Source organism: Pollicipes pollicipes, unplaced genomic scaffold (assembly GCF_011947565.3).
Source record: "Pollicipes pollicipes isolate AB1234 unplaced genomic scaffold, Ppol_2.1 Scaffold_4219;HRSCAF=4965_pilon_pilon_pilon, whole genome shotgun sequence".
Lineage (NCBI taxonomy): Eukaryota > Metazoa > Arthropoda > Thecostraca > Pollicipedomorpha > Pollicipedidae > Pollicipes > Pollicipes pollicipes.
Genome location: NW_023596448.1, coordinates 13,726,448 through 13,870,159, shown reverse-complemented (window position 1 = coordinate 13,870,159; position 143,712 = coordinate 13,726,448). Strand labels below are relative to the sequence as shown.

Genomic DNA, 143,712 nt, shown 5'->3' with positions numbered 1-143,712 from the left:
CTTTCCCACGGAACTCTACGCAGTCATTGCGCGGGTCTGTTGGCGCTAGGCTACCATGTGTGGGTAGGCAGCATAGCAAGGGCGCAGTCAAGAGAGGCAGGCCCCTCTCCATGCCAGTATTTTTTTCGTCACAGGTGTCTCTCCGGACAGGAAGTACAAGATCGGCATGATGCCTATTCGCCGGGTTCCGCTCCTCCCTTAAGAGAATTCTAGCTGCACATATGCAGCATCGACATAATCATAGTCATGCGTCATGTGTCGCCATTTCATTTTTAAAGGTGCATGCTCGCAATATGCAAGTCACATTCTCAAATATTCTGTCGCCACAGTATTTCAAGACATATTTCTATGTCTCAAACATGGCTAGATTTCTACGGCTTTCGGTTAGTCGTGGCATCCGTGGGGTCCTTAAAAAAGCGCGGCCCGCAACGGATGACTCGAGGGCGGTCAATATCTCAGCCGACGGACGCGCTGGGCTACACCCGCGTCTTTAACGGACGTAGGATTGTGCGGCGTGACGTGTACTGATCGCATATCCAGCGCCATCTCAACCATCGTCGTCGCGGCTGCCACCATCGCTGATGTTGTCGCCACTTCCGCTGACGAGGTTCTGCGAGGCCGTCACGAGTCGTCGAAGGCAGGAGATACCGCCTGCGATGAGGCAGTCGTCATCACTGCTGTCTCACAAGTTGCTGCCACTCTGCGAAACCGGCACGAGCCGTCGAAGGCAGTAGATACCGCCGGTTGCCCCAGCACATGCACCCGCGGGCAGTCTCATCCCCTGTCTACGACCGTGACGTCTCCCCCGTCAGCCATCGGCGCCAGGCAGACCTGTCTCGGGGTCCTGCACGAGGACGCGCTGTCTGGCCCAGAGGTGCCTGAGCTAGCCAGCGCTTGCGTCGTGCCACTCGGTTCTGACTAGGCCTGAACTCTGCTGCCGTCTTATGGCGTGCAACGTCCGCTGCCATACGTCAGTGACCGCCTGGTGGGCCGCCGCCACGTCGGCGGCAGCCAGCGGCCTTGGGCGGGCGAGCGGCCATCTGCCTGTGAAGTGCTGCGCAGCTGCAAGGCGCCGTGCGCTGCGATCAGATGAGTCGATCCAGCCACCGGCCCAAGTCAGGTACGGCCAACCGGTCGGCCGCACAGGCCGCAGGCCGCCGGCGGCCAGGCACGTCGCGGCCGTGGCCGTATAACAGGTTCCTCTCTGAGTAGCTCGGAGAGTTCGGACTTCACAAAGCAGCCAGGCAGGTCCGGTGATCGAGTGGTAACCAACGATTCTCGGGGGATCTTGGTATCGAGCTCTTCTTCTTCAACAACGACCGATCCATGTGGCAGACATCCAGACCCGGGCAGCAGACAGCGGAAGGCTTTGGTACCTGCCGCACTCTCCTTTCCCAGAGCCGATGTCTGAAGACCGGACTGCTGCACTCTCCGACCCGGGCGCCGCAACCTGGCAGCCTCAGACCCGGGCGTCGCACTCCAGCAGCGACAGACCCGGGCTCCGCACTCCAGCAGCGACAGACCCGGGCGCCGCACTCCAGCAGCGACAGACCTGGGCTCCGCACTCCAGCAGCGACAGACCTGGGCTCCGCACTCCAGCAGCGACAGACCCGGGCGCCACACTCCAGCAGCCTCAGACCCGGGCTCTGCACTCCAGCAGCGACAGACCCGGGCGCCACACTCCAGCAGCGATAGACCCGGGCTCCGCACTCCAGCAGCGACAGACCCGGACGCCGCACTCCAGCAGCGACAGACCCGGGCTCCGCACTCCAGCAGCGACAGACCCGGACGCCGCACTCCAGCAGCGACAGACCCGGGCTCCGCACTCAAGCAGCGACAGACCCTGGCGCCACACTCCAGCAGCGACAGACCCGGGCGCCGCACTCCAGCAGCGATAGACCCGGGCTCCGCACTCCAGCAGCGACAGACCCGGGCGCCGTATTCCAACAGCGACAGACCCGGGCGCTGCACTCAGCAGCGACAGACCAGGACCCCGTACTCCAGCAGCGACAGACCCGGACGCCACACTCCAGCAGCGACAGACCCGGGCGCCGCACTCCAGCAGCGATAGACCCGGGCTCCGCACTCCAGCAGCGACAGACCCGGGCGCCGTATTCCAACAGCGACAGACCCGGGCGCTGCACTCAGCAGCGACAGACCAGGACCCCGTACTCCAGCAGCGACAGACCCGGACGCCACACTCCAGCAGCGACAGACCCGGGCGCCGCACTCCAGCAGCGACAGACCCGGGCGCCGCACTCCAGCAGCGACAGACCCGAACGCCGTACTCCAGCAGCGACAGACCTGAGCCCGCACTCCAGCAGCGACAGACCCGGACGCCGCACTCCAGCAGCGACAGACCTGAGCCCGCACCCCAGCAGCGACAGACCCGGGCGCCGCACTCCAGCAGCGACAGACCCGGACGCCGCACTCCAGCAGCGACAGACCCGGACGCCGCACTCCAGCAGCGACAGACCTGAGCCCGCACCTTCAGAAGCTGCGAACCGGGGCGCCACGCTCTCATAGATGATCGCCACGCTCCCCAGATCTGATCTGCCGCTGGAAAAACAAGGTCTGAATGTCTTTCATCACTGGCGACCATAACTTGTCAGAGTCCGCATGGGAAGGTCCATTTAAAAGCGCGACCATCACGTCCCAGACAGATCTCACCATGCAACCCTTTACTTGACAATTGTTGGAAATTAAAATGGTCACTAGGTTTATTGACGTTTGTGTGACTTCCAGCAAATAGGTTCCAGTAGCGTCCCCGCGGAGTCGCTACTAGCAAAAGGGTTCCCTATGGCCCGAAACACTGGTGGCCTCACCCTCCGCCCCCATCCTCATCCCCACGGTGCAGATATCGCAAACCGGGACACTTCACCGATCCCGGCGCGTGCACAGGAATATGTGCGTGCGTGCGTCCTTGTTCGAGTCTTCCGAGCTGTGAATAATCTCTTACAGAAGCTCTCCAGCCGAGGGAGCCAGGAAACCCTGAATATTCGCCCTTAAACTGCGAGTAAGGAAAAACAATGCAACATAGACAGCGTTACATGCACCTGATGCGGCGAAATGGAGCCGAGGTAGGCCCTCAATTGCAAAAGATTACAATGCGACAAGACAACACTAACAGTATGTAGTAAAAAAGAACTAGAAACAGCATTCGTATGTGCGTGTGCGTGTGCGTGTGCGTGTGCGTGTGCGTGTGCGTGTGCGTGTGCGTGTGCGTGTGCGTGTGCGTGTGCGTGTGCGTGTGCGTGTGCGTGTGCGTGTGCGTGTGCGTGTGCGTGTGCGTGTGCGTGTGGGTGTGGGTGTGGGTGTGGGTGTGGGTGTGGGTGTGGGTGTGGGTGTGCGTGTGCGTGTGCGTGTGCGTGTGCGTGTGCGTGTGCGTGTGCGTGTGCGTGTGCGTGTGCGTGTGCGTGTGCGTGTGCGTGTGCGTGTGTGTGTGTGTGTGTGTGTGTGTGTGTGTGTGTGTGTGTGTGTGTGTGTGTGTGTGTGTGTGTGTGTGTGTGTGTGTGTGTGTGTGTGTGTGTGTGTGTGTGTGTGTGTGTGTGTGTGTGTGTGTGTGTGTGTGTGTGTGTGTGTGTGTGTGTGTGTGTGTGTGTGTGTGTGTGTGTGTGTGTGTGTGTGTGTGTGTGTGTGTGTGTGTGTGTGTGTGTCCGAGCTGTCTGCTGGTCCGTCTACTATGGGCATGTTGAAGTGGATTGACCAGCAGTCCAACAACTCAGGCGGCCTAGACGTAAGAACATGGATTAACGCTGTTTCCACAACAGACCTTTTGTTTCAGAATGCTTAATGGTATGCGACCGACCGCACTCGCCAACAGTATACTGATGTCGATACTTACACCAAGATCATACTTTACCCATGCTTAGATCATGGTACATATCCCATCACAGAGTGTAATCCCATGACACCATATTCTAGAAAGTGTGAGCTATTATGTTTCTGCTTTACATGCGATGAACAATCCCTGTTTTAAGCGGATTCTGAAAGCATCCAATCACCAGCCCTTGAAACATTTGCCTTTAAATTTCGCTCGTGTACCACGAAAGACTCAGCGGAGTGCTCCATAATGCTGTCAAGTAAACGGAATTGCCCTGATTTGTAGCAAGCTTACACATCAAGTCAGAAGATTGAACAACACGGTGACTTTTTCACGACTTTCTCTCGGTGGCGTTTTCACTCCTCATGGTTTCAAAAATTACCTCTTTTTACTATACCTTACCGAGCTATGAGGTTGTACGTTTATCCATGATACAGTTGTGTAAAATTGCCAATAAGTAAGCTTTAGGACACGATTCGTTCGTTTCAAATCTTTAAAATGCTACGAGTTGAAGTTGGGGATTCCAGCTAAAAGCGGGCTTTTGTGACAGACGCGTTACGCTCTTCGACGCAATGTCCCAGCATTTGCCTTGTTTAGGCGTTCAGCTTCCGTGATTTGTTTTAAGCCGACGAATTGAATAAACGCATTGAAAAATATATTTTCGAGAATGCGATAATGATCAGTGGCGTACAAGAGCCCATAAAACGTGGGTACTAAGCACTAATTAATTCACTGTGATGAAAAGGAAGACGTGCGATGCGTCGTTCCGCTTTGCAGCACCGTCGGTTCCCGGCCTTCCAAACCGGTCACCGAAAGCCACTGGTTCTACGAGAGGCCTCAAGGTTTACGAACCGTTAGCCTCCAAGTTTGGAGACCAGCTTTCGACCTGCGGATGACGTAGTGGATGCGGCGCCTCACGAGGGTAGAGGTATACGTCTCTCGCCCTCCCTAGACCGTGGCGTGGTCCCAAAGCAGGCGCAAGGATGAGCATTAGTGACGCGTAGTACTTCCGATCAGTTTCTCTATGTAAGAATTTTAGGCGACCGGGGAGGGACCCAGTTCCAGCTGACACCGGCATACTTTTGTCTGGAATCTTGTTACTCATGCAACTGCGCATGATACAGTTGCAATAGTTCCAGTTGAGAGCAACTCGGAAATGCAACAATAACAGTTTATCGTTCTCAAGGGGCGTGTTCATTATTGATATGAGGATTCGGCCTGTGGTAGCCATTTTGAGCATTACTCAATGTGAGTCGCAGTCACGCTCTTTTAAGACTTCAAAGCCGCTTGCATCTGAGCTTGACGCACGCAAAGTTGTGTAGACTAATTGGTGCAGCCAAGTCGAAAGTCGTCCAGACATGCATGATACCATGGACACGCCACGCGAATACCGCCACCTCAATGGCCATGCATATTTTTCATTGGCATATTCGTGTCTGGTACATATTAGTAAGACTCGCGGTACCAACGGACAACACATTCAACCAGTTTAATGCGTTGAGTGCTAGTTTCAAACACCCGTCATGTTTTGTGCTACGCGTAGAGGACTTTAAGCAGTAGCACTAGTAATGAAGAACATGAGGCTTTGAATCAAATAATTTCAGAATCCAATGCAAGCAACGCAATGCAGCATCTGGCATGCAACGCATCAACTTACTTTGTCCCGACGGTACCAAAGTCAGCCCAAAGACAGAAATATAATAACACGCCAGCGCACTATCGCCGCCTACGGGTCACATTGTACCGGACTTATCAGCAGCAAGTCGCCGGCAGCGCTTTTTCCAGAGAATGCGGCCATCCGTCCAGAGGCCGAGTCGGCGGATGCCGGGGAGGGGTGGCCGGCAGGCGGATGATGCAATCACCTGTTGGAGATTCCCGGATCAGGCGGGGGGGGGGGGGGGGGGGGGCTTCTCCAAGGGCTCTGAGGCACCGGTGGCACGGTATCTCGCGGAAGGTTTGCGTCACACCTTGCCGGCGCTTTGGCTTTGTGTCTCACGTGGCGCCTCGCGCATGCAGCAGAACCAGAACCTTTATAGCTGCAGCTCTCTGACGCGTCGGTGGTCTGGACCTCCCGAGCATCTTTACTCAGTGACCGAATCGCACAGCATTCATTGCTGACCAGAAACCAGGTGTTAGAGATGAACTACGACCTTTGAAGAGGTTCGTTTATTATTATGTATTTATATGTCATATTTATTTATCATTCTATTGATTTCGTATCATGTTTGTTATATTAATATTTATTTAGACAATATGTTTTACTTTAACCTATTTGTGAGTGGCAGACCATACCGGCGGTATTAACAAGCGCCGAGAGGAGGCAAAAGGTGACGGGGCTTGGGCTATTCTCGCAGCGACTCGTCGTCGGGATCGACGAAAATGTGAGAATTCTTGATGCAACCATAGCACTCGTTTGGAAGCTAGAAAAGTGCTAAATAGTCCAGTTTCCCTAAACCCTCAACCCTCTAGCTCGCAGCCAAACAAGACTCATCAGGTGTAGAACAGTTATTTGAGACATAATGCCTATTTATGGTGTGCAGGTGGCCAAGAGCATTTATTTTTTTCCGCCAAAATGGAGTAACTTATGTTGATATCATCAATAAAACACAGCTTCTCGCCGAAATTTACAGCTTAGCGATTTGTGTGAGCCAAGCAGCACGCGATCCAAATGCAACGTAAACCGGCAACCATTTCAATTTGTTGGCTGCTTGTCCCCCGCTTCAAACATCAGTCAACGTTTTCCCTTCAAACATGCAGAGGCTAGGGAGCATTGTAAATATAAAAGACAGTATTACAAACTGTCATTTGCAGACCCAAAAAGTTGAGCAACACATTAATCAAAGTGCATTTGAGCTTTCGTTTCTGTCTTTGCTAGTATTGACGCCCCTCACATGAAATGACTGCTTGCCAGGTCCTATATTGTCCGTAAAGCATATAAGTGCGCGTTCTTATAACAGATGGAGCAATCATCAACGCAATTCAAGACAGGTTTAAAACGTGTACGGCCTTCTCATGCTGAAGTGTGCTGGTCAGCTTGTTGCTGCGATACAGCAGATTAAGTACTCTCCCACTTTGAGTTGGAAAGTCGATTTGCGGACGACATCTGACGGACATGGCCATGGTGAGATCAAACATGACATTCATTTTGCCAAACCACAACATTAAAACCTTGAATATTCTTAAAAATAGCCTTTTGCATGTGTAAAAATCCACAAAACGCATTACCCAAAGACATTTCATTCGGTTATTTTTGATTTTCATAGGTGTTGATAACGTCGCATGGTCATTCCAGGAGCCCTTGCGCTCTTCCGGATATACGATCGCTCACTACTTCTTATAGTTCTAGTATATACAAAATGACGGTGCAGTGTCGTAACAATATTTATCAGTGACTTAGTGATTAAGATGATGCTGGCTGATGAGATGAGAAAATTACCAGTCTTTGCATCTGTTTAGCTTCTTTTGTTTTTCTTGGCATCATACCAGTGTGATACCACTTCATTCTTCCTTCCTTTTCGAGTGCCTTTAGAGGCACCATCTGCTGCTTAAAATATTGACCAGTTTCTCTGCAAGAAGCTCAGACTGCAAGCTTGTACGTATTTCATACCTAACTTGGATAAATTCGCCAGCCGCACGAACATGTTTGATATGCACCCAAGCGTGAACAGTTCACAGGGAATGAAAGAGACAATTTGAAGCACGGAACTCATTTTTACCGCCATTTTTACCCTCTTAAACCTTCGGTTAACCGTTTTCTTGGTTCATGGCGGTGCTCAATAAGGACAAATCCAAGCTTTTCGAGTCTCTGAATTACCATGCTACCTGGCAAGGATTAAAATGGCCTTGCTTAATGCTTCCTCCATATGGCAGCATCAGAATACGCTGCCATATAGAGCCTTGAGACATACCTGACGCAGCTAATACAGAAGTGCTTGATGGCGAATTTTTTCCCTGTAGATATGTTTATCATGTGCACCTCTTACTTGTTTCGCATTTTAATCTCGGAGGTTGATGGGCATGATTCATATATATATATATGCATATGTCTGCCAGCAGACCATGCAATCTTATCTTACTTGCTTTCAACACATGATTGGTAACGAGAGTTAGCCATTTTCTGTTTTACTGCATCGAGTTTTACCACAAAACAAATGATGATGCCTCAAGGCATGAAATTGGCTTACTTCGTTCCATATTCTTGGTTATTTGCCCCAATTTTCTTAAGGTGGTTCCTAATGGCTACTTTAACCAGATGTTTTCCATAGCTGTCATGGTTTGCTGACCGGCAAATGACTGTACTGTATATCTGTACTATGTTTTTAACACAGGGATACTCTAAGCTACATAGCAGTTATAATATCAGTTAAATATTGCTATGTAGCAAATAGTCAGACCACCCCATTTCAAGTGTGAAGCCAACATCTCAAATTATATCATTAAATATGAATAAAATAGCCCAAGTGGATGAATTTGCTGCGGCTGAAAAGGCAAGCAGCAATACTGGCATGGCCATCTAAAAGTTATGTTATTTTTGGAGAACAGAGATTGTTTTGTGGAGCATACCCATTATTGCCCTTGACATAGGCCAACCATGGCGATCAAAATGAGTTTTTCAAAGTAATTTTAAGTGTTTTAATTTGCATGTTGCCAACTTGGTCTCATGTCAACAAGCATGCAAAAATAAACGGAATAAAAATGCAAGTTGAAACCAGCCAAAAACTAGCTTTAAGTACCAGGTTTTAATCACCAGTGCTGCTGTCAACAGATAGGTGAGTTCAGATGATGTTCATCCTACGGGCTACTCTAAGTTAGGTTAAGTTGGCAAGTGCATGGCAAGTGGCAACAGGAATTGTGCAAGAATCAATAACTCACAACTGGTGCTGTGATGCAAGCATGTTATACAGCATGAGATGACGTAAGGCCTCTTTAGGTTAGGCATAGGCTACTTTCATGGAAATAGTCATTGATATTTTGTAAGAAGCAGTGACAAAATGTTTGCTCTCCCTGACTCCACCTTAACAGAAGCCAGAATTATGTCTATTGTGTTTGACTTGGTGCTGGGCTGATGTGTAGGAGTCGAATGTTTTGTTTTGTTTGAGTGTTTTTTTGCTTGTTGAATTTTCTGTTGTTATATTGCTATTTAATTTGCTTTGCCTTGATTTGTTTTGTTTTAAAAGTGCTGTGGAAGGGAACTGAAAAGTGCAGCATCAAATTATTGTTGTTAGTATTTTGTTATGCTCATAAAACTGTCATGAAATTACTGTGCTGTAACACGCGCCCAGTTGGCCGGCTAGATTCCCTTCGCTCGGGTGTGGGGGAGGGGTAATTTGAACCCCCCTCTGAGATCTCGAGAACTAAGAAAGCTAGAGACACCAAATTCACAGGGTGTCTTAACCTATACGTGAACTCATTTAGGTTAGGGTTCCACCTTCATAGGTCATGACCTTCAGGTCAAATAAGGTCAAACATTTTCAAATTCCAGGTTGGTCTCCAGAGCGCTCCAGAGTCTAGGCAACTGTCTCTAAGAAAAAGGTTACAAGCCCATTTGAGGTCATTGACCTCGTTTGAACCTTTGAAGGTCATAGTGACCAAAATGATACAAGACTGCTCTGGGTTTTCATTTGAATAAGCGACAACGATCACGCTAGGCAGTATGCTCCTAAAACAAAACGTCCGACCCGGGTCGTCTTAGGTCATTGGCCTGTCCTGACCTCTAAGAAGTCAACTGAAAATGTATAATGAGGTTCCTGCTGTCAATCAATTCGAAATGAGCACCAGAAACTATCCCATACAGCAAGCCCTAAATTAATAAATCAGGTTGGTTTTGACCTTGGTCTGACCATTGTACCTGACCTTAGGTCAACGAAATTTGTTCATTCAATATTTGCGGTGCCCAAGAATGCACCTCAGATGTGTATGTATTCGTCAAACACTCCGTTGTTGTATCAGATTCAACGTTTCCCTATAAATTGTCTTCGTTGAAACCATGGGCTGACTTTGACCTGTCATAGGTGAACGACGTTACAAGGTGCATCTAAAATTGGTATGTCAAACGATCTGCTATGCAATCTTCTACAGCTTTGCAAAATGTGGTGCGGCTACGCCGCGATGTTCAAAGACCATTCGGGGAAAGCCCTCGGGGGCCAATTTGCCCCCCCCCCCCGCCCGAGCGCGTGTTAATGTATTCTGTTTCACTTTAATGGCCTAAGATGTTAAAAAACGAAATAGTTTTGTCCGGTTTCTGATATTATGTCCATGCCAACTTGAAATAGATGTCTTTGTTTGCTGAAGCATCCGTCACGATCTCAAAGTTCCGTCTTTTGTGAATTGATTTTTTCACTCCCGCACGGTCTTTTGCGATGGAATTTTTCACTCCCACCCTAGTTCAAAAGCGATTCTAGCTCCCTGGCAGCAATTGGCCAAACTTACTTCTAATCGAAACTTCGAAAACTTCGCCGTGGTTGAGCCAGACCAATGGTCTGGGTAGTAGCCAAAGCGTGCTTGGAATTTCAGGCCAGAAAGGGACTTACTTCGGACAGTGTTGAAATCTATTGTACCAAAAGCGGAGACTTAATGCCTTCTGTTTACCTAGCCTCAAAATTCTAGTCATTGTTACAACATAACCATATTACAGCATAACATAACTCGTCCGTCGCAATTCTAGCGACGAACATCTTCCTCTGCCCCGAATTTCTGGACCGTGACTAGATGGTATGTTATTTATGTATGCTCGTTACAAATTGGGGACAGCCAGCAGGGGGGGGGGGGGGGCTGGGAACTTTACTTGATAGTCCGAACGCGTTACGATATCGACAGGATCATCATCTCGTCTCAGAAAGCTAAGAAAAGGGAATTTTCGCCTCATGCTACAGAAAAGTGCCAAAAAAATAAGAGTTTAAAGCGTGAATTTGTAGTGGCCGCGGCTTTAAACATAAAGCAGAAACGATACCCCTGAGATATAACAAAGAGTGTCCGTAAAGAGCACCATAGATAAAGTAGTCCATTAATGCCTGAACGTAAAATACCTATTTTTTTACATTGTTTGATGTTTCACACGGTGAAGCAAATAACTGCGCGATCTGGCTCGATGATGCTCGAGGTTTGATTATTCTTAACATGAGTGCAGGTAGCAACATGGACAAACTATAATTTGATAGAAACGCACGATATCCTAGCAGCACTGACTTTTACGCTTTAGCAACACAAATGCAATATTTGAGCTGAACGTACCAAATTGCGTCAGATTGTGACCTTAGCTTGGCAAGCTGAAAAAAATCAGCAAGAGAAACCTGGTCACCATAGATGTTAAAGAAGCACCCAGAGGCATTAGAGCCAGTTAAGAATCGAGCCCGGGCTCCCAATGCGGAGGCTGGAAACGCACTCGATTGAGATAGTTTACTCACGGGGTCCTAGCAAAACATTTAAAGCAAAAATGATTGACAGGTATACTCGGACTTGTCTTTCCCGGCCATTTTACCCCTCTGCCCCAATGATCACAACGCGAGGCCACAGGATCTTCTCAGTCACCAGGGGAGCAGCCGGGGCCAGGATCAGGAAGCCACGACAGGTCCAGCTCTCAATCCTTTCTAAATTCAAACTGAACCGGAAACCCTCAGCCCCAGACAGCGAAGTGCAGCATCCGGCATGCCACGCGCCAACTTACTTTGCCCCGACGATACCAAAGCCAGGCCAAGGACAAGAAGCAAAGACGAGCACATCCCGCCACCGCCGTCGCCGAGTCACGCGATACTGGACTGGCCACGTCTTATCACCGGGCGATCGCCAGCCTGCGCCAGCGGCCAGCCGTCCAGAGGCGGAGTCAGTGCATGCTGGGGAGGGGTGCTCGGTAGGCGGGCGATGCGAACAGCTGGCGGGGATTGCCGGACCAGGCGAAGGGGGACGCTCCAAAGGCGCTGAGGCACCGGTGACACTGTAATTAGCGGAAGGTTTGGGTCGTACCTTGCTGGCGCTTCGACCCCACGCCTCCCGTGGCGTCTCGTGCATGCAGCAGCACCAGAACTTTTGTAGCTGCACCTGTTTACGTGTCACGTGTCGGTAGTCCGGACTTCCCCAGCACTTTCACCGAGTGGCCGCATCGCACAGCATTCATTGCGGACCAGAAACCAGGTACCAGGGAAGAACTACGATTTTTCTTGGATTGTTTTTAACGACCTTTAAATCATTCGCAAAAGAAAGGTCTTTCAGCAGGCCATACAAAACGCCGAGAGACGGCCAGAGCTTTCACAGATACAAAGCCTTAAGCATCGCAAGGTACATTTTCATCGGTATCTCTGTCCGTACCTCTGAAATGCCCCCCCCCCCCCCCCCCCACCTGGTCTGGGCACCATCATCAACGCCTCGTCCCAAACTCTTACCCGAGCATCCCCCTCTGCGGCCCTGCATCACTTCCTGCGACCCCTGCATCCCCCTCTGCGGCCCTGCATTACTTCCTGCGGTCCCTGCATCCCCCTCTGCGGCCCTGCATCACTTCCTGCGGTCCCTGCATCCCCCTCTGCGGCCCTGCATCACTTCCTGCGACGCCTGCATCCCCCTCTGCGGCCTTGCACCACTTCCTGCGGCGCCTGCATCCCCCCTGCGGCCCCTGCATCGTTTCCTGCGGCCCCTGCATCTCTTCCCGCGGTCCCTTCGGGACCTTAGAAGGAAGTCCCTATGGGCTCGAAGATCCCCTTGGAGACTAACGGGAGTGCGTGCCCCCCCCCCACCCCCACCCCCACCCCCACACCTGTGCCTCTGCCTTCGCCGCTGATTCTGGCTCTGGTGTTTCAGTTACAACCAAGACCGCTGTGAACACGCACTTATTAAGTTCTGCATATTGCGGTGATGTGCTTTAGTGAAGCGGCCAATGTAAACTGGTTTTTATTCGTTTCATGGCATGCCATTAAAACTACTTTGATTCTTCCCGGCGTCACCGTGTCGGAATTCACCGCGAGAACATTCAGGCGCATAATTCTAGCCAGACAAGAACAGATAGACTTATGTCAAGATTAATGATGCATTAATTACAAAAAAATAATCATTACGGCGAGACGCCCTGGTAGAAACGCAGGATGTGGTCCGGGATAATCGCGCTCCACGCTAAGCGATAAATGCATGTCCGGAGCAGGAGGCCGCCGGGGAGCGGGGCATCCGGCGGAACCGCGTCCCACGCCGCTCGCATTTCCGCCGCACTGGGGTGGACATACCACCAGACCAGACCAGCAGACTACAGACCAGCAGACTACCAAGAAAGACCCGCGCAGAGGCGAGCAGCAGACCAGAGCGGAGACAGCTGATACAACCACCCGTCCCGCGGGCAAGTTCGTGGTCCGAATCAGAGCCCGAGCCCGAGCCCCACCCAATCAGCACGCTGCAAAATATCACAACAGCAAATCCTCAAGGCCAGGCATCAACCCGGGACATACGGACGCTTGCCCTCCGAGGTCCTGGGGTTGTCCCCAGCCAAGAAAGAGGGTATGCAAAACGGACCTGAACATGGGCACGTATGGGATCGAGCGTAGCTTATGGCCGAAAGCTGGAGGGAGGGGCAGGTAGAACAAAACCGGTGGGAGCCTCACATTCAGGGGGGGGGGGGGGGGACAAATAGATACAGGAGAGCATGAGAACAGCACGACTCCGAGGCTCAGCGCGACTGAGCCTCAACTGAGTCAATCACGCAGACCCAGACGAAAAATACGGTTGAGTTGCCCCTGGCTCGGACGTCCAGACGCCCGTGCCCTCCTGGTCCCAGGCTGGCCGGCGTTCCATCCTGGCTACGCATGGCCCGCGTGCGGCTCAAGCCATCTAGTGTCCTCGCCCTCCGGCTATGAACAGTCGGCCGCTCCCAGTCCCTCTGGCCGCCACATAAACGGTCCCTCCGCTCTCCCAGCACAAGACCAGCCACAACACGCCCGAGCGAAGGCCATCGGTCTCATCGTCAGTAAGAGTGGTGACAGGACGGCCTCGGTCCGTCTCGTTCAGCCGATTCCCACCATCCGGCGGAGATGCGTCCAAGCATCATTAAATGCTTTTCATCTCAGTGGAATTGTCGCGGTCTGGTTTCAAAATGCTCTAAAATGAAAGGGCTTTTTGCCTTTTTAGCTCCAATCGTCATCGTCGTACAGGAAACACGGCTTCGTCCCGCCGACAAACATAACGGAAACATGGCTTCGTCCCGCCGACAAACAAAACGGAAACATGGCTTCGTCCCGCCGACAAACACAACTTTAAAATGCCAAATTAATCGTCATATCGCTGCGACGCCACAGACGGTAAGCGTCGCCAAGGTGAGGTGGCACTGTACATCAGACAAAAATTAACATACACGCTACTCACTCTTCAGACATCTCCTCAGGTTGTTGCATGTTCAGTTCGGCTGCATGGCTGTACCATCGATGTATGTTCAATATACATTTTACCAAACTATGACAACACGGAGCTCTTACGGCGAATTGACCAACTCGTTACTCAGTTTCTAAACCCTTTCCTCATCCTCGGCGATGTTAACGCTCACAGTCCAGCACAGAGTAACGGCACCCAGGCCATCAGTCGCCAAAAACATTTGGTTGAAGATTCTATTGATACACACAATTTAGTTCTGCTAAACAAAGGTAATAATACTTACCATCACCTACCCACTGGAACGGAACAGCCATTGACTTGTCATTGTGCTCTCACTCAATGGGGACTTCCTTTGGTTGGACCGCTGAGGGCGATGTCCACGACAGCGACCATTTTCTAATTGCATTTTATATCCCTTTTGATGCCGCAGCTGATGCGGTTCATCGCTATATACCCCGTTGGAATGTACGACACGCAGACTGAAACAAATTTCAGGAACTTTGTTTTGCCAACCACTATCGCTATGACTCATCAGAGCAGGGAGGTAATCTCATCACACCTATTCTCTATTCTGCAACAACTGCGATAACTCCACTAAAAAAATCCACCGACAATTCCACTAACAAAACCTCGATCACGACGCCCCCCGTGCAGCGGTGGAAAGATGACGTAAGAAGGCCATTGCCATACGTAAACGTGCTTTTCGGAGTTACCAACGCAATCACAATATTCCACATTTACTCGCCCGCAGCTCTGAACGCACTCAAACCAGAAAGCTGATAACAGCCGCCAAACGTTGATGCTGGCTAAGCTTTCTATGACAATTTACAGCAGCTACTCCGTGAAGCAAAATTTGGGGATTAGTTCGGTCACTTTCTGGTAAACGGACTTTATTTTCATTCCCAGTTTTCAGAGTCACCAACGCCTTAATGACCTCGCCGCAGCAGATCATAAACGCTCTTGCCTAAATTATAGCTCACTGTAGTTCATTAGACAATTATAAGCCAAGATTCATCGATCATGCGTGACCCAGTTTCAATTTGCTTCCGACCTGTTTCCTTTCTAGTTATACAGGGAATTACGATATATCATTTCGCTAGAGCTTTGAAATGCAATTAAATCCACCGGCAATATTTTGGTAGGTCAGGATAACATACACCATCCCCTCTTTCGGCATTTACCTGACAATATGCTTCAGCTCATTTTGAATCTTTTGAATGACCTTTGGTCTTCCTATGCTGTTCCAAACACATGAACGACACCATAATCGTCCCATCTCAAAAACCAGGCAAGGATGCTCACGACCCAGGCAACTATCGTCCCATTGCACTGTCCAGCTGTCTTGGAAAACTCATGGAACGCATGGTTGGAGAGCACCTTGCGTGGTTAATGGATCATGATAAGCTGACACGGGGTCAACAATGTGGATTAAGACGGAACCGTTCCACCTGCGACCATGTAATACACCTAGAAACAGACATTCGTCACGCATTTCGTAGAAAACGCCAAGTCACAGCTGTATCCCCAGTTATTACTCGCACCTACGGTAAGACGTTTAAGCCGGCACTTATTTTCAAACTTTATAAGTAAGGATTTAAGGGAAATTTAGCTTTTAACCTTATTGGATTTCTCACGGGGCCACGACCGTTTCGTGTTAGGTGTCGATCGGCTGTTTCCGATGTTCACCTCGTAGAAAACGGACTTCCGCAAGGCAGCTGTATCTCTCCTTTGCTTTTCAACCTAATGATCGATGATTCCTTTGAGGAGCTCCCTTCTGACATTTCTTCTTGACTTTTTGCTGATCATAGCGTCATCTGGTGTTCAGACACAGCATACGACCACTTACCACTACACCTACAAAACGCATTAGTCAAAGTGGAACAATGGTCAAGACGCTATGGTTTCCAATTTGCCAATATGGTCAGCAAAGGGCGTCGAGGTACACTGGCATATTTTCTTTATCTCGACAGTTACCACATTCCTTTTGTTTCATCATTCAAATTTGTACGTGTCATTCTTGACCTAAGATTATCGATGTGTGAACACGTCGAGCGTGCTCGACCAAAGGTACGACACGCTTGAATTTGCTCAGATGCATGTTAGGTGCAAGATACGAAGCTGACCGGCTTACGCCATTGTTTTTTTATAAATATTTGGTTCTGCCGATTATTGAATATGGCTCCGTAGTGTATGCAGGTGGTGGCGAAAATAATCGAAAATTCCTAGCTGTCATTCAAAATATGCTTTTGCAGCTCGCGCAAGTAGCGCTGCGGACTTCTCCAATTTCAGCACTCGAGGTAGATGCACACATTCTGCCTCTCGCCCTCCGACGCATAGAATGCACCTTGATAGAATAGAGTAGAATATAGAATAGAATAGAATAGAATAGAATAGAATAGAATAGAATAGATATAGAATAGAATATAGAATATAGAATAGAATAGAATAGAATAGAATATAGATGGAATAGAATACAATCACATACCGCGTGTGGAAGGCATGCTGGGCGTATATTCCACATATATGATTTTTAGCTCAGTGATAAGAACGAATTGGCCCTAAAAGCACCGCGAAGTGGTGGAGGAGTCTGTTGGTGGCACTGAAAGAGTAAAGGAACAATCTCTACTTTCGTGTTTCGGTGGCTATTAATCTATCTAGGAGACAGATAAACGCGACGCCCGCAGTCTGGTGGTCAGGTCTGTCGGTCCGCAGTTCACTGCTGGATTGAAAGCCGTCTCAGCGTGCTTTGTCGGCGTTGCGACCTGTTGTGTCGGAGACGTTCATTGCGTGCATACTGGTCACGCGTAGTTTTGGGTGTTTTAGCAAATATATATCGCACTTTTCGATTAGGCTGGGACATTTGCGCTTGTCTCTTTATAGCCTTGGATCTTCTGCGTTGAAGCTTTGCCTGTGTGTTCAGTTGCCAGGCATGGGTAAACATCCATCACGTATGAAAGTGCGCTGTGGGCACGTGAACTGTGGTTTTAATGGGGAAGGAAGAAACTTGAAAAGGCACATGACCAATAAGCACAAAAGGTTAGCCAATTGTCCTTAATATTTCAAGTTTTGGTGTAGGTGGAAAGTGGGGATCCTGCCCCAAGGTAAGAGTTTAAATTGAATCTACATGAGTATGAGTGGCCATTCTGCACAGTAGCAAATGTTTAATAATATTTATCCAAGGTAGATAGGCATGGCCAAACATGCCCACATACCTATCAAATACAGTGAATGAAATAGTCTAGAATCACTGATTTGGTGGCAGAGGACGCAGTAGAACAAATCATGACTTTGTAGTTTTGTATGGGCAGTTTAAAGCATAGTTATCTTCAGCTTGGTGTGATAACCACCATTAATTAAAATTAGACTGCATCATATAAAACAAAGAAGTGTGGAAGACCCAGATTCACCCTCCAAAATAAGAATAAATAATTTTTAATGAAACATGCTCCTTGGCTGAGATGTCACTGTGTGCGTAGTCAGTGTTCTTTCATTGTTTTCAGTGATGTTAGCCTGTCTGCTTACAGGAACTTTGCCAGAACTTCGGTTGTAACTTTGGTTGTATTTTGATTTTGCATTTGGATTTTGGCATTGGTTGGATTTGTGACACCTGAAATGTGTGTATGTCCTAACTGTTGATCTTAAAATGGCCCCTGGATGGATATGGATTTGATGGTGTGATGACTAAAAGTCATTTTTGGGTTGTCAGGCATGAAACAATACTGCACTCTATTGCCAACATATTATTGCCTCATCATGGGTCTTCATGCTCAGAATATTTCACATCCATTTTGGTGTCAGTAAAAGTATGTCTACCACTGTTCATTTAACATTTTTGTTTTATTTACCATGCAGTGCTTAGATGTTGATACTGAATGGGGATGCCAATTTCCATTAACAGTTTGGGTGTTTTCAAGAAATCAGGGCATTTTTGTGGGGTAATTCTGGTGCTCCTGATATTTTGTCACTAACCTGCCTCTTCCACAGTTTTTCACAGTTTCCACAGTTCCACAGTTCCACAGCACTGGGCATGTAATTGTTAAGGTGGTGTTTAGTTTAACCTGTATCCTTGTTCAAGCCTGCAGCTTATTGGGCCGACAAACGCACCCGAAAATGACCATCACCAAGCAGCTAAATTTCTGCACGAAATTGATTCACCAGCGGTGACTTTTGAACCTGGCTCGAAACGAATTATCCCTTTGCGATTCGATCTCCCTCGGACTCAAGTAAACTGCAATCCACTGGTCCGCCCTATCGTGGCGTTTGGTGCGGCCCTGGTCCACAACTTGAAGGCATGGAGAGAGGGAGGTGGTGCGGATGGTGGAAGAAAAGGAACAGCAAACAAGGCACTCCTGGACAACATGCTCTATGTCCGGTCGGTTGGTGACCTAAAGGGTTTCCGGACCCAAAAAATCGGTCGACGTCCAGGTGGGCACAGTCTCCGAAGCCATCGGACATCTGGTGTCCAGCAAGCTGATCCGGCCATCGGCTGCGGCGCCGAGCTGCAGCGTTTGCGAAGCAATCAGCATCCTGCGTAGTGAGGAACGCACTAGCTCCATCCAAGCTCTCTTGAAAGCTTTGTGGAAACGTGGTCACTCGATGGAACCTTTCGTCAGTCTAGTTGTCCGCGTGTGGCTGCTCAGCCCTGTCGAAAGTGTGGTTGAGTCCATGGGCAGCGTCCTCAAGGAGGCTTTCTTCATGCATCGGCAGCTGAGGCATGACAATGCCGCGAACAAGCTCACGATTCGATGGAATGATCCTGAGCTTGATGGTGCCGAACATCTCATAAGAGCTGTTCAGAAGCGTCACCAATTTGACTTCGTGAGGCGGTCTGTCAACGTGAAGCACCTGCTCACGGGAACGGTAATCGTCCACCATAGAGCATACCAATCATATCGCTCATGCCTTTTCAAGTCGTTGAGGAGAAAAGGAGTGTTGACATTGTGAGTCAGCCCTTGGATCAAATTTTGCATGCGCGATTAACGTCCTCGAGCTCACGGCGAGTGCTGAAGTACTGTAGACAAGGTTTCGTTGTGTGCTGAACTGTACGCGACGTATTTGGCATTTTGTTCTGACACCATGTCGGTGTGATTTTGTACATATCCAAGATGAATGCAGTGTAAATACAAAAAATCGTCGCCAACTACGTGGTGTTGAAAGTACTTTAGCAAAGCATGTATGTTGTCAAGGATATGGTAGGTAAAACTGCGATGCTGTCGCGATCCGACCGAAGCTCCCTTGAGAAGTTGACAATACGGTTATGCGCTCACCGGCTTCATCAAAAAGCCAAGGAGACAAAATCTGGCATCGCAGTCCGGTGGGAGACAGTGTCTACGGTTTTTTCACCCCTTTGTTCAGGACAGATGCGATTTTCAGTATCATGCGCCTACAACAGCCATGACATAAAGAAGGTAAATCGGCCTCTGTGATCTCACAATAATATCATCCGCCTGGACATATACCTCATACAATATCACAACACAATAGGTCGAAGATCATGTATAAGCTCTAAAGGTGGTAAGACATGAAGCTACTGTTCATGCCAGTGGTAAGGTCAGGGAGCTTAGTGGTGTGGTATGGGCCAAGTGGTGTCAAAAGGTCGAGTACAATTTGTGTAATCATGCAAACGAGCAAAGCTGGCTCAACAGGGAAACAACAACGAGAACGAAAATCAGAGAGGAGGTGGGCATCGGCACGCCTGATGTGAAATGGTGAGTTTCGTACCAGTGGGGCTTGTGCGCATAAGATTATGGAATGACTTAAAAGAATTAGTATGTAAGGAGGTTTACGTTATATTTCACCGGACACTTAGGTCCCACGTTTCGAAATGATTTTTCTCGGAAGGTCTATCTTACCTACGGAGCCAATGAAATACGAAATGGTGGCATCCATTGACAGATTTGGAGTGTTCTAAGACACGTTGTTCTCGTCCGTGTTTTGCCGAAACAAAACCCATCATGGTGCGTATTACGTCCTGAATATGAGAGTGACAACAATCATCACAGCTTAGGTCAGTCTCGGATGGACTCGGAAAGGATTGGGCCCGGCAGACAAAATACAACACCAGTGGGAGGCTTTCCATGTCCCTGGAAGCGTCTCTTCGGCTTTAATGCTGGACGTTAAATGGCGCCTGTTGACCTAAACACACTCACTCCAAACATGCACATCTGTTGGCGTCCGCGTCAATCCAATCGTTCTTGGCTCGCACACAGACACCTTTGCCCCCCCCCCCCCCCTGTCCCAGTACGTTGACATGATAATATGTCTGTGTGAGTCCTCGTTGAACTAAGTTGAGTCCATTTAACGCATTTCAGACACCCGGTGGAACCACGTGCATACACTCCCTAAAGCATATCAGGCTTATTTATCAGTCTGGCGCCAGCGCGTTTACGCGGCCGGCATCAGGTGTCCGAAGCTGGACGACGACTCGTTCCCCCGCCCAACCTTCAGGGCGAAGGCACGCTATTCGGCCGACGCTCCCTCGCGTTTCGTCCAAGGTGGGGCGGCCCATCACTCCTTCGGCCACGCCCACCTCCCGCAGCTTTCCGCTGCCTTGCCGCGCTATAGGCAGCGCCTCGTAAAGCACGGTGACGTGGCCTCCGACGCTTCTGCACCCTCGCCTCCTGCCTGCTCATGTGAACTTTGCAAGGCTCCACCCCACGGCGCGTTTCTCAGAGGCCTGCAGGTAGACAGCGCTCCCGATGGGAAGGCGAAGCCCCTTGGCAGACAGCGAGCGCTTGACGTGACCTACGTTTGTACCTTGCGGTATCCACTGCCGGGATGATCTGGAGACTAACTGACTGGCCAGTCCTACGACCCTGTGTCTTGTCGCCCTTGCTATGAGCGCGCGTTGGAGAGCTCTCTTTTTCCCAACATCAAACTCTCTATTTGTCCCGCCGTCAAGAGCTTATAAGACCTGGCGCGCAATACGTTGGGAAAGAATAGCTTGTGTACTGTGCTCTCCCGAGGCATTGTACACCAACAGATGGACTCAGTGACAAGCGTGCATAATGGTGCATCCTGGGCAGTCCCAACTGGTCCTTGGTGATACCGTGACCGATGCGTCTTTATGCCGTCATGTCTGAGGTCAAGTGAGAGACAACGAAACGAGTCCGACGTCACGTGGTCCGTAAAAAGGAGCGAAGCCGCGCCTCTGGGTCGAGCTATCCACAAGCATCGCTCCGTGTGAGGGCAGGACCGCGGCTGTTTGACTTTTCAATCCTGCCCGTGTCTGAGCCGGACTGCTCGGGCGCGTTTGCGGAAAACGCCAGTGCTTGCCCTTCGTCGTCGCAAGCCCGAGCAATCGACCCACTGACTGGGTGGTCATTGATAAGTCAGAGCCTACCCTGGATTTGAGCGCGAGTCCCTCATATTAACTGGACCGTTACGTACTTAATCGCACCGCCAGCGGGCCAACAACAGTCACCCGTCAACTGCGCACGCATGCGGTGTACATAGCGCCGCGGTCATGCCCAGGTCTGCCGGCGATACGACGGGCTAGGTGCGGGGAGGGCTGCTGGGCCGACACCGACGACCTATCGGACACTCCCTTGGATGCCAGGCCAAAAAAAATAAGACACAAACCAAACAAAGAGTAAGCAAAACAAAAACAAGAGAAAAAACAGTGCAACAGAGAGCATGATCGCGACGAATGGATTCGTATCAATGTAAATGGCCTCGACCCGCGCGCGTCCGTGGTCTCACGTCCGCACGTGGTTTAAGCGAGTTCGATACCCCCATGTTCGGCGTGTAGCGCCACCTCGCAACTTGCTGGCGGGTCGTGGGGCTGGAATCGCTCGTCCGTCGTAACCGTAAAATGCTATCCTCTGCCGGCGGGTCGCGGGCGCTAGACCCCTCGTCCGTCCGCACCGTAAGGTACTGTCCTCTGCCGGCGGGTCGCAGGTGCCCGCACCGCCATGCGCGCCGTTAGGTGCTGCCCTCTGCCGGGATGACCGATATCCGCCGGTAGATGGCGTCTGTGTCGTCTTCTAAACGTTACCCCGATCGGCACCTTGCGAGTGCCCTCCTCTGGTCTCGCGCTATCACGCACGGTCTCTCGAGACATAGCGGGTTCGGTACACCTCGCCGCGATGTCTCGGCACCCATGGCGGGCAATCTCGCTCCGACCGCTCGCTTCAGGCGGTCGGAGGGAGGTTGGTTGATTCGGAGACATCGACACCGTACTCTCTCGTGCCGGGCCTCCGGCGTCTGTAGCAGATCCCTCCAGGACGGGAGAGGCCCTTGCCAGGCGAGCACGGACACCGTGCACTGACCAGTCAGTCAATCGAGCCAGGCCAAGCAACACAAAGAGAAAAGTAGGGAACTGGAATTACACGCTCTCGTTAAAAAAATCCGTGCGTACGCGCTGAGCGGAGCTAGACAGTACCGAGTCAAACAAGAATATTAACAGACAAAAATTACACACTCACCGATACCATGCAAAATCACCTAGTCAGCTGGGCCGGACGAGCGATAAGCAATGGAGGACAGCGCGCGGATGATGAAATGCGTGCAAGCGCTCCGGACGGGACTCGGCAAGACCGTTTCACCGCCCCCAAAGAAAAAGCAAAGGGAGGGAACAAAAGCAAACGATTAACTTAACGGAAAAGGAGGCTAAGCATGCACGAACGTCATATGACTAACCAGTCAATCGGCCTGGGCAAAGCAACTGATAACGAGTGGTGAGAAGACACCGGATCGTCAGTCCGTCCGTGCATGTGCAAAGTCAGGGCTTAAAAATAAATTAAAGTTAAATTAAAATAGAATAAAAAAACAGACCGTCCAACCAGCCAGCAGACTTCCGCCACAGCCGAAGGACACCGTCATGGATGTACCGGCGTGGTCGGCACGCCGTGCCTGGCCGCGACGTGGGATTGGCGAGGGACATGATGAGCCGCTGCGCCTCCATGTGGCTGCCTCCAACGGCAAAATCGAGACAGCCTCGGCGCCGGCTATCGAGCCAGCCGTCGTGCCGAAGCGCACGTCAACGCCCTCGAACACCGTGCGATGCCACATTGGGCGCCAGTGCCCTTTCACCGCTTGGCCAAATTACCTTCAGCCTCGCGTCCGTGCTAAACCTTTAAAACGCAGAACGTCAGCCGTATTTACCAAATCCCTCGCACTTCTTGACCCACCAGTTGATCTCTTCGCGCGGCCCAGCACCAAACCGCGTGATACTTCAGCCCTCCCCTTTCACTTCTCTTCCCTCTCACTTTTTCTTCATTCTACCTTGTATTACTATCTCACGTGATAAGGCTTATCTTTGTTTTCACCCAGCTCACTCGACGCCAAACAAGGCGTTTCACCAAGACTACTAGGAATAAGCCGGCAAGGAATTTGCCATCGGTTGCCAAGGTTTGCCATCGCATTTTTTGTGAAGACCTATAATGGTTCGCTTGAAAGGCGCTCCTAAACAAGCGTGTCGATCCCATGTAATGGAATATTGAACACAAGGATAAAATAACAAAGATTTAATTCTAGCGGAGCCTTAAGCCGACGATGACGCATTCATACTGAGGCTGGGGCTGGTAGTAAGCGCGGGGAGCCTCATCATCGTCATCATCATCGCCCAGGCGCCTCGTGCCCCTCCTCCTCATCATCAGACATCCTCCGGGGTGGGGTAATCGGTGGGCACGGGGGTGGGCAGGTGGTCACCCTGGGGCTGAAAGCCGTTGGCGTCGGCCACGTAGACGACCTCGTGGACGACATCGTCGGGACCGGTGTAGCTGATCTGGCCGTTGACGTTATGACTCTCCTCATCGCAGTATCCCTCCACCGGCCTGCCAGACTCGGAGACGCAGATGCACTTTCCAGTCCCAAAGCTTCGAAATAAATATGAGTGAAACATTGAATCACCTACAGATCGTGCCGCCTCCGTTGTCTAGGGGAAAGCTGCTTGACTTGTAATCCAGCGGCACTGGGAACAAGGACCAGAGTGGGCGCATTGCCTGAAGTGGAAAGGTCAGCTGACAACTGGCCAACGAAGGCAACCCAGTTCAGGGGTGGCCCTGCCGCAGCAATGTGCGACACGCATAAGCCTCCGCAATCCTGTCTGACAAAAGGGCGGAGGCAAAATCGTTCGTTGAACTGGACGGCACGACTTGGGTGGTGGGTTCAGGGTACACGCAACAAGCTATGCTTGGCAAGTACTCTGAACCAGAAGTCACCGATGCAAACCATACGGAATAGATTTATAAAAAAATAATTTGATGATAAGAACAAACTTCTAACATCACCCTGTGCACTAATCGTTGCTGGCAACAGATCATACAGGAAACGTTTTCCGGGATTTCATTTCTATTACAGATAATGCTCTGGACGTGAGCGTTAGAAAAGGATTGCTTTTTGCGACTCGGAGGGACTGGTCTTCACGGAACACACCGGCCTGCTTCAGGATCTTGCACGCCTTTTGGGCATAGGTGAGGGCACCGTAGCTACGGTCGGCGCGGCGGTAGCCATGGCCACAACGGCGGCGACAAGCATCTGGACCAGCGGTAACTCTCAGTGTCATAATGTCCTGGCATTGATATTCGCTTGTCAGTATTTTTGACATTTTGGAACCTAACGACTGGACACATTCTGGAAGCACGCACGTTTGTGTTTGGGCAAAACAAATGTTTAAATTGTGCACGCCGTAACTGCACTGCAACACAAATATCCGGACCTAGCGGTAGAGCAGATCACTGAAACGATCACTTGATGCTATTGCATACATGCAAGTCACTCTCTGGTCAGAGCACGCTTATTCAACAACTTCATGTCTGTTTGTGTGACGGGTCTGTGTGTTGACTGACGCCACCGATCTTACTCCATGGTAAGAACACTGAGTCGGGACTCGCATACCCTATCCATGGCCATCACAGGTCACCATGGTCGGCCGCACTTGTCAGGGCGCGGCAAGGGACCACGACCTCTGCTTCTGTCATTGTACATATGTCTCTGTGACCCGCAGACCCTTACTTCTTTAAACTTTCAGTTAGTTGGGATTATCTCAAAAATAGTTAATACATACTCTGACAGAACGGTTTCGCAGCCAAGTTTAACTGTGGAAATGTCATCTGCGCATTGGGACGACTTTCGCATGTACGGAGCCGTTAAACCCTAAGCGTCACGGCGCTACACGACACATCTCATTATTTTCTTCTTATCTCACCATGTCTTCTACATTCTCGCACAGCGTCCATGGCATCGGGATGTGTACCTTAGTAGCTCACGAAGTGTCGCGATGGGTACACTATCGGCGCACGCAACACTTGGTTCCGCATGCAGTACGAGCATGTGCCAAACACGTGATATCCCCTGAATCATGCTGAATGCCAGTGGTTATTTAGCCAGCCTCTTGGCTGGAATTTCATAATCTTTGAGATCGCGTTTTTTGAACCACATTCATTTAAGCAAGGTGAGAAACAAAGTGTGATTTTAGAATAGTAAATATGTCCTCCATACGGAGTTCCATCGCATGTGTGGGAAAACATCACCAAAAGCACCACGTGATCTTGACAGCGTTTTTGTCTCCAAAATAAGATGTGCACTCACCTGGGGAATAGGTAATTACAGGGCAGCAAGAAGAACCATCTGGCCTGAAAAAGCGACAGCACTCGATGCGACACGTGATAAGCTTCTAAATCCACTTTGATGACATTAACAGGATGCGAGGAGGTACTGGTATGTTGTCTTTGCCATCCTTTTGAACGTAAGCTGCGTTTTCTCTCATAGACGATGTCAACGATGATCCTTGACGATGTCAAGGATCCAACAGATTCATGGCACGACGATTCGCTGTATACTGTCCTTTAACTGTGTGTATATATATATATATATATATATATATATATATATATATATATATTTACATACTGTATCTATACTATATAGCGTTGCAACGGGATTAGTACGTGCACTGTTTGTGCGCTGTGTGAAAATGGAGCGAAGAGTGTGAAACAAACACGGGGCCTTACTTGTCGTGAGACGAAGCCGGCGTTATCCGGTTTTAAAGCTTGTGAAAGTAAAAAAAAGTACAAACATGATTTGTCAGCTGACCTGAGGGTAGTATCAAACGACCAATGCCCCTTTAAGGCATAAGTTAGCCCCCCCCCCCTCCCTTCCCCGTCGCCTCGTTGCACACGTAACGTAATATATGGGCGGCCCCGTCAGCAAGTGAACAAGATGAAGATAGTAGCATACTGTGCAAAGCACCACGTGATTGCTAACTTGTGCATGATTCCAGTGCCGAACGATGCATTCTGCACTCCGAATTCATGCATCTAAATGCCCGGTCAAAGACATCATCGCACTTCGTCATCTGGGAGCAATTCGGGAAATGGTTGAAAATCTTAGGCATCTTAAAATGAAGCGTGTATTTGTCAGATAAGGCAGCGTAAGGCGATTGCAGATCAAGCCAGATAAAAAAGCAACGCGCCCAAACCCCCGGAGGGAAGCATCGATGCTGCCGACTAGTCCTTCTACAATACCAAGCAAAGCAAAGAAATTCTGTGTTAGGTGACAGCAGCCCACAGCCTCTGGAGCACTCGGTGGCGTTGTCAAAAGACGCCAAGTTACGGCCTCCATCCTGGTCACATCACATTCTACTCAAACCGCACACTTCAACATCGTCCAGCCGACCACCCCGCCGTGTCAGAGTTCCTAGCGTCCGTCGGTCGAACGCTTCAGAAATAAAGGGACGCTTCAGAAACACAGGCACGCTTCAGCAATGCAGGCACACTTCAGAAACACGGGCATGATTCAGTAACACAAAGACACTTAGAAAACACAGGGCGCTCGAGAAACACAAAGACGCCGAATGCACAGGTGCTCTTCGCATCACACAAGGACTCCTAAATATTACACACAGTGACACTTCGGCATCGGATAAGGACTCTTAAGCATTAATAAAAGCACGCTACATCGCCGCACGAGGATGCCTCCGCACTGAACAGGGACGTTCCAGCGCAGCATCACGCTTTATTGCAGCAGTGCTCCTGCCGCCCCCCCCCCCCCCCCCCGCCACCCTATCGTCAGGTGGTCAGTTCTTCGCCACCGTGCAGCCGATCCAGTCGAGAAAGCTCTCCGCATGGGTGACCCGGGAAGTTGACGCTGCCGCAGCCGGAGCCGAAGGAGACGACGCCCGCGGCGTACGAGGTTTCCTGGTTCCTGTGGTTCCGACGCTCCATCAGAGGACCCCCACTGTCGCCCTGCCGACGCCAAAGTGTCAGACATCATACGGACCGAGTTCGCCGACCGGTGACCGGGGTATCATGTCACAGCCGAAGCACGAGAGCACAGCAGAATTAGCGCACGTTTGTTGGCATTTCAGAATACCAGAAGCTGTCAAGTGGTACATGCGAGCCAGCGAAGTATCATAAAATGTTTTAATGGAGTGTTCCACATTTGTGTGGGGCTTTAAACTGAGATGACAATGTTAAAGATGATTTGGTGGGGTTCACAGCCATGCCCTTCTTGAGGCATAAAACCATATGGAGCCTAGCTAGGCCCTCGGTTTGTCATAGTATGTTGGCACGTGCAGCCCTCAAACAAAAGGCATCCTGGCCTGTTTTTGCACCCACCCTGCAGGTGTCGACTCCGCCGAGGTCGTTCTCGCCGTTGGCGCAGATTTGCGTGTTGTCCACGGCCGTGTTCTGGCGGGAGTACGTCTCCTGGCACTGAGCGTGGCGCGTGACGTTGATCCGGGCCCACTGCATCAAGGCCTCGGTGGGCCCAGCTGCAATGCACGCGACGTGGCTGCGTAAGTTTTTACCCATTGGTAACATTCGTGTGCATTGTGAAGACGGCTTCGGGCAAAAGCCCCTTATGTGCAGTCGTAAGCCGTTCCAAGAAGTTTTTTACTCGCAAAAGCCATTCAAAAGAAAAATGTGCGGTGAGCAGAAGATTTAGCATCAATACTTGTGCACCATCTTCGGAAAAGCTCATGCCCCAAGCATTGCGGAAGGAAAAAGGCTGAAAAATGACCCGCGAGCAAAACTGCAAAGATCTGGTACACGGACGGCGGCAGGTTGCCGAGCCTGCGCTGACAACGTCTGCTGGGCCACCGCATTCAGCATGGTGAATACATTATTAAACCTGTGGCAGCGATAAGAAGTCGTTTTTTGCCAAGGTTTTACCGCCAAGCTCTTCGAGTCCCAAAATCTGCAAAGCTTTTACGCATGCTCTACCCAAAGACTTGGCTTTCTACAAGCTAAGCGCCTTTTAATCATCTATCGCCACCTTCAGCAGCATTGGGATGACAATAGTTGCCAGTCGGCTGTCGGAGCCTTTCGTGAGCACGCCCAGCCGGCCCGGCGGCACAGCATGCCGACCCTGCCGTGTCGCGGCGCGACCTCGGCCGCGCGGTGGAATGCGACCTACCGCAGCGGGCGCTGACCGCCGCCCCGCGGCGGACCGTAGGGGACGCGTGATAGGTGCGTGTATGCGAGCTGACTTATGAGTGGAAGTTCACCCGAGCTAAATGTTTTGTCGTGCCTGGCTGGGATAGCAGGGACAGCACGCCACTGGACTTGGTCCAATACGGATCGCCGCGTCGCTACACGTCTCTCTCTGATCAAGCTGAGCCGAACCGCTGGACGAAGACATCACAGAGACGGGCTACATGAAATGTTCGAATCAGAACAGCGGTCTTTCCTCGCCTGGAGATTACACCGTGCACCTGCGCCAGGCGGAAAATCGAACCTCAGATCAGGTGGCGCTCGAGATCCACTCTGTGCACCTTCCTCCGGCTGGTTATCAAACCAGGACCCCGTGCTCTGTTCCTCCCTTAACCACGGCATCTGCCGGCACCTCCATGCTCGGCTGCAGTGGGCCATTGCTCACCGAACTCGGTCGCGCCCCAGCCGGCAACGTAGACCTGCTTGCCGTCCAGGTCGGAGGCGGGGCGGGAGGAATCGGAGATGCACAGCGGCTTCATCACGGCTGTAGGCGGAGAGATCGATTGCAAAAAGCTATCGATGCTCGATGATGCAGACCGCAGCCATCGGTCCTACTATCAGCAGGCGGGATTCAAATCAGGGTCAGCACAGACAGAGACCAGCGACGACTAAGAAAATGTCCAAACGGAGCGTGTATAAATATGGTGGAAATTTGATAATATGTAAATATATATATATATATATATATATATATATATATATATATAAATGTACAAAAATCATGAAATTAAGATACCGAAGCTAGTCAGAACCAGAGAACATGCCTGACACACACGGCGCTGAATGCGACTAGGCCATCCACGTGCATCGAAAATTCCTAAGTAATATTCCTGCGCAACGCAAAATAAATGTTCAAAGATCACAGGTATGCTAGTGTAAAAATAATAACTTGCTGAAAAACAGATGAGTCGACGCCTCTTTGTTTGCTTCAAACCCCCGACGGTACTATACTTGATTTACCAGCATGAAATAAAGGACATCAAAAAAGGAGATCGGGGCGCGGCACCTAGGCTTGAATAAACTTACCATGTGTGACCGCAAGCTGAAAAACACGTTGGTAACTCCAAGAATATCAACGGTGAGAAGTACCAATGCTACCATGGTAAAGGGCGAACTCCCATCACCGATTTTTGGTAAGCTACTGCACACTTCTATCAAACACATGTGTTGACGCCGCTAGTGTCGTGATGCTAGGATGATAGCGCAACAGGCCATCCACAAAATGCAGTGTGGTGGAGAGAAAAATGAGGGGGGGGGGAGAGGGGGCAGGAAGGCCTCAACACCGAGGGCTAACAGATGGCATGAAGGGCAATAATGCTTATGTGGAGTAAAAGGGTGGAAAGGTGAGTAAAAACGTTTACAAATGAATGCCACTGCCGGACCACCGAAAGGTTTGCATAACAAGGAATGCTGCTCAAGAAAAGCTTGTTACTTGTCATACACGAATCTGTCATAAGTTGAAGGTCGTAATAGCAGTATTGACTGCAACTGGCAAAAGTTGTCGAACTGTCTTTTAAATCAGCAGCCCCACTGAAATGTGGAAGTGATGTTCGCAACCAGGGTTAGAGGTTATTTGTTCAGAGAGATAAGTTTCTGTGTGCGCTGGGTCGTCCAATTTGTGGCTGAAATGTGCTAACTAGGATTACTTGAATGAAACAATGGGCCACGCAATGCCAGCGCCCGCACCCACCCTGGAGCAAGCTTTAGGATCCCCTTGGCTGTTTCTTGCGTGCAAATAGTGGGCTATTCAGTGAGGACTTACGGGAAATCGAGATGCGCTCCGTAAGCTTAACGAGGGCAGTGTCATTGAACAATCTTTTGCCGTTTCCTCTGAAAACCCGTTTATATTCCGGATGTTTTAAGGCTTTTTCCACATTGTACACTCTGGGCGGGTACTGGGTGCTTTCTTCTGTGGTCGTGGCAAAGTTCAAGTCGCCCAGTAGCACCTTCACTCTGCAAAATAACAGGATTTGCGTGAGGATGCCACATAACCTTTACGAAATGGTTGATATATGAAAAAGCACACATAGCAAGGGGCCGCACTGGACTACACATCGCTTCACTGATTCGTTAGGGTTGCAGCAGGGACACATAAATGAAAATACCATGCACTGATTTTGCACTGTGGATCACCGGTGATTCATTTTGTTCTCGGTCATTCATTGTCGATGTCGATGACTAGTTTTTCCTGTCGATCATCAAGCGCTGACATTTCAGGTACCTAGCAAGCATTGGTAACACATCGGCAACGGAAGGTTTCCCGTATCCGCTTCAGCACCTTGGTGGAAATAAAACCATGCTGTTTCCCGGTCATTCCTGTCGTCCACACGGTGTACGTCGAGGCTGGCATGCCAGCCCAGGCTCTCCGCCCGGAGTGACGTGCGCGGTGGCTTGGACAAACTGACAGTGAGTTCGAACCCCCCTCAACAGGCTGTCGCTTCTCGAGAAAGGAAGTAATTACGTAACCACGCGACGACGGTGTATGCAAATGTGTGTTAAGCTCAAATAGGATCCTCCGCAATGCCCAGCGCAAGCTTCTCAGTCAGTCAAAGAGAGCCGCCACAAAGTGAGCTCAGATCCTGCACTTTAGTCTCCGGGCCGCCACATCGACGTGGGGCGTTTTGGATGCTAGTGACTAAAGGACTCTAATAACACTGACCTGTTTACTGTCCCTGACTTGTATGCTGGCAGAAAGGTATAAGAAAAGAAAATGTTGGAAGCACAAATTTTGGGCGCTCACCATATCAGGTAGGTAGAAAGGTGAGGGATTGACGAAAAAGAAGGCGAAAGCCCCCGCACCCACCCCAGACATGGCTGTCCCATCACTGTCGCTGCAGGTGCTGGACGAAGGGTTCCAAACTTTATGCCAATTTGACGTTGATACCGCCATCTGGCGTTAACATGGTTGAATGGCGCTCAATAGATGGAACGCGGTGAAAGGGCACCAAGAGGTGTGAGACTGATGGCATTAAACGGTCTGACGGCATTTTTCACACGGAGGGCTTCGAAAAGTTTCTGTCAGCACTCTTCCATCTGCGCAGAATCCTGACGTGTAGATGGTTGGTAAGCGGTTCGTTTGGGTCGCTGACGGACGGATGGCCGTCGAGAGGTGTGCGCACGATTTGGTTCGCGACAGTCTCCAGATACCCGATAAAAAACAAGCACACGCCTTGTTTCGTGCCGCCAATAAAAATGTGTTGGTCAAAGTCGCACAGCATCAGATATAAAGCGTTTTTCGTCGCAAATCGATCTTCCAGTCCGGCGTTGAAGGTGGCGCATGATGTATATCCAGATGAAGAACGAGGTCGCTACAGGGCAGAACGGCGCAAATATTTCTGCACGCATTTCGGCTGGTCCCTGGGGTCTAGGCTTGAAACCCAGATGAGCGTATGGCTTCTTGCACCTGTTTCTTTAAACGGTCACCAATCAATATTAGTGTTGGCATTTGATGATCTGGTCTCACGGGGCGGCTGTTGTTGTTGTTGTTGTTGTTGTTGTCTCACGGGACGGCTGGGAGAGAGAGAGAGAGAGAGAGAGAGAGGAGACAGAGAGAGAGAGAGAGAGAGAGAGAGAGAGAGAGAGATAGAGAGAGAGAGAGAGAGAGATAGAGAGAGAGAGAGAGAGAGAGAGAGAGAGAGAGATAGGAGAGAGAGACGAGAGAGAGAGAGAGAGAGAGAAGAGAGAGAGAGAGAGAGAGAGAGAGAGAGAGAGAGAGAAGAGAGAGAGAGAGAGAGAGAAGAGAGAGAGAGAGAGAGAGAGAGAGAGAGAGAGAGAGAGAGAGAGAGAGAGAGAGAGAGAGAGAGAGAGAGAGAGAGAGAGAGAGAGAGAGAGAGAGAGAGAGAGAGAGAGAGTGAGAGAGAGAGAGAGAGAGAGAGAGAGAGAGAGAGGAGAGAGAGAGAGAGAGAGAGAGAGAGAGAGAGAGAGAGAGAGAGAGAGAGAGAGAGAGGAGAGAGAGAGAGAGAGAGAGAGAGAGAGAGAGACGGTTTATTGGGAAAAGCATGGCTTCGAGTATCAACTCATATGGCACATGTGCGCAATATACATATGAAGTAGGATTTTACTTAGTTGATGATATATCTGTGTTTATAAGAGTGGCCATATGGGAAATACTTTATTGCGTAATCGCGTACCACAGCAAAACGTTTGCAGTGTGCTTGCGCTCCTGGTATTTCTGCCGGAGATCGCCACTCGCAGCTTTGGAAGCAGATCTCTATGCATGGGAGACGCTTGCATTTGTTTTCCTAGCCTTAGGCACAGCTTTCCTCTTCTGTCAGCGAGGGATTCCATGTCCAAGTGTTGCAAGATGTGCGAGTACTTTTTCGAATGGTCGAAGATTATTTTCAAGGCTCTCTTCTGCACTTTCTCAATGTGTTACGCCTGCTTGGCAGTGAGTCCTGCATGGAAAACCGGTGCGCAATATTCTAGCAGTGGCCGGATGTAAGTAACATACACACGAACAAGCTGTTCCTATGGTGGATGGTGCTTCTTCATTATGTAGAGCACATATAGAGCTTTCGATGCTTTGGTTACAATCTCATTCACATGTGCTTGCCATGACATGTCATTTGAGATTGCTACACCTAAAGGCTTAGTTTTGCTGGCAGTTGGCAGGCATTTCTCCTTGAATCATGATGTCCGGTAGTGCTAATGGTTTTTTGCCGTGAAAAAAATGCATGACTTGACATTTGTCATTGTGCAATATCATCTTGTTTGTCGTTGTCCAATCACTTGTCTTGTCAGTGTGCTCTTGCAACTGGCAGTGCCGATCTACTTGGCCAATTAGACACGCCTGGTGTATGGTAGGGTCGTCTACATACTTCAGTCGGTTGTCAATACCAGCAGTGGCACCGTTAACCATAGCCAGGAAAGCAACCGGGCCAACCAAGGTGCCTTGCAGAGTGCCGCATGTTATAGTTCTCCAACGACTTATGGTTCCATCTGGCATCTTGACCCGCTGCTCTCGGTCCTGCAAGAATGAGTGAAGCCACTTTGCATACCCGGAGCGAATTCCCATTGCAATCATGTTCTTGATAACTGTTGTGTGATCAATGAGGTCAAACCCCTTCTTAAAATCGTACATAACCATAGAAAATAATCTGTGTGCTTCGTCTATTTCCGTCAGCAAATCATGCAACAACCTAATCAAATAGTGTAACTTTGAGGCACCTTTCAGGTTTTTATATTGGCGCTTATCCATGCTTGATTTTATATCCACCAGAATTCGCGGAACAACATTTTTTGTTCCAAAGCCTTGCTAAAAGTTGGTGTGAGGCTTATCGGTCTCAGATCTCCTGGCAATTTGGGCGATGATGTCTTTGGCACAGGGGTGATTGTTGTTCTCTGTTACACCAATGGCACGCATCTTTCACGCAATGATCGCTTGAAATTATAAGTAAATGGTACGGCCAGTTCCACAGAAAACTCTTTTACTAGCCGCACTGGAAGTTGTCCAGTGGGAACAGCCATATTTTCTCTCAACTGCGATAGTTGAAAAGCAGCTTGCCACGGCTGTTTCTCAGCAGGAATGCTATTGGCAGGCAGATAGCAGGGAAGCTCTTCTGTGCGCAGCGGTCCATACGTTGTGCATATTTCTGCCAAAAAATTATTTACTAATTCCGATTTTGATTTATCGTCATTGGCTTCCGCAAGATCAAGGCTCCATGATTTTGGTTTTCGGCTGGTTAAGTTGGCTTCTTGTCCGTACCAACAACCTCTTCGGTCAGAAGCAATTATTTGGATTCGTTTCCTGTGCCATGCCGTTTTTGCAGCTGCAATCTCTAAGCTTTTTTTGGCTCTAAGTTTTTATAGTCTCTCCATTTGATGACGACTGTGCGCCCTATTGCGTTTGTTTATCAGTTCTTTGAGGCGCTTTGTCATCCACTGCGGCTCACTTGTCTTGCATTTGTATTTAATTTCAGGGAAGTGCTCCTCGTAAGCATTTTGAAGTAGCAGTTCTAGTCGAGCAGCAGCTTGGTCTATATCACTTATTGCTCTGCTATTGCATCTTGCCAGCCCTGGCAGCAAATTCATCTGCCAAAACTTCTGCTGGATGAGCTCTTCAAAGGCCGTACAAAGTCATAGCCTTGAGATCATTCTACTTGTTTTGCAGCCAACCATACGATAGTTTTGTGGTCTGTCCTACCAATGGGTAATAGGTTTAGTGGTGTGCTTGGAGAATCAAAATCAGTCAGTATTTTGTACAGTACGGCTGAACCTTTTGTGGACTCCGTAACTATTTGCGAGAGAGCCAGCTGACGCGCTAACAATTCTGCATCAAAAGTTTTGTTTGTCTCCCGCCAAGCCAGTTTTTGCTCTTGGCCTTGAGGATGGAAGACGATCAAGTGTTTCCAGAAGGTGTTTAGATAGCATTTTCCGGCGACAGAATGATGCATCAGGAGGAAGGTAAACTCCAGCTACTATGATGCTGTCGGGTGGCAAAGGTCGATTGATGTTCCAGCAAACGTCCAGCTCGTCCGGGACTTTAATTTTGGCCACTGTGTATGCTAAGTCATTTGTTATGTACATGGCGACTACTCCATCCTTACTTTTGTTGACCGTCAATAAGTCTCTGTCACGTCGTAGTACTGCATATCCTGCTTGGAAAATTTGGTTACCATGGACGGTCTTGCCCAAATGGGTTTCTGTGACTATTGCTACACCTATCTTATACTTGTGCAACATCATGCCAAGCTCAACTTGCATAGTGGATGTACAAAGTCCATTCACGTTGGCCGTAAGAAAACTTAGATTTCCGGAAGACTATGAGTCAAGTGATTTGTTCTCATGAAATTGATCCGAAGCAGATATCAACTAATCATCTAGTCTAAAAAACCAGCGCTTGGCTGATGATATGCTGTGATATGTTTCTGGCGCCTTCAAACGTGTATAAGATACCTGTCTTGTTCAGGCCTCCAAAAACGCACATCAGTCTTGGCCGCATATCTATGAATCCTACTCCATGGGTGACACACAGCTGGTTGAGTTCACTGTTGACGGTTTTTGCTGTTTCATAAACCATAGTGCCAGTGTGCCGTCTCTCTTCAAGCGAGCAAATGAAGACTCGTTTGATATTTTTCAAGGATTTTGCATGGTTGACAGTACTGTTTATGCTCTCCAGAACATAATCTGCACTATGATTCAGCACATCGTTGGCCCCGATATGGACCACAACACCTGCTTCGTTTGCTTTATTTCTTGTGACCGCGCTCTTTAAACTCTCATCAAGTTCATCACTCGTCCTTGTAATAAAAGATACGTTTTGGTCGAAAATAAACTCTTCCATGGCCTCTGCTTTAATCCTGCTTGCGTTTCTTCCACCGATCAGAACTGCTCCACATTTTCGTATCGTCGGCTTCTCTTTCTTTCTCTCCACTCTGGTCCATGCATCACCGCTATCTGCGTTTCCTACGGCGTCTGACACCTTTTCTCCTGCATTAACCCTCTTTTCGTTTAGTCGACGCCCTTCGTTGTTTTCTTCTCCATAAGTACCTCGAGTGAGTTGGCTGCTTGGTTCCGCTTCTTCAGCAACTGGGATGCCGCTCCTTTCCTTCTTGCATGTTCTTGTGCCTCCCTCGTTTTTTCCACCTTCGTTTTCCCTTGATTCGAGTTCCACGGCGGAGGTCACTTCTAGTTTTCTGGCGACATGCGGTCCATTGCCGCGCCTTGGTGTACTTGCATTGCCTAAATTCATCCTTGCATATCTTGCCTGCATTTCAGCATCTAGCTTACTCCCAGCAGCTACCGTAGCGGCTCCGCATAAAACTCCCAGTTCATGAGTGGTTTTTGTTTGGACTTCACAATTTCTGTGTTGCCGTTTCAGAAAGTCAAGATTGTCGTCCATTTGTTTTACAGCAAACTGAAGGTCTTTCAGTCCTGCGTCTTGGCCATCAACCATCTTTTTCTTCTTTTCTGCCTGTATGTCCTTAAACACGATGATCATTTCGGCCAATTGCGTTGTCAGACAGTCAAGCATTTCCTCTTGGCTGTTTACTTGGTTTTGCAGCAGTTTAAGTTGACGGCGCAATTCCACCGTTTCCATTTTGGTCATTCTTTGAAGGCTTGCAATTAACTAAATTGGCTTATCTTAAAAAACCAAGTGACAGCCCCACGCCGGCACGTTTTCTAAGTAAATTTTGAGTAGTCTTCTTTGGCTAAAAAAGTGTATGTAGGTATTTCATATATGTTCTTTAGTGGGCTAGGTCAGGCGTTCCTTGACGGCTGGGTGGGGGGGGGGGGGGGGCGGATGTTTACTCTCAAGAGGTGTGGCTAAATCATGTCTGAGTTGAGGAAGATATCGGTCCAGACGCCGCCAGCAGCATGACTGAAAGGTAATGGTGCAACATACCCTGAGCTGGACATATTTCGTAAAATAGCCGACATCGGGTCAGTGTGCCACTGACATGAAGCATTTGGACGCCAGCAAGAAATCGAGATATCACTTACGCGATCCAACTAATTTTGTCCGAATTAAAGCTCTATGGAGAACACTTCTATTAACCTGCCCGAATGCGACCTCTGTGTAGAACACTTCTATTAACCTGTCCGAATGCGATCTCTGTGTAGAACACTCCTGTCAACCTACCAGCCGTTTATATGAGCTTGCTCACAATAAGAGATAACGCATGGCTGATATTAATTAAACCTTACGCTTTTTTAAGGGAGAAAGTACAATGCAATCTGTCTGTTGGGGAAAATAAGCCTACAAAAGATTGGTGAACGCTGGGCTTCTTTACTCCTTCTACGAAGGGATGTGCGGCACACACATCGCCACACACATCGTAGCAAATCTTTTTGTTCGGTGCATGCGACTGAGGAGATGAGATGTGCGTCCAAAGGTCACAAGTACAGCCGAGGTGTGAACGGTTCTCGCGAGCACGGAAGTTTGCGGTGTTTACATCTTCACCATTTGGCACACAAACCAGCTCATACCGTTCGGATCAAAGGCAGACCTACCACCAGTTTGGTTGTTCCAGCCGTGCCACACAGCGCCTTGCGCAGGAGGGGGATGTTCCTGTTTCTGTGTGCTTCTTGCAGTGCTGGACACTCGTTCAAGAAGCCGCACACTCCCGGATTGTTCTCCGGATCATTGCATGTCTTGCCCCTGTCATCACCACGGAAGGCGACTGAAATGGGCGGGTTTAAGGTCAAGAACTCGCGGCTCTAGCCTCACGACAACAGCAGTAGTGAGAAAGCAGTTTAAACAGGTGGCCTGCTGTGTTTGCTGGCATTTAACTCACACCATGCCGGGGCCTCTTGACTACCTCGCCATGCTGTTACCCAGACGGTGGGAAGGGGAAAATTGCACCACATTGTATGAACTTTCTTCAAGTGTCATCAGCTATTTGTGCATTCCGCTGATGAATGACCTCATGGGCGTTTGTGTTGGAGCTTGTCCAGAATGCACCACAGTATGTCACGGCGTTAGTGATACTACTCGTGGCAAAGAACCTGAGGTGTTAGTTTATTGCGAGCGTACTCGGTGCACGTGAAAATGGCCGGCAATTTGAAAGACAGAACGCCAGTGGTAAATGCTTGCCCTGATTTGCCATTTTTTAAAAAACACGGATGGATGGGGGCAGGGGTCGATGCGAACCTGCCGTCGTTTCAAACAAAGAAAGATAGAATCTAGGAGAGAACGCCATTGGTTTGTTCTCAACAGCAAGACATATCGATCAGTGATTTTTTGGTTGGGTCAAGAATTCCTTCCATGATGCCAGGTTAAAGGCCAAATTTTTCTGAGAATCGAACTTTTCTGGTTCACATACTGGTATGTACCAGACCATGTCCCGCAGCGCTGCGAAGCCTTAAAAGCATGTTTCTTTGTGAATTCTGAGTGAAGTGGTGTGTACTGTGGTGTGTTTTGATCCTGTGCGCATGATGCCTGGGCTCGCTAACCGACGCCCAGCCGGGGGCCTGAGACTACCGCGACCGGCCAGGCGTTGACTTCGCCTGTGATCCCGAACTTCCAGACGTTGCACGAGAAGAACAAAGGCATCGTTGTGAAGATCGCGTCAAATCATGGAGAATGTACACCAAATGTTTCACTTTCGGCCAAACGTGAGGTCACCAGAGATTACGAATGCTTAAAACGATCGTTCTGGTAGGTGTAGTTAAGACATATATTCATACCTTAAGACGGACGTCGAGGGGACAGATGCAAGAAACATGCCATCGCGGAAATTTATACAAAACGTACTCATAATCATGATAGGTTTTTCACACACAACTAAAAAGCGATCTGGTGACAAGTTAAGGTGCTGCAAGTGAGTCAGGCGCCCTCGGTAATGGCAATTATGACACGACCAGTCTTGCAACGACTCTGACGTCATAAAGACTATTATAACGCAAGCAAACAATGACGTAACAAGGAGTACTTGGTATATAACATTTCGATATGTTTATCATTTATGACGTATCTGGGAGCATCTGAGGTGAACAGAGAACTTCGTTTCACAGCATAAGCACCCAAAAATAATACTAAGATTAGCATAACAAATGAGAGTAGTCTGTGGGACTAGACCAGGCGGTAGGAAAACCCTCTTGAAGCCTCCTGAGTTCTAGTGTTCAGGTCAGCACCAGGTCAGCGGCTGGCCAGCATGCGTGCATGCTTCGTAACTGCATACAGCTCAACGGAAGGCATGCGTGCTTCGTGGCTGTTGGCGCGGCGCATACGAAAGGCTGGACTCTGAAGGTAAGATGCTGCAATTGCGTCAATACATTTGCTACGTGTAAGCGTTAATCGTTATATAAGCATTTTGGGATTCACCTTTCTAACAAAAGTTTATGGAACTCCATCCTCCATGACGCAATCTGTTAAGACGCCTGAAACTTTGCTCAGTGTATGATCAGCCACGATAGCGCAGGTCATACAAAAGCCTTAGTCTTAGTCTAAAACTCCACACAGAATCGGCTTGACGGTCGGGTGACCGATACTGGTTTCCCCTTTCCCACGGAACTCTACGCAGTCATTGCGCGGGTCTGTTGACGCTAGGCTACCATGTGTGGGTAGGCAGCATAGCAAGGGCGCAGTCAAGAGAGGCAGGCCCCTCTCCATGCCAGTATTTTTTTCGTCACAGGTGTCTCTCCGGACAGGAAGTACAAGATCGGCATGATGCCTACTCGCCGGGTTCCGCTCCTCCCTTAAGAGAATTCTAGCTGCACCTATGCAGCATCGACATAATCATAGCCATGCGTCATGTGTCGCCTTTTCGTTTTTAAAGGTGCATGCTCGCAATATGCAAGTCAAATTCTGAAATATTCTGTCGCCACAGTATTTCACGACATATTTCTATGTCTCAAACATGGCTAGATTTCTACGGCTTTCGGTTCGTCGTGGCTCCCGTGGGGTCCTTAAAAAAGCGCGGCCTGGAACGGATGACTCGTGGGCGGTCAATATCTCAGCCGACGGACGCGCTGGGCTACACCCGCGTCTTTAACGGACGTAGGATTGTGCGGCGTGACATGTACTGATCGCATATCCAGCGCCATCTCAACCATCGTCGTCGCGGCTGCCACCATCGCTGATGTTGTCGCCACTTCCGCTGACGACGTTCTGCGAGGCCGTCACGAGTCGTCGAAGGCAGGAGATACCGCCTGCGATGAGGCAGTCGCCACCACTGCTGTCTCACAAGTTGCTGCCACTCTGCGAAACCGTCACGAGTCGTCGAAGGCAGGAGATACCGCCGGTTGCCCCAGCACATGCACCCGTGGGCAGTCTCATCCCCTGTCTACGACCGTGACGTCTCCCCCGCCAGCCATCGGCGCCAGGCAGACCTGTCTCGGGGTCCTGCACGAGGACGCGCTGTCTGGCCCAGAGGTGCCTGAGCTAGCCAGCGCTTGCGTCGTGCCACTCGGTTCTGACTAGGCCTGAACTCTGCTGCCGTCTTATCGCATGCAACGTCCGCTGCCATACGTCAGTGACCGCCTGGTGGGCCGCCGCCACGTCGGCGGCAGCCAGCGGCCTTGGGCGGGCGAGCGGCCATCTGCCTGTGAAGTGCTGCGCAGCTGTAAGGCGCCGTGCGCTGCGATCAGATGAGTCGATCCAGCCACCGGCCCAAGTCAGGTAAGACAAACCGGTCGGCCGCACAGGCCGCAGGCCGCCGGCGGCCAGGCACGTCGCGGCCGTGGCCGTATAACAGGTTCCTCTCTGAGTAGCTCGGAGAGTTCGGACTTCACTAAGCAGCCAGGCAGGTCCGGTGATCGAGTGGTGACCAACGATTCTCGGGGGATCTTGGTATCAAGCTCTTCTTCTTCAACAACGACCGATCCATGTGGCAGACATCCAGACCCGGGCAGCAGACAGCGGAAGGCTTTTGTACCTGCCGCACTCTCCTTTCCCAGAGCTGATGTCTGAAGACCTGACTGCTGCACTCCCCGACCCGGGCGCCGCAACCTGGTAGCCTCAGACCCGGGCGTCGCACTCCAGCAGCGACAGACCCGGGCTCCGCACTCCAGCAGCGACAGACCCGGACGCCGCACTCCAGCAGCGACAATCCCGGGCTCCGCACTCCAGCAGCGACAGACCCGGACGCCGCACTCCAGCAGCGACAGATCCGGGTTCCGCACTCCAGCAGCGACAGACCCGGGCGCCACACTCCAGCAGCGACAGACCCGGGCGCCGCACTCCAGCAGCGATAGACCCGGGCTCCGCACTCCAGCAGCGATAGACCCGGGCTCCGCACTCCAGCAGCGACAGACCCGGGCGCCGTATTCCAACAGCGACAGACACGGGCGCTGCACTCAGCAGCGACAGACCAGGGCCCCGTACTCCAGCAGCGACAGACCCGGGCGCCACACTCCAGCAGCGACAGACCGGGCTCTGCACTCAGCAGCGACAAACCAGGGCACCGTAATCCAGCAGCGACAGACCTGGGCGCCGTACTCCAGCAGCGACAGACCCGGGCGCCGTACTCCAGCAGCGACAGACCTGAGCCCGCACTCCAGCAGTGACAGACCCGGGCGCCGCACTCCAGCAGCGACAAATCCGGGCGCCGCACTCCGGCAGCGATAGACCCCGGCTCCGCACTCCAGCAGCGACAGACCCGGACGCCGCACTCCAGCAGCGACAGACCCGGGCGCCGCACTCAAGCAGCGACAGACCCGGACGCCGCACTCCAGCAGCGACAGACTAGGGCGCCGCACTCCATCAGCAACAGACCTGAACCCGCACTCCAGCAGCGACAGACCCGGGCGCCGCACTCCAGCAGCGACAGACCCGGACGCCGCACTCCAGCAGCGACAGACCTGAGCCCGCACTTCAGCAGCGACAGACCCGGACGCCGCACTCCAGCAGCGACAGACCTGAGCGCGCACTCCAGCAGCGACAGACCCGGGCGCCGCACTCCAGCAGCGACAGACCCGGACGCCGTACTCCATCAGCGACAGACCCGGATGCCGCACTCCAGCAGCGACAGACCTGAGCCCGCACTCCAGCAGCGACAGACCCGGGCGCCGCACTCCAGCAGCGACAGACCCGGACGCCGTACTCCAGCAGCGACAGACCCGGACGCCGCACTCCAGCAGCGACAGACCTGAGCCCGCACCTTCAGAAGCTGCGAACCGGGGCGCCACGCTCTCCCCTCCAGATCTGATCTGAAATTTAAATGGTCATTGGGTTATTGACGTTTGTGTGACTTCCAGCAAATAGGTTCCAGTAGCGTCCCCGCGGTGTCGCCACTAGCAAAAGGGTTCCCTATGGCCCGCAACACTGGTGGCCCCACCCTCCGCCCCATGCCCATCCCCACGGTGCAGATATCGCAAACCGGGACACTTCACCGATCCCGGCGCGTGCACAGGAATATGTGCGTGCGTGCGTCCTTGTTCGAGTCTTCCGAGCTGTGAATAATCTCTTACGGAAGCTCTCCAGCCGAGGGAGCCAGGAAACCCTGAATATTCGCCCTTAAACTGCGAGTAAGGAAAAACAATGCAACATAGACAGCGTTACATGCACTTGATGCGGCGAAATGGAGCCGAAGTAGGCCCTCAATTGCAAAAGATTACAATGCGACAAAACAACACTAACAGTATGTAGTAAAAAAGAACTAGAAACAGCATTCGTAAGTGTGTGTGTGTGTGTGTGTGTGTGTGTGTGTGTGTGTGTGTGTGCGTGCGTGCGTGCGTGCGTGCGTGCGTGCGTGCGTGCGTGCGTGCGTGCGTGCGTGCGTGCGTGCGTGCGTGTGGGTGTGGGTGTGGGTGTGGGTGTGGGTGTGGGTGTGGGTGTGGGTGTGGGTGTGGGTGTGGGTGTGGGTGTGGGTGTGGGTGTGGGTGTGGGTGTGGGTGTGTGGGTGTGGGTGGGTGGGTGTGTGTGTGGGTGTGTGTCCGAGCTGTCTGCTGGTCCGGCTACTATGGGCATGTTGAAGTGGATTGACCAGCAGTCCAACAACTCGGGCGGCTTAGACGTAAGAAGATGGATTAACGCTGTTCCACAACGGACCTTTTGTTTCAGAATGCTTAATCGTATGCGACCGACCGCACTCGCCAGCAGTATACTGATGTCGATACTTACACCAAGATCATACTTTACCCATGCTTAGATCATGGTACATATCCCATCACAGAGTGTAATCCCATGACACCATATTCTAGAAAGTGTGAGCTGTTATGTTTCTGCTTTACATGCGATGAACAATCCCTGTTTTAAGCGGATTCTGAAAGCATCCAATCACCAGCCCTTGAAACATTTGCCTTTAAATTTCGCTCGTGTACCACGAAAGACTCAGCGGAGTGCTCCACAATGCTGTCAAGTAAACGGAATTGCCCGGATTTGTAGCAAGCTTACACATCAAGTCAGAAGATTGAACAACACGATGACTTTTTCACGACTTTCTCTCAGTGGCGTTTTCACTCCTCATGGTTTCAAAAATTACCTCTTTTTACTATACCTTACCGAGCTATGAGGTTGTACGTTTATCTATGTTACAATGGTGTAAAATTGCCAATAAATAAGCTTTAGGACACGATTCGTTCGTTTCAAATCCTTAAAATGCTACGAGTTGAAGTTGGGGATTCCAGCTGAAAGCGGGCTTTTGTGACAGACGCGTTACGCTCTTTGACGCTATGTCCCAGCATTTGCATTGTTTAGGCGTTCAGCTTCCGTGATTTGTTTTAAGCCGACGAATTGAAAAAGCGCATTGAAAACTGTCTTTTCGAGAATGCGATAATGATCAGTGGCGTACAAGAGCCCATAAAACATGGGTACTAAGCACTAATTAATTCACTGTGATGAAAAGGAAGACGTGCGATGCGTCGTTCCGCTTTGCAGCACCGTCGGTTCCCGGCCTTCCAAACCGGTCACCGAAAACCACTCGTTCTACGAGAGGCCTCAAGGTTTACGAACCGTTAGCCTCCAAGTTTGGAGACCAGCTTTCGACCTGCGGATGACGTAGTGGATGCGGCGCCTCACGAGGGTAGAGGTATACGTCTCTCGCCCTCCCTAGACCGTGGCGTGGTCCCAAAGCAGGCGCAGGGATGAGCATAAGTGACGCGTAGTACTTCCGATCAGTTTCTCTATGTAAGAATTTTAGGCGACCGAGGAGGGACCCAGTTCCAGCTGACACCGGCATACTTTTGTCTGGAATCTTGTTACTCATGCAACTGCGCATGATACAGTTGCAATAGTTCCAGTTGAGAGCAACTCGGAAATGCAACAATAACAGTTAATCGTTCTCAAGGGGCGTGTTCATTATTGATATGAGGCTTCGGCCTGTGGTAGCCATTTTGAGCGTTACTCAATGTGAGTCGCAGTCACGTTCTTTTAAGACTTCAAAGCCGCTTGCATCTGAGCTTGACGCACGCAAAGTTGTGTAGACTAATTCGTGCAGCCAAGTCGAAAGTCGTCCAGCCATGCATGATACCATGGAAACGCCACGCGAATACCGCCACCTCAATGGCCATGCATATTTTTCATTGGCATATTTGTGTCTGGTACATATTAGTAAGACTCGCGGTACCAACGGACAACACATTCAACCAGTTTAATGCGTTGAGTGCTAGTTTCAAACACCCGTCATGTTTTGTGCTACGCGTAGAGGACTTTAAGCAGTAGCACTAGTAATGAAGAACATGAGGCTTTGAATCAAATAATTTCAGAATCCAATGCAAGCAACGCAATGCAGCATCTGGCATGCAACGCATCAACTTACTTTGTCCCGACGGTACCAAAGTCAGCCCAAAGACAGAAATAAAATAACACGCCAGCGCACTATCGCCGCCTACGGGTCACATTGTACTGGACTTATCAGCAGCAAGTCGCCGGCAGCGCTTTTTCCAGAGAATGCGGCCATCCGTCCAGAGGCCGAGTCGGCGGATGCCGGGGAGGGGTGGCCGGCAGGCGGATGATGCAATCAGCTGGTGGGGATTCCCGGATCAGGCGGAGGGGGGGGGGGGGCTTCTCCAAAGGCTCTGAGGCACCGGTGGCACGGTATCTCGCGGAAGGTTTGCGTCACACCTTGCCGGCGCTTTGGCTTTGTGTCTCACGTGGCGCCTCGCGCATGCAGCAGAACCAGAACCCTTATAGCTGCAGCTCTCTGACGCGTCGGTGGTCTGGACCTCCCGAGCATCTTTACCCAGTGACCGAATCGCACAGCATTCATTGCAGACCAGAAACCAGGTGTTAGAGATGAACTACGACCTTTGAAGAGGTTTGTTTATTATTATGTATTTATATGTCATATTTATTTATCATTCTATTGATTTCGTATCACGTTTGTTATATTAATATTTATTTAGGCAAGATGTTTTACTTTAACCTATTTGTGAGTGGCAGACCTTCCCGGCGGTACTAACAAGCGCCGAGAGGAGGCAAAAGGTGACGGGCTTAGGCTATTCTCGCAGCGACTCGTCGTCGGGATCGACGAAAATGTGAGAATTAATGATGCAACCATAGCACTCGTTTGGAAGCTAGAAAAGTGCTAAATAGTCCTGTTTCCCTAAACCCTCAACCCTCTAGCCCGCAGCCAAACAAGACTCATCAGGTGTAGAACAGTTATTTGAGACATAATGCCTTTTTATGGTGTGCAGGTGGCCAAGAGCGTTTATTTTTTCCGCCAAAATGGAGTATCTTATGTTCATATCATCAATAAAACACAGCTTCTCGCAGAAATTTACAGCTTAGCGATTTGTGTGAGCCAAGCAACACGCGATCCAAATGCAAGGTATACCGGCAACCATTTCAGTTTGTTGGCTGCTTGTCCCCCGCTTCAAACATCAGTCAACGTTTTCCTTTCAAACATGCAGAGGCTAGGGAGCATTGTAAATATAAAAGACATTATTACAAACTGTCATTTGCAGACCCAAAAAGTTGAGCAACACATTAATCAAAGTGCATTTGAGCTTTCGTTTCTGTCTTTGCTAGTATTGACGCCCCTCACATGAAATGACTGCTTGCCAGGTCCTATATTCTCCGTATAGCAAATAAATGCACGTTCTTATAACAGATGGAGCAATCATCAACGCAATTCAAGACAGGTTTAAAACGTGGACGGCCTTCTCGTGTTGAAGAGTGCTGGTCAGCTTGTTGCTGCGATACAGCAGATTAAGTACTCTCCCACTTTGAGTTGGAAAGTCGATTTGCGGGCGACATCTGACGGGCATGGCCATGGTGGGATCAAACATGACATTCATTTTGCCAAACCACAACATTAAAACCTTGAAATTTCTCTTAAAATAACCTTTTGCATGTGCAAAAATGCACAAAACGCATTACCCAAAGACATTTCATTCGGTTATTTTAGGATTTTCATAGGTGTTGATAACGTCGCATGTCCATTCCATGAGCCCTTGCGCTCTTCCGGCTATACGATCGCTCACTGCTTCTTATAGTTCTAGTATATACAAAATGACGGTGCAGTGTCGTAACAATATTTGTCAGTGGCTTAGTGATTAAGATGATGCTTGCTGATGAGATGAGAAAATTACCAGTCTTCGTATCTATTTAGCTTCTTTTGTTTTTCTTGGTATCATACCAGTTTGATACCACTTTATTCTTCGTTCCTTTTCGAGTGCTTTTGGAGGTACCATCTGCTGCTTGAAATATTGACCAGTTTCTCTGCAAGAAGCTCAAACTGCAAGCTTGTACGTATTTCATACCCAACTTGGATAAATTCGCCAGCCGCACAAACATGTTCGATATGCACCCAAGCGTGAACAGTTCACAGGGAATGAAACAGACAATTTGAAGCACGGAACTTATTTTTACCGACATTTTTACCCTCTTAAACCTTCGGTTAACCGTTTTCTTGGTTCATGGCGGTGCTCAATAAGGACAAATCCAAGCTTTTCGAGTCTCTGACTTACCATGCTACCTGGCAAGGATTAAAATGGCCTTGCGAAATGCTGCCTCCATTTGGCAGCATCAGAATATGCTGCCATATAGAGTCTTGGGACAGACCTGACGCAGCTAATACAGAAGTGTTTGATGGCGAATTTTATCCCTGTGATGTTTATCATGTGCACCTCTTACTTGTTTCGCATTTTAATCTCGAAGGTTGAGGAGCATGATTTATATATATATATATATATATATATATATATATATATATATATATATATATATATCTGCCAGCAGACCATGCAAAAGGTGCTGAATTTGTGTTTTTGGAGGAGCAGGAAGAAGCCGGTAAGTCTCCTCTGGACCAGGTAATTGCTTACCTTACTTGCTTTCAGCACACGATTGGTAACGAGAGTTAGCCATTTTCTGTTTTAATGCATCGAGTTTTGCCACAAAACAAATGATGATGCCTCAAGGCATGAAATTGGCTTATTTCGTTCCATATTCTTGGTTATTTGCCCCAAATTTCATAAAGTGGCCCCTAATGGCTACTTTAACCAGACGTTCTCCATAGTTGTCATGGTTTGCTGACCGGCAAATGACTGTGCTGTATATATGTACTATGTTTTTAACACAGGGGTACTCTAAGCTACACAGCAATTATAATATGAGTTAAATATTGTTATGTAACAAATAGTCAGACCACCCCATTTCAAATGTGAAGCCAACATCTCAAATGTTGTCATTAAATATGAATAAAAGAGCCCAAGTGGATGAATTTGCTGCGGCTGAAAAGGCAAGCAGCAATACTGGCATGGCCATCCAAAAGTTATGTTATTTTTGGAGAACAGAGATTGTTTTGTGGAGCATACCCATTATTGCCCTTGACATACGCTAACCATGGCAATCAAAATGAGTTTTTTCAAAGTGATTTAAAGTGTTTTAATTTGCATGTTGCCAACTTGGTCTCATGTCAACAAGCATGCAAAAATAAACGGAATAAAAATGCAAGTTGAAACCAGCCAAAAACTAGCTTTAAGTACCATGTTTTAATCACCAGTGCTGCTGTCAACAGATAGGCGAGTTCAGATGATGTTCATCCTACGGGCTACTCCAAGTTAGGTTAAGTTGGCAAGTGCATGGCAAGTGGCAACAGGAATTGTGCAAGAATCAATAACTCACAACTGCTGCTGTCATACAAGCAGGTTATACAGGATGAGATGACGTAGGGCCTCTTCAGGTTCGGCATAGGCTACTTTCATGGAAATAGTCATTGATATTTTGTAAGAGGCAGTGATAAAATGTTTGCTTTCCCTGACCCCACCTTAACAGAAGCCAGAATTATATCTATTGTGTTTGACTTGGTGCTGGGCTGATGTGCAGGAGTCCAATGTTTTGTTTTGTTTGAGTGTTTTTTGCTTGTTGAATTTTCTGTTGTTATATTGCTATTTAATTTGCTTTGCCTTGATTTGTTTTGTTTTAAAAGTGCTGTAGAAGGGAACTGAAAAGTGCAGCATCAAATTATTGGTGTTAGTATTTTGTTATGCTCATGATACTGTCATGAAATTACTGTGCTGTAACACGCGCCCAGTTGGCCGGCTAGATTCCCTTCGCTCGGGTGTGGGGGAGGGGTAATTTGAACCCCCCTCTGAGATCTCGAGAACTAAGAAAGCTAGAGACACCAAATTCACAGGGTGTCTTAACCTATACGTGAACTCACTTAGGTTAGGGTTCCAGCTTCATAGGTCATGACCTTCAGGTCAAATAAGGTCAAACATTTTCAAATTCCAGGTTGGTCTCCAGAGCGCTCCAGAATCTAGGCAACTGTCTCTAAGAAAAAGGTTACAAGCCCATTTGAGGTCATTGACCTCGTTTGACCCTTTGAAGGTCAGAGTGAACAAAATGATACAAGACTGCTCTGGGTTTTCATTTAAATAAGCGACAACGATTACGCTAGGCAGTATGCTCCTAAAACAAAACGTCCGACCCGGGTCGTCTTAGGTCATTGGCCTGTCCTGACCTCTAAGAAGTCAACTGAAAATGCATAATGCGGTTCCTGCTGTCAATCAATTCGAAATGAGCACCAGAAACTATCCCATACAGCAAGCCCTAAATTAATAAATCAGGTTGGTTTTGACCTTGGTCTGACCATTGTACCTGACCTTAGGTCAACGTAATTTGTTCATTCAATATTTGCGGTGCCTAAGAAAGCACCTCAGATGTTTATGTATTTGTCAAACACTCCGTTGTTGTATCAGATTCAACGTTTCCCTATAAATTGTCTTCGTTGAAACCATGGGCTGACTTTGACCTGTCATAGGTGAACGACGCTACAAGATACATCTAAAATTGGTATGTCAAACGATCTGCTACGCAATCTTCTACAGCTTTGCAAAATGTGGTGCGGCTACGCCGCGATGTTCAAAAACCATTCGGGGAAAGCCCTCGGGGGTCAATTTGCCCCCCCCCCACCCGAGCGCGTGTTAATGTATTCTGTTTCACTTTAATGGCCTAAGATGTTAAAAAGCGAAATAGTTTTGTCAGGTTTCTGATGTTACGTCCATGCCAACTTGAAATAGATGTCTTTGCTTGCTGAAGCATCCGTGACGAGCTCAAAGTTCCGTCTTTTGTGAATGGATTTTTTCACTCCCGCACGGTCTTTTGCGATGGAATTTTTCGGTCCCACCCTAGTTCAAAAGCGATTCTAGCTCCCTGGCAGCAATTGGCCAAACTTACTTCTAATCGAAACTTCGAAAACTTCGCCGTGGTTGAGCCAGACCAATGGTCTGGGTAGTAGCCAAAGCGTGCTTGGAATTTCAGGTCAGAAAAGGACTTACTTCGGACAGTGTTGAAATCTATTGTACCAAAAAGCGGAGACTTAATGCCTTCTGTTTACCTAGCCTCAAAAATCTAGTCATTGTTACAACATAACCATATTACAGCATAACATAACTCGTGCGTCGCAATTCTAGCGACGAACATCTACCTCTGCCCCGAATTTCTGGGCCGTGACTAGATGGTATGTTATTTATGTAAGCTCGTTACAAATTGGGGACAGCCAGCAGGGGGGGGGGGGGCTGGGAACTTTACCCGATAGTCCGAGTGCGTTACGACATCGACAGGATCATCATCTCGTCTCAGAAAGCTAATAAAAGGGAATTTTCGCCTCATGTTACAGAAAAAGTGCCGAAAAAATAAGAGTTAAAAGCGTGAATTTGTAGTGGCCGCGGCTTCAAACATAAAACAGAAAACGCTCCCTCTAAGATATAACAAAGAGTGTCCGTAAAGAGCACCATAGATAAAGTAGCCCATTAATGCCTGAACGTAAAATACCTATTTTTTACCTTGTTTGATGTTTCACACGGTGAAGCAAATAACTGCGCGATCTGGCTCGATGATGCTCGAGGTTTGATTATTCTTAACATGAGTACAGGTAACAATATGGACAGACTATAATTTTATAGAAACGCACGATATCCTAGCAGCACTGACTTTTACGCTTTAGCAACACAAATGCAATATTTGAGCTGAACGTACCAAATTGCGTCAGATTGTGACCTTAGCTTGGTAAGTTGAAAAAATCAGAAAGAGAAACCTGGTCACCATAGATGTTAAAGAAGCGCCCAGAGGCATTAGAGCCAGTTAAGAATCGAGCCCGGGCTCCCAATGCGGAGGCTGGAAACGCACCCGATTGAGGTAGTTTCCTCACGGGGTCCTAGCAAAACATTTAAAGCAAAAATGATTGAAAGGCATACTCGAACTTGTCTTTCCCGGGCCATTTCACCCCTCTGTCCCAATGATCACAATGGGAAGCCACAGCATCTCCTCAGTCACCAGGGGAGCAGCCGGGGCCAGGATCAGGAAGCCACAGCATCTTCTCAGTCACCAGGGGAGCAGCCGGGGCCAGGATCAGGAAGCCACGACAGTTCCAGCTCTCAATCCTTTCTAGATTCAAACTGAACCGGAAACCCTCAGCATCAGACAGCGCAGTGCAGCATCCGGCATGCCACGCGCCAACTTACTTTGCCCCGACGATACCAAAGCCAGGCCAAGGACAAGAAGCAAAGACGAGCACATCCCGCCACCGCCGTCGCCGAGTCACGCGATACTGGACTGGCCACGTCTTATCACCAGGCGATCGCCAGCCTGCGCCAGCGGCCAGCCGTCCAGAGGCGGAGTCAGTGCATGCTGGGAAGGGGTGCTCGGAAGGCGGGCGATGCGAACAGCTGGCGGGGATTGCCGGACCAGGCGAAGGGGACGCTCCAAAGGCGCTGAGGCACCGGTGACACTGTAATTAGCGGAAGGTTTGGGTCGTACCTTGCTGGCGCTTCGACACCGCGCCTCCCGTGGCGTCTCGTGCATGCAGCAGCACCAGAACTTTTGTAGCTGCACCTGTTTGCGTGTCACGTGTCGGTAGTCCGGACTTCCCCAGCACTTTCACCGAGTGGCCGCATCGCACAGCATTCATTGCGGACCAGACACCAGGTACCAGGGAAGAACTACAATTTTTCTTGGAGTATTTTTAACGACCTTTAAATCATTCGCAAAAGAAAGGTCTTTCAGCAGGCCATACAAAACGCCGAGAGACGGCCAGAGCTTTCACAGATACAAAGCCTTAAGCATCGCAAGGTACATTTTAATTGGTATCTCTGTCCGTACCTCTGAAATGCCCCCCCCCCCCCCTCACCTGGTCTGGGCACCATCATCAACGCCTCGTCCCAAACTCTTACCCGAGCATCCCCCTCTGCGGCCCTGCATCACCTCCTGCGACGCCTGCATCCCCCTCTGCGGCCCTGCATCACTTCCTGCGGTCCCTGCATCCCCCTCTGCGGCCCCTGCATCACTTCCTGCGACGCCTGCATCCCCTCTGTGGCCCTGCACCACTTCCTGCGGCGCGTGCATCCCCCCTGCGGCCCCTGCATCGTTTCCTGCGGCCCCTGCATCTCTTCCCGCGGCCCCTTCGGGACCTTAGAAGGAAGTCCCGAAGGGCTCGAAGATCCCCTCGGAGACTAACGGGAGTGCGTGCCCCCCACCTCCCCACCCCCACCTCCACCCCCACACCTGTGCCTCTGCCTTCGCCGCTGATTCTGGCTCTGGTGTTTCAGTTACAACCAAGACCGCTGTGAACACGCGCTTATTAAGTTATGCATATTGCGGTGATGTGTTTTAGTGAAGCGGCCAATGTAAACTGGTTTTTATTCGTTTCATGGCATGCTATTAAAACTACTTTGATTCTTCCCGGCGTCACCGTGTCGGAATTCACCGCGAGAACATTCAGGCGCATAATTCTAGCCAGACAAGAACAGATAGACTTATGTTAAGATTAATGATGCATTTATTACAAAAAAATAATCATTACGGCGAGACGCCCTGGCAGAAACGCAGGATGTGGTCCGGGATAATCGCGCTCCACGCCAAGCGATAAATGCATGTCCGAAGCAGGAGGCCGCCGGGGAGCGGGGCATCCGCCGGAACCGCGTCCCACGCCGCTCGCGTTTCCGCCGCACTGGGGTGGAGAGACCACCAGACCAGACCAGCAGATTACAGACCAGCAGACTACCAAGAAAGACCCGCGCAGAGGCGAGCAGCAGACCAGAGCGGAGACAGCTAATACAACCACCCGTCCCGCGGGCAAGTTCGTGGTCCGAATCAGAGCCCGAGCCCGAGCCCCACCCAATCAGCACGCTGCAAAATATCACAACAGCAAAACCTCAAGGCCAGGCATCAACCCGGGACATACGGACGCTTGCCCTCCGAGGTCCTGGGGTTGCCCCCAGCCAAGAAAGACGGTATGCAAAACGGACCTGAACATGGGCACATATGGGATCGAGCTTAGCTTATGGCCGAAAGCTGGAAGGAGGGGCAGGTAGAACAAAACCGGTGGGAGCCTCACATTCAGGGGGGGGGGCGGACAAATAGAAACAGGAAAGCATGAGAACAGCACGACTCCGAGGCTCAGCGCGACCGAGCCTCAACTGAGTCAATCACGCAGACCCAGACGAAAAATACGGTTGAGTTGCCCCTGGCTCGGACGTCCAGACGCCCGTGCCCTCCTGGTCCCAGGCTGGCCGGCGTTCCATCCTTCTGGCTACGCATGGCCCGCGTGCGGCTCAAGCCATCTAGTGTCCTCGCCCTCCGGCTATGAACAGTCGGCCGCTCCCAGTCCCTCTGGCCGCCACATAAACGGTCCCTCCGCTCTCCCAGCACAAGACCAGCCACAGCACGCCCGAGCGAAGGCCATCGGTCTCGTCCGTCAGTAAGAGTGGTGACAGGACGGCCTCGGTCCGTCTCGTTCAGCCGATTCCCACCATCCGGCGGAGATGCGTCCAAGCATCATTAAATGCTTTTCATCTCAGTGGAACTGTCGCGGTCTGGTTTCAAAATGCTCTAAAATGAAAGGGCTTTTTGCCGTATTAGCTCCAATCGTCATCGTCGTACAGGAAACACGGCTTCGTCCCGCCGACAAACATAACGGAAACATGGCTTCGTCCCGCCGACAAACATAACGGAAACATGGCTTCGTCCCGCCCACAAACATAACGGAAACATGGCTTCGTCCCGCCGACAAACATAACGGAAACATGGCTTCGTCCCGCCCACAAACATAACGGAAACATGGCTTCGTCCCGCCGACAAACATAACGGAAACATGGCTTCGTCCCGCCGACAAACATAACGGAAACATGGCTTCGTCCCCCCCACAAACATAACGGAAACATGGCTTCGTCCCGCCGACAAACATAACGGAAACATGGCTTCGTCCCGCCCACAAACATAACGGAAACATGGCTTCGTCCCGCCAACAAACATAACTTTAAAATACCAAATTAATCGTCATATCGCTGCTACGCCACAGACGGTAAGCGTCGCCAAGGTCAGGTGGCACTGTACATCAGACAAAAATTAACATACACGCTACTCACTCTTCAGACATCTCTTCAGGCTGTTGCATGTTCAGTTCGGCTGCATGGCTGTACCATCGATGTATGTTCAATATACATTTTACCAAACTATGACAACACGGAGCTCTTACGGCAAATTGACCAACTCGTTACTCAGTTTCCAAACCCTTTCCTCATCCTCGGCGATGTTAACGCTCACAGTCCAGCACAGAGTAACGGCACCCAGGCCATCAAGCGCCAAAAACATTTGGTTGAAGATTCTATTGATACACACAGTTTAGTTCTGCTAAACATAGGTAATAATACTTATCATCACCTACCCACTGGAACGGAAACAGCCATTGACTTGCCATTGTGCTCTCACTCAATGGGGACTTCCTTTGGTTGGACCGTTGAGGGCGATGTCCACGACAGCTACCATTTTCTAATTGCATTTTATATCCCTTTTGATGCCGCAGCTGATGCGGTTCATCGCTATATACCCCGTTGGAATGTACGAAAGGCAGACTGAAACAAATTTCAGGAACTTTGTTTTGCCAACCATTATCGCTATGACTCATCAGAGCAGGGAGGTAATCTCATCACACATATTCTCTATGCTGCAACAACCGCGATAACTCGACTAAAAAAGTCCACTGACAATTCCACTAACAAAACCTCGATCACGACGCCCCCCGCGCAGCGGTGGACAGATGACGTTAAGAAGGCCATTGCCATACGTTAACGTGCTTTTCGGAGTTACCAACGCAATCACAATATTCCACATTTTCTCGCCCGCAGCTCTGAACGCACTCAAACCAGAAAGCTGATAACAGCCGCCAAACGTTGATGCTGGCTAAGCTTTCTATGACAATTTACGGCAGCTACTCCGTGAAGCAAAATTTGGGGATTAGTTCGGTCACTTTCTGGTAAACGGACTTTATTTTCATTCCCAGTTTTCAGAGTCACCAACGCCTTAATGACCCCGCCGCAGCAGATCATAAACGCTCTTGCCTAAATTATGGCCCACTGTAGTTCATTAGACAATTATAAGCCAAGATTCATCGATCATGCGTGACCCAGTTTCAATTTGCTTCCGACCTGTTTCCTTTCTAGCTATACAGGGACTTACGATATATCATTTTGATAGAGCTTTGAAATGCAATTAAATCCACCGGCAATATTTTGGTAGGTCAGGATAACTTACACCATCCCCTCTTTCGGCATTTACCTGACAATGTGCTTCAGCTCTTGAATCTTTTGAATGACCTTTGGTCTTCCTATGCTGTTCCAAACACATGAAGGACACCATAATCGTCCCATCTCAAAAACCAGGCAAGGATGCTCACGACCCAGGCAACTATCGTCCCATTGCACTGTCCAGCTGTCTTGGAAAACCAATGGAACGCATGGTTGGAGGGCACCTTGCGTGGTTAATGGATCATGATAAGCTGACACGGGATCAACAATGTGGATTAAGACGGAACCGCTCCACCTGCGACCATGTAATACACCTAGAAACAGACATTCGTCACGCATTTCGTAGAAAACGCCAAGTCACAGCTGTATTCCCAGTTATTACTCGCACCTACGGTAAGACGTTTAAGCCGGCACTTATTTTCAAACTTTATAAGCAAGGATTTAAGGGGAATTTAGCTTTTTACCTTATTGGATTTCTCGCGGGGCCACGACCGTTTCGTGTTAGGTGTCGATCGGCTGTTTCCGATGTTCACCTCGTAGAAAACGGACTTCCGCAAGGCAGCTGTATCTCTCCTTTGCTTTTCGACCTAATGATCGATGATTCCTTTGAGGAGCTCCCTTCTGACATTTCTTCTTGACTTTTTGCTGATCATAGCGTCATCTGGTGTTCAGACACAGCATACGACCACTTACCACTACACCTACAAAACGCATTAGTCAAAGTGGAACAATGGTCAAGACGCTATGGTTTCCAATTTGCCAATATTGTTTCAAACTGTCGGCCGTTTTGATTTTCAGTAAAGGGCGTCGGAATACACTGGCATATTTTCTTAATCTCGACGGTTTCCACATTCCTTGTGTTTCATCATTCAAATTTATACGTGTCACTCTTGACCTAAGATTATCGATGTGTGAACTTGTCGAACGTGCCCGACCAAAGGTATGACACGCTTGAATTTGCTCAAATGCATGTTAGGTGCAAGATGCGGAGCTGACCGGCTTACGCTATTGTTATTTTATAAATGTTTGGTTCTGCCGATTATTGAATATGGCTCCGTAGTGTATGCAGGTGGTGGCGAAAATAATCGAAAATTCCTAGCTGTCATTCAAAATATGCTTTTCCAGCTCGCACAAGTAGCGTTGCGGACTTCTCCAATTTCAGCACTCGAGGTAGATGCACACATTGTGCCTCTCGCGCTCCGACGCATAGAATGTACCTTCAGGCACATCACAGAGACTCGACAAATCAAACATTTCCCTCTATAGACACACTGCCACGAATTCATCACGCATGCGTAGGATCGGCAGAACGTCTTTCGGGCCTCACAACCGCGTCTCGTGTCACCGCCTTCTGTCAGAACTTAAATTACGTTCTACTGCGGGTCTCTGTTCTACCAGATTTAATAGTGGCTCCCTGACAATTGACGCCACGGAAAGTTCTGTTTCTGTTTACAAATCTTAAAAGCTCTGTGACAACTGCTCATGTACAACAAAAATTAAACCGCATGGTTGCAAAATATCCAAACTGTCACTTTGTATATACCGATGGTTCTAGGAATGAAGACCTCACCGGATGTGCCATTCCATGCCACACGGATTTTTCACAAAAACACAGATCACCAGACCGCACATCTGCTTACCTCGCGGAATTATTTTCTCTATTTTTGTCAATGGCCATTGCATATGGTCATCTGAACGGGCCGAAACGCCTTGAATCAAGCATAGCGAAAGCGAAAGCGATCATGATGGACACACACCCGTCCCTCTTATCCTCCGTCTTGCTTCATCCTGCGTCCTGGCGACACCCCGCTTGTCTGGAGCAGGCTGCATCCGTCAGCCACGAATGGGCCGAGAGCCCCGTGGGAAGAGCGATTAAGCCGGGTACTCAGCGCGCATGCGCGGGTTGAAGCTCGGCAGTTGCCCCCCCCCCCCCCCCCCCTCCCTTCCCCAGGCACATGCAAGTCTGCCCCGTCGATGACCATTTGACTTCATGTCATAACCCTGAAATGATCATTTCTGGTCGAAAGGCTCTAATAAAAAACGAATGATGATCAATATCCGTCCCTCACATCCTCTTTCTCGCGTCGTCCTGCATCTTCACGACATCTCGTTTGCCCGGGACAGGCTGCATGCGTCAGCCGCCAGCCGGCCGAGAGCCCAGTGGAAAGCGGGACCCCGCTCTGGTACCCAGCGCACGTGCGCAGGTTAACACGCGCTCAGGTGAGAACCAAATGGACTCCCAAATGGTCGTTCCGGTATGGTTTCCGAACGGTGCGGCGCAGCTGCGCCAAATTTTTGCACAACTATAGACAATTGAATAGCGGATCGTTTGCCATCAACAATTTAGATATGCCTTGTCTGGTCGCTGGCCTATGGCAGGTCAAAGTCAGGCCATGGTTTCAGCGAAGGCAAGTTTAAGGGAATCGCTCAATCTGACCCAACAACGGGGTGTTAGACGAAGCCATACATCTCTGAAATCCTTTTTTGGCAACAAAGCAATTAAATAAAACAATTTCGTTGGCCTCGGGTCAGGTATGAAGGTCAGACCAAGGCTAAAACCAACCTGTTTTATGACTCTAGGGTTTGCTGCATGGGGTAGATTCTGATACTCGTCTCGAATTCATAGATAACAGAAACCGCATTTTAGCCCTCCGTTAATTTCTTAAAGGTCGGAATAGGTCACTGACCTCGAATGGCCAGGTCAGTGTTTTGTTTTTAGGAGGCACTACCAAGAGTAATCTTTGTCGCTTCTCCAAATGCAAAACTCAAAGCAGTTTTGCACGATTTTGGTCACCATGACCTTCGAAAGGTTAAACAAGGTCACTGACCTAAAATGAGCATGCAAGCTTTCGCTTGGATCAGTTATCTAGGTCCTAGAAGACCTCTGGAGACTAGCCTGGAGGTTGACCTTGTTTGATCTTATTTGACCCAAAGGCCATGACCTAGGAGCCTCAAACCTCGACCCGAGTGAGATCACGTACAGTTAACAAACGCTCTGTGAATTTGGTGCTACTAACTCTCTTAGTTCCTGAGATCACAGGGGTGTCAAATTGACCCCCACCCGAGCGAAGGGTATCCAGCCGGCCACCCGGCAGCGCGTTAAGGCTCGGCGGTGGCCTCCCCACCCCAGGCGTTTGCAAGTCTGCCCCACCGTTAATCATTCTCCTTCACCCCATAGCCCTGAAATGATCATTTTTGGTTAGAAGAGCTCTAATTCAAACAACTAAACAGCCAATCACAATTAAATCTTGAACAGCTTGCTCAGCATAGATTGACAGTCGGTGGACGTCCACTGTATTTGGAAAATGTGCTCAAGGACGCTAGATCTCAATGGCTTAACAAAACATTGTCTTGGTTGTGAGTGCCGCATGGCCAATTGGGTAGTATAATTTGAATGGCCTAGCCATGGCGTCAAAGATGCCTGAATGGCCTTCAGATAGTCTGCCATAATATTTGCCGCATGTTTTTTTTTTTGTGTGCGGATGCCTCAGAGACCAGAGGGCTTTATGTCTTAGGAAGGGTGGGGCTGTGAACTACATTAAATGATCTCCAAAATGGCTAGTTCAGTACATCACCGTAGAGAAATGTGGTGTACTCCGTTTAATATGGGCTCGGGTAGGTAAGTTGTTCAGTGCATTAGCGAGGAACATTATTCACATAGATTAGGCAGTAGTATTAGCCTTATTCCACGGAAAAACCAGGAGAATGGAGGTATAGTTCGGCTGGTGTTCGGCAACATGCCTGTTGGAGACTTTCATTTAGTAGTAGATTTTCCTTGATGTTAAGCAGTGTTTTAGGTGACCGGCGGCGGTCAGACATCTTGTGCAGTAGTGGGTGGCCGGCGGCGGTCGGTCATTTTGTAGCATCATGCGGGCGGCTCATCCGAACACTCAGATGTCCCTCCCGATGAGGGTAAGGGGCTGGCCAGGGAAATAAAGGATTGGAAGGCGGGCGGCTCACCCGAACACTCAGATGTCCCTCCCGATGAGGGTGAGGGGCTGGCCAGGGAAATACAGGATTGGAAGTGTGTGTGTTCAGTGAGTTTTTCTAACAATGCTCTTATCGAAACAATAGCTTCAGCTATTGTTTCGGTAAGGGCACATTGCCGAAATATCAATCCAACTATATCTCCATTCTCCTGGCTTTTCCGAGCAATAAGGCTACTACCACCGTCTAATCTTTGGGCTCGGGAAGGTGTCAAATTGACCCCTCCCGAACGTTTTTTTCCAGCATAATTTCTGCACACTTCGGCGCAACCGCGCCAAACTATGCAACACTGTAGACCATTGCATAGCGGATCTTCCGATTAAGAAAACTAGATGTACCTTGTAAGGCCGCTGATTTATGCCGGGTCAAAGCCAGCTTATGTCTGTTAGCGATGGTATTCCACGCTGACAGCATGGAATACATATCTGGGATAGTTTCGTAGGCAATAAACCAATTGAATTACAAGCACAGCTAATTTCATTGCCCTAGAGCAGGTACGAAGGTCAGAACAAGGTCAAAGCTAGCCTGCTTTTTCACTAAAGACCATGGTTTTATGGGGTAGTTTTGATAGCTCCTTTCGAATTCACTAATGGCAGGGACTGCAAAAGACATGCTCCATTGGCTTTTGACAGGACAGAGTAGGTCACTGACCTAAAATGACCTAGGTCAACATTTTGCTTTCAGGAACATACTGCCTAGCGTCATCCCTGAAGGTTCTTCGAATGGCAAAATATACGCAATTTTGTAGGGACTTAGCCTCCAAAACAATGCCGACACCTTGTGAAAGTTCTTTGGTAATTCCTGACGGGATGGTAGGCGAACTAATGCATCATTCACATGGATTCTTTGGCAAGTATGTATTTGAATTTAGAATTACCGCACACTTCCTTGAACTTGCGTGAGGTATATATGTCAGATAAATGTCAAAACCAAAGTATTTTTTTCTGCTGGTTGTCTTTTTTATATATAAGTTGTTATATATGGGGTAGCTTCTGATGCTCAGTACATACTTTTTCATCGCAGGAACGTAAACAGACATCATATTTTGACTACATTAAGGTCAGATGAGGTCACTGACCTGACATGATGCCAACTTGTTGAAGGGATATACGCATAGCATAGGCATCAACGCTGATTTCAACTAACACATCAAAACAGTCTCAAAAGTTGTGAGCTTGACCATCTAAATGTCAGACAAAGTCACTGACCAGTGCTAAACACCAGTGACCCCTTGATTAGAACATGTACCTAGGCTGAGGTTGGATGCATGAGGAAATATGGTAGCGCTTCGGACGCTGACCCGTAGTTTGGCCCAGTGTGGCGTTATTTGAGGAGATCGTGACATAGAAACCTCAAAATTTGATATCTGTGACTTCATTTTATGACCTATGTATCTTGAAAGAAAGGCGTTTCCAGCTCTCTCAGTTTTGCAGATCTCCTTGGGTCAAATTGATCCCAACCAAGCGTACCGCATTCAACTGACCATCCGAGCGCATGTTTAGCTAAAAAAAAGCTGGGTACAAAAAGGCATCGAACGTTTAGCTAGTACCAGTGACATATAATGCATACACAACAAAACGTTGCATTTCGTTACTGCTTGAATCCTATCAGTGGCTCATATTTGTATCAAATTATACATATGATTATCAATGTCTTTGACGAGATGTTTCAACCCAGTGTGCAGATATTTTTTCTGTGGTTGGTATGCAACATATTTTTGGAAAGCAGTCATGACATGTTGAGCACATTGCCAGCATTTTGGTGGCAAAAAATGCTCTTGGCGCCGGAAATTTCCAGCTCCACGCCAGGGGATCAAGTGCATTGAGGACAATTATAACACAGTGCAATGTTTGATGCAAGTAGCCATATTTGCCTGCTACTCGCAAAACAAACAAACTACTGCTCCTACCATCTGCAAAACAAAATGGATTGAATAACAATGTAAGCTCATTTAACTTAATTCTGCGACTCATATTTGGTTTTCCATGATGGCAAGAACACGACACACGGTGTTCAATTATTTCACTCCTGCTGCACAATCCTTGCTGTTAATCATGATTTAGCTGAAGCTCTTCAGCTTTCCACTTCCAGAAGTTGACACACAAAACCGGGTAGAATAACTTGGCATCCAAAAAGTTATTGGTACTTATGAGACACAATGCGGACAAGCAAACATGGTTTTTCGTCATTGTTTTCATGCCAACAGTCGCTTATATCGATGTACATTGACAGCTTCTGCTTGTTGACGTGAGCAGATATTTTGACACGAGGTGCAGATGTCGTTCTGCTGCGGTTATCAAGCAATATTGTCGAAAGGCACCAATCGCATGTTGAAGAGGACAGCATTAAAGTCTCGGAAGTTTTCCTTCGTGATTTACAAACTGAGTACGAAATCCGACAAGAACCGGAAACGACCGTGAACTTTGCGCCCATGCCGGGGCCAAGCTCAGGGTGTACTTCAGGAGCTTTTTTCTGGAAAGCAAGCCCGATGACCGGATGAGGGGGGGGGGTAGAGATGGAGGTCGTTATCGCTCTTTTTCAAATGTCATGGCTGCTATGCTAGATATGCACTTGGAGCTGATCTCACTGCGCACAATTTCGCCTATTCGAATCATATATGCTATTGGGCAAATAAGGCTATCCAGCCTCCCAAGACTATTCGCCCATTTCAACATTGTCTTTCCTGTTGAGGCAAAAGTCCACGAGCAGGTAGGCATTTTGGGTCATTGAGGAGACATCTGCTCCTACAAGATAGATGCCAAAATAAGGTCTGGACATAGGCTGGTGAGAATTTTGGACGCAAAGTCACGGTGCGACAGTGCGACAAATATTTATGCGCCTTCATTTCGCTGGCTGCTTTTCAAGAGATAAGACTTGCCGCAGCACTTTAGGCGGAGACAAATTCGGAAGCTTGAAGCTGCCAGAAACAGTTTGCCAAAGACATAAAATTGGAGATTCTCGTTTAAAAACCAAGCCACGGAATGAAGGTCATTATGTCCTATATTCCTGACCTGAGCCCGGCTCCCGTCGCCGTCGCCGGCTACTGCCCTGGCCTGGCTGTTTCTGTCCTACAATCCTGGTCTGAGACCGGCTCCCGTCGCCGACGCCGGCCACTGCCCTGGCCCGACTGTCTGTCATATATTCCTGGTCTGAGACCGGCTCCCGTTGCCGACGCCGGCCACTGCCCTGGCCCGGCTGTCTCTGTCATATATTCCTGGTCTGAGACCGGCTCCTGTCGGCGACGCCGGCCACTGCCCTGGCCCGGCTGTCTCTGTCATATATTCCTGGTCTGAGACCGGCTCCCGTCGGCGACGCCGGCCACTGCCCTGGCCCGGCTGTCTCTGTCATATATTCCTGGCCGGAGCCCGGCTCCTGTCGCCGACGCCGGCCACTGCCCTGGCCCGGCTGTCTCTGTCATATATTCCTGGTCTGAGACCGGCTCCTGTCGCCGACGCCGGCCACTGTCCTGGCCCGGCTGTCTCTGTCATATATTCCTGGCCGGAGCCCGGCTCCTGTCGCCGACGCCGGCCACTGCCCTGGCCCGGCTGTCTCTGTCATATATTCCTGGTCTGAGACCGGCTCCTGTCGCCGACGCCGGCCACTGTCCTGGCCCGGCTGCCACTGCCCTGGCCCCGCTGTCATTGCCCTGGCCCGGCTGCCTCGCGCATGATTGACTGCGAACTGATCGTATGGCTGATTTGATGCATACTTCTGGATCAGCATTACTACTGATTGGTGTAAAATATATATTGAGCACATACGACGGTATTCTTCCCGAATAATCTTCCTTTACACCACACCACTGCAGAAAAAAAGCCTCCGGGAAGCTGCCTGCCTTGGTTTGAATTGGCCCAACGGGCATTTAATTGCTCACTATTCGGCGTAGACGACTTGACCCATTTTGTGTGAAGGCGGGGGCATAGCCAGAGCCTTGCCAATGAAGAACACAGGGATGACAACAGCCCCTCTCATGGCGACCACAAAAAATTCCCGGGTATAACTGATTTGTTAACAATGGGAAGGGTTTTCTTCGTTGTATTGCTATTTGTACCTTGTAAACAAAGCAGAAATCAACAGCTACCGTGAAATCAATTCTGTTTGTATTTTAAAGTCAATAAAAGGCGCTGAACGAGTGCATGGAATGAATCACGGGTTCCCTTAACTTACAATAGCTTAGTGGAATTTTCCCAAACCACTCTTATTCAGAAGCTTTGTCAGAATTCGCATCTGGCTTCTACGGGCATTAAGGACATCGCGAAAGTACATTGTAGATCGATATGCTTGATCCAAATTCGAAGATGAAAATTTGATTACAGATCGAGTGGTCAACAATGTGTATTAGCATGGCCAAGCCATGGTTGTCTGGAAATGTTCAACATTCAGTCAGAATAGATTAGTGATACCATTTATGTAGCGCAGTCTTTTAGCATGCGCACTCGCGAATCGTAGCAACAAAAACCTCGACACCAGGCGTTGCAGTCTCCATAATCCGCGGAGCACTAGCTCATTGGTGAACTTTTACCTCTGGCCCACCGGTGAACGAAAATAATAACGCTTCTGAAATCATTACTTTTAAACACCTCAATCAATTAGTAGTACAAGTTTTGTGACGCAATTTTGAGCATGCGCACTTGTAAATATATGAAACAAAAACCTCGCCGCTAGGCGTTGCAGTCTCCGCAAGCCGCGCTGCTTCGGCCCCGCAGCTAATTCTGAGCCGTGGCTAACAGGTGGACAAAATTGATGATGCTCCTGAAAGAAGTACCTTTGAACGCTTCAGCACACCACATCCCGCATTTAGAACGCATTCTGGGCGTATATTCCACATATGTGATTTTCAGCTCAGTGATAAGAACGAATTGGCCCTAAAAGCACCGCGAAGTGGTGGAGGAATCTGTTGGTGGCACTGAAGGAGTAGAGGAACAATCTCTACTTTCGTGTTTCGGTGGCTATTAATCTATCTAGAAGACAGATAAACGCGGCGCCCGCAGTCTGGTGGTCAGGTCTGTCGGTCCGCAGTTCGCAGTCCGCAGTCAGGTCTGGTGGCACTTGCAGTGGTCGAAGTCGTTCGGTTAAACTCATTTTGACCCATTCTATTCAACAATAATGAGAGCCCTTATTTTCTTCAGGGCAAGGGCCCATTGAGTGGAATACCAGGGGCATATTATCGCTTTTTACCGCTTTCAGTCAAGGGCTGAGGGGCAATTTCTTCCCTTAGTGAAGTGTCTTCTGGCTGTCACTCTGGCGATACAGGGTGGGATCTCCTGGTGGATCCGAGGGCCATTAGAAGGATATATCAAATTGCATTGTTCCCTCCCTGACACGGGAGGCCTTCTGACCAGGGCAGTTGGCCCCGGATCAGCACGGGAAGCGTCACTGACGCAGCAACATCCCTGATCGCAGCAGGTGGTCCAATAATGGTCACCTAGACCCCAACTCCATGTTTTTCTGTGTTCTTCAAAGATGTTAAGGACTCGCTTAACGTAGATTGTAGGTGAAATGGGGTCCCAAATGTGTATGAACGTGACTAATCTATGTTCGTACGAAGACTTTCAAGATGTAGTCAGAAATAATTGCTGATAGAAAACTATGTAATATAGTTTTGAACATGCTCGCTTGCAAGTTATAGTAGCAGCACCATCGACGCCCTGCGTCGCAGTCTCCATAAGCCGTGCGGCGTCGGCCGTGCGGTTGTGTCATTAAGCGACGGCCAATGAGCGAACGAAAAAGATGGCGCAGCTTGAGGAAAGTGGCTGGTGAAATAGGGAAATCTGCATTGAAGTTAAATGTAGTGCAAAAGAAAGCTAACGACAATCTTAATACAAAAGTGGGGACCAGTTAGCATCGCTGGCCCCCCACCTTGAAAAGTGGGGGCCCATGGTCGCCCGCCGCCCTCCCCCCGCCCCCTGTTTCTACACTCATGAACACATGGATCATGGTCAATAAATAAAGCCCAGGAAAAGGGTTTTGTGTTATAATTATCTTTTTCTCATTTTTGTGTGTGTAATTTTCCAGCTAGAAATGTTGGATGGGGGGGGGAGGCGGAATCTGTGTTCAGGGGGCCCAACCCAACATAGGTATTTGGTAGTGCGCCAGAAATTGATTTGAATTGATACTTATGCATTATACATGCCAAACATCACAGAGAGCGTAGGTTTGCATGCTACTCGCATGCAATGGACAATTTTGGCTCGCTGATTAAATTCCTACCAATGTTTGCATGTTGGAAATGAAATGTGCCATTCTGCCGTAGCAGGCGATGTTTTCACGATCTGAAATGCAAATTTTTACACCAGCGTATGCAAACTAAAGAACAAATGATGGCAGGCAACAACTTTAACCCTACCATGATTCGCCGGTTTTCATAACGCGGACTGGGGGGGGGGGGGCAACTCTGATGTTTTGCACAAAAAACGTCACAAAAAACAAACAAACAGTGAACTGTAACGAGATCACGTAATTTGTAAGAAACCTCCGGCTGTTAACTGACCCCACAAGGCCAAGTTCAAGGTCAAATTTTCCTGAAAACCGAACTGCATCAGCTTTGCGTGGTCATAGATACGAAACCATGCAGTGTAGTGACATGGAACATGAAGAAGTGTGACCTTTGTTTAATTATGAGTGAAGTGGTCGGTAGTTTTATCTGCTTCGAGGTTATATTTGCAATGTAGGGTTTTTTTCATATGACAATGCCAACCCTCCGCGCGCCTTCCGCAAAATCGTCGTTTGCCGCCCGCCGCACCCTCCGGCCTTGGGTTGTCTTGCGATGCTCGTAAAAAACATCGCTTCTCTGAATTCAGAATTCCAAGGGAGTTTTTTCAGTGTCAACACGCGTCCAATGGATGCCCCAGAGGCTATCAAAGATTTGAGCGAAACTACGCAATGTGCCTCATTGTATCCTCAGAAAATCGTAGGAGTGTCGCATCGCCCCCCCCCCCCCCCCCCCCCCCCCCCCCTACTCCCTACTCCCTCGCTTGTCAGGGCGAGTATCTTGTTCAGAAAGGACTGGCCGCCGATGTGAAGTTATTGACAAATTTCGACACAGTTTCTTGTTTTGACACGAAAAGATACTCACCAGGCAAAACATCTCATGCCAGGCTTAGAGCATGTCTAAGGTATCTCGTGCCAGGCTTAGAGCATGCCTAAGGTATGCTGGATATTACTGGATCTTCCATGCATTCTGCTGCCCTGGCTATCGAGGTCCTCCGCTGTTTTTTAATGCGGTCAAAGAAAGCAAATCCAGCCGTAGATTGAGTCTAAACGTGAGTCCCCGGCAAGTCTTGAGAGTGGAAGAAAACTCCTGTTGTGCTCGGGTTATCTCATTGGTCTATGGCAGGTGCACCTGCACTCCTATCAGCAGCACTCATCCCATTTGTTGAAGGACAGTGTATGATTGAGCGTTTCGGTCGCATGCATGATATTGCCAATTGCTCTGATGGTCGGTGAGCGGCTGATTCTTTATGACGCCACTGGGAATGAACTTAATGTTTAACATATAACTGAACATTTTGTCAAGTGATATCGCATTACGTTACTGGCGGCAATTTCTCCTCCGGAAAAAGTAGCTTTGGTCGGCTATAAAAAGCATTTAAGAACGCTGGCTATGTTTTGGCGGGCCTAACATGCCTGATCGCGGCAAGAATGTAATGAATTCCATGACGTTAGTGGTGCAGACGGAGTGCATAAGAAGGTATGTATTAAAGAACTTTACAAAATGAATTTTCGAACTTTCACATCAATATGCTTACCATAGCCACAGAAGATAAAGCAGACAATGCAGCTGAATGCGGCACACCGTACGACAACATTTGCTTATCTTCCTGACCAATCGGAGGACAAGATTGTCCTATTTGATTGTCCCGCTGACATTCGCACGTCTGCAGTCAGCGAGCTGCGTTCGCAAGATGCGCGAAACACGAACGGGCGTCGTCTATATCCGGTCCAGAGACACGCGGCAGCTGCAGCGGCTCGGCGCCGTTACTCGAGTGGCACGAGCGGACACATCATAGCGGTGTACTACGTGCTGTCGTAGCATCTCTGGCGCATCGGTGGCTGAGGATATAGCACATGACTATAATGTCGCGCTCACATAACTTCGTCGATTCTGAGCCATCCTCGTTCGCGCAACGTGGGTGTCACTCGGTCTCGGCACATGACATTTCCCTGTAAGGGGCGCGCTGACACTGAATTCTTTGGCGTTGTGTGACAGGTCGGGCCGTCGCCCCTCCCCACCCCCGCCACCACCCTCCTCCACCGGCTGAACTCGCCCACGTTCCCCAGCCTGTCACTGAGGCCTGACCCGGTTCTGCCGCATTCAACGACCCCAGCACGCAAAGTGACTTGGCGTTCTCGTGATCAGCTGTCAACCCATCAAATCAAATGTCAGCCCACCAAATGTCACCAGTCGTGACGTCTCGTCACCAAGCGCACCTCCGCACAAGTTTTTCTTCGAAAGAAACATAGTCACTGTGTTAGCTGAAAGGTTAGTCAAGCCTCTCGATCAGAGGCTCGGGGACAATTACCTTATTTACGCCTTTGGAAGGTGCACACACTTCTAGCACGTTCTGGAGAACGGCTTGTTAACTTCTAACTTGTTTGGTTCACTTGCTTAAATGTAAAGCACTGCATAAGCGTCAAAAGCGTCCTCACCATCCCACCTCGCTGGACATCACGACGTTAAGTTATTGATGCATGTTCCGAACAGGCCACAATTACCATGCTGATATCCGCTGTTCGATGACAAAAATCCAGATTTGAACTCGATATATGCAGTGCGCATCATCTTCGGTCAACTCAAAGTTAGCTACATCCATCACCTTGCAGCAGCATTTCTACATAGTTATGAATGTTCTCGCCAGTGTACAGCATGCAGTCCTGGTCTGCTTTCTGCGAGGCAAAGGCGGTACTAATGTCGCTGACATTTGTAACAGGGCGCACAAAATTTGACAGCCAAATCTGCATGCCACGTGGCAGACCACGTGTCCTTGTGCCCTCCCCCTCCCCCCACAAGGAAGCCAAGCGTTGCAGTCCGTCCATCGCAGTGGTGTAGCCAACGTGGCTTTTTCTGGAGGCAAAAATAAAAATGTTTAATATACAACTAAAAGGCGCTCAGCTCCTGTGCCTCAGTTTGAAGTGCTCTTGTGCCAAAAATAACTGCGATTCAGTATCAGCAGATGTTTGTGAACCGCTGTTATCAAGAATGCATTAGTCTGTACTTTGCGAAAACTTGGCGTTTTCAAGACAGTGCTTATGGTCGAAAGTTTTTGAACTCGCCTCATAATACAGTGCCCAGAAAGTTTCTATTCATAAATAAAGGCATCATTCCTATTCAGAAAGGCCTTGTAGCAGAATAACGCGCGTATCTGAAGGGATGGATGCATCTTTCGGGTCACTTTTGAACTTTTTTGATATTAGCTATCAGTGAGCGTTATTGGCTATCGATGAATTTAAATATGTCCAAAGATAGATGGTTGTGTAAATCTGTTTGTCTTGCTGATCCCCTTCAGATTTGTGCATGCTCCTTGCAGTCACAGAGCGCGGCAACAAAAGTTTATTTGGCTTTAAAATTGTGTACATCATTAGCATTAGCATTAAGCTTTCTCTGGGCTACACTCATCAATGCTGTATCGATTTCACTCTGGACCACAAAGAATCAGTCAAAAATGTCATTTCGACACTACGCGCATTGTTTTACGGTCGGTCACTCACGATTACCGATGGGGTCAGAACGCTGTGACAGGTTTAACACTGCAGCTGCATATGGCCACTGAGGCAACTACCGAAATATGTCAATTCCGATGCTGTTTGCAACTTTAATCTGGCCACAACCAGCACTTCAGTAACACTTCTTTACTGCAATGCCACGTGGCATCATCCACTTTGCATGTTTGACACGCCGTGCTGCAAGAATGACGGAACTGGTGTCGCTGCCCTCGTCACCCGGCAAGTCCGCGCCCACGCGCGTGGCGCTGACACGAGCGCAACGGTGCCTCCTGAAGGCGTATAAAGGCGGGTCCCAGCCATCAGCAGCTCGTAGCACGGTCTGGGGCCGAGCAATACCGACAGCAGCAGAGCAGCCATGTTCCGCACCGTTCTGGTGGTCGCCCTGGCGGCGGTGGCAGCCGCTCATAACCACGGCCACGGCCACGGCCACGGCCACGGGCCAAATCATCGTTCGGCCCAACCCGTATGGCTCCGTTTTGGGAGGTCTGCTGAACCCCAGAGACTACAGCGCGGCCTTGCAGCTGGTGCAGAGTCGTTACAGCAGTCTGCCCGGCCTGCCGTCTGCCTACATCATCCGCTACATCCTCAGCCAACAGCAGTTGCCCATTTACAGCCAGATCAAGTACCACAGCGTGAGTATACCACCGTTACCTTATGGCAGCTTTGGCGGCGGCCACCTGAGTCACTTCTCAGCTCACCAGGAATATTCTGTTCCCTGGTCTGCTCGCATCGCACATCTATTTTTTACCGGAGCATGCACAGGCTGAAATGTGGCGAGACATATCAGTCTCCCCTTAGGGTGGCTTGAACTCTGCGGCGATCAGAACTTTCTGCGGCCATTTGTCTGCTTGTAAACGTAGGACAGTGATCACTTTGCATACCGCACATGTTGTTCTGAAACTTTCAGGCAAAATCTTCTCTTGCCACGTTGTCTTACCTGCACGTTGTGCTTCTGTCTTTTATCTGTTTTACACAAGCAATTTTCTTGTTGACCAATGTCTCCCAGCTCTATTGCTCTAGTAATTTACTTGCAAGACCTGTTGAGCAATGTCTGCTTGCTCTATTGTTGGCCTCTCCAAAGTATTGTGCTATGTGACATGCGTTCAGTGCCATCCGTCTTTGACTCAATGGCTCTGAGATAAGACATGCGTTTGCGCAGATCCCGGCCCTGTCTGGCCGCCTGGTGTTCTTGAGGGCTGTGTTCGGGGCTCTGCCGTCTCCGTTCTACCAAGGTTCTTACCTCAGCGGACTGAGATCGTACCTGGGCAGATACAAGTACCAGTACTGGGGCGGTGTCATCGTGAGTACAGCCTGGGGTTTTACACATAGCAAAGATGACATTGTAGCGCTGCAATTGTCGGAGATCGCATAATGGCCAGAGTATTGCGTAGCTCGTCATGATTAGGTTGTTCGCAACTGGCACGCCGCGATGCTCTGTGAAACACCAAAAAGGAGCTGACAATAATGGGATGAATTTTTCCCACGATAATAATATTCAAGACAGTTGTCGAAGTCACTGAAATTTGTGCGTAAAACACAAGACAAGTGGTGACTTTTCCAATTCCGTGTTATTACTTGTTGCTACCTGAACAACACTTCTAGGAATGCCTATTCTATTGTTTCCGAAAGACAGGACATGCTTGCTGCACTGCTGTACCCCACCCGGGAGTCATTGTGTCTGTATTCTGTTGCAGGTGCCTCTGGCTCTCCTTGACATCCGCCTGGCCACACAGCAGTACCGGCCCGCGTCCGTGTCCAGCTTCAACACCTTCTTCAGCACACGTGTGCTGGGCTTCAATGGTCACCACTGTGAGTCGTTGCATCCGAAAATATGGACACCAGATCGGAATGTGATGTATGGATACATGTCTGTGATGCGCATGAGCAAAAACCCGGGTCACCTGACCTGCCGAATGGGCTGACTTTTTGTATGCTAGTGAACGTTCGCGCAAAATGAGGCTGCGAAGTTTTGAGTTGTGCTTATGAAATGTATTACAAGACTTCCAAGTGTCTGCAAAATTAATCTAAGACATTAGTATTGCGGAGCTACCAGGCGACGGCAAAAACATGACTGCCAAAACACTTTTGATACCAGAAGACTACAAAGCAAGCGCCACATGAAGGAAAATAGCATATTCTGGGCATCGTAACACTGTCAGAGTAGAACTAGCTTGGCAAACGTCCGACGATGCCTGTCTGTTTCAGTTGGAGCCATTCCAGCCGCCGGCTCTCTGCACTCGATCATCAACCGGCTGTCGCTACCCGCCTACCCCGCCGTCTTCCAACCCATCAGGGCGTCCGTCGTTGCTGTAAGTCCGATGATGGTGCGATCATCTCCTTATGGCTGTAAAGCTTCAAGCCTATCCAAGCCATTCACTGCTGAGCATTCGAACCGATCATCTCGTTAGGCCCTGCATCTGAAAAGACAGGGATTGGAGACCCGTGTGTAATGAACGCTACGAGGTGCGTTCGCTCCTACTGTATATTAAGCAACTTACAGCAAGTGAGCTGCCTGCACAAAGGAAAAACGTTGAGAATATTCGTACACTTCCATATTTTCATGTTTGATATGACGCCAGGTTGCTGTTGATACCTGCATCGTTCCATATATTCGCAAGTCTCGGCCTCGCCCTGGCTGGTATCAGCATCACAGTGCTGCCATTTGTCCGTATCCTCAGTGTGAAGGGTGTTGTAAGCACCAGCACCGTGTGGTTATTTCGCCAGCCCACATACACGGGTGCCAGTCTGCTGCCCGTGCTCTCCGGTATCGGCTTGCCGCGCTTCTATCAGCCTCAAGCCTCGCTCGGAGGTCTAAGTGCCTATCTGCGCCGCGCCAGGATCGTGCAGCGTAGGTTCATCAGGCAGATCAGAAGGATCACCCGCAACACCATCAGAAAGTTGATTCACCCCTTCGTGGTAAGTGCAGAACCGACAAATCTTCCCATGAACGATGAACGTCTGTACCAATGCCGTGGCGGGTAATCCAAATTTTTGACTATCCAGGCCACATGGAACCAGGTGCAAGTGGCACAGTCTGGTGTGACGCGACCTATCAATGCGTAAACATCGGTCGGTCTATTTTCGTTCAATGATCTTCGGGAAGGGCGAACGGGGGGATGATCTCGTATTGGCGGTTTTACAGAAGCAGTATTCGGGGGCGATCCGCTCGGACCTGCTGTCCCTGGCTGCTGTCCGGTACCTCACCTTGCCGCAAGCCATCCGGTCTAGGGTGTCGTTCCAGTCGGTCTTCCCCAGCTACTACAGGTCTCATGTCAAGGCAAGTATTTTAGCACTACGGATGAATTGTCATTGCAAACTGGTAAGTTCTGAAGCAAACTTTCATGGAGACGTTTTTAAGCTTTCGAACTGAAGTGCCAGAAAATCCAAACGCGTCGCTCATCAGTGCGTGAGACAGATTAGAAACAGGTAGCTGTTGGCTATATAAATAACTCTGTAGCTAGCAGGTGTCCTCGGCTATGAAGATCTTGCCCGCGAAGACCTCTGGCCTCAACGTTACTGGCCAGCGCTCTCCGCGGTACCAGCCTCGTGTCGGGGGCTGAAAGGTGTGCCACGTGTAGAGTGTATTATGCCATGTATCCGATCCGGAGTGTGCAACGTCCAGAATGTGCTATTTCATTTATCAGATCCAGAGTCTCCCTCGTCCGGAGTGTACCATGTCATTTATCAGATCCAGAGTGTGCACGTTATTTATCAAATCATATCATAAATCATATCATAGTGCATGTCACAGGACGCGGCACGCTGGGACCGTCAGCAAGGTTTGGTGTATCAAGCGGCATGGACTCTCGTTATCTGCCAGACTTACTGTCTTTTCAGGCTTCCCCGAGAAGGCTCAGCTCCAGTTACGTCTCCAGCTACCTGAGCGGCTTCAGTCGGCACTGCTTCAGTCACTACCCGAAGTACTCCGGCAAGCGCTGGTGGTAGACACCGGCAAGACTTGACAGGTCAACGACCATGTCGGCCAACAGATGAATACTTGTTTCGGTTTCTGTGCGGACTACCATTCGGTCAAATTTGCAATGAAAATTTGCGTCTTGTCTATCACTCTGCATGGCTGTAAGAAAATACATGTTTACCTCTTATGCTTTGCTATATCTTAAAGGCAGTCGGAAATAGTAGTAGTACATTTTCTGCCGCCAACCAAAATACCCGCAAGGAACTTCTCGCCAGGAGCGCAGCGCCGCACATTATGATATAAAATGACAACGAAATCCATGACTCGAAGAGTGCCCCGAATTCGGTACGCCATTGATAATCAGTGAAAGTCTATCCATGATCGACATTTTCAACACTACGTGCACAGAAGCGAAGCGCACACCAATAAATTGCAATTCAATCAATGCCAGAAAGAACTGCTGCGCTAAGAATCAACATACCCCAGGCCAAGATTGAGTGTCAGTTCCGTCAGCACAGCAGGCATCTTCAACGTGATGAAGTATTTGATAGCAGAGGCACCTGAGCAAATGGCAGAACTCGAACCACTGGCAGGTGGCCTTGGGAAATGAGGTTCAATACTTGCGTCTCTACGAGGCTGTGTTCGCTTAATATGTTCTAGCATGCGGCACGACCCCACCTACCACCATCCTCTCCAGCATCCTCTGAGGCATGCTCCATGCCTATTGTGACATGTTTGGTATGATGGGTACCTCTCAATGGGGCCAAGCGGTAGGTAGAACTGAGCTGGGTCACGCGATGTGTCGAAAGCACAAAGGGAATATTACGCTCAGGATAGGACCTATCAAGCTGTGAAGGCATACGAACAAACTCTGTTGGAAAGTATGACGAGAGCTCATTGCAAGTATGATGCATCGGGCTGACAGAAAGATTGAAGCATGTCACTCTACAAAGCCCTGTACCATTTGACAGAAAGATTGAAGCATGTCACTCTACAAAGCCCTGTACCATTTGACAGAAAGATTGAAGCACGTCACTCTACAAAGCCCTGTACCATTTGACAGAAAGATTGAAGCACGTCACTCTACAAAGCCCTGTACCATTTGACAGAAAGATTGAAGCATGTCACTCTACAAAGCCCTGTACCATTTGACAGAAAGATTGAAGCATGTCACTCTACAAAGCCCTGTACCATTTGACAGAAAGATTGAAGCACGTCACTCTACAAAGCCCTGTACCATTTGACAGAAAGATTGAAGCACGTCACTCTACAAAGCCCTGTACCATTTGACAGAAAGATTGAAGCATGTCACTCTACAAAGCCCTGTACCATTTGACAGAAAGATTGAAGCATGTCACTCTACAAAGCCCTGTACCATTTGACAGAAAGATTGAAGCACGTCACTCTACAAAGCCCTGTACCATTTCCGTCATATTCTCATCTAACGCTCAGAAAAAGGCACCAATCATAAGTGGTTATTTCCTAATTTATGCCTGTAAGGCAGGGTAAGGTGCAAATACATTACAAAAATTCCGCGACCAATCCTTCACAACTGGTCAAAGTCGAGGTGCTTTTCAAACGACACCAGCATACAGTTGCATGCAGGGAACGGAGAGGCAGTCCCTGACTTTGACACTCTAGTGACGGAAGAAAGAAAGAACAGCCGCATGACACCAAAAACAAAGTTTTTATCAAGCCAAATAACCGGCATAATTCTGTTCTACGAACATGCCCATCCAGCTTCAACTAAACAGCAACCAAGTCCAACACTGTTTCATAGGGCTCTAAACAGTTCATCAGTGAGTGAGAAAGAAATACAGACTATTAATAAACTATCAGTTTTGCTTTTAGTCGTTCTGATAAAGATATCTACCCAAAATATTAAAGGATCGATCTTTCATTTCTTCAGATGATTCGACGAGGAATGAGGCTAAAAGTACCGTCTTGTGTAAATGTGGAATGCTCCTCGCAAATGCACTCAATTACTTAAGTATGGAATGTGTGTATCAAGAATTTCGGAGACTTTGGGTCCCTACAGTTATATTCATGCAGTGTTTGCACGCCAAGACCCACCTCCTCTTCCACTTATCACAATAATTATCACGTCTTGATGGTACAGAGCTAACCGCGTATTGGGTATGCACATAAATTCTCTCTGGTAGTTTTATATGCTTTTAATAATGCACGAATGGCGCAACCTTCCGCATGTGATGGTATTGTGGGATCACCATCAGTCGCAAAGGTACACATATCGTCGGTCAACGTCAATTTTGTTCCTCAACTGACCGCTTGACGACACAAAGTGAGGATGCAGCTGGTCTCCGGTTAAGATAATGGCCAAAATGCAGCATGACCGAAAAATTATGTAATCAGACCAGTCGAATCCAATTTTCTATCAATTATATTCCGTCGACTACAACAGAAAATTTACGTGGCATTGCTCGTTTATTTTTACCACAGTTGCAAATGTGGTGGCATAGAACATGAGCAACTTTACTATGTTGTAAAATGCGATGTCAGTACTTTCCACCATCGTGTCATCGTCCTCGATGCTCTTTTCTTCTGCATACTTCATGTGTTGCCATATTGCCATAGGATCTTACCATGTGGAGGCTTGTCATTGCATACCAGGTATCTGGCGCACCTCTTGTTCCAGGCAGACGAAGTGGGCAGAGTTTTTCACGCATGGTGAAGACTTCACACTTTCAGAGCTGATCTTTCGTTGCTAGGAATTAGCTCGGCGGATGGCAATTCGAACTGATTTGGTGGCAGTGATGCTAATCTTGATGCCTATATTAAGAATAACAGCTGACAACGGGTCGATAATCACCCGGATGAAGCCCAAAAAATCAGCGGGTTGTGAGTACTAACACATTGGACGAGGATAACAGTCCATACAACTTTTCCACCGTAAAACTGATGCATCTTCTCAATCGTTACCTAAAACTGCAATCGGAGGGTAGCAGCGGCACCCAGTGTCTCCTTGCGAAACATCAAGTAGAAAAATATATTGTTTTTACATCATGTGATGTCCGCACCAAAACAGTCACGTCTCACCACAGATTATTATTGTTATTATTATCATTGTTATTATTTTTATTTTTATTATTATTATTGCCATTATTATTATTATCATTATTGCCATTATTATTATTATTATTGTTGTTGTTTTTATTATTATCATTATCATTATTATGCCAAACCTTGGCGGAATCCATCGATTGGGCTATTCCAAAGCCGCGTCAGTGCATACCACATTGATCAACACGGAACACGCAATGCATGCAAATGAAACGCAACGCCAGTGATACTCATGCGATGTTATAAAACATGAGCGGCTTGTGACACAATCAGCACCTGCACGTCATGGCCAGTTGGTCAATTTAGGTAAGTTCTCTAATGAAAAACATTGCTTTGCCCTTGAGCTCGTTTAAGTTTTTGCACTGACGCTTGGCAGCAGGGAGGCGATTCCACGCCGCTACGGCTCGATAGGGAAATACCATTATCGCGCACTCTAAGCGAGGGTATTTTGCAGCGCCCGTCTGCAATACAGTTTCGTCATCGGTGGCTGTGGTGTGCCGCTGAGATACTTCAGATCGGCGCATGATCAGATTACTGATAGCCCTTGGCCCATCGGGCACGTAAATGGCGCGATGCAAACATATGCAATCGCGTTGGGTGGCTGTCTCGTCGCCATTAGGCCAATTTAGTTGGCTTTCGAATTTTGTGACGTGATCTCGTCTGCGTTTGCCGGCAACAATTCTGACCGCGAAGTTAATAGCCTTATCCAAGCGCTGGCGTTGAACGGCTGTCATCGGGGCGCATGCAGGAAAACAATATCTGGTATGACGGGAGACCAGTCGCTTAACTAGGTACTTTATTGTGCAGCTGGCAAGCACATGCCTGAGCTTGTTAATAGGTATGAGAGAGTCAAAGCAGCGCTAAGTAGTTTTGACCGTTGAAGCTTCCAGTTGACATTTTTACCGATAATCAAGTACCGCAAATATCATTCTCCGAAGACGAGCCGAAAGGCGCTCTCATTTCTCTAGGTTGCACCACTAGTCGCATCTCAGGTGTTTAACACACGGTCACATTCTATCACCACATCTTGCTGAAGTGGTCCTTCTGTTTTGGTGGGGGAGGATGCAGTAATCAAAGCCGCACAAGTTGACGTAGCTCGACCTGAGCTCGTGTGGGAAATGAAGACAATAAATATGGTAGGAGCTACGCTGAAACGGCAGCCATATACGTAAGACAGTGTGCCGTCTGAGGTGGTGCGGCGCGTCTGATGGCACACGGTGCAGTAGCATCCTACATGGCTCCTCACAGACCGACGGCGGAAGCAAAGCAAAGCATGCGCTCACTGCAAGCACGCATTTATGTTATTTTTGCATTTCCGTTCATATGGGCAGAACATATTTATTGTCTTTTTGTATCAGAACAGGACACCGCGGAAACGCGAATATTGGACCTCATCTCCCGAGACCACCTGTCAATGGTCAATGGCCAAAATTCGCTGAATCCTGGCTGAATTTTGGTGTTCAGCTGCCGTGGCTGTCGTGTGCTTCGCCATGTTTTTCCGCAGATAAGAGAAGGAAATCCAGTAGTAGGTCAAGTCTTAAACTTGCAGCATTTCACGTAGCACCTGCTCCTATATCTGACCTAATCCGCAGTGTTCGGCAGGTCTGGCTTTGTTCTTAGCTGAAGCTGTTCTTCCTAACATTAACCAAACTCGAATGTATGTCTGTGGGCTTGGTTTGTGCGCATGATATTGAAATGGCAGTCTTGAGAGAGGCTATTGCTGATTATCAATGATGCGTCGGAGCCGGATTACGCAGCTGGTCGTGGATTCCATTGCACCTTGCATCCAAAGGTGTTGTGTTGCGCAACTGGCGATGTGTGCTTGCATGGAGTTTAGAAGGCCACAGAAACAGAAAATACACTTTTACTACCTGTCAGCGGATATAACATATGACACGGCATAAGAAGCAAGCACGTATTTCCTTTCAGCCGAGAAGAGTCATCGACAACCCGCAAGCATTTCATTGTAATCGGGACTTAATGGAAACCTGTAAAGGAATTAAAACTAGGTATTCATGTGTTTTGCTGACGGCGTCGTTGACCCGTCCAGCTTTCCAGCCTTGGTGCTGTCTACCACCAATGCTTGCCGGAGTACTTCGGGATGTGGCTGAAGATGTACCTGCTGAAGCCGTTCATGTAGCTCCACACGTAGCTGGAGCTGAGCCTGCTCGGGACCTGAAAGAAAAGCAGCTTGGTGAGTACGGTAGGTAACGAGACTTTTATTCTGTCTAACAAGCAACACTGTGCTGACGAACCTAACGTGGCACGTTCTGTCACACGCGTTTCGGCATGATCTGATGCTTGGCACGATACATTCTGGACCTTGCACACTCTGAATCTGATATATGACTAGTACACTCCGGACGTTGCAGACTCTAAATTTGATACGTGACGTGGTACACTCCGGATCTAACACATATCACTGAACCGAAGGTATAAATCTAACTGCGCAGAACACTGGTTTAGTAAGGTTGAGGCTGTCGGGCTACACGGTTAAGATTTGCACTGCCCAGGCCACCCACTAACCATAATGCTGTTCATATCCCCAACTGTTAACGACTTCTAATCTGTCGCACCCACCGGTTACCTACACATCTGGACTTTCGGTACTTACGTTCCTAATTTGGGAAAATTTCAAAAAGGTTTATTTCAAAACTTCCAATTTTTATTGTCAATTCAAAAGTAGTGCTAAAGCACTTGCCTTGACGTGATATCTGAAGTAGCTGGGGAAGACCGAGTGGAACGACACTCCGGACTGGATTAGTTGCGACAGGGTACCGGACAGCAGCCAAGGACAGCAGGTCCGAGCGGATCGCCCCGGAATACTGCTTCTGCAAAAGCGTCATCACCACGTCATCACCCCGTTCGCCCTTCCCGAAGATCATGAAAACGAAAATAGATCAACCGATGTTTGCGCATTGATAGATCGCATCACACCAAACTGTGTCACTCGTCTCTGGCTCCATCTGACTTGGCTAGTCAAACATTTGGATTACCTACCATGGCATGGGTACAGGTGGATCAACCATTCATGGAAGCCGGAGTGATCCCGCTGATTTGACTGACGATCGTAGGCTGGGAAATCCCGGTGGTGCGCAGGTGGGCGCTCAGACCTCCGAGCGAGGCTTGAGGCTGATATAAGCGCGGCAAGCCGACACCGGAGAGCACGGGCAGCAGACTGGCACCCGGGTATGTGGGCTGGCGAAATAACCACATGGTGTTGATACAGACAAACTTATTCCCAACGATATTTGAGACCAACAACGTGATGCTGGTAATGGTGGCCGTGACTGCCCGTGTTACGGGGCTAGGGCACCGCGACCTGCGCCGTAATGGTTGTGACAGCCGCCACGGAACTGAGACTGTCGACATGGCCGAGACCGGGCACCAACAACCCTGCCGGTTGGCTGTGGAAGCTACAAACACATGCCAGTGCGAGGTAGATCTTAACAGCTTGCTACATGGGATGAGACTTACGGCACTGGTGGAGGAAGAGATCGGTTGAAAGACGGTGGGGTGCGCGGACACCGACAGCGAGTTGAAAAGCGAGTGCAGATAGCCGGCGGCGGGGGTTGCTCCGACTGCAACAAAGACCGTCGCATTGGTTAATTCACCTTGAGTCACTCCTGTTTCCATAACCTGACTTTTTATTTGTGGTCTTCTGGCGCTGGGTTTGTTAGGAAATTAGATATTTCACTTCATAGCTGTAGTTGGACACGAGTACGTTTAAATGCCTGACTGCTTCCAACAGATTGATTGCTGAATATCTTTTAATGCTAAAAAGTGCTTCCATTTGTCCGTCGTTAAAGCGGCCAGTGCCTTATGAACAGTTCATAGAAGGCCAGGGTTGAGACTAAGTACTCAACAGTTCTCGTACATCAAGTACATGCATCCGCGTGTGACATTCGCTCCGGTGTTCATGATTCCGGGTGCATTTGCTCACAGTGGTGGCCATTGAAGCCCAGCACACGTGTGCTGAAGAAGGTGTTGAAGCTGGACACGGACACGGGCCGGTACTGCTGTGCGGCCAGGCGTATGTCAAAGAGAGCCAGAGACACCTGCAACAGAATACAGACACAATGGTATTCAGCTGGAATACAACAGTACAGCAAGCGTGGCCTGCCCTTCCGGAACAAAAAAAGTGTTTGTTTAGGTAGTGCTCAGCTAGATACACTGGCAACCGGAAAAGTCACCAATCACCTTTCGCATCATACAAAACATTGTGTGCCTTTTAATAGCTGTCTTTTTCTGCTGACACATTTCGAGCGACGAGGCAAATAAAGATGATCAAGGAGCTCAAACAGTGCGATAAAGAAGTAAGCTGTCTGTATTTATCGAATCGTATATTTTTCACGTATTTTGATCTGGTGGCGATATGGACAATGCTCGATTTTGAAGAGTTACAGCGCTTTGCTACAATACTCAGCGGGTGGAATACCCCACGCTATACTCACGAGCACACCAGACCAATACGGGTACTTGCATCTGCCCAGGTACGATTTCAGTTCGCTGAGGTAAGAGTCTGTGTAGAACGGAAACGGTAAAGCTCCGAACATAGCTCTCAGGAACACAAGGCGGCCAGACAGGGCCGGGATCTGCGCAGACAGAAGTGATACTGCAGAGCCATGAAGGAAAAGAAGGCTACATTGAGCACATCTAGCAGACCTGACATGTGATGCTGTTCGGAGTTTCAACAATGACACATGCAGGCGTTAGATAATTGGGATAAGCAAAAGTGGCGTAACGTGTTAAACAGGTGGAGGATAGATAGATCAAGCCAGTTAGCAATACAGTTTGGATTCTGCAAGGCATCATGCCTCCGTCTTGGGGTGAACATAAGCAAAACAAAGAACAATGAACTGAACTTTGCAATAGGACACCAGGTAATATTCACATTAGTCTTTGAGGGTTGGCGGCGGTATACTCACGCTGTGGTACTTGATCTGGCTGTAGATGGGCAGCTGCTGTTGACTGAGGATGTAGCGGATGATGTAGGCAGACGGCAGGCCTGGCAGACTGCTGTAACGCCTCTGCACCAGCTGGATGGCCGAGTTATAGTCGCTGGGGTTCAGCAGACCTCCAAGAACAGAGCCATACGGGTTGAGCCCATTGTAGATTTGACCGTTGCCATGGCCGTGGCAGAGAGCGGCTGCCGCCGTCGCCAGGGAAACCACCAGAACGGTGCGGAACATGACTGCTCTGTCGCTGTCGGTACGGCTGAACACCGGGCAGCAGTACGAGATGGCGACGGCTTGTGCTTGTTTGTATACGCGCTCAGGATACACGTGCTCACTCTTGTCAACGCTGCGTGCGTGGGTATTGAGGGGTGGGTAGGGGAGGGGTGTGGGAGAAACAAGAGACCAGCTCTCGGTCTGTCAGCCGCGACAGAGCCTAGTTGTGAAACGTGCTGCAGTGGCAAACGGTGCAGAGTCGCCAAATGGCAACAGATTCTGCAACACTCTGGCACAAAATTTAGCTTATGTGTAGCACTTGATGGCAGTCTTGGTCTCGTTATTAATATAGGAATAACTCAGGTGTTCGACCTTAAAAATAACCTGAAAATCGTCCGTAGTACACCTCCAAAACAAAATTACCACAACAACAGCGATTTCCATACAAGAATTCGGTTCAGATCGCACCGCCTTGCGTGGTACTGCGCGAGTAGACCTGTCCTCACGGGCTTGGCATTGGCGACGGTCGGCTCCCCGCGTTTTGCGACTGACCAGAGCAGCGAAACGTGTCGCCTGCCGTGCGCTTATCGATTGCGTACCTGCCGGCTGCGTGATGACGGACAGATTGGAACCCAGAGAACAACGAGCAGAGCTTACTTTAAGCCTTTTCATCTATGATTTTTCCCTACCTCTCACATAACACAATTCCTTCGGGTCTGCTCCACCTCCTCGCCTGTTTTTTTATAAGTTTGTTTCATCTTCCTAGCTGGGAGTGCCGCGACTTGATTTTATGTTTTCTGGTGTTAACGTACGGTTTACTGCGTCGCTGGGATTGAGGGAGGGGCACTCCTGGTTACCTGTTCTTGGGTAACGGCGTAGAAAAAAGCTTACAAGGCACAACTGTACGTTGGTCCCAATAACACGCCCCTGCGTGGCTGTTAAGGTGTCATCCGTGGCGTCAAATAAAGCACGGTGGGACGGGTAGTAAGTGACGAACAGGGATTCGGCCAGCATCTCACGACCGACGTGTGCGTATTTAAACAGCTGCATAGCGACAGGGCAGTCGCCAAGCAACTCCGTTTAAGTTTGCAGCTGCCAGATCCATAGTTCCGGTAGCTAACTCAAGCTTCCTTGAGCCGAAAACGTAGGATTTATCAACGGCTTTATCATGAGACTTATCAACGGCCTGATGGTCAAGGCATTCCCGAGTTTGACGAACAGTACCAAGGCACAACCTGGCTCAACGAGCACGTCATCATGGCGCCGAAAACTCAGCCGCTGACGATCCCATCTCCGCTGGTATGGAGGGTCAGCATGGATGCACCAGGACTGGCAAGTCGGTGGATGCAGCCGCTGACGACACCATCTCCGCTGGTATGGAGGGTCAGCATGGATACACCAGGACTGGCAAGTCGGTGGATGCAGCCGCTGACGACACCATCTCCGCTGGTATGGAGGGTCAGCATGGATACACCAGGACTGGCAAGTCGGTGGATGCAGCCGCTGACGATACCATCTCCGCTGGTATAGAGGGTCAGCATGGATGCACCAGGACTGGCAATTCGGTGGATGCAGCCGCTGACGACACCATCTCCGCTGGTATGGAGGGTCAGCATGGATACACCAGGACTGGCAAGTCGGTGGATGCTCCTCTGACCTAGAACAGGCTGTGAACTACCCACAGCAGCACGTAGCCCTGAGGACTGCCATTACACATCATGTGTTCAAAAATGATCGTCTATCATGATCTCAAGAAAACCTGGATCTCCAACACAGCTGGCAATAGCTTTCGGAGTCCCTCCATGTCAGGAATCCATCCGTCGCCGTGCCGCGCCTTCGGGTGCTAGACTCCTTCCGCCCAACAACCGGCCGGTGGCGACTGTAACGCCTGGGGCACGCCGCAGGGCTTAGTTTCGCCAGGCCCTTAGACAGCACTCATATTGGGTTGAAAATACACATGGAATGATCCGATTACATGAGGCCAATTTTACAATAATTGTATCTGGCATTTTACAAAGAGTGCAATGAGATTCGTATTGCCTGGATATTAGATCACGTCCTTATAGATGGTGAATTGTTCTCAAACATAGGCCAAAGCATCAGTTTGCTCTTTAAAAACAAGTCCTAACCACACGCATGAAATTATTCGCGCTAATATTTCACTGCAATAAGCAACGAAATTGTGATCAATACGCAATTTGAGAAAATGAGTCGTTCTAGCACTCTAAATAGCTTATCTAGCTACATTCCACGATGGAATGATAACCACCTCCATACTAATTGGGGCTTAACATGAGATCAGTTTGACAACTGGATGAAAAAAGAACATAGCGCTAAGAGTGAAGTGTCTGACCGCAATATCTGCCCCAGCCATCACCGGGAAACTGATTTCGTTGTTGTAGGTTTTTCGTGCACAGCTCCAGCTATTTTGTACAGTTGGCCCTTTCCATGGTTTCGAGCCTGAATATCAAGCTTGCGGTGAGCGTGAGAGCCGTGCAGAATGCTTCCCGTTTCCCAACAAAAAAATCTCCAAAATAGTCATTCAAGGGCGCAAAAAAACTTATGCCACGCGTGCAAAGTTTTTTGTCGCTTTCAAAAAAAGAGGATCCAGCCATAGGTCGAGTTAAACCTGAAACCCCGGCAATTCCCGAGGGTTAGATACAATGGCAAATATATGCTTTCACGTTATTCTTACTTCTTTGCACTACACGGCATTTTAAAACTATTCCAGGGGCAAGTTCGGGATGGACAAAGGGCATTGTCATTTACCACACACAGGCCATGATCATTCACGCAATGGCCGACAGCAGACAACAGTTGCTGGACATTTGACCATTGTCAGCAGCTGACAACCGCTGTAGTGGGCTACAATCCAACCATATGAAAGCACTCCCCTCTTTTGTAAAGCTGGACACGCCTATGTCACCTATTCATTCGTACTCATGTTATATGGACAACATACTTCGTATACAACACATAGGGCATTTTTGCCCAAAGAAAAAATGCCTACTCACCTAGCCTCCTCTTTTGACCACACAAATGTGCACACTCTTTCCGCCCATGCAATGCTTGTGGCCCATACCCGCAGTTCTGACGAAGAAAGCAAGGAAAAAAAAACACCACCGCGTTTCCTCGGCACACACTCTTTTCAATCCCGTCAAGACAATATTTGGATTTTTAGACATCTCCAAGCTTTCAAGGTTTGAATTTTATCATAGTATGGCAGCTGTGAGCTTGTTATCTGTCCATCTCTGTTGGTTGAGTTAAACTTAAATGCTTAACCCTAACAACTGTACTTAATCAAATATGCGTTCAAAATGTTAGCTTGTCGGCATCCTATTACGTCCTACAAGAAACTGATCAGATATTGTGTACAATTGCAAAAAAGAATAGCGAAACACAGGCCAGCTTGCACTTTTCAAGCACCATTCTGCAAGGGTGACAGACCTGGTGCCGTCACCCTCGTCACTCGCCCGGTCCGCGCCCACGCGCGTGGCGCTTGACACGAGCGCAAAGGTGCGCCCTGAGCGCGTATAAAAGCGGGCACCAGCCGTCAGCAGCTCGTAGCACGGTCTGAGGCCGAGCAATACCGACAGCAGCAGAGCAGCCATGTTCCGCACCGTTCTGGTGGTCGCCCTGGCGGCGGTGGCAGCCGCTCATAACCACGGCCACGGCCACGGCCATGGCCTCGGGCAGATCATCGTTCGGCCCAACCCGTATGGCGCTGTGCTCGGAGGCCTGCTGAGTCCCAGCCACTATAGCGCGGCCATCCAGCTGGTGCAGAGGCGTTATAGCAGTCTGCCCGGCCTGCCGGCTGCCTACATCATCCGCTACATCCTCAGTCAACAGCAGCTGCCCATCTACAGCCAGATCAAGTACCACAGCGTGAGTATACCGCCGTAAGCGTATGGTGATTTTAGCAGCGGCCACCTACGTCACTTCTCAGCTCACCAGGAATATTCTGTTCCTTGGTCTGCTCGCATCGTACACCTATCTTCTACCAGAGTCTACACAGGCTGAAATGTGGCGGGACATGTCACTCTCCCCTTAAGGTGGCTTGAACTTCGCGGCAATTAGAATTTTCTGCAGCCAGTCGTCTGCTTGTTAACGTATGACAGAGCTCACTTTGCGAACTGTACATGATGCTCTGAAACTTCCAGACAAAACATTGTCTTGCCGCGATGTCCGATGTGTACGTTATGCCTTTGTTTTTTATCTACTTAACGCGGTTGGTAATTTTTCTCGCAGGACCTGTTGATCTGCCTGCTCTATTGTTGGCCTCACCAACATCTTGTGCTATGTGAAGTGCGTTCGGTGTTATCCGCCTTTGACTCAATGGCTCTGAAATAACGCATGCGTTTGCGCAGATCCCGGCCCTGTCTGGCCGCCTGGTGTTCTTGAGGGCTGTGTTCGGAGCTCTGCCGTCTCCGTTCTACCAAGGTTCTTACCTCAGCGGACTGAGATCGTACCTGGGCAGATACAAGTACCCGCACTGGGGCGGTGTCATCGTGAGTACAGCTTGGCGTTTTACGCACCGCAAATATGACTTTGTAGCGCTGCAATTGTCGGAGATCGCATAATGGCCAGAGTATTGCGTAGCTCATCATGATTAGGTTGTTCGCAACTGGCACGCCGCGATGCTCTGTGAAACACCAAAAAGGAGCTGACAATAATAGGATGACATTTTCCGTCGGTCGTAATGCTCAAAACCGTTTTGAAAGTCGCGACAATTTGTGCGTAAAACACAAAATAATTGGTGATTTTTCTTTTCAGTTCTTTCTAGACTTTTCTTTCTTCAACTAGTTCCGAGTTGTTGCCTGTTGCTAGATGAGCAACACTTATAGGAAGGCCTATACTCTTGTTTCCAAAGGGCAGACCATGCTTGCTGCACTGCTGCATCCCAGCCGACGGTCACTGTGTCTGTATTCTGTTGCAGGTGCCTCTGGCTCTCCTCGACATCCGCCTGGCCGCACAGCAGTACCGCCCCGTGTCCGTGTCCAGCTTCAACACCTTCTTCAGCACACGCGTGCTGGGCTTCCATGGTCACCACTGTGAGTCGTTGCATCCGGAAATATGTACACCAGATCGGGATGTGATGTATGGATACATATCTGTGATGCGCATGAGTCCGGCATGCATCGGGCCAACTGACCTGCCGAGTGGACTGCCCTTTTTATATGCTAGTGAACGCTCCCACGAAAGGAAGCTGGGATGTTTTGAGTTGTGTTCTTGGAATCTCTTAGAATGTTTCCAAATGTCTGCACGACCTAATCTCTTAAGACATCGCTTTTGCTCAGCTACCAGGTGGCAACGAAAACGTGACAACCATGGCACTTTTGATACCAGGAGACCACAAAGCAAACGCCATATGAAGGCAACAGCATGTTTTGGATAATGTAACACTGTCAGAGTAGAACTAGCTTGGCAAACGTCCGACGATGCCCGTCTGTTTCAGTTGGAGCCATTCCAGCCGTCGGCTCCCTGCACTCGACCTTCAACAGGCTGTCGCTATCCGCTTATCCCGCCATCTTCCAATCCATCAGCGCCACCGTCGCTGCTGTAAGTCCGATGATGGCACACTCATCTCCTTGTTTGCTGTTAAGCTGAAATTCTACCTAAGCCATGCGTTCTCGGTATTCCAACCAATCATTTCGTTAGGTTCTGCATCTTATAAGACAGGGATTGCAGACGCTCTGTTTGTTATGAACGCTACGAGGTGCGTTCGCTCTCAATACATTACAGCAAGTGAGCCGCCTGCACGAGGGAAAAACGTTAAGAATATTTGTACACTTCCATATTTTCATGTTTGATATGACGCCAGGTTGCTGTTGATACCTGCATCGTTCCATATGTTCGCAAGTCTCGGCCTTGCCCTGGCTGGTATCAGCATCACAGTGCTGCCATTTGTCCGTATCCTCAGTGTGAAGGGTGTTGTAAGCACCAGCACCGTGTGGTTATTTCGCCAGCCCACATACACGGGTGCCAGTCTGCTGCCCGTGCTCTCCGGTATCGGCTTGCCGCGCTTCTATCAGCCTCAAGCCTCGCTCGGAGGACTGAGTGCCTATCTGCGCCACGCCGGAATCGTGCAGCGTAATTTCATCAGGCAAATCAGCAGGATCACCCGCAACACCATCAGAAGGTTGATCCACCCGTTCGTGGTAAGTGCAGAGACTCGACAAATTTTCCCACGAAAGATAAACGCCTGTACCCATGCCGTGGCGGATAATCCAAATTTTTGACTATCCAGGCCACATGGAACCAGGTGCAAGTGACACAGTCTGGTGTGACGCGACCTATCAGTGCGTAAACATCGGTCAGTCTATTTTCGTTGGCTGATCTTCGGGAAGGGCGAACGGGGGGATGATCTCGTATTGGCGGTTTTACAGAAGCAGTATTCGGGGGCGATCCGCTCGGACCTGCTGTCCCTGGCTGCTGTCCGGTACCTCACCTTGCCGCAAGCCATCCGGTCTAGGGTGTCGTTCCAGTCGGTCTTCCCCAGCTACTACAGAGCTCATGTCAAGGCAAGTGGTTTACCCCGACCGTTGAATTATCAATGCAAGCTGGTAGGCTTGGACGTAAACCTTCCTGAAACGTTTACAAAATTTGGAACTGAATTGTCAGAAAATCCAAACGGGTCGCTAACCAGTGCGTACGACAGATTAGAAACAGGTAGCGGTTGGCTACATAAACAACTCTGTGGTTAGCAGGTGTTTTCGACAATGGAAATCTTGCCCGCGAAGACCTCTGGCCTCAACCTGACTGAGCCAGCGTTCTCCGCGGTACCACCTTCGTGTCGGGGGTGTGCAACGTATAGAGTGCACTATGCCATGTATCCTATCCGGAGTATGCAACATCCGGAACGGGCCATTTCATTCATCAGATCCAGAGTCTCCCACGTCCGGAGTGTACCATGTCATTTATCAGATCCAGAGTCTTCCATGTCCGGAACTACGTCATTTATCACACCCACAGTGTGCGTGTTGTTTATCGAATCATGTCATAGCGCGTATCACAGGACGTGCAAGGCTAGGACCGTCAGCACGGTTTGGCGTTCCAAGGGGCATGGACGCTCGTTACCTGCCAGACTCACCAAGTTTTTTTTCAGGCTTCTCCGAGGAGGCTCAGCTCCAGCTACGTCTCCAGCTACCTGAGCGGCTTCAGTCGGCACGTCTTCAGGCGCCACCCGAAGTACTCTGGCAAGCGCTGGTGGTAGACAACGGCAAGACTTGACAGGTCAACGACCATGTCGGCCGAACAGATGAATACTTGTTTCGGTTTCTGTGCGGATTATCATTCGGTCAGGTTTACAATGAAAACTTGAGTCTTGTCGATTACTCTGCACGGTTGTCAGAAAATACATATTCATTGTTCAGGTCATGTTATATGTTACAGACAGTCAGTGGTGGAACAAGTATATTTTCCGCCGCGAACCAAAATCCATGCAATGGAGTTGTCGGCAGGAGCTTAGCGCAGCATCTTAGGACATAAGATGACAATGAAACCCATGACCAGAGGCGTGACCCGGGGCCGATGCGTCGCTGATAATCAGCGAAAGTCGATCTCATCAGCAACATTTTTGACACCATTCACCCACAAACAAAGCGCACAGCCATACAGACAGATATGGAGAAACAGAAATAAAGCCAGTCAGATATGGTCATTTCTTAATTTGAAGCAAATGAGGCAAGGTAGGATGCAAAGACACTACAAAAAGTCGGCGACCAATTCTTCAAGGCTGGACACAATCGAGGCATTTGTTAGATAACACGGGTATATAGGACCATACAGGGCACGGAGAGGGGTTCCGGCTTTGACACACTAGTACGGAAGGAAGGAAGAACAACCGCATGACACTAGAAGCAAATATTTTCATCAAGCCAAATAACAATGGCACAGTCTCGTGCTGCAAATATGCGCATCCAACTTCACAACTGAACAGCGTATAATTCCAAATGTTTCAGAGGCCTCCGAACAATCCGCCAAGTGGTGTAAAAGAAAGACAGAACATAGAGAAAATTAAGTTTTGCTGTTGGGTTAATGGATATTCCCAACTACTTTTAGGATTAATGCTAAAAGAGGTTAATCCAGAACACGTGAAGGGATGGGTGGTGGGAAACAGAAGCACGCCCTTCCGGACGATGGATTCCTAACACCCATGAAATAGGTGAACACTATCTTTGGGAAACCAACCATATCACAAGGAAGTTAAAACTGCGCCTACCCATAACCCCGATGAACAACAAGCTAAGTATGTTTAAAAAGTGATCTCCGAGAGGATCATTCCGTTTTTGTTGCTCGTTAGCTATTGTTAGTTGTAAGTTTTTAGGGGCGTCTTAAATGCGATGGTTATTTACGCCCTGGTTTGGTGATCGCCTCTCGGAGGTATTCATTATATATCAGACGAAATAGGCGCATGGACTTGCCGACGCACAGCATGTCCCTCTCATGTTTTTTGGAGGGCGCAGTTTTCATTTGATTTTTAGACCATCTTTTTTGCGTGCAAAGCCCAGGAAACACTGACTGGTACAACGGGCACCTTCCCCCGGGCACTTAGGCTTCGAGATGGAATATTTCACCATCAACGTTTTTATCTTAATGTCCTTCGCCTGGGTTATGCGTACGTGCAGTTTTGATTTTCTAATGGCATGTTTGACTTTCCAAATGAAGTGTTAATTTATGTCATGGGTGTTAAGAACTCGTCTGACAGGGCGTGTTTACGTTTTTTACCGCCCATCCAATAGCGTGATCTGGATTTTACCCCGTTTAGTATTAACCCTAAAAGTTGTTGGGAGTACTGATTAAGCCACAGCAAAGAACTATCTATGCTCTGTCTTTCTTGTTCGCTGCTTGATGAATTGTCTAAAGCCCTGTGGAATGTATTTGGAATTATACGCTGTTCAATTTTAAGGTTGGATGCGCATATCCGCAATACGAGATTATACCATTGTTGTTTGGCTTGATAAAAAGCTTTGCTTCTAGTGGCATACGGCTGTTCTTCCTTCCGTCCGTCACTAGCGTGTCAAATGTGAGATTCCCTCTCCATTCCCTGTAGGCTCCTATATCCCTGTGTTATCTAACAACCACCCCGATTGTGACCAGCTTTGAATGATTGGTTGCCGACTCTTTGTAAGATACTTGCATGCTACCTTGCCTCACTGGATTCAAATTATGAAATGGCCTTACCTGACTGGTGACCTGTGTTTGCTGAGCGTCAGATAAGAATGTGACAGAGATGGTACAGGACTTCATAGCTACATGATTTAATATTTGTATCAGCCCAGTGCATCATATTTGCAATGCGCCCTCGTCATATTTTCCACCAGAATGTGCTCGTTTGCCTTCACAGCTTGGTAGGCCCAATCGTAAACATAATATTTTCTTTTCTGCTTTGCGCACAGCGCAGAACCCAGTTTAGTTTTACCGACCACTGGACCCCGCTGAGAGGTACTCACCATACCAAACAATTCGCAGCAAGCATGGAGCATGCCGGAGAGGTTGCTGGGTAGCATGGCGGTAGGCGGAGTCGTGCCGCAAGCTGGATTTTTTTAAGTTAACATCGCTTCGTGGAGACGCAAATAATGAACCTCGTTCCCCAAAGCCGCCTGCCAATGATTCCAATTATGTGTTGTATTCAGATGCCACCGGTATCGGATGCTTCATGACGTTTTCTTCCAGATGAGGAAAGACAATGCGATCGTTGATGGGGCTAAAAAGTACTGAGGCTACTGCTGCTGACTCCACACAGTCCCGATAGTTGAAGAAGCCTGCTGTTCTGACGGGACTTACACACAGTCTTGGCCTGGCGTGTCTTTGTTCTTAGCAGCAGCAACTGCTCCTGGCATTAACTGAATTCCAGTGTATGGATGTGCGCTTCGTTTATCTGTACATGTTATTGAAAATATCGCACATGAGATAGAACTTCGCTGATTATAAACGACGTGCCGGATTTGGGTTATGCCTATGGACGTCGGTTTCATTGTAAAATTCTGCCCTAACGTACTGCGTTATGCTCATGGCGACAAGTCTCTTGCATGGATTTTGGTTCGCGGAGGAAAATATACTTCTACCGCCACTGACTGCTTATAACACATAGCATAGCATAACGGGTAAATATGTATTTTCCGACAACCGTGCAGAGCAGTAGACAAGACGCCAGTTTTCATTGCAAATTTGACCGAATGGTAGTCCGCACAGAAACCGAAACAGGTATTCATCTGTTCGGCCGACATGGTCGTTGACCTGTCAAGTCTTGCCGTTGTCTACCACCAGCGCTTGCCAGAGTACTTCGGGTGGCGCCTAAAGACGTGCCGACTGAAGCCGCTCAGGTAGCTGGAGACGTAGCTGGAGCTGAGCCTTCTCGGAGAAGCCTGAAAAAACACTTGGTGAGTCTGGCAGGTAACGAGAACCCATGCCGCTTGAAACGTCAAACCGTGCTGACGGTCCTAGCCTTGCACGTCCTGTGATACGCCATATGGTATGATTTAATTATTGACATGCATGCCCTGAGCCAGGTACACTCTGGATGTGATAAATGACGTAGCACACTCCGGAAGTGGGAGAGTCTGGATCTGATAAATAAACTAGCACATTAAGGACGTTGCACACTCCGAATCGGATACATGGCGTAGTGCACTCTATACGTTGCACACTCTCCAACCACCGACACGAAGACACCGCGGAGAACGCTGGCTCAGTCAGGTTGAGGCCAGAGGTCTTCGCGGGCAAGATTTCCATTGCCGAAAACACCTGCTAACCACAGAGCTGTTTATATAGCCAACTCCTACATATTTTTCATCTGTCGCACGCGCTGATGAACGACGCGTTTGGATTTTCTGGCACTTCAGTTCGAAAGTTTGGAAACGTTTCAATGAACGTTTGCTTCAAAACTTACCAGTTTGCATTGACAAGTCATCAGCAATGCTTAAACACTTGCCTTGACATGAGCTCTGTAGTAGCTGGGGAAGACTGACTGGAACGACAACCTAGACCGGATGGCTTGCGGCAGGGTGAGGTACCGGACAGCAGCCAGGGACAGCAGGTCCGAGCGGATCGCCCCCGAATACTGCTTCTGTAAAACCGCCAATACCAGGTCATCACCCCGTTCACCCTTCCCGAAGATCATCCAACGAAAACAGACTGACCGACTTTACGCATTGACAGGTCGCGTCACACCAGACTGCGCCACTTGTATCTGGTTCCATCTCACTTGGCTAGTCAAACATTTGGATTACCCACCACGGCATGGGCACAGCCGTTCATCTTTCGTGGGAAAATTTGTCGAGTCTCTGCACTTACCACGAACGGGTGGATCAACCTTCTGATGGTGTTGCGGGTGATCCTGCTGATTTGCCTGATGAAATTACGCTGCACGATTCCGGCGTGGCGCAGATAGGCACTCAGTCCTCCGAGCGAGGCTTGAGGCTGATAGAAGCGCGGCAAGCCGATACCGGAGAGCACGGGCAGCAGACTGGCACCCGTGTATGTGGGCTGGCGAAATAACCACACGGTGCTGGTGCTTACAACACCCTTCACACTGAGGATACGGACAAATGGCAGCACTGTGATGCTGATACCAGCCAGGGCGAGGCCGAGACTTGCGAACATATGGAATGATGCAGGTGTCAACAGCAGCCTGGCGTCAAATCAAGCATGAAAATATGGAAGTGTACGAATATTCTCAACGTTTTCCTTCGTGCGGGCAGCTCGGTTGCTGTAAGTTGCTTGAGATATTAAGAGCGAACGCACCTCGTAGCGTTGATAACAAACGGCACGTCTGCATTCCCTTTCTCAAAAGATGCAGAACCTAATGAGGTGTTCGGTTCGAGTGCTCAAGAGCGCATGGCTTGAGTTGTAATGCAGTCTTACAGCCAAGAAGTAGATGATTGCACCATCATCGGACTTACAGTGGCGATGGAGGCTCTGATGGATTGGAAGACGGCGGGATAAGCGGGTAGCGACAGCCTGTTGAAGGTCGAGTGCAGGGAGCCGACGGCTGGAATGGCTCCAACTGAAACAGACGGGCATCGTCGGACGTTTGCCAAGCTAGTTCTACTCTGACAGTGTTACATTATCCAAAACATGCTGTTGCCTTCATATGGCGTTTGCTTTGTGGTCTCCTGGTATCAAAAGTGCCATGGTTGTCACGTTTTCGTTGCCACCTGGTAGCTGAGCAAAAGCGACCAAAAGCGATGTCTTAAGAGATTAAGTCGTGCAGACATTTGGAAACATTCTAAGAGATTCCAAGAACACAACTCAAAACATCCCAGCTTCCTTTCGTGGGAGCGTTCACTAGCATATAAAAAGGGCAGTCCACTCGGCAGGTCAGTTGGCCCGATGCATGCCGGACTCATGCGCATCACAGATATGTATCCATACATCACATCCCGATCTGGTGTACATATTTCCGGATGCAACAACTCACAGTGGTGACCATGGAAGCCCAGCACACGTGTGCTGAAGAAGGTGTTGAAGCTGGACACGGACACGGGGCGGTACTGCTGTGCGGCCAGGCGGATGTCGAGGAGAGCCAGAGGCACCTGCAACAGAATACCGACACAATGACGCTCAGCTGGGATGCAGCAGTGCAGCAAGCATGGTCTGCCCTTTGAAAACAAGAGTATAGGCCTTCCTATAAGTGTTGCTCATCTAGCAACAGGCAACAACTCAGAACTAGTTGAAGAAAAAAAGTCTAGAAAGAACTGGAAAGAAAAATCACCAATTATTTTGTATTTTACGCACGAATTGTCGCGACTTATAAAACGGTCTTGAGCATTACGACCGACAGAAAAATTCATCCTATCATTGTCAGCTCCTTTTTGGTGTTTCACAGAGCATCGCGGCGTGCCAGTTGTGAACAACCTAATCATGACGAGCTAGGCAATATTCTAGCCATTATGCGATCTCCGACAATTGCAGCGCTACAAAGTCGTATTTGCGGTGTGTAAAATTCCAGGCTGTACTCACGATGACACCGCCCCAGTGCGGGTACTTGTATCTGCCCAGGTACGATCTCAGTCCGCTGAGGTAAGAACCTTGGTAGAACGGAGACGGCAGAGCCCCGAACACAGCCCTCAAGAACACCAGGCGGCCAGACAGGGCCGGGATCTGCGCAAACGCATGTCTTATCTCAGAGCCATTGAGTCAAAGACGGATGGCACTGAACGCATGTCACATAGCACAAGATGTTGGTGAAGCCAACAATAGAGCAAGCAGACATTGCTCAACAGGTCCTGCAAGTAAATTACTAGAACAACAGAGCAGGGAGACATTGGTCCAAAGGCACCGCAAAAACATTGCTAGCCGTGTAAAGTAGATAAAAGACAAAGACATAATGTACACATCGGACATCGCGGCAAGATAATGTTTTGTCTGGAAGTTTCAGAACAACATGTACAGTTCGCAAAGTGAGCTCTGTCATACGTTAACAAGCAGACGACTGGCTGCAGAAAATTCTAATTGCCGCGAAGTTCAAGCCACCTTAAGGGGAGAGTGACATGTCCCGCCACATTTCAGCCTGTGTAGACTCTGGTAGAAGATAGGTGTACGATGCGAGCAGACCAAGGAACAGAATATTCCTGGTGAGCTGAGAAGTGACGTAGGTGGCCGCTGCCAAAATCACCATACGCTTACGGCGGTATACTCACGCTGTGGTACTTGATCTGGCTGTAGATGGGCAGCTGCTGTTGACTGAGGATGTAGCGGATGATGTAGGCAGCCGGCAGGCCGGGCAGACTGCTATAACGCCTCTGCACCAGCTGGATGGCCGCGCTATAGTGGCTGGGACTCAGCAGGCCTCCGAGCACAGCGCCATACGGGTTGGGCCGAACGATGATCTGCCCGAGGCCATGGCCGTGGCCGTGGCCGTGGTTATGAGCGGCTGCCACCGCCGCCAGGGCGACCACCAGAACGGTGCGGAACATGGCTGCTCTGCTGCTGTCGGTATTGCTCGGCCTCAGACCGTGCTACGAGCTGCTGACGGCTGGTGCCCGCTTTTATACGCGCACAGGGCGCACCTTTGCGCTCGTGTCAGCGCCACGCGCGTGGGCGCGGACCGGGCGAGTGACGAGGGTGACGGCACCAGGTCTGTCACCCTTGCAGAATGATGTTTGAAAAGTGCAAGCTGGCCTATGTGGCGTTGTTCTTTTTGCAATTGTAGACAGTATCTGATGATAAGTTTTTTCTGAGACGCTAGCAGATTACCGGCAAGCTCAAATTTTGAAGGCGCATTTGATTTAACACGGTTATGTTTAGTATTGAGGTTTTACGTAACCAACATAGATCGACGCATAACAAGTTCACAGTTGTCATACTGTGAGACAATTTCCAACTTGATAAGATAGAGGTATGCAACAATTAAAATCTTGTCCTGCCGGGATTGAGTCGACTGTATGCGAAGTAAACGCGATGTTGATTTTTTGGGGTTTTATTTTCGTTCTGTCTTGTTATCAAAATTGCGAGTTTAGACCACAAGCATTGCATAGATGGGGGCAGGGTGCACATTGTCGTAGTGAAAGGGTAGGATAAGTTGGAAGTCATTGTCCCTTCTGGGTCAAGATGTTCTATGTGTTATATACGAGTATGATGTCATATTACATGACGATGAATGAATGGGTGATATAGGCGTGTCCAGTTTTCTAAAAGAGAGTAGTACTTGCACACGGCTGGGTTGTAGCCCACTGCTGCGTTCGTCAGCTGCTGACAATCATTAACTGTCAAGCAGCTGTCCATTGCTGTCAGCCATAGCGTTGACTGGTCATAGTCTTTGTGTGATAGATGGCTATCTCCTTTTGCCCATCCGGGCTTGCCCCTGGAAAAGTTTTAAAATGTTGTGTAGTGCAAAGAAGTCGGGAAAATATGCATGCCTACATTTGCCGTTATGCGTAACCGTCGGGACGTGCCGAGGTTTCAGTTTTAACTTCGAACTAAGACTGGAGTTCCTTTCCTCGAAAGAGATAAAAAAAACTCTGCACACGCTGTTAGAAATGCTTTACGCTTTTGAATGACTGTTTCGATTTTGTTTTTGGAGTGCTAAGGTATTCTGCGGGTCTTCTGTATATTCAAAGGTAGATCCAGTAACCGTGGATGCTCTGCACATTTGTCACACCCACCTCAAGGATAAATTTCGGCTTCAAAGCTGTTGGAAGAGCCAAAACTGTACAAAACAGCTGGAGGTGTGCACGACAAACATACAGGAACAAAATAAGTTTATCCGTGATAGTCGGGCAGATATTGTGGCGTGACAGTTCACTGTCAAATCTAGTTTCTTTTATTCGCCCCTCTTGTAGAACAGGTAACATGTTAAGCACCAGTCCGTCAGGAGATTACAGTTTACATGGTGTCCCATTGGGAAGTTAAGTTCATTGTTGTTTGTTTTGTTTATATTAAACACTTGACGGAAGCATCATGTCTTGCACCATGCAAACTGTGTTGTTAACTGGCTGGATCTATCTATCCTCCAACTGTTTAACACGTAATGCCACTTTTGCTAATCCCAATTATATGACGCCTGCCTGCGCCGTTGTTGAAATTTCAAACACCATAAAATGCTAGCTGTGCTGGATGTGCTCAATGTAGCCTTTTTGCCTTAACGGCTCTGAGACAAAACATGTGTATGCGAAGATCCCAGCCCTGTCTGGCCGCCTGGTGTCCCTGAGTTCTGTGTTCGGAGCTCTACCGTCTCCGTTCCACACGGACTCTTACCTCAGCGGACTGAGATCGTACCTGGGCAGATACAAGTGCCCGTATTGGTCTGGTGTGCTCGTGAGTATAGCCTGGGTTATTCCACCCGCAGAGTATTATAGTAAAGCGCTGTAACTTTTCAACATAGAGCATTGCCCATATTGTCCACAGAGCAATATAATTTGTATATATATGCATATATATATATATATATATATATATATATATATATATATATATATATATATATATGTATATATACATATATATATATATACATATATATATATATGTATATATACATATATATACATATATATATATATACATATATATATATATATATATATATATGCGTGTGTGAATTTGAACAATGCAGACAGCTTATTTATTCATCTAACTAATTGAGGCCTTGAGAATTTCTATCCACCTCGTTGAACGAAATATTCTCGACAGCTTTAAAAGGTACACAATTTTTGTGTCATATGAAATGTGATTGGTGACTTTTGCAGTTGCGAGTTTATATAATTGAGTAATACCTAAACGAATGCCTATTTCTTTGTTTCCGAGAGGCAGGCCACGCTCGCAGCACAGTGTATTCTAAATGAATACCACTGTGTTTGCATTCTGTTGCAGGCGCCTCTGGCTCTCCTTGACATCCGCCTGGCCGCACAGCAGCACCGGCCCGTGTCCGTGTCCAGCTTCAACACCTTCTTCAGCCACACGTGTGCTGGGCTTCAATGGCCACCACTGTAAGTCATTATATCCGCAAACATGAACACCGGATGTGCGTGTCACATGCGGATGCATGTACATGATGTACGAGAACTGGTAAATATCTCGTCTCATCTGTGCCCTGCCATGACCTGCTGATAAGCCACTGGTCGTTTTAACGACGGACAAGTGCAAACTCTTTTATTTTTAATAGAAATTCAGCAAAAAATAAAGCTGTTGGACGTATTCAGGCGTTCAAACGTTAGGCGTACCCGACAACAAACGTGTAGTGAAACATCTAATTTCCTGACAACTGCTGCACCAGAGGACCACAAAAGACGTCAGTTTCAGGAAATAGGAGCATCGAGGCATCGCAACAATTTCAGAGTGACTCAAGGTGAAAATTAACCAATGCGGCGGTCTTTGTTGCAGTCGGAGCAACCCCCGCCGCCGGCTATCCGCACTCGCTTTTCAACTCGCTGTCGGTGTCCGCGCACCCCACCGTCTTTCAACCGATCTCTTCCTCCACCAGTGCCGTAAGTCTCATCCCATGTAGCAAGCTGTTAAGATCTACCTCGCACTGGCATGTGTTTGTAGCTTCCACAGCCAACCGGCAGGGTTGTTGGTGCCCGGTCTCGGCCATGTCGACAGTCTCAGTTCCGTGGCGGCTGTCACAACCATTACGGCGCAGGTCGCGGTGCCCTAGCCCCGTAACACGGGCAGTCACGGCCACCATTACCAGCATCACGTTGTTGGTCTCAAATATCGTTGGGAATAAGTTTGTCTGTATCAACACCATGTGGTTATTTCGCCAGCCCACATACCCGGGTGCCAGTCTGCTGCCCGTGCTCTCCGGTGTCGGCTTGCCGCGCTTATATCAGCCTCAAGCCTCGCTCGGAGGTCTGAGCGCCCACCTGCGCACCACCGGGATTTCCCAGCCTACGATCGTCAGTCAAATCAGCGGGATCACTCCGGCTTCCATGAAAGGTTGATCCACCTGTACCCATGCCATGGTAGGTAATCCAAATGTTTGATTAGCCAAGTCAGATGGAGCCAGAGACGAGTGACACAGTTTGGTGTGATGCGATCTATCAATGCGCAAACATCGGTTGATCTATTTTCGTTTTCATGATCTTCGGGAAGGGCGAACGGGGTGATGACGTGGTGATGACGCTTTTGCAGAAGCAGTATTCCGGGGCGATCCGCTCGGACCTGCTGTCCTTGGCTGCTGTCCGGTACCCTGTCGCAACTAATCCAGTCCGGAGTGTCGTTCCACTCGGTCTTCCCCAGCTACTTCAGATATCACGTCAAGGCAAGTGCTTTAGCACTACTTTTGAATTGACAATGAAAACTGGTAAGTTTTAAAATAAACCTTTTTGAAATTTTCCCAAATTAGGAACGTAAGTACCGAAAGTCCAGATGTGTAGGTAACCGGTGGGTACGACAGATAAGGACTCGTTAACAGTTGGGTATATGAACAGCCCTATGGTTAGCGGGTAGCCTGGGCAGTGAGAGAGAGAGAGAGAGAGAGAGAGAGAGAGAGAGAGAGAGAGAGAGAGAGAGAGAGAGAGAGAGAGAGAGGGGGGGGGGACGGTTTATTGAGAAAAGCATGGCTTCGAGTATCAACTCATATAGCACATGTGCGCAGTATACATATGAAGTAGGATATTACTTAGTTGATAGTACATCTGTGCTTATAAGAGTGGTTATATGGGGAAGTACAAATCTTACCCGTGCAGGGCTATAGCCTTAGCCTTGCTGAGCCAGTGATCTCCGCAGTCAGGTTTATGTCTTCGGTTTTGGGACATGTGTAAGGTCCAGAGTGTACTACGTCACGTATCAAATTCAGAGTCTGCAACGTCCGGAGAGTACTATGTCATATATTAGGTTCGGAATGTGCAAGGTCCAGAATGTATCATGCCAAGTATCAAATAATGCCGAAACGCGTATCGCAGGACGTGCCACGCTAGGGTCGTCAGCACAGTGTTGCTTGTTAGACAGAATAAAAGTCTCGTTACCTACCGTACTCACCAAGCTGCTTTTCTTTCAGGTCCCGAGCAGGCTCAGCTCCAGCTACGTCTGGAGCTACATGAACGGCTTCAGCAGGTACATTTTCAGCCACATCCCGAAGCACTCCGGCAAGCATTGGTGGTAGACAGCACCAAGGCTGGAAAGCTGGACGGGTCAACGACGCCGTCAGCAGAACACATGAATACCTTGTTTTAATTCCTTTACAGGCTTCCATTAAGTCCCGATTACAATGAAATGCTTGCGGGTTGTCGATGACTCTTCTCGGCTGTAGGGAAATACATGCTTGCTTCTTATGCCGTGTTATATGTTATAAGCGGTGACAGGTAGTAAAAGTGTATTTTCTGTGGCCTTCTAAACTTCATGCAAGCACACATCGCCAGCTGCGCAACACAACACCTTTGGATGCAAGGTGCAATTGAATCCACGACCAGCTGCGTAATCCGGCTCCGACGCATCATTGATAATCAGCAATAGCCTCTCTCAAGACTGTCATTTCAATATCATGCGCACAAACCAAGCCCACAGACATACATTCGAGTTTGGTTAATGCTGGGAAGAACAGCTTCAGCTAAGAACAAAGCCGGACCTGCCGAACACTGCGCGATAGGTCACATATAAGTGCAGGTGCTACATAAAGGACTACAGGTACAAGACGACCTACTACTGGATTTCCTTCTTTTGAACTGTGGAAAAACATAGCGAAGCATTTGACAGCCAGGGCAGCTGAACACATGTCAGAATTCCAACCATTGACAGGTGGTCTCGAGAGACGACGTCCAACATTCGCGTTTCCACGGGGTCATGTACACATACAAAAGGTAAACAATGCATTTTGCCCAGATGAACGGAGGTGCAGCAATAACACAAATGTATGCTTCAAATGAGTGCATGCTTTGCTTTGCTTCCGCCGTCGGTCTGTGAGGAGCCATGTAGGATGCTACTGCACCGTGTGCCATCAGACGCGCCGCACCACCTCAGACGGCACACTGTCTTACGTATATGGCTGCCGTTTCAGCGTAGCTCTTACAATACCTATTGTCTTCAGTTCCCGCATGAGCCCAGGTCGAGCTATGTCAACTTGTGCGGCTTCGATTGCCGCATCGTTCCCTCATCACAACAAAGAGAACCACTTCAGCAAGATGTGGTGATAGAATGTGACCGTGTGTTAAACACCTGAGATGCGACTAGTGGTGCAACCTGGAGAAATGAGAGCGTGTTTCGGCTCGTCTTCGGAGACTGATTTCTACGGCATTTGTGGTGAAATGTGACTCTTTTTGTGTGGACATCACATGACGTAAAAACATAGTGTTTTCTATGTGATGTTTGACAAGCAGACACTGGGTGCTGCAGTTGCCCTCCAACTGCAGTTTACGTGATGATGGAGACCTTGGTGATGATGATGTGATATCATTGTGTATTGGCCGCTAAGGCGCATATCTCGTCAGTCAACATAACCTTTGTTGCTCGAATCACCCCTTGACGGCAGAAAATGAGCTGCAACGGCCTCCCGTAAAAACAATTGCCATAGAACAGCATCACGGAAGAATGTATGTAATCAAACCAGTCCAACCAAATTTCGTTTCAATTATTTTCCTCGATTATGACAGAATATTTACGCCGCATTGCTCGTTTATTTGGACTGCAGTTATGGTGGCATCAAACGTAGCAACTCTACGATGCTGCTAAATGGGATGTCAGTACTTTCCACCATCGTGCCATCGTTCTCGATGATCTTTCCTTCTACAACCTTTATGTGTTGGCATATCGCCACATAGTCTTTCCATCCTTCATGCCACCACGTGGACCGACGGTGGAAGCAAAGCAAAGCCTAAACTCATTGTAAGCATATAGCTTTGTTATTGTTGCATCTCCGTTCCTATGGGCAAACCATACCTGTTGCCTTTTCGCATGTCGACGCGGCCCCATGGAAACGCGAATATTGGATCTCATCCACCAAGGTCACCTGTCAATGGTTGAACTGCCATCAAACTGCCATCAAGCTGCCAGAACCGCCATCAAACAGTATGTGTCAAAAAAGGATCGCCCATCTTGATCTCAGGAAGCCTGGATACACAGCACAGTTGTCAATAGCTTTCAGAGACGCTCGATGTGAGACACCCATCCGCCGCCGCGCCGCGCCTCCTGGTGCTAGACACCGCCCGCTCACCAGCCCGGCCGTTGGCAACTGCAATGCCTGGAGCATGCTTAGTGCCTTTGTTTGGCCAGACGGTTATATAAACGGTATTCGAGCTGAGGGCTTACATGGAAGAGGCTGAATATATGAGATAGTTTTTCAAAAGTTTCAGTTAAGTACACAGAACTTTCCGAAAATCGCAGTTTGGACCACTGGTAATGTTTATGGGGCATGCAATCAAGGCATGATGCTGCCATTTAAGGCGAAACCACCAGCCCTGTGACAACCCATCACCAAATCGTGACATTATCTGTTGAGATTAGTAGATTTGCATCCGCTGCTCACAGTGACATGTCTGTTGTAGCTGCGCCGTCGGGTCAGATATCGGGGCCATGCCACCCGGGGCTCACTGCTGGAGCGCTCACGTCATTAGTGGCAGCGTATTTCGACGACGCCTCCGATAGGTGGGCGCAGACTGTCCAACGCTCAAAAATTGAATGTGAGTTGTCGAAATGATGTCACACGGTGTCAACCAAATTACCGCTCTTCAATCAATAGTCCGCCCGACGAGGATTCGTGAAACTGTGTCCATAACACTTGACCTTCTCGCCTGAAAGCGACATCGCCTGTTAGTGGTGACATTTTCGTTGCTAGCCCACCTTTGCACAGCGGATACAGCTGGCACCGGGCCTGTGCGCAGAACTGGGCCTGTGCGTCACTTGTCACTCAAACTGGCTGCTAATGCCGCCAGGTTTTGGCGCCTTGCATAAGCTGGGACCTTTGCAGAGTGAAACGGTCTTCCAAAGAGAATGGTGAACGGAATAACGCATATAGCGGAGCACAATTGGCTAAAAGGGCTTTCCGCAAGAGTTTGGTTTCATCCGTGTCGATGAGTTGAATTTTTATGGGTATGGCTAGACACTCATTTTTGTTCTTATAGTAAGATGCAAAGCAGTAGGTGGAAAAGCTGAAAGGATTACACAATTTTTAGCGGAGGCGGGAGCTAAAAAAGAAACCTAAAAAATAGCACGAGCTCCGAAGTGATAAAAACAGATGGCTTTTGCCAAAGACCGTGGGATGTCATGATAAAAATGGTAAAAACGACTGCAAGGAAACATGCCAACTGAATGAACAGCAAAGCAAAAAGCGGAAAGAAAACGTAGAAGACTCTAAATGCCCTTAAAATGGTATAAGAAATCATCTGCCAGAAATTCCCCACCAAGTGAGAAGTAAATGAAGGGGATGCATGATACATGACACTTGTCCATCTCCATGGAATACTATGGTCATTCGAAATTACCATTATACCAGTGATGCCATTTCATTAACAATTATTTTAAGGGAATTCTATTCCTTCTGATGGTTTTAAGGCTCCGCGCGCTACTTTCTGTCTAGTGGCAATCATAGTATGCGACTTTCACGACGGTCCGAGCAGTACCTGAAGCCTTCGCCATTCACGTTTGGACACATTTTGCTCGATGATTTTTTAGTGATCCATCAACTCTTCTTACCTCAATCTTGCGTAACCCTGCATCCTCGCGACGCCCCATTTGTCCGGGCCAAACTACATGCACCAGCCAGGAGTGGGCGCAAGTGCCGCTGGTGAGGCGCGCGCCAGCGCATAACGCATACCGCGCCGAGGTATCCCTGTGAGGACAAAGCCGCGGAGGATAGACCCCAAGGTGTGTGCGGCTTGTCCCCGCTCCCTATTTTTCACTCTTCTTAATCCCATAGCCCTGAAATGGTCATTATTAGTCGAAAGGGACCTAATCCAAACCAACTGAAAGTTTAGAAATGACCTATCGTCCAGTAAGAACATGGCAAAGGCATGGTACTTTGAAATATTTGGCTGCGTGAAGATAGTGTGGGTATGTGGCTAATGCATTTGTTTTGCTGGTGCTTCCAGACGCACGTCTGTTCATGCCGCTGTTTATTACCAGGAAAAGGCGTCTCCGTGGCGCCCCGGATTTTCTCTCGTTCCCACAACAGTCGCGCACGAAATACACGAAATAGAATCGACGCCTAAATTACGCTACACATGGCGCGACACAGCCTGCTCCCCTTCCTCAAAGGATCTGCCGCACTATGTCGCAACATCGAATCCAGTCTGGACGACAGCCGTTTGTTTCAGAAGTGGCTCTACCTCCATCGTTGTCAAAGTCTGACGTAGCGCCATCTATCCGTAAATATCGATAGAAGGCGTTGAACACTTCATGTGCATGAATACGAACGTTAACACGCGCACTGGTGGGGTCAATTTGACCCCCGAAGGTTTTTCCCGAATGGTTTCCGAACGTCGCGGCGTGATCGCGCCAAGTTCTGCATAGCTGTAGACAATTCAATGGCTGATTGTGAAGCATCACAGATCTAGATGTATCTTGTAAGTTCAAACTAAACCAAATTGAGGTATAAACAAATACATCAAATCACAAAACAAACATCACAAATTAATATCTAGCCTGTAAGGTATCTTGACATGCGACGGGTCAAAGTCAGGCCATGGATTCAGAGAACACAATTTATAGCGAATCGTTCGATCTGATGCAACAACGGAGTGAGAGACGAAACCATACATCTCTTAGATAGCTTCTAAGGCAACACAACAATTGAGTGCACAAATTTCATTGTCTTAGGGTCAGGTCTGAAGGTCAGACCGAGGTCAAAACCGTTTTATTACTCTTGCTTCATGCTTTACTACTCCTTAAAGTCGCTTTATTGCTCTTGTCTTGTGCTTTATTACTCTTGAGGTTGCCGCATGAGGTAGTTTCTGCTGCCCATTTCGAATTTTCTGACGATAGGAACCACATTATACATCCTCCATGTATTTCGTGAAGGTCAGAATAGGGCACTGACCTAAAACGACGCTTATCAATATTCTGTTTTTAGGAACATACTTCCTAGCGTAATATCTGACGCGTATTCAAATGCAAAACCTACAGCAGTTTTGTATGATTTTAGTCACCATGACCTGTGAAAGGTCAAACAAGGTCACTGACCTTAAATGAGCACAAGTGACCTTTTACTTAGATTTGATATCTAAGTTATGGGACGCTTTAGACACCAATCCAGTGTTTGACTTTGTTTGACCTTAAATTACCCTGAGGTCATAACCTAGGAAGCCCAAATTTTTGCACCGGTGAGTTCACATACAGGTCAACGCACACTGTGAATATGAGATTTCTAGCTCTCTTAGTTTTTGAGATCTCAGAGGGATTAAATTAACCTCCGCCCCCACCTGAGCGAAGGGCATGCACCCGGCCATATGAGCGAGCATTAACACGCGCTCTGGTGCGGGGTCAATTTGGCCTCCCAAAGGATTTTTCCTGACGGATTTCTAAACGGCGCGTCATATAAACTTTATATACCTGCAGGTAAGTAATTGGCGAATCATTTGACGTAAGAAATTAGATGTACCATGTAATGTCGCTGACCCATGGCAATGGCTAGACTATGGCTGGCCAAAACATGGGGTATCGGGTGTGAGCATACCTGGTGCTCCATAAATCATCCCCGGCAATACCAATGCTGCTACAGAAAGGTTTATGAATTGTATGCGTTACGGTATGGATGTCTCGCAAATTTAACACGCGCCCGGGTGGGCGGCTGGATACCCTTCGCTCGGGTGGGGTGAGCAATTTGAACTCATGATATCTCAGGAACCAAGAAATCCGGAAACACCAAATTTACAGTGTGTTGACTTATACGTAAACTCACTTAGATTAAAGTTTGAAGATACTAGGTCATGCCCTTCGGGTCGAATAGGGTTAAGCAATGTCAAATTGAGGGCTGGTCTCCAAAGTGCCCCAGAGCCTAGATAACTGTTTCTAAGCAAAAGGTCACGTATTCATTTGGGTCATTGACCGTGTTCGACCTTTTGAAGGTCATGGTGGCCACAGTCATACAAGACTGCTTTAAGTGTTGCGTTTGAATAAGCGACAAAGATTACGCTAGGCAATATGTTCCTGAAAAAAATTGTTGACTTGGGTCATTTTAGATCGATGACCTATTGAAATGTCTAAGAAGTCCATGGAAAATGTATAATGCAGTTTTTTCTCAATAAATTAGAAATGACCCCCAGAACTATCCCATACAGCAAGCCCCCGAGTAATAAAACAGGCTGGTTTTGACTTTGGTCTGACATTCATACCTGACCTTAGGTTAATGTAATTTGCTCATTCAGTATTTGTGTTGCCTAAGAAAGCATCTCAGATGTGTATGACTCCGTCTAACATTCTGTTGTTGCTTCAAATTGAACAGTTTCCTAGACGCTGACTTTGCTGGAACCATTGCCCGATTTTGACCTGCCATAGGTCAGCGACCTCCCAAGATACATCTAATTTTTATATCAAACAACCCGCTATTCAATTGTCTACAGTTATGCAAAGTTTGGCGCGGCTAAGCCATGCCGTTCGGAAATCATGACGGAAAACATCCGGGGGCGGGCAATTTGACCCCCACCCGAGCACGTGTTTAGCCACTGAAAAACTTGCCCCGGATGTTACAACAAAACGGAGCATCACCTGTGTGTTTCAAAGTATGAATATTCTGACCACGTTGTTGATTAAAGAACGTGCAACAGCTATCACAGGTAAACTGTTACGAGCTGTTGCTGTTACTCAAAAGCCGTTAAAAACTGTTACTGTTACTCAAAAACTGCACGGCTTCTCACCGGAGTACATTCGAGCGCGTCTACCCATATTACTGCGATTGCTGACCGATCTGCTGCATACACCACAAAAGAACGACACAGAAATCAGCGTGCGTCCGGACGTGATACTCAAGGTCATCCTGGTGGTTGAAAGATCCGTGGTGCAAGGGAACGGCTTGCCACTCGCCCCATGTACGGAAGAGAGCGTTCAGGACTTGAGTGTGTCTGAGTACCAAGCCGCGCACGGCACAGCAGAGCGGTTTTCACAGGTGTGAGCGCGGATGTGGTCAGCAATAAGATGCTGCTGATGGAAGGACTTTCCGCATTATCGCACCGGTGATGTTTTCTAAGAGTGAGACATAGGAGTCGCGCATTCGGGCCGCGCCTGAAGTGACGCACATCGTGCGCGCCGCTTGATTGTATTTTCGTTGCAGAATGCCATTTGCCGCCGTCGCATGACCCATTCTGAATACAGAGCACAGAAGGCATAAGCCCTAGAGGATCCGTGATAATACCAGCTTTTATTGTTATGTGCAGTTTTCACCTAGATTCTTGAACTTTCTCTTGCTTAAATCTAACGCGGCATCCCTCATACTGGCCACTATCATGTTACGCGCGATTTTTTGTCGAGTTAGGTTTAGATTTTTCATGATTTCTTGCTTAACTCTTAGGCGGCATATAAGCCAACATAATGCTATCATACTGACCGCAACTATGTTACGCGCGGAATTTCACCACTTCAAGTTACATCGCTTGCTTCGTTTTGGTCGTCTTTTCAACTCTCTTGCCTTGACTCTAACTCTTGCCGATATTCCTTCTGCTGGCGATCATGATCGCTCGAGGGATTCCTCACCGACACAAAACGGCAATCACGACATTCCCAAAGCACAGCCTGCGAGAAAGCCCCAAGCATCGTGACCGACTCAATTATTCACATGAAGTTCCTGCATGCTTTCATCAAGTTACGTACTCGCACATTAAGTTGTCTAATGCATGATGTTTTTAATGTGTTTGGAAATATTTATCAGCAAGGTAATAGGGCTATCTCGTCGGGACAATACCTCACAAAAGAAAGATCCTTGAAGATAATATTATATTTTATTGGATTAATCCCACATGGCATCGTTAGGGATGATTGTTGGGTAATTGGCCACTGCGTTGATTCACAGGTAATTATCGTTGAGGCAAGTCGCCGTCATAAACTAACTGGGAGTGTTTGCAAATGTCGGAGAAAACGTTCGCCCGCCGCCAATGTATGAGATTTCCCGATGCAGATGCCTTCACTCTAACATGGGCAGCAAACGTCTCTTTACTGGGATTACGCGATTTGCATTCATGCATTCACAATATTTCATGCATGCTTGTCATCGGCCATATTAAAGGGATGCCTACAATGGGGTCGCTACACACAGTCTGCACATTATGAGTAGCGATCAGACCCCCTCAATTTTTAGCGGAACCGTGCAGCCATACACCACATACACCTCGGCATTTATCCCCAGCAAATAGTGACCACATGGTGTAAGGCTCACCGCGGCACCCCCACTTAGCCCAGTCTGATCCTTCATCGGTTCATAACAGTCACCGGAAGTTCTCGTCGGCACGCCGGCATCCTTCATCGGTTCATGATCTTTAGTCTGCGGAATCCCTCATCGGCACGCCGCAATCACCCACCGCCTCATACGTGCGAACCTCGCCTTCTGCAGTCGCCTGCCTCCTGAAATGATTCTAACAACGCCACCCTAAATGACCGAATTCACTGATGGCGCTGAGGGTCAGTAACTCCTGGTCATCGTAGCCAAACTCCTTACGTGGCCGCAGCCAATCCACCGCCGAAAAAATCCATAAATTTTCCGACAGTCGACGCCCTTTTCCGATTTCTACCTTCTGAGGGTCGCGGGAAGGCAGCTGAGAAGCAAATCTCACGTTCTGCGAGTTGCGAACCCATCAACGGTATCCTGCACGTGCTACTGCTACTCTCTGCCTATGTACCGCATCGGACTTCCTCCGTCGCTGCCTGCGAGGGGTCATCACGTAAAGCAGCTGTGGCGCATTTAGCCCGTCGTGACAAAAATCATTCGATTGCGCTCGTGGAAAACTCACGGTCGCATCAAGCTGTACGCAGTATCTGAACTATGTGGGAGAGGTACTTGAACATATAAACATGAACCTGACCACCGCGCGTTATGTCTCACGTCGTCTGGTACGTTCCAGTAGGACCCTGGGGTGCGTCATCGCAGTCCATGGTTTGTAGAGCGTCGTATCAAGATTTAAGGCAAAAACACCGCAGATCCATGATGCGCCCAAGCACTCGACTCTGCCGTGCTAAAATCCAGGTAACAGATCATGCCACGTCTGATCCATCGGCATCGTCCACTGATCATTTAAAATGTTTAAGAGGTCAGTGTACAGTGAATTTTCCATTGCGCGTGCAATGTTCTGACAAAATTGATCGTCTGACTCGTCGTGAGGCCTAGTAACGCGCGGGTGACAATTATTGTAAAGCCGGTATCAGAACCCCTTAATTGATAAACATATCAATAAGTCAGCCCCCCCCCCTTGAAACATGCAAAGCGATAACAGAATTGGGCAGCCTCGTCCTTCACCAGACAGGATGACATGCGAGTGCCCAAGGCCCTGGGCGAGTGACAGTCCTTGTGATGTGGCCTCGGGGCCAGGCTCGATTTCAATATTGACGCAGAAGTAGTATATCGCCAAATAGCCCTCAGAACAATAGGGGGAATGAAAATCCTCTCATTCATAGCTACCTTAGTCGTTCAGAAAGTGAACAGGCAGTTCACTGTCTCTACGCTGAACCAAACGTTGCTAGGCATTGCATGAACATATCGGCACTATTCCGTAATGACCACAGTGGGGCTCCCCTATTTAGTGAGCAGACTCGTCCAAAATTGTATTGGAAACTATCGGCAGCGTGGCTATTGATAATATTACGTCCAACATACATTTTTTAAAATTTATATTTACATAAAATGTCATGACTACAAATGGCAGTAACGAATAGTTAGCGTTGATGGCGTGAAAGCTTAGGGATCAATTCCCCCCCCCCCCCCATCCATGTCCCTAGACGTTCTTCACCAAACGTCATTCAGTGGAGGTTATCCGTAAACAATCATCTTTCATAGCAACCTTTAGATGATTAAACCGAACGTCACTTAACGGACGCGCGATTCGCCCCCAAATCTGACAAGTTATCGATGCACGGCGTGATTTATCAAGACAACAGGATGAGAACACCATAGCAGTACAACACATATGACGGACCAGGATATTGTGTGGGCACGTAATCTCAAAAAATCTAATAAAGTACTTAACTGTGCAGAGACCAAAATTCTCAAGTCGCTGCTGCGCCGGCACCGAAAGTATGGAATGAAATCGTGAACACTACAGACTTTTCGCCACAACAGCGCTTTATGCACTTTTAGGGCCCGAGTCCGCCGCCGGCAGGCCTCATGCTGTGCCGGCGGCAGCGGTCGGCGGGCGACGGAATACAATCCTGTGTGTTGGTGACCAGCCTTATTCCAGGTTACCTTATTTCGGGCAACGAGCTATCAACCACGCCGTTTTCGAAGCTGGCGACCTCCCCTGAAAGCTGGGGCGGGGTCGGCTGAATATGAGCCACCCCTTCTCGCAAGGCATCTGGCCACTCTCACGCGCTGTACCTCATAAGCATAACAATAATCTTGTCTTTCGTCAGCGTAACTACGGAGTACCTGCCTTGACTACCTCGCAGCGCTTTGGTAATGCCAGTGTGGCAATGTGCGCCAGTGGGCATCATCAAGTACGGCGTGTGAGGGGGGGGGGGGGGGCGGGGGCAGAAATTTAGTACGGGCGGCAGCCTTGCCACCACCTGGGAAGTGCCTTCGTCAGTTTTTCAAAACAAAGGGCATATTCTTGCTGCGTTTCGTGTTTTCTGGCCGAGGCGGTCAGTTTTGGGGGGAAATATAGACGTAGTTCGACGTCCTTCATCCGCTGACAGACGTTGATCCATGCCTCGTTCGTGGCTACTGCAGAGGGCATGGCAGCCCGCGTGCCAGGCTTCTCTGACCGTTCGGGCGGTTCCGCGCCGCGCTCGTTCCAGCAGGACCAAATTCGCCCGTAAGGGCTCCCGATGAAGCCGCCCACGTGGTTTACAAAAACCTTAACATCGATACATTGTCGCCAAAACCGCACCCCCCCCCCCCCCCCGCCCCATCACCATACATCTCCGCAGAAGACACGAAGGTCAAACGTCCGTTTTATTACTGCATCCGCGGCCGTCTGCACGATTCGCTGGCCATCTCAGGAGGGCAATCGCCTGCTGACAGCGGAGCTTCACGTCCGCGAGACGCGCCAGCCACGCGCGGTAGCAACGCCGGGTAGTGCATAACGTGCCCCAAGATACGCTGGGATGAAGCAGCGAACGCGCGCTCAAGTATACGCGCACCACGAAGAGTCCAGGTGGCCGCGACGGCGCAATCGGCACACACACACGCACCTCCGCTCCTGATGGCCAGCGAGCAGGCGGCGAGGGCTGGCTGACAGCGCGCCCCGCCCACACAGGCGCCGTCGCGTCACGGGTGCCCGCCGCGCCGGCGTCTAGTGACCGACGCGTGTCGCGGCGCCCCACTGCCAGTCTAACCCTACAGCTCGCACCACACACGGCGCAGCGCGCCCGCCGTCCGCCGGCCGCAGCGCACCTCCTCTGAGCGACCTGCCTCGCCACACAACTTTTTGTACACTTGTCTCTCACGAAGCCAACGGAATGGGTTCTCCGCGCTCGCCGCCGTCTGCGGCGTTCCAAGCGCTGATCCAGACGCTTCCACAGACAACTCCGTCGCTAGCCGCCACTACACGCTGACGCGAATTCAGTCCTACGCAGGCTATTTACAAGACGCCCACGTGGTGCCCACAGCGGGCTGGGAACACACTACACTAGAACGAAAGGGTACGCGGGAGACCGGAGGACAGGCAGCGCGAGATCCAGACAGAGGCACCACGTCAATACAGAGACGGCGCCCTGAACCTCCAGAGATCCTCGCACGGCCGGCTACTATACATGAACATGGCGTCAGCCTTCGCGCGGTGCCACCTCGGCTTAACTAAACAAACACGCCACCGGTTTTCGCAGGCTGCGTTTCAACCGGCAGAGGGACCAAAACACGCCGTGCGGTGGCGTGCAAAAAAAACCAACAACACCGAAACCAATGCTCCGCCGAAAGCACCGCCTCCGTACGGAATCCTTGTAGTGCGGCGGCAGCCGCGGCCGGTTCACGTCGCTGCTAGGCGGCAGGCGGTGCTACCTCTGCCGGGGTCGGGGATCGCTGTCGAGCCGGCCTACCAACGGCCGCCACCGCCGTACGCGCCTCCCGAGCGGCGGCCGCCACCGCCGCCGAAGCCGCGGCCGCCGCCGTACCGGCCTGCCGCACACGGCCGGAGGTTAGTCAGGCTCAGTCTGGGCCTGGCCGGCGCCGGCGTCAACAGACGGCCGGCCGTTGGTGACCGCAGATGCGCGCGGTCCACAAAAGGCAGAGAAAATGCAGTTTTGGTATGAAGTATCTTGTATGCGATAGCTAGCAGTCTGCAGCGCGCTATACATCAAATGGCCTAGCAGACGAAAATTGAAGGTTTCGCACGAGCAAGGAATTGAATTCCACCCAGCCCAGAGTACCACCCGTGACATGTAGCCCAAACGACCGTCTCGGCTTTACAACATCCCACAAGTAACACTCGACGTGGCACCCAGTCCAGACCAGACCAGGCCGCCTCAGGGCCTACTGTGGAGCCGAGCCGCACACTACTCACTTCTGCCGCCGTAGCCGCGGGACGAGCTCTGCAGCTCCACCAGCTTGGGGTTCACCACCTGGTTGGCCTCGCGCAGCACGGCGATCAGGTCGCGCGCCTTGGGTGCGTTCTCGGGCGTGAAGAACGTGTAGGCCGTGCCGGTGTTGTGGCTGCGAGCCGTGCGCCCGATCCGGTGGATGTAGTCCTCCGAGTTGTTCGGGTAGTCGAAGTTGATGACGAACTTGATGTCGGTCACGTCTGCGCACGGTATGCGGGTTAACAGGGGGCCACCGGAGCGGGGAACACACGTTACACACCGGGGGGTGCGGAGGAAAGGGGAGAGGGGGAGCTGGGCGGCGGCTGTCTCGCGTGCGGCAGTCCGGCGACCGGCCGGCCGACCGGGGCCGGCCGGCCGGAGCGTCACTCACCGCGTCAGCTGGCGCTCAGCCGGTGGGTGGCGGGCGCCGCCGGCGGCCGTCCTCCGCGCGCCGCGCCCCGCCTGCCTCAGCTGCAAACAGACCGGGCCAGAGAAGGCGCGCTCGTTACTGGCGGCTGCGGCCAGCCGGCCGGTGGGCCGCGCCGAGCCCGGCCCGGCCAGCCGTCCACAAGGAGACACGCGCAGCACACAGTCACACAGACACACGGTGGGCGGGCGCGCGCGCCGCACGCTCGTCACGACTGCAACCGAGGCAAGGCGCGGGCCGCCGCGCTGGCCGGCGGCCCGGCGCCGCGGCGGCCGGGGCCGGGCGGGGGCGGCCGAGCCGGCGTCGCCACCCCGTCCCGCCCGCCGCCGACGCTCCGGCACACACATATCACCGGTGTGGTTGCAGCTGTTTGCCCGTGACGTGTCGGCTACGCTGGTGGCGCGCGCGGCGTCCGCCGCCGGCTCTCGGCCGTGCCGTGCCCTGCCGTGCGACTGCGTCCGGTCTCCTTGTCCGCCGCGCAGTGGCGCGTCTCCCCGGCCAGGCCGGTCCGCCTCCCCTCCCCCGCGCCGGCCGCCGCCGGCAGCCGGCCGGTCTTCTCTGCGAGCCCAGCGCGCTCCGTGGCGGCTCTCGGCTTGCCCATGTCTCTGCGGGCCGGCTCGAGCCGCGTCTGGGGCCCGGCTCTCCGGGCTGCGGCGCCTGCTGCCGAGCCCGGTCCGCGCACCGGCGCCCGGTGCGGGATCTCCTCGTGTCCAGGCCGGGCTGCTCACAGCCCGCCGACTCGAGCTCGCCGCGCCGACTCTGCACACGGCGCCGGCCGTCTGTTCGGCCACCGCCAACTCCGGCTCGAGACCGGCTGCTGAGCGCCGCCGGCCGCCGAGCTCCGGTCGCGGACAGGCGACCTGACGCTTGACCGTCGGCCGCTCCGCCCGGCTCCGTCTGCTTGCACAGACCCGGTCTGATCCGGTCTGATTCGGTTCCGATCCGGTCCTGACTCGGTTCCGATCCGGTTCTGATCCGGTCCTGATCCGGTTCCGATCCGTCCCGACCCATACCCCAGCCGGCTCGAGACCAGACCCCCACCCGACCGCCAGCCAGCCCGACCTACCGCGGCTGGGGCGCCGCCGCCTCTCCTGTTCGACCTCCGACGACGGACGACCGCCCGGGGCGCGCCGGCGCCAGCGGTCCGACTGCATCAACACCCGGCCGTTAGGCAGCCGCTGTGCCGAGGCCGCCGTCGTCGCCGCGCCCGGCCGGCCGTGCGCACTTACCCAGGCCGCGCGCGGCCACGTCGGTGGCCACCAGGATGGGGGAGCGGCCGCTGCGGAACTCGCGCAGCACCCAGTCGCGCTCCTGCTGCGACTTGTCGCCGTGGATGCACATGCCCGGCCAGCCCTCGCGGCGCATCTGGCGCGTCAGTTCGTCGGAGCCGCGCTTCGTCTCCGTGAAGATGATGGTCTTGTTCTCCTTCTCGGCCATGATCTCCTCCAGCAGGCGAAACAGCCTGCCGGCGGATGGGCGGAGAGGCTGGAGTGGCGACGGCGGCGACACGGGTAGATACCATACGCGGATACGACGGCGACTGTTATTTGAACCACGTTCGCTGCCCTTCACCCCTTCTCCTCCGAAACGTGTTACACGCTGCTACACACATGTTGCATCAAACGTCAGGCGGCTGTTACCTTAACCACGTTCGCTGCCAGCCACCCTTTTCTCCCCCGACGTGTGTTACACACTGTTACATGCATGCTGAACAAAACGTCAATCACAACGTACAGACGAACCACGGCCTCCAACAATGTTCAACCTCCCAACAGAATGTGACAGCATGAATGTGCAATGTATGTAGCGGATGTCGCGAGCGTCGTAGGTAATGCCAGCTACCTTCTTGACACCCTCTACGCGCGCGTGTTACCGCTTCTCCGCCCGGCGGAGTCAGTGCGTGTCCGGATCCCGCCGCTTGCGACGGTGCCCACTCACTTCTGGAACTTTTCATGACTCTCGCAGACGTCCACAATCTGCAGGATGTTGTGGTTGGCCGCCAGGTCGAGCGAGCCCACGTTCAGCTGGGTGTAGTCCACCAGGAACTCTTCCGCCAGGCGACGAACCTGCAGGGAGGCGCCAGTCACGACACACCGACAAACGGAACTCTGGCACGCCAGTACCCACATGTGAATTCCAAGGGACCTGTAGCCCGTCATCGAAGAACGGCAGAAGGGCCAGGGTCCCGGCTTCGGATCATGCGCGTGTCTCCATTCGCATCCACCACGACACGGCCCACGCTGAATTCGCACTGCGAGACCCCCAGGGGGGCAGTGAGTCCCACCTTGGCGCCAGCTCACCTCCTTGGGCCAGGTGGCGCTCCACATGAGCGTCTGCCGGTCGGGCCGGATCTGCTCCACGATCTTGCGGATCTGCGGCTCGAAGCCCATGTCGAGCATGCGGTCGGCCTCGTCCAGCACCAGGTAGGTGGTGCGCCGCAGGTTGGTCTTGCCCATCTCCAGGAAGTCGATCAGCCGGCCGGGCGTGGCGATCACGATCTCGACGCCGCGCTCCAGGTCACGCAGCTGCCGCACACCGGTCACCGGTCACCGGTCAGCCGGCGCAACACGGACCGTGGCGATCACGATCTCGACGCCGCGCTCCAGGTCACGCAGCTGCCGCACACCGGTCACCGGTCACCGGTCAGCCGGCGCAACACGGACCGTGGCGATCACGATCTCGACGCCGCGCTCCAGGTCACGCAGCTGCCGCACACCGGTCACCAGGTCACCGGTCAGCCGGCGCAACACGGACCGTGGCGATCACGATCTCGACGCCGCGCTCCAGGTCACGCAGCTGCCGCACACCGGTCACTGGTCACCGGTCAGCCGGCGCAACATGGACCGTGGCGATCACGATCTCGACGCCGCGCTCCAGGTCACGCAGCTGCGCCGGCCGGCACGGCACGACGCCTGGTCAGAGCCGGAGCGACGCGGCACGGCCGCCGGCCGGGCCACCGGTGACCGGACGGGCCGGCGCGGCAGTGGCCACCGGCGGCACAGCCGACGGAATCTACACGCACTCGCGCTCGGGCCATTTGGGAAACGGTACGCGACAATACTGCACCGTACAACGTCGAATGCCCGTCAACCACGCACTGGACAACTCGTCGCCCCGCCCCCCTCCCACCCTCACTTGAGCGTCGAGCACACACCAGCAGCCGCCCAGTCCGCAGACCCTTGTGTCGCGCGCGCTGCAGGCCGCCGACCGGCCGGCCGCCGAAGCTCACCTGGCCGCCCTTGGGCGCGCCGCCGTAAACGCAGGTGTGGCGCAGCTTGGAGCTGCGGCCGAACTCGCTGGCCACCTCGGAGATCTGCTGGGCCAGCTCGCGGGTGGGCGCCAGCACCAGCGCCACCGGCCCGTCGCCCGGACGCAAGTAGTCCTGCCGCAGACGGGATGGGATCAGCCGAGTTGCGCTATTTTGCGATGCATGAACTGCAACTGCTAACATCGTCAGCGCTGCCAGCCCAAGTCGGGCCCGCCGCCAGTGCACGCTAACTGCGAGTGTGAATCAATCATTCCAGTTGTATAGTACGATGCCCTCAATCAACAGGTGAACATGAGCCTCGTCGAACTGCATGACCTTTAGGTGCAGCTGTTCCACCTTGTGATTTGAACTCCATTAACACAGAAGTTTATTTAGTTTGTAGAAGTTTGTAGAATGAAACCCCATTTGATCTTGTCATCCCAAATGCTACCCCGACGACCCCCTGTCGACACCGGCGGCCTGCCCCGGCTGCCCTCGGTGCCTGGGCCGGCGGTCGGGCCCTGCTCGTCCGGACGGCCCTCAGTGCTCCCTGACCTGGTGGTTGATGTGAATGATGGCAGGCAGCATGTATGCCAGCGTCTTGCCAGAGCCGGTCTGTGCGATGCCCACCATGTCCTTGCCGGAGAGGGCGATTGGCCAGCCCTGGGCCTGGATTGGTGTGGGTGTGGTGAAACCATTGGCCCTGCAGGCACCGTTCGGTGCGTTAGCATCAGCTGCCCGCCGCACTTCGGCTGGCGAGGGCAGCAGTTGACGGCTCCACTGGCAAACTGGGACACATCACTGTGATTGTTGTGAACCATACTGGGAGCATTTTGAAAGACACCTTTGTTGGGAATGAACATGTGTAATGCATATATATGTTTCACCACAAAGCATTAGACAATTAAAGCTATGAGAGAACAGCATGATTATTCATGATAGCTTAGCACTTAATGAAACATGATTCATCAGCCTGTTATACTCATAAAACCTGGTGAATGGGGGACAGGAAAATTTCAATGCAGCAGGCACCTAACCTCGCTATCTCACTTTACAGTAAAGTGATCACTCCCACTCCTGAAAACTCAGCCAACATCACCATCTTCTGCATGCCACACCCTCCCAGTCATGGACCCTGCTGCAGGAATTGCCTCTCTTCTGCCTGTGGTGAATCAAGCAGCCCCTGGAACAGGGCGTCAACAACCATCCCACCTGATTGTGTTCAGAATGTAGTCGGGCATGGCCAGGTCGTGGAACTCGATGAGTGGCGCTGGCACCGTTGAGCCGCGCACGGTGATCTCGCTGCGCTGCCGGTAGGCCTCCACCTCCGACTGGCCGCGCGCCACCACATGTGGCAGTGGCTGGTAGAAGTCTTTTTGAATGGGTGTCAGCTTGATCTGGGTCCAATCAGGGCGGCGCAGGTTACCGCCTGGCTGGGAGCCTTTCATCGACGGCCGGCCGCCGCCGAAACTGCTGCCAAAGCCACCAAACCTGCAGGCACCATGGGCACTGTGCCACAAGCATCACAGAAAGTGCCAAGGAAAGTGCAAGAGTGTGGGCAAAGGTACATGATGGTATGGGCAAAAGTATCTGCAAAGGGATGGGAGAAAGGACAGGTCAAAGGACAACATCAGGAACAAGCTGAGGGTACATGCAGAGCAGGAGCATAGTGGCAGCCTAGAGGATCATTATTAGATCCCTCCATAGCTATTCATCTCTGCCTGCATAGGCACATGTAAACAGCAAAAATGGCTGCTGGCATGGACAGCCAGAAATGGCATCTGGGATAGAGGAAGGACAGTGTCATGGATGGGCAGAGGCTGGATAGAGGGTTGGGGATGACATAGGGACAACAGTAACAATAGATAATGGACAGAATGCAGTAGAGACAAGGCCATGACAGTGTCAAGCAAAGACTTGAGTTTTCTGCCAAGTGAAGAATGCTTGCAGCACAGTGGCAATGTACATCAAGAGATGGCTGTGAGATAATAAACTTTGTACTGGGCCCAACATGCAGCACTAGCATCATGGAAGATCTGCCTTGAGAGTGCAGGTCTGGTATAAGTCAGCATCTATGTTTTCCTCTTCCCATGACTGACAAAGTTAATGTGATACTAGTAGTGCAATGGTTTGAACATAAAAACCTAGCATGGACTTCTAGAAACATACATATACCCACAAATATGTTTTTAAGTCCCAACTAAGAAATGAAGAAACATCTGCATGCATATATATTTACAAATAATGCACCATCTACATATGTTATGATAATGTCATGACCTTTAACCTAATCCCTGAAGTTGATGCAAGAGATCTTAGTTACTTGGTGCTGGATGACATTGTGAATTGGAATACCAAAAACTTGATGACAAATTATCCAACTGAATGCACCCACCATGGCAGGCATAACAATAACAAAATGAATTCTCTAGAAAGTAAACAAGAGTGTCAGAAAATAAACATTAACAGGCAGTAAATGTAGGAGTGCTAAACACACATTACACAAACACAGACAATATAGACAATATAGACACACATAGACAAAATGAATGCAATTTGACAAATGCTGCCTGAGTCATTTCACAACTGCTGCTTTTGAAAGGTAAACACATGAAGAAATGTGAGTTTTTTGGGATTGTGCGTGGATTTATCACATGCAGAATTGGCTTTTCTGAAAAATTAAAATAGTAAACAGGTTCAACAAGAGGCTGCTATACCTACAGTTGGCAAAATACTCACATGTTTGTTTTTTTCCAAATAAACTTCAGATACAACAGAAAACAACCTCCACACGTTACGGCCTCCTGTCTTCTATACCAGCAGCAACAGACAGCAGCAAAGAAGCTCTGAAACTTGCAGATATCTCTCACTGAAAGAGCAGATTACCCAAGTTAGTAAAAGCACTCTAGCATGTGTAAGGTAGGCTGAGCAATTTCACATAGTTATGATGGTACAGCTTCCAGTGAAATGAGAAGACCAGGTTTATCCTGGCCTTAAGTATACACAATTAAAGCACATGATTCTTGTATCAAGGTCATGCTTCCTTTAATATCTTAGTATGTGTTCCATCAAGCCATTAATTGATTATAAGAATTGGCTTATGAAGCACTATGCTAAGTTCCACAGGAAACACACCTTTTTTACTTAAACCTTGGCAGGAAAGTGAAGAACTCAACCAACCATACCCTTACCAAAACCTCAACCAAAACCTTACTTTTGCTATGCCCCCCACAATATTTTATTTTTTAACCACTCTGAAGTGAGTCAGTATGCAATCCATAGCTTCAACAGGTATCTGATGATGTTACTCGTATGTGCCAGAACCTCTTGGTGCCCGATGCCTGTCAGCCCTATGATAAAAGGCCCGCGAGAGCCCTTTAAATTACCTCCAAACCCCCCCCAAATTTAATATGTGCATTACCTGACAATGATAAGGTAACAAAAAATGCACGCTTCGTGACTAATCACATGCTCCACGACCAACTCGGACGAACTCTGCGCGGAACAATCCCGCAACTGCGCAGTTCATGGTACTGCCGGACCAGGCGCAAAATAACAGACAAGATCGCGGTGGGGCGTAACAAAAGGAACACGTACACTTCAGGATAATAAACCACACTCGATCTAACCATGGATGATGAACAATGGACTAATACACTGGGCACTCACATCAGCAAAACGGCTACAGGCCAGCAAACACGAACGGGCACAAAATGGCTACCTCCAACCTCGCTGACAACGGCCGTAAACAACGCGGAAGACCACACACTGGTCACTTGTTACACTGCTGAATTGCTCAGAATTTTCTGAGTCGCATGGCATACTTACTGGCTAGTTCCTATCATGAAATTGAGAATCATATGCAACAAAAAACGTTGATAGCATCATTTAAAAAAATATACGCAACAAGGTGGTAATTGCGTATTGCGCAGAAATATAGTACTAAGTGGACGGGGCATTACGTGCACAGTCACCCGATGGGCGCGTCCTACAGATGTCACGTCTGATGATCAGTCTGGATAAACCTCTTGTTCTAATTCGCCTTAAAATTATCCGTCTGTATTCCACAGGCTGCATCAAAAATGCATCCCTCAATTTCCTCTCGTGCGCCCTGTTGGCACGCATGCGTTTACGGGACAGCTGGCAGGCCCCTTACACCGTATATAGGCGTCATGTGGGAGGCCTGTACAGCAAACGTGGTTTAGAATACAAACCATCCGGGGACGCCGAAATATGCATCACCTACGCTAAAGTCTGTTCCTCAGGAGCGCATTTGCCCTCCTAAAAAAATTGTTGATTGCTAATCCTTGGCCCGGAATACGCCGACAGGAAAATTGTCTCCAATTTGACCCACTTTTTCAAAGTTGGAGGTAGGATCCACCGACCTTAACTAATCTGAAAGCTACATCCTGCTCCTCCACATTGTACCTATGACCTAACCGACCAGAGCGCATCGGCCAAGGTTTTTGACAACGACCGTATAGTACTGGAAAGCTGATGAGAGTAACAGCGTAAGGCCGTGCTCTGAAATCCCCGAGAAATGGCCACTTACGCCGATAATTTTAAAGGTCGGCAGTGGAGAAAATGATTCACGACAATCAGTGGAGTTTCTCAAAGCTTTTCAAAATAAACACTCAAGCAAGGTTTTGAGTAACCGCCTGATTACCGCTATGGATATCTGAATAGTTAGTATGGTTTATTCATACGCTTTCAAAGACATTTTTGGCTCAACGAGATCAACTGACCTAGGGGTATTCGGTGGCGTTTATGGACGGAGCTCTGCCGTTTCGATATGACGTAGAGGTTCGATATGACGTTTCCTATGACGTAGTCATCGAATCAGCTGCGCATTAAATGCCCGACAACGCTCACAAATGTCTCATTACCTTGACTACATCTAATGTAAGCAAGTTGGGTACGGTAGAATAAGGTAGAGAAGCTCTCCTTCACATATTCGTTTATTTCATTGGTTAGATTACAGTGGAACGTACACGGTGTCGTATCATTGTAGTGGAAATCACTCAAAGTGCATAAGGTTTCTGCTTTCTGCTTCGAAGCATTTCTGCGTTCTGGCAGCAATGTGATTGTTGCTGTGTTGGACGCAGAAGAGTAGTGCCGTTTATTTTGGCGTCCGTGTGGAGGGAGGGGTTGTGTACCGTTGATGCGGGGCAACGGTCACATAAAAAAATCAGATCGATGAGTTGTTTTTGTGTCATCTATTTTGAGTTCCTTCACTTTCAAGAGTGACGACGGCTAAGCTCAAATCTATAGTTAGAATTTGGCCATTTGAAAAATGGCATAGCCATAACAGATGCTTTTCAGTATGGGATCATGTGTCCTGGTCCCAATCACAAGATATAGCCATGCAGGGCTTGTTTTTCTGCTGTTGGCTGGTCCACTGCTGTGTGCCTCAGAAGCTGTCACCATCAATGCAACTTTGCCAAAAGTTGCTTCCTTGTTTACATCCTCCATGTCACTTGAGGAAAAACAGCATCTCAGGTATGTAGTTGTATATCTAAAATTGCATTCCCTGTTTTTGCCTTTTGAGCATGATGCTTAACTAGGTACTGCATGTTGTCTATATGGATGACAGCTTGGGGAAGAGATGGCCACCAATATGTTCACATTCATGTTCTTTATCAGTAATGTTCTCTTAGCACAAGTGGAATCCAAGGCATTAGAGTTGGTGTAGGTATACTTTGCTACCTAACATAAGCAAAAATCATTGTACACCATTTGTTGTGTTTAAGGTGGAACATATCATAAATAATCTCAAAACAGGTTGAATCATGCTCTTACCTTCAAATTTTGATAACTATGATAGGGAGCTCCCAAGCACCGCATGCACCCCACCGCCTCGACTCCCCAGTGCCGTTTCTGCCTTGTCGTTGTGTAATTACAATGTTTCTGCCTATTAAGAACCGTAAAAAATGTATGGGGCCAGGGTAACAGTAATAATATCCTAAAAGACATTTCTTGTCACGTCTAGGTACTCTTATGGAATGGGCAGGCCAAGATAGTACAGAACATAGCCCAAACTAGCCTAACATAACCTAGCCTGACCTAACCTGACCTGACCTGGCCTGGCCTGGCCTGGCCTGGCCTGACCTGACCTGACCTGACCTGACCTGACCTGACCTGACCTGACCTGACCTAACCTAACCTAACCTAACCTAACCTAACCTAACCTAACCTAACCTAACCTAACCTAACCTAGCCTAACCTAGCCTAGCCTAGCCTAGCCCAACCTCACCTAACCTAACCTAACCTAACCTAACCTAACCTAACCTAACCTAACCTAACCTAAACTAAACTAATCTAACTCCCCACCCTATCCTCTTTAACCTGGTGTCTGATTGGCATCCATGTTCCCTGCCATATGTATGTACTGTATTAAGAAGTTTTGTTTAGCTGCCATATTCTCATTTTGCTTTTCATTCCCACCCAAAAACATCATATTCCCCACCATGTTGACCAATTTACAAACAGTGCAGAAGACTGATTGGATACATAAGAAACAAATTTTATTGGATTCTTGCTACCTTGGCGTCATACATTTTTATCGTTCGTGATGCACAGTAATGTGATCATGCGTAGAAATGGAATGACACCGGGGTCGTGGTTGCTGCGTGTTTGCGGTCAGATGTTCGCTATCGTAGTTATTTAAGTTCCAAGGTAAGTGTTTAGATGACCTGTTGTACGATTCATTACAATATGTTCTGCCTTAAAAATGATGATTGATGTACAATGCTCTTTCTTAATATGAGGTAGCAATGTATACCCTGGCCATCAACTTGATTACTAGTTTCATGGATTTATGTGCAATGTAAGATGGTCTAACTGGTTAGACCATTGGGCATCTGTGGTGTAAATGCCTGACAGCCTTTTGATTGAATTTTTTGATCAACTATAAGAATTTCTGTATCCATGTGTTTGTGAAGTTTTCAGCAACACATTTTGCATGCTATATTTCATGATCATTTATTGACTTATGTTGAACTGTGTCATTGTAGGCTTCCTATGACAGGCTGAGCTGACCAGTTCTGGACACATCTAGTTACAAAGTGCAGCATGGACAGATCTAGTTACAAAGTGCAGCATGGACAGATCTAGTTGCAAAGCACAGTGTGAACAAATCTAGTCTCAAAGCACAACATGGACAAATCTAGTTGCAACATACAGTATGGACAAATCTAGTCATAAAGCAGAGCATGGTCATATCTAGTCACAAAGCATGCCATGCACAAGTCTAGTCATGAGGGACAGCATGGACAAATCTAGTTGGGTCTATGATTAGGTCAAATGATTGGGTCAAACAAGACCTAAGATAGTCATAAGGTGGGTGTTATAACATGAACAGCTCTAGAAATTAGGCTGATCCTGGCAATCAGGTGGCTCAAACTATGAAGTGTACACCTGGATGTGTTTGAGAAATAATGCTAGGGTGTCATGCTGCTCTGCCATGGAATACCAAGACATTCTGGCAAAACCTTCCCATCCAGGGAAGCATGCTTGGTATGATTACTGCCTGCCCTTCCAAGATAAGCATGTTGTCCATTTAAGGTCAGGAAGATTCCAGGGATGAAGATCTTCCTGGTACAGGCTTATCAGGCAGCAGGACACTACCATGCAATATTGACATGCATGCCTCCTGTGTTTCACACAAATTTGAGGTTCTAAACCTGTGTGTAGCTCTCTACTATTTGATAGTTATACTTATTAAACAGCATATATGCAGTGATTGTCATGGCTGGCTTTTTCATCTTGACATCAGTTTTCATAGGTGACACATTTATATCAGCTTAAATAACAATCACCCCTAACATCATGATAATGATAATTATAAAACTCAAATAATCATAATACCAAATAGGCATGTTTAAGTTAAATCAACTTTTGGTCATATGACACCAATCACTCCTAACATCAGCTCATGAACTGGGACATTTGCTTATGACATGCAAAGCATGATTGCTGATAACCTCTGCATCACCAAATATACTGTTGTCTGCACCAAACTTTGCATAGGAATGCAGTGCCACACTGTTCTTTAATTTTAAACTTCAGGTTAGCTTGACCTCACATTTTCCCTACATGATCTTACCATGTAGAATGATTGCAGCCTATATTCACCATCCAGACATAGGGAATAAAAATGTTGATCCTTGAAATGTATTCAGCTTGGCAGCTTTTTCTTTCCTTCTGGTGCTGCATCTGCTGTGAAAAATCTCATATTTTGAAGTCCACTTGTAGCATTTGGATGAAAGATTCTGTGTATTGTACAAAACATGTATAATGCACAGAATAAATAACGGGTAAATCAAGCCCAGTACCTCTGGCTTACACTAGCCCATGTGCACTTGTTCAAAAAGTTCACCTGTCATTTACAGGTAGGGGAGAGGGCTCTAGCTTAGCCCAAACTGTTTGTGCCCAGGCAGTGTGCGAAAAGCTGCAGGACTGGGGCCTGGCTGATTCCTGGCTGACATCTGTGGTTTCCACGGCGAGAGGCATGACAGATATTAATGATAAATTACCTTAAATGTAAAATGCTTGAGACCCTAAAAGCTAAATAAACAAAAAGCTAAACAAACAAACAAAAAATGACTTACAGCTGTCACATATGAAAATGACAAAAATTTATGCTGTGGTATGAGTTTGTTCAACTTCTAAGGTTTTTAACATTTTCCATGTAAGGTCATTCATCATTAATATCTGTCACACCTCTGCCTGCGGAAACCACAGATGTCAGCCAGGAGTCAGCTGGGCACAAACAGTTTAGGCTAAGCTAGGGCCCTCTCCCTGACCCATAAATGACAGACATTTTTTAACAATGGCACATGGTGTAGTTTCAAACCAGAGGTGCTGGGTTTGATTTCTCATGTCGATCACCCTTCCTACCAGGATGTGATGTAGTTGGTGCCATATGTCCTCATGAGCTGAGTTCATGAAAAAAACCCTATTACAGCAAACCAAAGGTTCAGTCTTTGCAGTTTACAATGAAATAGTTGAACTTTTCATGTTTTCTAGTGATTTCTCAGCTGTGACCTGCATACATTGGGTGTGCTGATTTGAGATTTGTCATATTTTAGATGAATTTTTATGAGTATGCATGACAGGTTATCATCAACATGATACAATAAGTTAGCCACCTGTTTTCATTAGGCAGCTGCTTCAGCATGTTCAGCTCCTTTAATAATGAATATTTCTGTTGCAGGGATACTGCCAAGGAAATGTTCTTCCATGCATATGGGGCATACATGGTAAGGAGATGTAATGCAAGGCTCAGAAATTGTTGTGAATTTGATTTATTTGCATGTGAGAGGGACATATGCATATACTAAGAATTAAACAATGGTGCTGCATAATGTCAAAAGTAATTTTCGTTTTGCATACACGATGTGCTCGTCTTCAGTCTTCATGTGAAAAGAACCGTGTAAATTTGGGACCTAGTGGTGACTGGTTTTCGGTTGTAATAAATGAGCCAAATGTTCTCCTTTGTGATAAGCATCCTCTGCTGTGAAATTCTCTAGGGAATTGACTGTTGGCATGACTCAACATTGCAATGTCACGTCACCTGGACATTTTCACGCACACAGATTTTAATGGCCTACGCAATGACCTGCTTTCATAACAGCTAGTCAGTTACCAATATACCAGCAGACTCTAGCTTCGTGAACCCGGTATTTGGGACGCTACCCATATGTACACTTCTCTTTGGCTTTTGCTTGACATGCTGGCCATCAAGCTACATTGCATTGTTTCTGCAGGACACCCTTGCACGCCGACGCCGTGCTATGGACCCATCACGTCACGCCACGCGTTCATACATTCGCAGGCTAGTGGCCGAAGCAGTTACAATGTTGCCTTCGTCCACACGACAGGCGCACTGAAGCTGAGCTGCGATCGGGCTTCATGTCCCGATCGGCGCGGTCGGTGAAGGCGGTGCGGCCGGTGTGGGCGGTGTGGCCGGTGTAGGCGGTGCGTCAATCGCGGCCGGTGTAGGCGGTGTGGCCGGCGTAGGCAGTGTAGGCGGTGCGTCCATCGCGGCCGGTGTGGGCGGTGTGGCCGGTGTAGGCGGTGCGTCCATCGCGGCCGGTGTAGGCGGTGTGGCCGGTGTGGGCTGTGCAGCCGGTGTGGCCGGTGTAGGCGGTGTGGTCGGTGTGGCCGGTGCGTCCAGCGCGGTCGGTGTAGGCGGTGTGGGCGCTGTGGGCGGTGTGACCGGTGCGGCGGCGCCTCGCTGTTGCAGGAGAACGCTTACCCGGCCGACGAGCTGATGCCGCTGTCGTGCCGCGGCCGGTGGCGGCACACGCTGCCCGGACGCGGAGACATCGACGAGGCGCTCGGCAAGTGAGTGAAGCCGGCTCTGCTGGGAGGGGGACTCCTCGGGAGGTGGGGTGATTATGATTGGGTTCTAGGGCCGCGCCGACTGTCAAAGGCATTTTGCACCCCCTCCGTAGATGGGGGTGCCTGGTTCAGCGTCTTTTGTGTGGTTTTGGTAAGAGCCCTTTCGGTCTGGAATGGTCATTATAGGGCTATGGAATGAAGGAGAGTCGGTGCTGACAGGTACACCTGCATTCACCGTGGTGAGTAGGGGCCTCCGCCGAAGCTTCGCCCGCACAAGGCTACCAGTCTGGTTGTGTGCTCGGAAACCGGATAAACGGGGCGTCGTGAGGACCCAGGGCACAGGATAATGAGGGAAGAAGGGTAGGTGCTTGATTCAGTGAACGGCAGTGAACAGGGGAGAGACGGGTTTGGACAGGGGAGCAGTTGTTCACTTTTGATGTAGCTGCCCCGGCTTATTTATTTCGCGAACTATCCGTCTGTCTGGTGTAGGATTATTCAAGGGAGGAGGACCGCCTCTGTTCGCTAAGCATCGTAGGGGTTCACGCACCGCAACATGAACGTGGGTAGACGTAATTGGTGGCCGTCGTGTGGCGTGCCGGTCAATGCAGTGCGAAACAGAACATGATGCCTAATTGTGAAGAGGTGAACGCTCCGCCAATACACCACACATTTCAGATAATGTTTACAATGGTCGCCATTGAAATTGTAGCATTCTAACTTTAAAATAGCTCAACGTTTACGTAACGTGAATCGGTAGCAGTCAGTTTTCGGATGGCAACACAGCTCTGCTCGACTTTCCGTGCCACCATTGATTCAGATAAGCGGCCGCGTCTCCACGCGCAGTTGCCGGACCGGGCCCCGCCGTGTTTTACGCAGCGCTCCAGTGTGACTTGATGCCATGCTGGCTGGCGTGTTCACCCCATGACCGATATTTCAGCTTCTCGCTGACGCTGGTGGATTCACTGGACAGCCTGGTGGTGAGTGCCGCCGTCGCGCCCCAGCAGCCAAACCGGCCGCTGCCGTGATCTGGCCACCGTTTGGGTCGTGTGACGCCGGCAGATGCTGTGGGGTCGCGCACTGCGCCCTTGGCCGCCATCCTCTCTGAGTACCCTCAGTATCGGTCCGTGGCGTACGTGGTGGGATTTATCGCTTATGTAATGCTTATTTTGACGAGCCTTTGGTGTAGAGGTCTAAACTCTTGTCGCGCAGTTGGGCATAGCGGTCTAAACTCTGTTGTCGCACGGTAGGGTAAAGCGGTCTGAACTCTGCTCTTGCACGGTGGGGTATAATAAAGCTACCGGAGTGCAGAGGGCTGTTCAGGAGACCTAGACTGTGTAGCCGAGACCTAGAGACCTAGCCGACAAAGTCACCGCAGAAAGCAAGAGGAAAGTAAACATGGTAAACTCAAGCCGAAAATAATGGTAGTATGCATCAAGGGGCCAGGCGCCCGGCGTTTGTCCGACCTGACCTGACCTGACCTGACCCGGGCAGGTTCTTGGCGAGCTGGACGAGTTTGAGCGGGCCGTCCGCCTCGTGCTGCGTGATGTGAAGCTGGATGCCGACCTGGTCGTCTCCGTGTTCGAGACTAACATACGCATGCTCGGGTACGTAGGCGACTGGGCGCCGCGTGCCACGTGCTCCGGCGCGCGGCAGCTGTGACCTCGGTGACCCTGCTCTCGGGGGCTGCCGGGCGGCCTGCCGGACTGGTGCCTGCCGATACGTGTCAGAGCCGGGGGTGTGGTGCTGCGGGCGCCGGAGTGCTAAACTCTCGCCTTAGAAGGAGCCAGTCCCCCACCCCCACCCCATCCCATGAAGACGGCGGACGGGACTTGACCATGTTTCACTACCTGACATGTCAACCATATGATGCAGCTGAGACTGACATGGCTTGAGTTCAAGTTTTTGTTCTAGTGGCTCCCATGGCTGTTTTGAGTCGTGCGTCAGCGCACGTTAGTTCAAATCAATGTAGCCGCCCTTTCCGTACGTTTGGCGTTCCTGACATAGGCATTCTGTTGCTCGGTGCGGTTGAGTGCGATGAGTGCTTTAATCAGGGCCATATTTGAGAATGGCATACAGAACCGAATATGTCGTGCTAAGTACCCGCATGGTGAAAGCCATCGTGGCGTATCGATCCACGTGGGTGCTGAAGAAGGATCAATAGCTATGCGCCGGAATAGGTGTGGGGCGATTTACCGACCCCTGTCTTGATAGTGCCTTCAATCCGCTGCTATCCCGCGGGGTTGGTATCAATCATTGTGTCCGGTACAGCGATGATACTGGGTCTGGTACCGTGATGATGGTGTGTCTCGTGCAGTGATGAAGCCGTGTCTAGTACCGTGATGATGCTATATCTGGTACCATGATGGTGTTGTGTCCGGTACAGTGTTGCTGTGCCCGGTAGCGTGATGATGCTGTGTCCGGTACTGTAGTGATGCTGTGCCCGGTACCGTAATGATGTTGCGCCCGGTACAGTGGTGATGATGGATCTGGTAGAGTGACGCTGCTGTGCTCGGTAGCGTGGTGAGTGCTGTTTCGACCGGCAGGGGTCTGCTCTCCGGTCACATTCTGTCCGAGTACGTGCGGGACCGACTCGGCCGGATGACCTGGTACCAGGGCGAGCTGCTGCAGCGCGCCAGGGAGCTGGGCCTCCGGCTGCTGCCCGCCTTCAACACCTCCACCGGCATACCGCACCCTCGGGTACGTTCGCCGGTGTTTCGCTCCTCCACGGGCATACCGCACCCTCGGGTACGTTCACCGGTGTTCCGCTCCTCCACCGGCATACCGCATCCTCGGGTACGTTCGCCGGTGTTTCACTCCTCCACCGGCATACCGCACCCTCGGGTACGTTCGCCGGTGTTTCGCTCCTCCACCGGCATACCGCACCCTCGGGTACGTTCACCGGTGTTCCGCTCCTCCACCGGCATACCGCACCCTCGGGTACGTTCACCGGTGTTTCGCTCCTCCACCGGCATACCGCACCCTCGGGTACGTTCACCGGTGTTCCGCTCCTCCAACGGCATACTGCACCCTCGGGTACGTTCGCCGGTGTTCCGCTCCTCCACCGGCATACCGCACCCTCGGGTACGTCCACCGGTGTTTCGCTCTGGCCGGTGTGTCTGCGTGCCGTTACGCAGTAAGCGTACGGCTGTATTAACATTGCGCAACCCGTTGCGTACAGCACTGTTGCCAAGCAGTGGCCTCACCCAGCCCTCCCCTACCCCCTGTTAGTACCCTCGCTCCCGGCGATCCTCTGGAGGGTGGGATCCTTGTCTATGGCGTGAAGGCTGTGGCTTCGTGCGCGGGTGATATGGGTGGTGGATGAACATGAGGCCGTCTTGTTGTGTGGCCCGGGACAGGCAATCGAGCGCTGGGGTCTGTTTAACTGATTTGAAACTATTGGCAGCTGGAGGCTGTGTAAGGATCAGTCAATCCCTTGGTTCGGGGGGAAATAATTAAAACCTGTAATGCGGTGGTACAGGGCTCCAGGCCCGGGAGCGGATGCATGGTTTGACTCGATTGCGAGAGAAAGGTCACTGTGTCGCTGTCCTAGCAGGGTCGGCCAGTGCGTAGTCAGTCCTTTCGCGGCACAGTACAGTTCGTGACACGCTCCTCAGTCGTGTCGGCGGGAGTGCCTGAGAGCGAAGTTATTTGGTGGCCTGTATCGGCCCGCCCCAGGTGTTGGGCTCGGGGTACAGACAACAAGTGCCGCTTGGCCAGTGCCCGGCACCCAAAGCGGTCCATCAAACAACTCAAAACAGATTTCAAACAGCAGAACTTGCCGTCGGTCCGCATCCTCGCTTTGTTGGTGTGCGTGTGGGCGTGCGTGTGGGCAGCGCCGGCTTGATGACGGCGGGCGCGCTGCCGAGCGTCGTGACCGTGGCGGCGCCTGTGCTGTGCCGGGGCGTGGCGCACGCGACAGAGTCGGCCTCGGTCCGTGCGGCGGGCGGCAAGTGCGTGTGCCGCACCGGTCGATGGTAGGTCGATGGCGTGGGCCAGATGCGGGACTGAGGCACGCGTGTCGATCGTCCCGCTCACAGGCCGCGCTCAATCCGGGGAGGGCCGCCGCGTGTGGTGAGGTTCCCCCAAGCCCTCGCCGCCGGTGTCCAGACGGTGATGAGGTCAGCTGACCCCTGGAACTCACTCAGAATTCAGTATCACGGTGGTGATAGTGTATCAAAGCCCGATACCTCGATGCATTCCCTTGCCAAGATTTGTGTCCACGCATCAGTAACCCAGCTTACGCCCGTCACCTCTGACATGCAACTTGCCGTTCAGGAACCTTTCGTTTTTGGATGCAAGGATCCATGACGAGGCTCTGCCAGAGCACTGCCCGACTTAACTTCCGTGGCTGCTCCTTCAGCTGCCACAACGTCACAGCCAGGCTCGGTCTCCCGCGCGCTCTTGCGCGTCACCCTCCCCATCTCCCGGCGAGCGGCCAGCGGCCAGCGTCGCCTGTCACGCGGGTTGACCTCGGCCGCCTCCTCTGTTCGGTAGATCAATCTGCTGCACGGCATGAACGTGCCGCAGCTGGCCGGCTCGCGGGAGACGTGCACCGCCTGCGCCGGCACCATGATCCTCGAGTTCGCCGCGCTAGCCCGGCTCACCGGCGAGCCCGTCTTCGAGGTCAGTGACCGCGGCACAGCAGCTGTGGAGGGTTCAGCCACCGCCGCGCGGTCGTGGAGGGGTCAGTGACCGCGACACAGCCGTGAAGGGGTCAGTCACCGCCGCGCGGTCGTGGAGGGGTCGCGACCGCGACACAGCCGTGAAGGGGTCAGTCACCGCCTCGCAGGCGTGGCGGGGTCGGTGATCACGGCACGACCGTGGAGGGGTCAGTGACCGCGACACAGCCGTGGAGGGATCAGTGACTGAATTATCTGCAGATGCATTACAAGGACCTTTGCTCTGCTATGGCTGTGTGGGACGGGCTCGCACTGCGAGTGAGAAGTGACAATCAAGAAACGGAATCAGGACATCCGGCGTGAAATTGACTCATCATAAATTTCACCAGATGACATTGCAAGTCGCGCTCTCTGTGTGTCCCCACCGGTGCGCGCGTGCGCCGTACCCAGCCGCGGTCGGCTTGTTCGCAGGAGAAGGCGCACCGGGCGATGGACAGCCTGTGGGAGCAGCGGCACCGTGGCTCTGACCTGGTCGGCACCACTATCAACGTGCACTCCGGCGACTGGGTGCGCCGAGACTCGGGCGTCGGCGCCGGCATCGACAGCTACTACGAGTACTGCCTCAAGGCCTACATCCTGCTGGGAGACGAGCGGTGAGGGCCTGCGCCGTGAGGTGCGACGAAGATACGACATCTGCATTGTACGGCTATCAGCTTGACCTGGCTCTCCCTGCCGAGGGGGCGTGTCACCGAGCGAGCGGCCGACACCGCGCGTGCTTAACCCACTGTTCAGCGGGCGGCGCCACCGCCGTGACGGTGCCGGCCGCGGGCGGCGCGTGCCGGACGGCGGCGGCAGCGGCAGCGCGGTCCGGACCCGCCGCGCGCCGGACTCAGCCGGATGAGACGGGAGGGCTCTGACAGCTGTCACCGGACCCGTTACTAGCGGATGTGGGGAGGGGGAGGGGGGTGGGGCTTACCGGCGCCGTGGCTGGCGAATTTGAGCCGGATGGTAAATATCGCACAGGTGTTTCGATCCTCGCTGTTTTTCTAATCAGCACGGCTCCAAGCACGAAATGCTGAAGCAGGTTAACAATATTATGTTTCTTGCCGTGTATTTGCGTGCCGTCAGTGCTGTCCGCGGTTGATCTGCACCAACTGACCTTTATCGTGACGGGCCTCGTCGGGCTGCTCGTACCTGTCGCCGGCGTGTCGTGCATCGGCGCTGTGGCGGGGCGCTCGGCGGGACAGAGGTGGGGCTCGCCCGGCATGGCGCCTGCGGAACAGGCCGGCTGCTTACATGATTATCCCGAAAAAAACATAATTAGTTATCGTTCGGTGGGCATTTCGCCGTCTGGTATTTGGTCAAGCGGGGCTATTGGTGTTGAAGGGGGAGTAATAATTCAATATCACTCCAAAGTAGTGGCATTTAATGGCGCAGGTTCACGGTGTCTGACGGGAGGCGTCAGGCTGCGAGCCGCGGCTGCCGTATCGTCGCGGTTTAACCTAGGCTGCCGTCTCTTCGCAGTACGGACCAGCGGGAGACGATGAAGATATTTGATTCTGCCCCCTTCGAAACAGTTCTAACATGCTCTCACGACGTCCATGTCCGACATGTGCTGTAGCCCCTCGCCTGGGTGTTTTGTTTCTGGCAGCGGAGTGTGGCACACTTTCTGGCCAGCGGGCAAGCCGCCACAATCTGCGTGGTGGCCGTCTGATAGATTTTGCATGGGTTTGCGGCACAACATGCGGCATCGCCGCTTTCCTCGCGGGCAGACATAGATGTCAGAGGCCACGCTGTCTGCCGGTTGGAAGCGGCCACTGGAGAGCTCTGAAGTTCTCACGCAGCCTGTTGAGCTAAGCTGTTCAAACTCGGCAGGCAATATGCAATATGCGATGACGAATATTCAGCTGAATATGACTGGTCGTTACGCACTTAGACATTTGATATAGGCACCCACGCCAGACGCTTGGGTGACACCTAGCGCAAGCGCGAAGCTAGGGCTGACACTCCCAGGTCACCGTGGTGCCCAGAGACCCAGCCTTTGTGGCTCGGAGCTGGTGAACTATTCCGCGGCGGCGGGATGACCGTTGTTCGGTCTGCGCGCTCGTCCAGCGCAGCGTATCTCGCAAGCGCATTCAAGCGCGCGTCCTTCTGACATCATGGTGGGCGGTCATTGGGACCGTCGGTCACCGTCCGTCAGACGCCGTCCTTCACGGGCGCACGCCTGCGCGCCGCAGCCGCCGCTCGTGACCACGCCACGCGCCTGGCCTGTGCGACCCAGGTACCTGAAACGCTTCAACCGGCACTACGAGGCCGTGATGAAGTACATCAGCCAGGGCCCGATGCTGCTGGACGTGCACATGCACCGGCCGCACACCACCACCCGCAACTTCATGGACTCGCTGCTGGCCTTCTGGCCGGGACTGCAGGTCGGACGGCGCGCTGACCGGGGCGCGCGCGCCGGGCCCCGGTACCCGGCCGGCGCATCCCCCCGGGCTCAGACGTGTCCGGGCGCAGGGCAGGCCGAGGCTGGTCTGTGTCGGGGCGTATCGGAGCTTTTGATTCAATATGTACTTAACTTGTGGTGTTCAAGCTACTGAGGACATCAACAGCGCGATGAAAGTAGCACCTTTGTGTGCCAGCAGTAGCGTATCTGCTCCGCTGTCGACAGCTGTCCGCTGACACAAGTAGCCACTCAGCCTCGCTTGCCGGGCGTCCTTTGCACGCGCTGTACGTCGATCGCTGGCGTTGTGACATCTCCCGGTGCGCCGTCGGTCCAGGTGCTGAAGGGCGACCTCAAGTCGGCGATCGAGACCCACGAGATGCTGTACCAGGTGATGCAGCGGCACAACTTCCTGCCCGAAGCCTTCACCACGGACTTCCAGGTGAGCGGCGTCACCGCGGCCTCTCTTTGTGTGTATGTATGAGGGGGGGGGGGGGGCCGATACTCTCGTCGTGCTCCATTGTCAGGCCGCCCGCGCGCCGCGCACTCCCACCGCAGAGACTGGCACGGTCCTGAATCCTGAGATGGACTACTGTGTATTTTTCGGGTGCTAAGTTGTCGGCGAGGTATCCCAATGTCCCACGCTAATCCATCTTAACACCACGATGGCAAATAAGTGTACTAGTTTAATAAAGAGTGCTTCCGAATGTGCCAGGGCTGTCCGTTAGCGTTGTCGTGGAGTTAGTTGTCTTCGAGTTGTCCGTTCTCGCGCTGCACTGTTAGGCCGGGTAATTGGCACTCACTATCATTCCCAAAGAAGACTTAATCCGAGACGTCGGCCGTCTCGCCGCTGACTATCCGTGACCCTATGCGTCTTCGTTTCGAAACGACAAGTTGCCAGATGATGGCACCGTACGCGCAGAGCCGGGGACACAACCCAGCATCGTCCTGAACGCTTCGCCGGAGTAGCCGACCAGAGCGGACAGCGGGGCGTGGCGCGTGCTGCCGCCCGGGCTCCCGTTACCCGCCCGGGCTCCCCTCACCCGCTCGGGCTCTCCTCACCCGCCCGGGCTCCCCTCACCCGCCCGGGCTCCCCTCACCCGCCCGGACTCCCGTTACCCGCCCGAGCTCTCCTCACCCGCCCGGGCTCCCCTCACCCGCCCGGGCTCTCCTCACCCGCCCGGGCTCTCCTCACCCGCCCGAGCTCCCCTCACCCGCCCGAGCTCTCCTCACCCGCCCGCGCTCCCCTCGCCCGCCCGAGCTCTCCTCACCCGCCCGAGCTCTCCTCACCCGCCCGGGCTCCCCTCACCCGCCCGGGCTCTCCTCACCCGCCCGCGCTCCCCTCGCCCGCCCGAGCTCCCCTCGCCCGCCCGAGCTCCCCTCGCCCGCCCGCGCTCCCCTCACCCGCCCGCGCTCCCCTCGCCCGCCCGCGCTCCCCTCACCCGCCCGGGCTCTCCTCACCCGCCCGAGCTCCCCTCGCCCGCCCGAGCTCCCCTCACCCGCCCGAGCTCTCCTCACCCGCCCGAGCTCTCCTCACCCGCCCGGGCTCTCCTCACCCGCCCGGGCTTGCCTCACCCGGCCGGCCTCGGCAGGTACACTGGGGCCAGCACCCGCTGCGGCCCGAGTTCCTGGAGTCCACCTACCTGCTGCACCGCGCCACCGGCGACCCGTACTATCTGCACGCCGGCAAGCGGGTGCTGCAGAGTCTGCGGCGCCACGCCTGGGTGCCGTGCGGGTTCGCCGCCGTCAAGGACGTGCGCACGGGCCAGCACGAGGACAGGTGAGCACGTGTGTACCGGCCGGAGCGAGGACAGGTGAGCACATGTGCACCGGCCGAAGTGAGGACAGGTGAGCAGGTGTGTGTACGTGTGAGGACAGGTAAGCATGTGTATACTAGCTAGTACGAGGAGAAGTCACGATCCGGCCATGTGGGACGGAAAAGAGGGAGGGTGCAGGCGTGAAACGGGGGGGGGGGGGGAGGGAACAGGCCTGGGGTGAACAGGTCCGGATAGGACGGGACAGGGCAGCGGTTTTGACAGGGTACGCCGGATTGAGGTCAAATTGGCTGTCAGGTCGAGGAAACCAGAGGGCGGAATTGTGGCGTAGGTGTGACAGCAGCGCTGGGAGGTGCAAACGGGGTCGGGGTTAGGAGACAAGTGGTGTATATCGGAGCAGGGGCGACGCGTCATGGTCGTTTGGGTGGGGGGGGGGGGGGCGGGTGGTTGTGCGATAAGCTCTGTAAGACGCACCAAAAAGTTGTCGGTTGTATGCTAAAACTCGAGCGAATGGCAGGGAATTCGCCTGCTGATTTGGATATTTATGTATTCATTTGTATAAATTTGCAATTGTATTTATTCAGCTATTAGTTTTATTTATTCGTTTATAAAATAACAATCTATTTGTATATATATATATATATATATATATATATATATATATATAATAGTATTTATTTATTTATTTTACTTGTATGTATGGATATACCGGCCGGCTGTGCACGTCATCGAACCCGCCCGACCCGTTCTTGTGGGACACCTGCCCCAGGCTGGCCGGCGGCTCGCCGTCATAACCGCCCACCTTTGGGACACTGTGCCCAGGCTGGCCGGCCGCTGCATCATAATAGTTTTCATCGACCCCCGACCGTTCTTGTGGGACACCTGTGCCCCAGGGCTGGGCCGGCCGGCTGTGCACGTCATCGAACCCGCCCGACCCGTTCTTGTGGGACACCTGTGCCCCAGGGCTGGGCCGGCCGGCTGCGCACGTCATCGAACCCGCCCGACCCGTTTTGTGGTGCAACCTGTTCCCCGGCTGGCCGGCGCTGTGCACGTCATCGAACCCGCCCGACCCGTTCTTGTGGGACACCTGTGCCCCAGGGCTGGGCCGGCCGGCTGTGCACGTCATCGAACCCGCCCGACCCTGCCGCTGGTCTCGCTTGCCTCCGGTCAGGCCAGCTGTTGGTGCCACGCGTCTCATGATATAATGGCCGGGAAGTGGCCGCCGTGTGACACCTGCGTAATCACCGGACACGCGCGGCCCGCGCGCTCTCGCCGGCGGCGCGGGACGTTGTTGGGTCACAGCCAGGGCACCTCTGTGTTAAAGGCGTGGTTTCATCTGCCGCGGACTTCGCGTCCGTGTTTAGGGTTAACAAAATCATGAATGCAGCGCTCTTCAGCGGTTTATAGTCGCGCAGTATTTTGTCTTACCAATAATATAATCGGCACAACGTTCTACGTAGTCATAAAGCAACGACAGCGTCAGGTCTATTGTCATTGCTGGGCTGTGAAGACTTGAAAAAACTTATTTTCTGGGTGGATGATGTGCTAGATAGAAATGGGCGATGTTGATTTAACAAAAAGAAATAAGAATTGGCAGTATTTAATGCGATATAAACATGCGTTGTATGCATGACATTGCCGGTTGCATGGTTTTTCGATTAAAAAAACGAAGTCAGATTAGATTTTACGAAAGTTTGCTTGGCGTGTTGCGCTGTTAAAATCAGGCGTCATTGCATCCCGTGATCACGCCATAGATGCTCAGGACATACGCGTGATCTTACAGCCCAGGGAGAGGGCGGCTGTCGCTAGGTGGCACTGGGAGGGCTTCTGACCGGCGCCGATCGGGCGCGGCTGCTGGGGATCCCTCTGACGGCCGCCGCTGGGTGACACTGGGAGGGCTTCTGACCGGCGCCGACCTGGCGAGGCTGCTGGGGATCCCTCTGACAGCCGCCGCTGGGTGACACTGGGAGCGTCTTCTGAGCACTGCCGACCTGGCGCGGCTGCTGGGGATCCCTCTGACGACCGTCGCTGGGTGACACTGGGGGCGTCTTCTGAGCACTGCCGACCTGGCGCGGCTGCTGGGGATCCCTCTGACGACCGTCGCTGGGTGACACTGGGAGGGCTTCTGACCGGCGCCGACCTGGCGCGGCTGCTGGGGATCCCTCTGACAGCCGCCGCTGGGTGACACTGGGGGGCGTCTTTGAGCACTGCCGACCTGGCGCGGCTGCTGGGGATCCCTCTGACGACCGTCCGCTGGGTGACACTGGGGGGTCTTCTGAGCACTGCCGACCTGGCGCGGCTGCTGGGGATCCCTCTGACGACCGTCGCTGGGTGTCACTGGGAGGGCTTCTGACCGGCGCCGACCTGGCGCGGCTGCTGGGGATCCCTCTGACAGCCGTCGCTGGGTGACACTGGGGGCGTCTTCTGAGCACTGCCGACCTGGCGCGGCTGCTGGGGATCCCTCTGACGACCGCCGCTGTCCCCAACGCCAGGCTCGACTCGTTCGTGCTGGCCGAGACGTTCAAGTACCTGTACCTGCTGTTCGCCGACGACGCCGATCTGGTGCTGGACATCGACGACTTCATCTTCAGCACGGAGGCGCACCTGTTCCCGCTGACGCTGGCGCGGCTCTCCAACCTGACGGCGGTGCCGGTACGACTACGGCCGCTGCCGCGAGGGTGGCGGGGCGGAGGCGCAGAGGTGCCACTCAGGGGACGGGCGTGCCGCTGAAGCGGTCAAACTCAGGAAGAGAGCGCATGTCGCCTGGGTGGTGGTGGCCTGTATGAGGCGTGTTCAGGCGAGCGGCTGTTGGGTGTGTCCAGAAAGATGTGCGAATCAGGTGACCTGTGCCAGTGTTATTTCGCGTTACTGCCGATTGTAGAGCAGCGAAACGTGTCGCCAGCGCTTTGAAAAGACCGGGCTCGGCACAGTCTTTGTGTCAGTGAGCCCTGCACCGCGCTAGTGATATGATCCTCCTGTTTCTCCGCGTGGGCTGCACCCCTGCACCGCAGCTTGATGAGCGTGAGACGCTCCACACGGACGGCGACGCCTTCCCCTGACGCCGCCCCGCCCTCCCGTCGGCAGCTGCGCCGGGAGGGCTCGGCGCCGCCGCCGGAGCCGGACGTGGAGTTCGCACGCAGCTGCCCCAACACCGACTACCTGTTCCCGGGAACGTTCTCGGAGACTGTGCGCCGGCCGCTCTCCAACCTGGTGGAGGGCACGTGTCCGAGCCGACGGCTGCGGCCGCGCCGGCTCACCGCCGCCCAGTTCCAGTCGGGCCGGCCCGAGCACGTTGCGCTGGTCCGCCAACTGGGCGTCACCATGACGACGCTGTCCGACGGCCGCGTCCAGCTGCTGCACACGGCCGCCAACGTAAGGCGCCGGCCGGAGGTCCGGCCCGGGGCTGGGGTAAGAGCAGCGTGGTCCGGGGAGGGTGGGGCCAAACGCCCAGATCTCGGGAACTGCGGGATGTGAGCGGCCAGACTCCGTGGCGGGCGGAGTCACTGCTAGATCCTCTTAAGCTGTTTGGTGCTCATGAGGCTTGAAGACACTTAACGCACCTGTCGGGTGGTCTCTGAAGCGACCAGTGTCTGGTGTCGGGAGATGGGTGGTAATGCGGACGACGCGTATGAATACGGACATCCTATCCTGAGAACGGAGTGTGCGCACAACGCCACCGCTGCGGCGAATGGTGACTGGGAACCTTGTTTGTCCGTTTTCCCTGGCCAGCTGCCCGCTGTGCCGTTGCTCTGCTGGTGACTGGGTGATGCAGCGTTCAGCGCTTCAGTAGTGACCGCGGGCGCACCTGTCGCCGCGCTCCCTGCGGCGTCGGACGATGATCGGCCCCTGGTGTGTTCGGATCTCAGTGATGCGAGGGGGCAGCGCCTCTCGCGAGCCGTGCCGCCCCCCTCTGTTACTTGATAACGACGCGGGGTACTGTCCTGACCCGACCTGGCCTGGCCTGGCCTGGCCTGATTTGACCTGACATGACCTGACCTGACCTGACCTGACCTGATCTGGCCTGACCTTTTCTGATCTAAGCTGGCCTGGCCTTACCTGAACCGAGCTGTCCTGACCTGACCTGACCCGAGCTGGCATCACCTGACCTGACCTGATGTGCGCTGGCATGATGTGACCTGTTCTGTCCTGATCTGACGTGCCCTGACCTGACTGACCTGACCTGACCTGGGCTGACCGCTGCGGCAGGCGCGCTCGCCGGCGGACGCGGAGGAGGGCCTGCTGTTTATGCAGGAGATGATCGAGCTGTCGCGGCAGCAGCTGGAGCAGCCGGAGAACCCGCCGCGCGCTGTCAGCTACCGGCCGGCTGGCGGCGGCACCGCCATCACGCTACAGGCCGGCCCGGCCCACTTCGGCCCCAGCCTGGGCGCCGTGCCACCCGTGCGTAACCCCGCTCGCCGCCCACCGACCCCGTCTCGTTCTCGCAGAGCCCCAAACATTGGGCCCGCCGCCTAATCTGACTGGAGAGAGTGCCGGCCTGTGATGTGAGGTGTTGTATGCTATAGCACAACCATAACAGGATGTTTGTGCTCAGCTCGTTTGCGGCTTTTGAACCCGATTTACCTGAGATTGTCCGTTTTACATTGTTCATTGGCTGTCGGCCGTGTCCGTTCTACACCGAGCTTTAGCACACCACGCCACCCGAACTCACCGGTCACACCCGCCCGTGGTTTGGGTATGCTGCTGCCTGCCCGGCACTCCACCGCTGCAGGAAAGGACTGAACTCGCTCGCATATCTTTTGTATGTCACCTGTGTATTAAATGTCAGCGCCGTTCATTGTTTTGGTATGGTGTTTATAACGTGCTCATCAACCAAGTGTATCCCTTCGCTTGCTGACGGACCTACGGACCTGCTTTCCACTCGCCACCGCGGCTCTGATGACCTTTACCCCGCTCTGACTGGGCGTGACCTCAGTGCTGATCCCGTGCGACCTGGCTGTTACCACATCAGACCTACTGGCCCCTGGCTCACCTGATGGGACCCCTCTGGGGTACCGATGGTGTGGCGGTGAAGCTGCGCGCTTGACAAACTACAGGGGCAGGGCCTTATTCACCGCGGTACCCGCCCTTCCTAGGTGAGACTTAGGCGTCGCCTTATAGCCTCAGCAGCTGAGTACGTCGTAAAGCCCCACAGACAATGCAACCACGGTATACTAGGTGGTGAACCTAGACGCCGGCCTGGCCGCCCCCTGAGCCCTGTCTCACCGCCGTCTGAGCCCTGTCTCACCGCCGTCTGAGCCCTGTCTCTCCGCCGTCTGAGCCCTGTCTCACCGCCGTCTGAGCCCTGTCTCACCGCCGTCTGAGCCCTGTCTCTCCGCCGTCTGAGCCCTGTCTCACCGCCGTCTGAGCCCTGTCTCACCGCCGTCTGAGCCCTGTCTCACCGCCGCCTGAGCCCTGTCTCACCGCCGTCTGAGCCCTGTCTCACCGCCGCCTGAGCCCTGTCTCTCCGCCGTCTGAGCCCTGTCTCTCCGCCGTCTGAGCCCTGGCTCACCGCCGTCTGAGCCCTGGCTCACCGCCGTCTGAGCCCTGTCTCACCGCCGTCTGAGCCTTGTCTCACCGCCGTCTGAGCCCTGGCTCACCGCCGTCTGAGCCCTGTCTCACCGCCGTCAGCCCTGTCTCACCGCCGTCTGAGCCCTGTCTCACCGCCGTCTGAGCCCTGTCTCACCCCGCCGAGCCCTGGCTCACCGCCGTCAGCCCTGTCTCACCGCCGTCTGAGCCCTGTCTCACCGCCGTCTGAGCCCTGTCTCACCGCCGTCTGAGCCCTGTCTCACCGCCGCCTGAGCCCTGTCTCTCCGCCGTCTGAGCCCTGTCTCACCGCCGCCTGAGCCCTGTCTCACCGCCGTCTGAGCCCTGTCTCACCGCCGTCTGAGCCCTGTCTCACCGCCGTCTGAGCCCTGTCTCTCCGCCGTCTGAGCCCTGTCTCACCGCCGCCTGAGCCCTGTCTCACCGCCGTCTGAGCCCTGTCTCACCGCCGCCTGAGCCCTGTCTCACCGCCGCTGAGCCCTGTCTCACCGCCGTCTGAGCCCTGTCTCACGCCGCCTGAGCCCTGTCTCACCGCCGCTGAGCCCTGTCTCTCACGCCGTCTGAGCCCTGTCTCACCGCCGTCTGAGCCCTGTCTCACCGCCGTCTGAGCCCTGTCTCTCCGCCGTCTGAGCCCTGTCTTACCGCCGCCTGAGCCCTGTCTCACCGCCGTCTGAGCCCTGTCTCACTGCCGCCTGAGCCCTGTCTCACCGCCGCCTGAGCCCTGTCTTACCGCCGTCTGACGGCTGTGCGTCAGGTGACGGGCCGACTGGTGTTGGCCAACCCGCCGCGCGTCTGTCCGGACCTGCTGCGGCCCGAGCTCTACCGCGACCGCATCGTGCTGATGGAGCGCGGCGACTGTATGTTCGTGGACAAGGCGCGCCGCGTGCAGGCGCTGGGGGCCCGCGGCGGCATCGTGGTCGACAGCACGACCGGCACCGGCGCCGAGAGCTCGCCCATGTTCGCCATGTCTGGTCAGTGGTGGTGACCGGCTCACCCGAGTTTACCATATCAGTGGTGGTGACCGGCTCGCCCGTGTTCATCATGCCAGTGGTGATGACCAGCTCACCCGTGTTCATGCCAGTGGCGATGACCAGCTCACTCGTGTTCACCATGCCAGTGGTGATGACCAGCTCACCCGTGTTCACCGTATCAGTGGTGGTGACCGGCTCGCCCGTGTTCGTCATGCCAGTGGTGATGACCAGCTCACCTGTGTTCACCATGCCAGTGGTGATGACCAGCTGACCCGTGTTCACCATGTCAGTGGTGGTGACCGGCTCACCCGTGTTCACCATATCAGTGGTGGTAGCTGCCTCACTTGTGTTCACCATGTCAGTGGTGGTGACCGGCTCGCCCGTGTTCACCATGTCAGTGGTGATGACCAGCTCACTCGTGTTCACCATGCCAGTGGTGATGACCAGCTCACCCGTGTTCACCGTATCAGTGGTGGTGACCGGCTCTCCCGTGTTCATCATGCCAGTGGTGATGACCGGCTCACCCGTGTTCACTATGTCAGTGGTGGTGACCTCGCCCTGGGGTCGGCAGGCGACGGTACGGATGACGTCACCATCCCGCTGGTGTTCCTGTTCAGCGCCGAGGGTGAGCAGCTGCGGTCGGCGCTGCGTCGCCAGCCCGACCTGGAGGTGACGCTGTCAGACGCGCCGCCGCCGTCGCCGAACTCAGGTCGGTTCGTCCGCACGCGGAGCTGGGGCATGGGATACTGTGGGATACGCGCCATGGAGGTGGTTTTTCCGGACGCTAGCGCAGAGCTAGACGGGTTGCCGGCTGCGGGTGACCGCGCTGGGCTGTGGGGAGCTCTCGGTCGGGGAGTGGGACCAGGACGGACGGTGCAGGGTGGTGCACGGGTCTGCCCATCCGCTCATGAGTTGGCCGCGGATGGAGTCGGGCCCGGTAGTTATGCCGCCATCCTGCAGTCATGACCTGACCGATGACCTTGACCTGACCGCCGCCTGACCACACGATCGTGATCTTTGGTCATCCTGACCACTGACTTGCCCGACCTTGACTTGAAGCGGCGACCTGACGAGTGGCCGGCGGAGCCGCTCCGGGCGTGGGTCGCGTGGTGGCCGTGACCTGCGACGCTGACCTGACCTTGACATCAGTGACCTGACCGGTGACCTGTGGCCGGCAGAGCGCGCCCCGGGCGTGGGTCGCGTGGTGGCCGTCGCCCCCAGCGGTGACGAGCTGGTACAGCTGGTGGACGACAGCCCGGCCCCGGCAGCGGCAGAGGACGAGGCGCCGCCGCCGACCGACGCCCAGAAGAGGGAGGCCATGGCTCAGGTGAGGGCAACAGCCACTGTTCCTGTGCAGCACTCCCGCGTCCCGGACTAAGAAGAACGCTCCATGCAGTAATTTACCTCTTGTCTCACCTACCTCGTCTTGTTGGACAGGTTTTGATATGACCTACCCATTTTACTTGATCACGTGTGTGTTTGGCCTCGATGGTTCCTACGCTTCTCGTGATCGCGTGCTCTCGCGCTCCGTCATGGTACACTGCCTTTGTTCGCAGGCTCTGTGTCAAATGGCCTTACGTCACTCCATCTTATCCTGTGTCTACTTTTCCTGACTTTAGTCTACCTAATCTGACCCTGCGTCTATCTTGTGTGGCATAATGGCTGACCTTTGTGTGGCTGTGTCTTCCTTGTTGGGCATTATGCCTACCCCCTATCTACCTCGTGTATAGCCCTTGTATCACCTTATATCTGCCCATCATCTGACCTTATGTCTACCTTATCTGACCTTAGGACGTATACCTTGTCTCTTTGTGCCTACCTTGGCTGACCCTGGTGCGTGATTGTGTCTGACCTGCGACCTGAAATGTCGAAGCGCGCCACACGGCATTGACTTCACCGTCGCACGACGCGTTTGGACCTGGCCTGCGGCCGTGGCCGTCTACGGCGGCCCCTGACCTGGCGTCTGACCGGCCAGGTGCGCGCCTGGCTGCGGCAGCTGCTGCACATGACGGAGGCGGAGCTGGCGGCGCTGGCCGGGCCCGAGTACGGGTCGCTGATGGACGACGTAGCGGCACTGGCGCCCGAGCGGCTGGCGCACCTGCAGGGCCGTCTGACCGCCGACGCCGGCGAGGAGGGCGCCGCCGCCGACCGGCCGTCGCCGGCGGCGCGGCTGCGTGCGCTGCTGGGCGCCGGAGGCGGCGGTCTGGGCGGCCTGCTGCAGGCCGGCGGGCTGACCGACGACGGTGCGGCCGGCGGCGGCGCCGGGCGGCCTCAGCCGCGGACGGCGGCCGACGTCGGCGCCGAGCCCGAGTCGACGCGCCGTGACGAGTTGTGATGGCGGGCCGAGGTGTAGCGGCGCGCGCGCCGCCCGGCCGGCCCGTGTGATAGTGAGATGCTCAACCGTGTCGCCCGGCGCGGCGCCGGCCGCGCGCCCTCCCGCTGGCCCGCGGCCGTCAAGCTGTGTGATCCCCGGTGGCGGCGGGCGGCGGGCTGCCGGTTGTG

At 51.0% G+C, this 143,712-nt stretch overlaps 5 protein-coding genes and 1 pseudogene across 8 annotated transcripts in view; 2 read left to right on the top strand and 4 right to left on the bottom strand.

Moving 5' to 3' along the window:
- The window catches only part of LOC119095857 (venom protease), a 65,971-nt gene extending 15,002 nt beyond the window's left edge, over positions 1–50,969 (bottom strand). Inside the window, exons 1-2 of one of the 2 annotated variants that reach the window (XM_037218710.1) lie at positions 50,884–50,969; positions 37,549–37,718 (exon numbers count right to left, since the gene is read on the bottom strand). In XM_037218710.1, coding sequence (XP_037074605.1) covers positions 37,549–37,718; positions 50,884–50,938 — 225 coding nt within the window. In that variant the 5' untranslated portion in view covers positions 50,939–50,969. Of the gene's footprint in view, positions 1–11,486; positions 11,573–37,548; positions 37,719–50,883 lie in introns of those variants that run through there. The other variant, XM_037218711.1, reaches the window with a different exon arrangement.
- On the bottom strand, positions 27,148–37,542 carry LOC119095858 (serine protease easter). Its single transcript, XM_037218712.1, has 5 exons — positions 37,525–37,542; positions 30,359–30,549; positions 28,982–29,080; positions 27,721–27,875; positions 27,148–27,348 (listed from the first exon to the last, which is right to left on the bottom strand). The coding sequence occupies exons 3-5, from the start codon at positions 29,073–29,075 to the stop codon at positions 27,172–27,174; spliced, it is 426 nt and encodes a 141-aa protein (XP_037074607.1). The 5' UTR covers positions 29,076–29,080; positions 30,359–30,549; positions 37,525–37,542; the 3' UTR covers positions 27,148–27,171.
- An 18,002-nt stretch (positions 50,970–68,971) lies between the features above and the next one.
- LOC119094906 (uncharacterized) lies at positions 68,972–88,059 on the top strand (annotated as a pseudogene).
- Positions 88,060–90,915: 2,856 nt separating this feature from the next.
- Positions 90,916–94,778, bottom strand: LOC119095856 (uncharacterized). Its single transcript, XM_037218708.1, has 7 exons — positions 94,464–94,778; positions 93,784–93,924; positions 93,242–93,356; positions 92,724–92,827; positions 92,116–92,307; positions 91,754–91,888; positions 90,916–91,187 (listed from the first exon to the last, which is right to left on the bottom strand). Exons 1-7 carry the CDS (start codon positions 94,737–94,739, stop codon positions 91,080–91,082), a joined length of 1,071 nt encoding a protein of 356 aa, XP_037074603.1. The 5' UTR covers positions 94,740–94,778; the 3' UTR covers positions 90,916–91,079.
- A 15,490-nt stretch (positions 94,779–110,268) lies between these two features.
- On the bottom strand, positions 110,269–119,267 carry LOC119095855 (putative ATP-dependent RNA helicase DDX17). 3 transcript variants are annotated; one of them, XM_037218707.1, is made up of 10 exons: positions 119,239–119,267; positions 118,257–118,386; positions 116,730–117,008; positions 116,073–116,220; positions 115,500–115,652; positions 114,571–114,795; positions 114,209–114,336; positions 113,500–113,732; positions 111,828–112,064; positions 110,269–111,442 (listed from the first exon to the last, which is right to left on the bottom strand). In XM_037218707.1, coding segments are annotated over exons 2-10 (1,488 nt in total). In that variant the 5' UTR covers positions 118,259–118,386; positions 119,239–119,267; the 3' UTR covers positions 110,269–111,359. The 3 variants fall into 3 exon arrangements, with proteins under 3 accessions (XP_037074602.1, XP_037074600.1, XP_037074601.1); XM_037218705.1 differs by having other exon boundaries at positions 119,187–119,261; XM_037218706.1 differs by lacking the exon at positions 119,239–119,267 and adding an exon at positions 118,939–119,020.
- A 1,216-nt stretch (positions 119,268–120,483) lies between these two features.
- Positions 120,484–143,341, top strand: Edem2 (ER degradation enhancer, mannosidase alpha-like 2; the record flags this gene model as incomplete). Its single annotated transcript, XM_037218704.1, has 18 exons — positions 120,484–121,016; positions 124,732–124,777; positions 125,764–125,864; positions 126,799–126,838; positions 127,353–127,465; positions 128,405–128,558; positions 130,356–130,484; positions 130,952–131,133; positions 132,762–132,909; positions 133,261–133,365; positions 134,516–134,703; positions 137,191–137,350; positions 137,783–138,070; positions 138,905–139,096; positions 140,994–141,210; positions 141,782–141,919; positions 142,389–142,537; positions 143,186–143,341. Coding segments are annotated over exons 1-18 (2,694 nt in total), but the record flags the coding sequence as incomplete, so codon positions are not given.
- Between the last annotated feature and the right edge of the window lie 371 nt (positions 143,342–143,712).

What these genes read in the sequence shown, in the direction of transcription:
- LOC119095858 (XM_037218712.1), bottom strand. Translation starts at nt 29,075, where the DNA reads ATGAAGCCGCTGTGCATCTCCGATTCCTCCCGCCCCGCCTCCGACCTG. An exon ending in CTGGGGCGCGACCGAGTTCG is followed by an intron (nt 27,876 to 28,981) that starts GTGAGCAATGGC and finishes CGTGCATTGCAG; the next exon opens with CTGGGCCCACCGAGGCCTTG. An exon ending in GCGGAGTCGACACCTGCAGG is followed by an intron (nt 27,349 to 27,720) that starts GTGGGTGCAAAA and finishes TGGCGTCGGCAG; the next exon opens with GGCGACAGTGGGGGTCCTCT.
- LOC119095856 (XM_037218708.1), bottom strand. Translation starts at nt 94,739, where the DNA reads ATGTTCCGCACCGTTCTGGTGGTCGCCCTGGCGGCGGTGGCAGCCGCT. An exon ending in CGCACTGGGGCGGTGTCATC is followed by an intron (nt 93,357 to 93,783) that starts GTGAGTACAGCC and finishes ATTCTGTTGCAG; the next exon opens with GTGCCTCTGGCTCTCCTCGA. An exon ending in TCAGAGCCTCCATCGCCACT is followed by an intron (nt 92,308 to 92,723) that starts GTAAGTCCGATG and finishes TTATTTCGCCAG; the next exon opens with CCCACATACACGGGTGCCAG.
- LOC119095855 (XM_037218707.1), bottom strand. An exon ending in GCGCCACCTGGCCCAAGGAG is followed by an intron (nt 114,337 to 114,570) that starts GTGAGCTGGCGC and finishes GCCTCCCTGCAG; the next exon opens with GTTCGTCGCCTGGCGGAAGA. An exon ending in AGTCATGAAAAGTTCCAGAA is followed by an intron (nt 113,733 to 114,208) that starts GTGAGTGGGCAC and finishes ATCCGCCGGCAG; the next exon opens with GCTGTTTCGCCTGCTGGAGG.